Raw genomic sequence first — 140,090 nt, forward strand, 5'->3', positions numbered from 1 at the left:
CAGTCCTGCCTTTTCTCATGTATTATTCACAACGTACCATCCCTCTGTTCATTTTGGAAGAGGAAGTCTTTCATTCATTATGAATACGTCTGTCCGTCTGATAAGGAAACGAGAAAGCAGAGATTGTTTTCTTTCTATGAATTTGCATAACATTTTGTTCATGTAAAACTGTTTTTACATGTCCTAAGCTTGAACTACTTTAGATATGACATGAGTTCATAATTATGCAAATGGAGTATATCATCAAGGTTCTCAAAACCACACAAAGTTGTGGTCCCGTGAGAAAAGCAGGGCAAAGGCTCTGACTGCTATACCTGCATGTGGTCCCTAACCCCCACACATTTATTACACTCACGAGGTGATGCCATTTTTATCCCGAAGTGTGCAGAGCAGTGGAAGATGTGTGTATCGGTGTCAGGCAGTTAGGATGTGTGTGTGTGTGTGTGCAAAACCCTCATGCGGTGTATTCACATAATGAATCTCATTACTCTATAAGCGTATAGTGTATATTTTATAGGCTCCCCCTTTATAAAGCTGAAACCAGACATGATAAGTCACACTCCTCCAAAGACAATCTGAGCCAACAACTTGAAAAAGCATCGGACTTGAGAGATGGGAAATCGGAGAAAAAAAGAAAACTAGTGACGGTTATAACCATAGCCTGCTTTCACCCCCCCCCCCTTTCCTCTTCCCGTCTCTGCAGCTAGGTTGCTGAGCATGCCTCTGCCACATCTAACGCTTGGATGCACGCACACGGAGGAAAGGAAGAGAGGCGGGAGGAGGGAAGAATTTTTTGCAGACCTAGTTTGAGAGGACACATACCTCACACCTCAAGAGAGAGAGCGTGGAACACACTAACTGGAAAAAATATTTGGTTGAGAGTTCTTGCGCACACTTAACAGGAGAGTTACAATTCCGCCCATCATTCGCGTCCTTTTGGAATGTGGACATATACGACCGAAAAGAGCTTTACTATAAGTGTAAGTGTCTCAAGTGCATGGGCATTTTTTATTTATAGGTTCAGCGCACTGAGATGGCTCCAGGATAAAAATGTGATGTGGAACACAATGGATCAACAATTGCAAGCACAACAAGCAATTTGGCCTGAGTCTTTCATTGAAGTTAAGTGATTGTTGAAGAGAAAAACAGTCTTTTGAAGTTAACAGGATTTCTATCAAGGGCCAAGAGGCTGGTTTCCAGGAAATCAAGTTGAAAGATTAACTTTTTTCTTCCTTGTCTTTAAGCTTACAGGTTATTTGTCAAGGCTCAATAAGGGAAGTGTGGGTGTTTTTTGTGGGTAAACTTAAAGCAAAATGTTTTTAATTGGTAAGATTCCATCTTGCATCAAAGAAGTATTTCCAATGGTATTTTGAACATGTTGGATTATAACTAAGCCGTTCTCTGCGCTGGATATAATCAATAGAATCTTTTTTACTCTGAACCACTGTGTGGAATTAGTGCTGGGCTCTACAAATTCCCATTGGCATCAATGCAGAAATATAATGCTGCGAATCATTATGATTGACTAGGACTGGAGAGAAAACTGTAAGTGCGTGGTAGAGTCAGTTTCCTTTTACTAACTGCTCATAAGAGCTTCTGGAGGACATGTAACGCCGGAGCTTATGTAACAATATCTGACAGTTGCCTTAATGTTAGGATGGCTGAATTTAATTGCACAGAAATTTAGCTAATAATGGGAAAATTTGAGTTTGCACCAGATAATGGGATAATGGATTTACATAATTAAATGGTATGGATATATATGTATTATTTATTTAACTTTTTACTTAACAGAATCAGTCAGATAAGTTAGTAACTGACTCAATTTGACTAGTTGTATGAAAAGCAAAATAATATGTAGTCACAGACCTCTGAAGTTAAAGTGTTGGCGAGAATCAGGCTCAGTGCATCCAGCATGATGATTTGGACACTCCTGTACCTGGTGTGCTTCTTGTGTATGGATCTCATATTATTGGACTAAAACTATCAGGAAGTAGCACAAAACCATGTCCAAAACGATTAATCCCACATGAGAAAGGATATCAGATAAATAGTCTGCACACTGCTTTCTTTTAACTCATTAAATTATTTGTGGAGAACCCACTTTTTGAAATATGTATTCAAAAGCACTGAAGTGATCAACATTATTCATCAACTCGTTGGTGCACTTTTGGTGGGACAGTTTCTGTTGGTTTAGTATGGTGCCTCCACCGCCCACCAACAAGCCCCATGTCTGCCTGTCGACCATCTTGATAATGTGGAGTATGGCGTTGATGGACGCCTACCTTGTGGAACAGAACCAGGGACCCCGGAAGATCGGCGTGTGCATCATGGTTCTGGTTGGTGACATATGCTTCCTCATCGTGCTGCGCTACGTGGCCGTGTGGGTGGGCTCAGAGGTTCACACCGCAAAGCGTGGTTATGCCATGATCCTCTGGTTCTTCTACGTCTTTGTGCTGGAGATCAAGGTCTACTTTGTCTACCAGAACTACAAAGCTGAGGATGGGAGAGGCACGGTTGACGGGATAGGGGCAGATGCCGGGGTCATGAGAAAGGCCCTCACCTTACTCCTGTCCATCTGTATACCGGTAGTTTTCATCACCTTGGCTGCCACAGATCACATGGAGTACGTGCGGCCGCACAAGAAGAAGGAGGAGATCAGGAGCCGTCTTTTCTGGGTGGTGGTTGACCTGCTTGATGTTTTGGACATGCAGGCTAACCTGTGGGAGCCTCAGAGGAAAGGCCTCCCCTTATGGGTGGAGGGACTGATGTTCTTTTACTGCTACATTCTTCTGTTGGTGCTGCCATGTGTGTCGCTAAGTGAGATTAGCATGCAGGGTGTAAACATTGTGCCCCACAAGATGATGCTCTACCCAATTATCAGTCTTGTGACCATAAATGTCATAACAATCTTTATTCGTGGTGGGAACATGTTTTTTTACAGGGACACCAGGGTGTCTGGGATACTAATAGGTAAAAATGTAATTGCCATCATCCTGAAGACTTGCAGCTTTGTACAGTACAGGAGACAGATGCATGAAGCCCCTAAACCACTTCTCGGGATAGATATGCAAAAGAATTCCATTCCCATTGCACCAACGGTGCCCATATCAGTGCCCATGTCTATGCCCATGCCACCTCAGGTAATCATTGAGGACTTTACAACTTTACCAGAGGAGACAGATTGTGACAGAAGTGACAGAGAATGTGACCAAACGTGAGCATTGAGCTGGTGCCCCACATGGTAGTAATATAGTTGGATAAAGGGTTCTGTGATGGAAACCCCCCAAAATATAAAGAAAACAGAACAGCTAAATATATATTTTTAAACTGTTGTGAAGAATATTGTGATTTCTTTAATTTTGGAGACGGTTATTATAGTGTTTTTTTGTGGATATTTTCTCTTGTTTTTTTGTTGCAATTTAAATAAAAAATACATTGAAACCAATCAACTTATTTGTAATTACTGTCTTATATGAGGGGTTGGAGATGAGTTTGTATGTTTACTCTGGCGTGTGTGTGTATGAGTCTTATGATGTATTTTTTTCTGTTCAATCAAAGCAGTTAAAAAACACGTCAGATTGTTTCTGCTTTTGGTCATTTCCTATTGGTATTGATAGGTGTTTCCCCTCAATTGATTCTTGCCACTTGCCAGGCTACCATTGTAAAGAAGATGTTGTTCTGACTGTCCTGGTTAAATAAAGGTTCAATCTATTCAAAATTAAGTATTTTATTTTTATGTGAAATGTAAGAAAGTCGTTTTTACACTTGATAAAGTACAGTGTGTCACTGTAAATATCACAATGAGTGCTGTAATAAATAGCAGTCAGTGAATATGAAACTGATACTCAGTAATACTGTACAAGCACTAATTCACCACTGTCATCCTTGAATCACAGAAGACTGTGTTCCAAAGTAATGCTTACACAACTCTGTTTTCTGATGTGGAGCTTCTCTAAAGAGCTTCTTCTATGCCTGGAGAGAAAGATCTCTGTGTAGAGATATGTTTTTTCAAAGAGATATATTCTTACCACTGTCAGATGGAAAAGTCAGAGGATAAAGCATTGGACACGAAGTTGGAAACGAAAGAAAGAGATAAGAACCACCTTGATAGAAATACTGTAATGTGCTGAGATCTTGGTATTACGTCAAATTCAGAACTTTAATTTTAAATAGATTATTTACATAAAATGTTTTACTGTATTACAAAATGTATGTTGCGTTCATGTACAGACATATATAATGTTTATTCAAATGTTGCAATATTTTATTATCAGATTTTGAGTAGCTATTGATTATTCATGACATTGTTTATGAGCATCACATGCAACTTGAATAACTTATTTTCTAGCAGTAGGTCACAACCCTTATTGTTTATCCTTCACTTTTTCTTGATCCAAAGACTTAATTCTCTGTGTGTGGGTGGAGTATACACATGTCTGATTGTTTGTGTGGCTATACAGAATTGTGTGTATTGACTCAATAGACAAGGGAATATGTTCTCATCAGAAATAACACAACTTAGAAATAACACAGGCACGCTAACCATTAGCCTTGAGACAACATACCCTCCACCTCCCACTCCCATCGTTGTCATGACTTATTATTCTATTGAAATATAGGAGGTCATGTGTGTGTGTCGTTTCTTTCAACCACCCACTTTTCTCTCCAGTCTGCCAGTAGCAGCCTTTCATTTCAATACCATGACAATGAATGCTTCAAAGAACTAAATTATCTTTGGTTGTTACACAAAGAATGGTCAGCCCTTCCTCAGTTTATCATTGTTAACAGCAGTAAACAACCTGTTGTTAACTGCTGTCACTGTCTTGCCCCACCATCACGCCAAGTTCATCAAGAGCATCTCCTTAAAGTATTTTGTGCATCCTCCATGCAATATCGAAGCAGCATCACTTCAGGCCACCCACTCTGGCTTTTGCTTATTAGGTTTGTGTGAGTTATTCATGCTTAAGACAGTCATTGTATTTCTTCTATCTCCATCTCAAGCACATTACAAAGGATAGTGGGGAGGGTAATAGCTCAGTGGTTAGAGCACATTTTAAGTGTACTGTGCTTTGCGTAAAAGTGTAAATAGTCCAAGTAACACACTGTTTACATACTACAGTCTTTTTTGTCACATCTGGACATTTCAAAAAAGGACTGTCAAACAAGTTAATCATTCCACTCTCTAAACTAAACTGGCATGCCCTTTCCCAGCCTCTACATCAAGAATGGTCCACTTAACAGCAAAATTGGCTGTGCACCAGTCTGTGAGAGGCATAATACATGTTCAGTAGGGCCTTGGGCAAGCCAAATGGATTCCTTAACACACACCAAGGGACTCTAGCGATATGGGCTCAGATTCATCAAAAACAATATGGCCCAGGGGTCTATCAGCACATGGTTAATATGGGCAATAGACAGCAATGTGTGTGACCCCCCTGGACTCTTGGAGAGTTAATAGCCTTTGGGGAATTATGGACACAAAACTGGACCAACAATAGATGAAATAGAGACAGTGGGGGGAATTGGATAGGAAGGGTGTGTTCATGTGTGTGTATGCATTTATCACAGGGAAAGAGCAGAAAAGTTTGACTTTTATTGATCAAAACACCCTTTGCCCAAAGAGAGAGAGAGAGAGAGAGAGAGAGAGAGAGAGAGAGAGAGAGAGAGAGAGCGAGAGAGAGAGAGAGAGAGAGAGAGAGAGAGAGAGAGAGAGAGAGAGAGAGAGAGAGAGAGAGAGAGAGAGAGAGAAGAGAAGAGAGAAAGGCAGACAGAGAAGGAGACATAGAAACATAAAGAAAGCCCAAGAGATACTGTATAGATCAGAGCATGTGACCAGGATTTCCTATACCCCTACGTATGTATGTAGGTGTGTGTGTGAATGCATTTGTCAGCTTTACTGCAAACAGTGAAGCTCAAACTAAGTCCAAGGGAACGGATAGAAAAATCTTACAGAAACCAAACAATCACCAGTCCATCAGTTTTCACTTGTTACCAATCTTCAACATTCCCCAGACACAGTATGGCCTTTGGCTGTTGTATTGTAAGAGATTAAACTCAATACCTTGTTTTGCTAAAGATTAAGTTGTGATATAGGCATACCTACCAGTAATAAAGAAAAACACATGACTATGTTTTCACATTTTTAAGGCCATTTTCAAAATTCTTGCATCATCCCTGCCTGATAAACCACCATGATCTCGCAAGCGCACGTTCAGCGAACATACAAAACTTTGTTGAGTCTAAGATTGTCAAATACTGACACAACTGGTACAATATCCTGCAAAAGGAAAATAACTGAGTAGGTTGTGGTCATTCTGTAATGTATGTGTAGTAATGCAAATAACTTCACTGCAATACAGTGTTTTGTGCCTGTGGTGTGAATCTTTAACAATCAGCCATAACAGACAAAAAGGACTGTTAGCAAGCCTAGAAAATAAGGGATGAATTATTAAATAAATATATAAAGCCTCCCTGGGAAAGTCTATTCAGGGGTTCTGGAGAAGAGGGTCCGTCGGATTGTCGAACCTCGGATTCAGGAGGAGCAATGTGGTTTTCGTCCTGGCCGTGGAACTGTGGACCAGCTCTACACCCTCGGCAGGGTCCTGGAGGGTGCATGGGAGCTCACCCAACCAGTCTACACATGTTTTGTGGATTTGGAAAAGGCGTTCGACCGTGTCCCTCGGGGGCTCATGTGGGGGTTGCTCCGGGAGTATGGGGTACCGGATTCCCTGATCGTGGCTGTCCGGTCCCTGTACAACCGGTGCCAGAGTTTGGTCCGCATTGCCGGCAGTAAGTCGAACCTGTTCCCGGTGAGGGTTGGACTCCGTCAGGGCTTCCCTTTGTCACCGATTCTGTTCATAACTTATATGGACAGAATTTCTAGGCGCAGCCAGGGCATTGAGGGGGTCCGGTTTGGTGACCTCAGGATCGGGTCGCTGCTTTTTGCGGATGATGTGGTCCTGATGGCTTCATCGGGCCGTGACCTTCAGCTCTCACTGGAGAGGTTCGCAACCGAATGCGAAGCGGCTGGGATGGGAATCAGCACCTCCAAATCTGAGGCCATGGTTATCAACCGGAAAAGGGTGGAGTGCGATCTCCAGGTCGGGGAGGAGATCTTGACCCAAGCGGAGGAGTTCAAGTATCTCGGGAACTTGTTCACGAGTGAGGGAAGAATGGAGCGTGAGATTGACAGGCGGATCGGTGCGGTGTCCGCAGTGATGCGGGCTCTACATCGGTCCGTCGTGGTGAAGAAGGAGCTGAGTTGAAAGGCGAAGCTCTCTATTTACCAGTCGATCTACGTTCCTACCCTCACCTATGGTCACGAACTGTGGGTAGTGACCGAAAGAACGAGATCGCGAATACAAGCGGCCGAAATGAGTTTTCTCTGCAGGGTGTCCGGGCTCTCCCTTAGAGATAGGGTGAGAAGGTCGGTCATCTGGGAGGGGCTCAGAGTAGAACCGCTGCTCCTCCGCGTCGAGAGGGGCCAGTTGAGGTGGCTCGGGCATCTGATAAGGATGCCTCCTGGACGCCTCCCTGGTGAGGTGATCTGGGCACGTCCCATTGGGAAGAGGCCCCGGGGAAGACCTAGGACACGCTGGAGGGACTATGTCTCTCGGCTGGCCTGGGAACGCCTCGGGGTCCCCCAAGAAGAGCTGGTGGAAGTGGCCGGGGAGAGGGAAGTCTGGGCCTCCCTGCTTAGGTTGCTGCCCCCGCGACCCGACCCCCGGAAAAGCGGCAGATGATGGATGGATGGAATATATAAAGTAAATGTAATAAAACTAAAAGTATACAAGTAACTGCCTTTATTGGAAATTACAGTATCAATGAAGATTTTTAAGCTGTGTAGGCTTACTCTAGGCCTATGTTCAACGTGAGATTAGTGACATCACTGGCACTGAATTAAGGAGCATTTCCCCCCAAAGATTTTATTGCTTCACCTTAAAGTAGCTACTGCAAGAAGGTTTTAGAAGACAAACACTTTGCTCCACTTCCACCTGACCATCTGTTCAATTTATGGCGGTTTATGACAGTATGAAGCTTTATTGTTGACATTATTGTTGATACGGTTCAGCATCGCTTGGTTTATTATTATAGTGCACAGCGTCCATGATACAGTCGGTGATTAATATGTCAGTAGATAGGGTACAGTGCCCGTGATGATGTAGGTGACACACACATATTTCTGGAATTACAGAAAGATAGTGCAGAGCCGGTGACAACAGTTCTTCTCAGTGTTTATGGTACCTATATTTCTCAGATCACAATTGAAATGCATTATATGCACAATGGTTGAGCCAGTTGTCATAATTGTAGGCCTAATTCACCATACAGCGCTTGTACATTTGCAATGTGCAGGCAGTTTTGGCATCAGTAAACACATTAATTTAGGTTAAAAAAATCACTGATCTATACTGAAAGTATATCCACTTTATTCGGTCGTTCTGTTAGCTAGCCAGCCCTTTGAAAGCAGCTGATTATCTGTTGTAACAGTGAATTCGCTTCAAAATAATATATAATTTCTCTATTTTCCTTACTCATGTCATTTAATTGTGAATGCCTTTGTTAATTGCATTAGTTTAATCGAGGTACTGCATTCCGTTGGTTTATAAAAAGGACACCTGCAAAATATTAACTTTTCAGAGTGCCCGGTTCTCGAGATATTCGTTGGAAACTCGCTGCAGACCAGAAGACCAACCAGATAGTGATGGGTCGATCGCGAAAGAGCCGGCTCTTGAAGGTGAACGTCGGGAGCTGGCTCGCATATCTGAAGAGCCGACTCTATTTTTAAAAATATACCCTATAGAAATTAAATGATTATGTAATAATGAAATAATGAATGATTTTATGGATGTAAAATAATTTACTAATTCAAAGAACAACAAACAAATAATTATATAGGCCTAAAGGCGCACACACATTCGACTGTCTGATAAGCCTCACATTCTCTTCCTGTCAATCATACACACGGCGTCAACCAATTATACTGCATGAGGGAGGGCCAAAGCCAACTCACACACACACAGTCAGACGAGGAGTCGAAAGTCGGAGAGCCATAACTAATCAATCCATTTTTAAACAGGTTAGACAGGTTAAGGTAGAGATTGATTTCATTTAATAATTTAATTAGAATTGTTTTCACACCTATCATAGTCAAAGAAATAGTCAAAACATTTATTTTTTCAAATAGCCGTTTGGGAGCCAAAAGAGCCGTCTCTTTTCAGTGAGCTGAGTCAAACGAGTCAGCTCACGAAAAAGAGCCGGAATACCCATCACTAGAACCATAGTGTAGGGGCTGTGACGCAAAGAAAGCAAGCCAAACTGGAGGCAAATTATTTGTATTTTTTCATTACTTATTTTTGTGAGTGTTTATCCAAACAACGGCAATCGCGGCACTGCACGCGGCACAGGACACATGCAGAATATGAACTTTGCAAAGTGCCTGGTTCTTGAGATGATCGTGGGAAACTGAACCCACTCTACTTTGTACACACACACACACACACACATTCCTGACATTATTAGAGAGATGCTCAAACCTGACGGTCCCCATTGCACCTGAAACCATGGAAACAATGATAACAGCATGCCTGTTTGAACTTTGATTTTATCTTACACTTCCATAGTTCCAGAGTTTTATGAAGGTCTTCGACAAATACAATCTCTTGTAGCAATTACATTAAAATAGGTATTTATTTTGGGAAGGGTCACACACCTGTCGCATGGCTGTAGTTGGTATTTCAACAAGTAGCCTACAAGCCTTCGGCTTAAATGTACCCTTCACTTGTAATACACTATTATCCTGATCCTTCCTCGTGGCAATCTTGTGAATATTATTGCTACATACCATCTTACATTTACATTTAGTAATTTAGCAGACGCTCTTATCCAGAGCGACTTACAGTAAGTACAGGGACATTCCCCTGAGGCAAGTAGGGTGAAGTGCCTTGCCCAAGGACACAAGGTCATTTGGCACGGACGGGAATCGAACTGGCAACCTTCAGATTACTAGCCCGCTTCCCTAACCGCTCAGCCACCTGACTCCCTATCTAGCGTATTCTTGCCTAAAGGCATATTTAATGAATTACTAAAATGACTAATATATTTGATGTCTTTAGTTTTGCATCCTTTTTCTACTATTGGTAGTTTTGTAAGCCATGTTTTTATGTCATTGGTATTTTATTTGTTTTCAGTAAACTGCTTTATTTTTACTGTATCCTTTCCCCTCTCATGCATTGATCCCATTTGTTTATCTAGATATGTTAGTTATTGTTTCCTGTCCTTGAAGCTTGTTGACCACCATTCAGACATGCACTACTACAGCATAGTAGTAGTGCATATCATTGTTATATTATACTGTAAAAAATAAGTGCTCTAACCCCAGTCAAGCAATGCAATTAAATACATACAGTATGCATTTTAATTACATCCAACTGCAGTCAGATGAAAATATCAAGCATAGACATGATATCATCACCAAGATCTCCGTTAAAAAAAGGTTAAAAAGCAGCTTCTGCACCTAGAAAGAAACTAGAATTCTTTTTTCTCATCTCTTCATACCCTCAGGTTTCTTCTATTTAATTCAAACAGCAAACTCAAGGGGGCTTAAACCAGTTCTCTGGAATATTAAAATGGGTTTTAGGGGAGAGTAAAAGACGGCCTTGAGTTGTAAACCTGCCATGAAATCATACTTGTATAGTGTAGATCAAGAACCGTCTATAGACAATGTCCATCCAACAATGAAAAATACAAAATAAACTTGACTTGAAAATGGTGTCCTAGTACCGCATATCCTTGCCTGATGCATAAACTGTGCAGTCCCTCTTTAAAGTAGAGATAGGGTTTCCAACCAATCCCCATGGTATATTACTAGATGTAATGGACTTAATTTGTTGCACATTTTGCAACAGCATGTTTTCTGTGTGAAAAAGGATTGAAAAAAAGGCTGCTTAATTTTTTTCCAATAGGGATTTGAATAAGGCACACAAGGCAATATAAAAATGAGGACAGGAAAAGAAGTAGGGGAATAGTTAGACAGTCCTTTGTCTTAATACATACCGACGCTAATTAGATCCAATTAAAATGAAGCAGAGGTAATAGCCAGGAAAGTAATCAAACCGACCTAATTTAATCACAAGAGCATTGTGCTCTACCCAAGATTGTGATGGCACCCAAGTTCACTCTAAAGATGAGTCACATGTAGAAAACGTGTTTCACCAATTAAAACTAATAGATAACAGCCATATACTTTGTTTGGGTACAAGTCATCTAGAAAGTTAAGAACTCAAAAGTGTAGGTGTCATATTTTTTTGCAGCCAAACTAGCAATTGATGATTTAATCCAAATTAAAGTACTGAAAATTTCAAATAATATATCTCCTTAGCTTCCAGAATAGAGCAATTAACACCAATAAGGATTGGTGAAAACAACTGTTCTGGTCTGCAACTGTGACATTGAATCTCAAATTTTCAACCAAATAACCCTTTGACAATGTAGTTGTGATGATGACTATAGATGACTGCACTGAGATCATGTCTCAAGAGTCGTAGATGATTCCTGGGCACCTATCTAAATGATTTAGAGATTCTCACAGAAGGTGATGCATGTTAAGTACCACAAATCTAATTTAGACAGACAAAATAAAACTGGGAACCAGCAGTCCAGCAAAGCAGCACAAGAAAACAAAGTAGGGCTTCAGAATGTCACATCTTTAAAAAGTGTGAGGAGCAGGTAGCTTCTCATCCTTTACCAATGCTTGTATTCATACAGGTCATCTTAAAGACTGAAAAGTGATCATTCTCACCTCGGGATTTTACCTATTAATATGCCAACTATCCTATCCACAGGTAACATAAAAAATATGGGATTTATGATTGTACGATTTTGCATTTGTTCACACACTGTTCCTAAATTGTACTAGATTTAATTCATTAACACATTTACATTCGATGAGAGTGACTGTTAAGTGGTTGAGCACAGGAAGTCATGTTGGTCCCAATAGAAGAGTGCATTATCAACATATCACAGCTCCACCAAGTGGTAAGAGCATACATGCAATGGTGATAGAGAAGTGTTCAAATGCGGTTTCAAATGCTGGAATTATGTCCTCGGTTTAGCAATATCATCCTCCAATCCACCCTTAAATGTGTATCTTCTGCATAGTACTTCCAGGTTCCATGTAAACAAGTCAGTGTACAGACTATTACATTAAGTCATTGAACCATTAGATCAAACTAGATGTCTGTTAAGCACCATTCATAAACAACTAGTGATGTCAACACCTAATGCAATTGTCATAACATACCCTATTTGACCACAAATGTTTGTACAAATAACTACAAAAAAGAATGTGTGTTTAATAGTTAATCTTCTGCATACACCAAAGGTCTAACACACCTTGCATATCTGACACTTAAGAAATGCATTCACATGTGAAGGCATACAAAGTCAGTAAGGATTTGACAAAACCCTGACACAATGTCAACATATGCTTGTGAAGTGCCTAAGACATGTGAAGAAAAACTCTCTCCAATTAAAAGACTCCCCTGCTGTAATATGTCCGCATTCAATAGAATTCAAATAGAAATCCTCACCCAACCCCTCCCAGAAATACATCCTGTGTTCACATGAATTCACTGATGTCTATTGGATGTTTTTCCTATGAGGATGGACAATTCCAGACTATCTTAAAAGGTCAAGAGACCAGAATGGATCACCCTTCACTGGTCCTTGTGCTGGAAGGGCAGCTTTCTACGGTCCTTGCCAGCGTTCCTCTTTCTCTTTTTGCTGAGGAAGTTCTCCAGCTTGCCGCTCCTCTTCAGCTCGTTATACTTGTCGGCCAGTTCCAGCTTCTTCTTGTCGGCTAGAAGGGCGTAATTACACAAACCAATGTCAGTAAGATAAAATGGAAAACTACATTTCAAATAAATATAAATGCACTTACATTTCTTGAGGAAGTATGGTTTCAGGCCCTGTCCAGCCATTTCTCTCTGTTTCCTCTTGAACTCCAGCTCCTTCTCCCTCTGTTCTTCACGGCTCTTCCTAGCCCTCTCCTGGTTCTCCTGAAGCCACGAAACAGGACCAAAATGAAGTGGATAGCAATAGCACCCTTCATCTCGTTAGTAGCAGCACTAGAACAACTGTGTATGGTGGAAATCTCACCATTCTCTTCAAGAGGAACTGCAGTTTCTCCTTCTGGTTGGCCATCTTTGTTTTGTTTAGTCTCTTCTGTACGACCTATGGAGCACAGAATTAAAACATTTTAAATGTGTTCTACTCATAGTGGTGTTGTGCCATCCCTGAAGGAAATCAGAACAGAAAAGAAAGCAGAGAAATCACAACAATGAAAGTTGTACTTGGTAGTTAACTTACGTCTTTCTCACGTTGCTTAATGTCATTGATGAACTTGTAGGTTTTCTCAAAGATCTCAGGTTTGTATTCGCCCGATAGGTCATCGAACCGAGGGTCTCTGGACACCTGGATGTGAAAAAAAAAAATGATGTATAAAAAAATAATATACGAAACCGTGGCCTGACGAGAACCCACACACAGTGTTAACTATGGACTGGGCTCAAAGGTTCTTACCGCTTTCTTTACAGGAATGACTTGTCTAAGGTAAGGGGCAGGTCTTTTGGCTGATATCTCCATGGGCCTGGTGAATACACCGCAATTAAGAGTTGTCTGAGACAAAGCATTAAAATCTCAACACCATGCACATGGAGTTAACCATTACTTGCTAATATAAAATGTTATACATTACCTATTTTTATTCAAACGTTTCTTTTTCTGAATGGGTTGTTTGCCCTTGGTGGTGCCATATGCTATTTCATTGTATACCTTTGTTCCAACTTTATTTTGAAGTGTCATTATGTCTTCGAAGGACATTGTGGAAAGCTCTGAAAGATACATTTTAAACATACTCAATGCCAGCATGAAATTATCTCAAAGTATTTTTTCCTCCATTGAAGGGCCAGGTAAGAAGGTATTGCACTGTCTTACTTACTAAGACTTACAGACACCAACCTTTTTTTATGTCATTTTCAGTATCTACTTTGCCCTCTCTGTCATCGCTTTCTGAATGTGCACTGTCTTCATCAGCATCCTTTAAGTTTTCTTCTTTTTCTTCATCATCATCCTCCTCTTCATCACCATCTGACTCCTCGTCATTCTCACTGCAATCATCCTCTTCAAACACTTTTCCACTTAAATCCTCTTCTCTTTCACGTACTGACTCGTTCTCCTCGTCATTGGTGACAACAGAGTGTTTCTTACTCAGCAGAGTAAAATTTCTCTCCATTTCCAATTCAGAGTCTTCATCACTAATGTTAGAGGCAGCACTTAACTGAACTTTGGCCTTCGTCGTCATCTTATGTGAACTGGAGTTAACTGTTGAATCATGCTTGGTCTTAATTGTTGATTTCTTGTAAAGAGAGGTCATATTAAGCTGCAAAAAGAAATAAAGAGATCGACACACAGCCCATGCACAAATAGTGGAGACAGTATGACAACTGGTGAGGTTGCTAAATCTGAAATGTTGTGCACTTGTTCATTCAGTTACTCACTCTGAGGTAGCTAGCATCAACTGATATCACAACAATTTACGATCCTGCTGTATCTAATATATCTAATCTAACATGCTAATTCGGTTGTTAATTTGGTAGACTAGCTAGCTAGATTCCATGTACCTTTAATGCTAGGAATCCCACGGCTTTAGCTATCATCGTAGCAGTACTAGCTATGTTGGCTAGCGTCGTTCCATAACAAGCTAGCTAGGCTAGCCTAGCTATCTTTCTGCACAAAACACGTAGGCTAAGGATAGCGTGATAATAATAAACAGGTATCTGAGTGTATCGAAGGACGAAATACATTTTGAATACACTTACGTTCGAGCCGGCAAATCTTTACTCGACAACACGACAACACGTCAACTAGCTACACGTGGCTTCGACCAGCTGTGGAAAACATTTACCTACAGTGTGTGTGCTTGCTATTGTATACGCCAGGGGGCAGCAAGGTTTCATCATTCTTATTGGACTGAAGTGGACCTAAAATACGTGTATGCAGTGTAGGCTAATGCACCAGTATAATTTACAGATTAGTATTAATTGTGACCACTGTGAATACTTTCAAGACTAGACATATATTTTTTATTTCACAATCCAATTTGCATCCTCATAAGGATATACAAGAGTTTCGCATTGGCAGTAATCTTGTTTAAATGTAATGCCATTGTGTCAATTGAGGATCTGGAATTTATATAGTGTCAGTTAGCTAAGAGGAGAGAGAGTTACACCAGACAGGAGTAACACTATAATGACGAGATCAAACACTGAAATTATGGTTTGTTGCAAAGTGTCATTGAGGCATGAAGGTCAGATAGCTTGTTTTTTATAGTGACCACAGAGAAAACACAATAATAAGACACAGCAGCTGGTATACAGAATATCTGGCTGATGAATACTAAAGTCCTTGTTTCATCCTTATGGTCTTTACAGCTTCCTTCCTGGTCTAAGCACAGGGCATAGGGAACACGAATAGTGTAAAAAGACATGCCTACAATACTACAGTACACTGTCATCATTATGAATCAATACGGTAATATAAAAAAACAGACAGTGATATGAAGATAACAGTATTCTGATATGAATGGCTAACGAGAACAATGAGAAGAAGGAAGGCACAACAACTTCCAAGTTGAATCCTCCAAGGCTCATTTTTAGCCAGCACAGAACCTGTCAAAACCTGTCTTGTCCAATGTTCATGTGTTTATACTTGGATTTATAAAGATATTTGGTCAAATTTACTTTGGACATTGGTAAGGGACTAGGTAGTATGATTATGGGTAACCCTTTATACTAAGGTTACATTAACTACCATGTAAACTACCTAAAAATACCTAGTGCAACAATATTGTAGTTACAGAGGAGCTGCTATGTCGTTACACTTAATTCCGGTTTATAGGTACAAGTTATTACGAGGCCTCTATTTATTTAATTGTGATGAAAGGGACATAATATGGGAGTGGACAATATATACTTGCTGTACGCAAATGTATGTAGGCTATATTATTGGAAACCAATCAACAAAACGAAACAAATATTGTCCAGAATCCATCAAATGTACTGCATTTTGCATGAAAAAGGTAAAATCATAACATGGCCAAGTCAAGCCTGCCAAATAATTACTTAGTATTGTGACTATGTAAATATCTCTCACTATGTAGTGTGTTTCAACCTTTTTTAAAGACCCCGTCAAACATGTGCTTTTGTTATGTTTATGTCCCTTAAAGTGTCTGACCATGACTATACTGACTTGTATCTGTGTAAAGTTTGCCACAAGAGAGGTAAGTGACAATCAACTATGTAGACATATCCAACATTTTGAGCAATTTACCTCAGAAAAGAAGAATAAGCTAATGTCGGACAACTAGCAAACTGGACCCAGGAAAGGAGCTTACGGGAAAAGCATAACCACCTTCATTGTCATTGTGTGCACAGTATGAGTACATACTTTGGCTTTTTACTATTGAGCCAATGAAAGGCTGTTAGCATCTAATCATATAAATCAATCAGATGCCTCTCGCCCTCCGCAGGCAGCACTTCCGCTGGATGTTCTCGATGGAGGGTAGCTGGGTACCGGGCCATCCGGTCAGAGACTGAGCAATTGCCATAGAACACCAAGATACATTGTCAGAATGCTCTCAAAGTTCACAAGGATCTGAGGAGATAGGTGCACTTTCCTCAGTCTTCCCGGTAAACATATTGTGCATTCTTTATATATGTGGAGGTGTTGAGGGTCCAGAGATGTGAACACGCAGAAACTTGAAGCTGGTCACACGCTCAACCTCGGCCCCTTCGTTGTGGATGAGGTTGTGGGCATGGTTCTTCTTCGTCCGTCGGTGGTCCAAGATGATCTCATTGGTCTGGGTGTTGAGGTCAAGCTTGTTGTCAGCGCACAACATTAGCTGGTGCTGGACCTTCTCCCTGTAGGCCGTCTCATTGTTGTTTTTGCTCAGGCCATTTACACTCCATCAAATCTCCTATGGATACTGAGTTCCTGCTCCAACCCATGGAAGCCTCAGGGGTTACTCTTCAGACCTTACCCCTCTGGCGAGTCTTGACCTCCAGATCAAGAACCTTCCGGCTGATGTCATCACCACCAACCTGGTTGTGTAGCTTGTTGCAGGCCCTGACAGCTCGCTTTGAGCCTCCCTTATTAACATTCTTTGGCGGTTCATGTGAAGGTGCCGGGTGCAAGCATATGCGGCTGCATGACTCCTCGGTGAACTGTCTGTGTCAACCAGCCATGTATGTCAAATGCACCAATGAAGTGAGTAACAGTGGCAATCACAATGAACAACGTATGATGTCATACCCTTACCAGTATCAAACTGTGGTGCTGTTACCAGTTTGACTTGAGTTGTATTGGTTGTTTTCACAAAATTAAATTAATTATGAATTAATAAAAAATTACATAAAGTATGTAAAAAAAGATAGCCAATTACATTTCAATACCTTTGACACACTCAAGACCAAAATTAGTACTTTGCTTACCTCCTGCTATGATAATGCAAGTGTGTTTCACAACCAGAGACTGTGGATAAATTGCATGAATCATGGAAGTGTGTGTGAAGTCTTTGTTCTCGCTATCAGGGTAACAGGAGCTGACATGATATGAGAAAGAGATGAGCTACAGCCATAGGAATTTTAATTCATGTAGCCAGAGCAGGGCAATAGTGAAGTGTTGAAAAGGTGGTGGATGTTTCTCAATTTGGGATTAACAAACTACAATTGTCTTAAATTCTCATAGAAAACAGATTGACATGCTCAGTACTAAGGGTGTATGTTTTCAATTATATTATCTTCTTACCTAAAGTCCACAACCTGTTGTATCCTACTATTTCTTGAAAAGACGTTGTTTGATATCACTCTCTCTATTCCCCAAAACAATTTTTCATATATAATATTGGCTGTTGAAGAATCCCCAAATTCCCTGACAATTAGCAAAACAACATATTCAGCTGGCATTTTTATACCATGGATATGTGCAGGTGATGTCACAATGCAACCCGACCCATAGATAGGACACCTGGTTCAAATCAAGTGAGAGCTTGAAGCCTTAGTAAGCACAATGTGTTTCCCATGCTTGTCTGCAAATGTTTGGATAGAGACTGTGGAACTAAAGATACTGTTACAAGCAATACATCGACATTTTATTTAGTTAAAACATAATGTTTACTGAATACACTAGCACTAGTCAAATATTTTGCTTGAACAAATGAAATAAAACGTTTTAAGTGTCCAGATATAGACAGCGTGTGGGGTAAAGAGGGCAATACAGTAACAAAGAGAAAGAGAGCAGTCTGTGCAGAAGTGAGGTCCAGAGGTGCTGCATATTTGTTGTTCTTGTAAAAAGCATGACCTCATTGTCCAGCTGTGAACAGGCAAAGCCAGAGCAAGAGAGAGGGGGAGATAAAGAGCCCTCACCCCTCTGTAACTCAATAGTGCTATCAGAGCGGCTTCTTGTTTGGGGAGGAAGTTTTTACAGCCCCCAGTTTACAACCCTCACTCACTCTACCCAGCCCTTGACAGAAAACGATGACCTCACTCGTCTTTAATGAAACTCCCTCCTCCCTGTTTCCCTCCATTCTCTCTCTCTCTCTCTCTCTCTCTCTCTCTCTCTCTCTCTCTCTCTCTCTCTCTCTCTCTCTTCTCTCTCAGAGAGTCAGCCAGGCAAGGAGCCAGACACTTTCCTTTTTGCAGTTCTACACTCTTCTCTTTATCGACAGTGTGGTAGCTCAGAGGAGGCACTCCTCCCTCTTCTCTTCTCACATTGATTTCCTTGATGTTGCCCAGGCATTCTGAGCACATTTCATAGCTTTGGCAGACAAGTCAACTAGACGGCTCTTCGTTTTCCTGGTCCGATGACTACAGGTTCTGTTTGCTCCTATGATTCTGAAGATTTCTCTTTCTGACTCTGGATGTTTCAGTCAGTAAGGGTCAGATTTGGTTAATTGTATCATTTTCCATTCCCAACACGGAATGTCAGCATAGATACCGTACAGGAAGAACCATGTCAGAAGGAGTTGTGAGGAAAATCCAACCATTCACCATTGGGACCAGGCTGTCCATCCCATCTGAACATAAATGCCATGATTTCACAGACACCTACCTCCCAAGGGACGAGATTCAAAACTACGAGAGCGACCAAGCGGCTCTTTACATGGGTCAGCCGCAGAGAGGGCTGGTGACCGCCAAACCTGCTTGTGTGGCCGACCAGGTCAACAGTTTGGATGCCCAGGATGAGAGAGCAGAGGAGGATAGAAACTCTATTTCATCCCCAGTCTGTTCAAGGTCTATCAGAAAGATAGCCATCTGCAGCAATGCTGAAGCCATCTCTATGTCGCCCTGTGATTGCGACAGGGATACTTCAGTCAAAGCAGCGGTCAACCGTAGCAACAGCAACAGTGTTGATCCTAATCAAGCATCCATGGGAGTAAACTTGAGGAAAATATCTGATCCTCAGTTGAAGGTAACTTTAAATGATAGTTCTCTAACCTGCTTGTCTTTTTTTCTCTCATCTTGGATTTCTCATGTAGACCCTAGCCAGCATCTGTTTGCAAAACTATTCCTTTCATTCGTTTTGTTGAGTTTGAACAAGAAACGGTCAACTTTTAAGCAACATGGTGCTGATGACAATTAGTTTCCTTGACTTTTTAAAAATGCCTTGCCATTTGTTTACTTCAAAGGACATCAAAGGGTATCAGAGCACAAAACCTACGACTTAATTACATCCACACTCATGTGTGACATCATGTTTTTGCCTTTCTTCTCAGTCTAGTATGTAATGCACCCATTACATAACTCTTGTTTTTCTCTAACCAAGTAGCAATTACAGAATACGTGGTTAAAGACTGACTGACTAACCACTTAAAAATCCTTTCTTTGGATGATTTCCACACAAGCTAGCAACACAGCAACATATTTATTAAAAACGATATGAAATTAACATTACTTGTGTGCATTGTTCCAGCTTGAAACCCAATATGATGTATATGTTGTTACCCTGGTGTGGCATCGTCCATGCTCAAAACTCAAGCAATGATGTCATTAAGCAAGGCAAGGCCACGTTTCAAATGATCTGCTTATTTCCACAGAAACTACTCACAAGTTCCGTAATTGAAGGGCCTGTGTAGTAAAAATAGTCATTAGGCAGGTTGCCTTTGTGGAGAATAATTCCAAACACAATTTGTACCTATGAATAAGGGGCTTGCCAGAGGAACAGATGCTAAACAGATTGTTTCGGTAATTGTGGTGTACTTCTGGATCTAACAGCATTCGTTCAGTCAAATATATCTACATTGTTAATAATTTGACGCCAGAACAGCATCTGCAAGTGATTGATTGAATATCACAAACTTATATCATACAAACTCAAAATCTGTTTATTTTAAGGAAAGTTTTTTTTCCAATATTAGTATCAGTAAGAGCAAGAATGAAGACAATGTACAATAGTAGTATTTGTCAAGCAAAAATGACATTAGACACCAAGCAACAGTATTTTAGTATCACCTTTCTCTCTACTCTCTGTCGCTCTGGATAAGAGCGTCTGCTAAATGACTAAATGTACTCTGTGTGCAGGCAAATGGGAGGGGAGAAAAAATTACTTGAACAGCAAAAAGAGGAGCAATTATTTGAAGATGAGGTCATGGTTTTGGCTCTTTTTCTCCTCAATTCAGTATTGTATAGATGGTTTGAGCAGCACAAAGCCTGCCTTATCTAAGGGCCTTTAAAGTCACAAGTTACAATATAAAGGTTACTGTACATAGACAGTACACAGACAACACAATCTATAAGACACCTGATTTTATATAGCAGTTAGATTTAAATGCAGATTCAAACTATCTGTGATGATGTTAAACATGTTTACTTTTGACACTTCTTACAGGGAACTATATCAGCTATTTAAACCCTTTGTGGGCTAGTGGACTATGTAAGCTGGGTCTCAAACATAGCGGGGGGCAATATAGAAATTGACAGTAAGGTTCACGCCATATTCTCGATGGCGATGCAATGGAGAGCTTGCAAATTTACAACATTGTGCAAAGGCCAGCATATTGTGCTTGCTGAACAGACAACATTCATATGAATTGCAGACATAGTAGATTTTTTTATTTTTATGATTTACAAAATGGAAAAGTACCAGTGACAGTGTCTTTATGTATACATTTTTACTTCTGTACTGAAATTGTGAAATTACAGCAAAAATTAAGTACTGTACATAATGTGCCAGCAAACCAACATCTGTCCTAGATGGAAACCAGGTCTAGAAAGTTTCTGATATCATGGTAAACATGGTGGTCTATATGATTTAACTACACAGGGTGATGTAAGAGGTCTTGAAAAGATAATGTGCATCAGTCCAAAATTTTTGCAATGAGGTCATCGGGACAGAATGCTTGTCCACAGTGCAGACTGATACGGAGTGGTTCCACAAGGTTACAGTTATGAAATCACAAAAACACACACAAACACATTTCTTTCACAAATGCAGGAATAATGAATCTCATTTTGTGTATAGCACACAAGTACAGTATTTGGAGGACAGCTGTAATGTTTAAGGTACACTTCCTGAGGTATGTTCGGAGGCTATTAAATTAAGCATTACAAAACTAGATTGTTTAGCTCTCCTTTCAGACTATGCTCCACCGAGAATTTCAAGAATGTTGTATAATGCAATAAAAACAAGCAGACAAATAATGTATACAATGACGTGTTAAAAAATGTGTCAAACACTTGTTTGACCTAAAGTAATGTTTTCCAGAAATGTACTGCAGTTCGACTTAGTATGTGTTTCATAACTAAACGTGTTTTAATGACAAATCCATTGACAAGTACCCTTTTGCTTTCTTGTGCTCTGCTGTCCAGATGTGTGTATGTTTAGGCTTGAATGTGGACCGCTGCAACTCTCACAACTGTTTAGTTAACCAAACACTTCCAGACTGAAGCATTAGTCAATAAAAGATAAAGGGAGGAGAGTAAGGGTAAAATGCCATGGTATATTAACCAAATTGGGCTCTCATTGTGAAGTGAACTCAGGTCTCTGGCTCTGAAGGTGCTTTATATGCACAACTTTTCAGATTTATAATATCCCAAGAGTGGCTGTTATCGTGCAATACCTCATTGTACTGCACCAAACTAGACATGGCCTTTCTAACAGTACTTAATTACACAGATACAGTGTGATTTTCATAGTATATTTTCCATTCCGCAGCACCTACCAATAAACCAAGAGGATACAGTTAGCATTTAAGTCATACGTACATACATACATACGTACGTACATACATACATACATACATACATACATACATACATACATACAGTATACTAACAACTAATCTTGTAAGCAACTACCAATATTTTTGGGGGGGTGTTTTAATGGCTGTCTGTACAGGTAGACACGTGGTTCAAGAAAAACCTGGAGTATGGATGCAACGTATTGAGATCTCCGTCACAGGACTCAGAGGACACGTTACCCACACAACAGCGAGATCTCAAAGACATCGAAAACTCCCTCATCCAGCTGACAAGAAGTCTGGATGTGAATCAGGTTTATGTTTACCTATCCAGAATCACACCTCACAGATGTTACTGGCTTCCCACATTGCATATACCTGAAAAGGTTACTATTTGTAAGTTAAAAGAGGGGCATGTTCCAGTTATGTTTTTTTAAAGCTATGTTTATTTTGTAATTGTTTCTGTAGGATGAAAAAAAATGCAGAGCAACATATGTGGACACAGACCAACTACGAGACAAGCAGGAGAAAATTGGACAAAGAGAGAGAAAACATATTTCCTCTAGAGAGAAGACCATTACACAAACGTGGGTCCTGTTTGCAACAGTTACAGTAAAGTATAGTTTTTAGAAAAATGAAAAATGCATTTAACATAAAATGCAGATAAACATAGACTACTTTTGAAAATGTGCAGCATTGTCATCTTTCTTCTTGGTTCACAATTTTTTACTATGGTTTGTACAATAGTGTCTGTGGCTTATCTATGAAGTCATACATTTGCATTTGTAAACATTTCAGACTTACATTTAGTCATTTAGCAGACGCTTTTATCCAGAGCGACTTACAGTAAGTACAGGGACATTCCCCCGAGGCAAGTAGGGTGAAGTGCCTTGCCCAAGGACACAACGTCATTTGGCAGAGACAGGAATCGAACCGATAACCTTCAGATTACTAGCCCGACTCCCTAACCGCTCAGCCACCTGACTCCACTTGTAAACATTGGTTTCAACTAAAAACCTTGGATTGTAAAATCCATTACTGACTTTTGTGTTTTTTTATGTCTTTTTTGTATCATAGATGGCTGAGGTTACAGGCACTCTTAAGAAACTACCACCAAGACCTCAAGCTGGCTCTTGATGTCTCCTCATTCTACCAACAAGCAGATAACATCATCTGTGCCATGCATGGGAAGGTAAAACAGCATAGCAGATAGCGCCCCCTCCAAAATAATATATTGCACCTGTAACATCCATATGTGATAAGAACTTAAACAATGTGATATGAAATAGTATTGCATAATTATATGATATATTTCCGGTTTATGTGAGGAAAATATTGGATTAACCTAACCTTCGTCTCAATGTAGAGAGGTCACCTCTCTGGGTCGAAGGATCAAAGAAACAGCGGATACACAGAAGTCAAAGATATCGAGAGTCAAATTATGGTATGTATTGCTAAAAAAGCAGAACCTCTGATATTTAATACATATATCGAAATCTGCTGAATCTAGAACCTAAACAGCGACGTTAAACCATGGAATTAAACGCTTCGCTGGACTAGTAATCAACAGACCTCCTCGTAGACATTTTTTAAGGGGTTTCCCCTAACTGTTGAAAAAGACCTCTGTGACTACTATGTAATACTTCTGTGTTCCGTCTAACCAAGGTCTTCCGTTTTTAAGAGAGTGGGTCCTTTTCCAAGCCAGTAAAAATCCAATCCAAATGAATTGTGTCATTTCCTTCCACGGCCTCTTTGCCCCTCCTTTCGACCACGCTTTCTCCAGATGCTGGATGAGACTGTTTCGCGGCTGTCCGACCTCCACCCTACCCTAGCTGCCAGAGTGACACGGAAGCAGGCCGAAGTACAGGAGAGTTGGGGCCTTCTCCAAGAGGAAAGCAGGTAAACAGAATATCCAAACATTTAGCATGTTACCAACGTTCTGAGAATGTGAACCCTGTTGGCTCCACTTTAATGACAATTCCTTGTTAACCTCCATGAGTCTTATGCTAAACTTCTGAAAACATTCTTACAATGTGTTTTTTGGAATTGTGTATTTCTGGAATATGGAATATTTATTAAATGATATGGGCAGCATCCTCAGTTTTTGTTTATTGGAAGAGGAGAGAAATTAGAAGTGTTTAATTTCACTAATAGGTCAATGTACGACTTACATCAGTTGAAACAGGTGGATTGGTGCTTGACTGAAATTACACCCATGTGTGGTTTTCCCTTCTTTGCTTAAACTATGACCTCAGGACCAGGCTACTTACCCTGGGCCTGTTCTTCCCACTGTAGCAAATCACTAACATGTGGAAATTCTGGGCATAAAAACACAACAGAGCTAACCATGGCTACAGAACTTTGGTATGATTCGGCAGCACTTCAAAACTATCTTGTTGTTTATGAATACAAGTCAATATTTTACGTACAAGTCAAAGCATTCACATCACCTAAATAATCTAGATGAACTCATGGAAAATTACATCCAGATGACCAGGACTCTAAATGAATGGAAAACATATTCTGCAAGTAAGATAATGTATTCCTTTTTTATTAACACTGTTGTTGTGCAAGAGTGGTTTTGGCATTGCTCAGACAATACCATTAATGGCAACTGTTGCTGACACATTACATTGCCCTAATAAGCCACTGAATCTTTCTGAGAGCTAATGCAGAATAAATAATGGTCATAGAATCAAAATGGAGAAATTCATATTTGACATTCTCACCATGTTTTTCACATGACGAATCGCTAGTTTAATCTTATTAGAGAAAAAAACTTACCGTACACCAAAATCAGATATGGATGAATATAGGAAAATACATTTTGGTGGAGTTTATATGATCAAGCTGCCCCTAATTTATACTCCAGATGTTTGCAGAGGGCCTCATAAGTATGGTATGGCACAGTGGCCAGAGAGAGATGGATGTAGCTTATGAACAGAAGGACACTGGTCAGTTCCCAAGTCAGTCATTTCTTTATGGGTCATTTGAGTCATGCACTTAATATGCTGGGGCAGTATCCAGCAGCAAAGAAGGTTGGTGTTAGGTAATGTAGAGTCCTCAGCACTCTTTGATTCTTTAGGAAGACAAAGGAATTACGGTATTTTGTATATGGTATATCATATTGAGATTTTATGATATCAATTAAAATATAAAAATATATCAATTAAAAATATAAAAAAAGATCCTTTATTTAAACAGGAAAACATTTGAGATCGAATACAAATTTCCCTCTGAATACAGATTTTTTACTTGAAATACAGATACCCTATAAAACAAAATATTAGGTTGAATATGTCTTGTTGTGGCTAGTGGTCCAATATCACTGTCCACCATTTTCCTTTTTTATAACAAACTTTGGCAACACTTCATTTTAGATATCTATACCCCAAACAATATTGACTCCAAACACTACAGCACTCCTTTTTTTGACACCTCCAAGTTGTCCACTCCCTGTCCTATAATTCCTTTTGAAAACAAAAGCATTTCCTGAAACCATGACCTCACCGCTTCAGAGGAGTATGACATAATCTTTTTGGAACTGGCCAACAACCACTCAGTCACCCCCTAAAGACAAAGACTGTCTGTTGAGATTGTCATTGTTGCGTAACATGTCATTAGCTAATTTAATATATCTCAGAGCACAGTACATCCTTTATGTCTGAGACACAGCCTAGGCAGATGTTTATGAACGTGTTCAGAAGTGCTAAGTGTTGGAGTGTAAAGTAGTTTCAATTTTTTTTGTCAAACTACAGTATATAACCAGGGTTCTAAATTAACTTTTTTGACCACCAGACAATTTGGCTGGTAATTTTCTAAAGTTACCAGCCAATCAGAATTTCCACTAGCCAAATTCTTTCCGGTGAAAATAAGAACAATTATGAGTTTCACTGAATGCATTTGATCATTTTATTAACATTGTTGGCATGAAAAACACATAAAATGAAGTAAAATGAAGCACAGAAGTATGCATCATGCAAGGGTATGTGAAATCACCAACACGTGACTAAGTAAGGACATGATTTATTGTAAATGGCTAAAACGTCCATTCGCATCATGAGATTGACTCCTGCCCATGCATTTACAGTAACGTTTTGTCCTAAGCAGGCATTACAGTTTTTCTCAATTGCTAAGACACATTTCTTGAATGTGTACTGTGTTTTCTCCAAACTCTAAACACACATCTTCATACTTACACTGTTTTGGCCAAACCCTTAACTTTTGACCCAAAATCAAACACTGTAGTCAAAACCATATTATCTGTCGTATAAACCTAACTTTGCATTCAAAATACACACAAAGCCCTCAAATAAATTCAACCTTCTGAATACCCTTTAGACACTGATGGGCGGATTTGAAAACACTATTATAAAAAGGTTTTCAAGAACCATTGACTATAACGTGTCCCTGAATTTTAGATATGTTCCACCTCATGAGTTTGACATGTCATAAAACTCACAATTACTGCAATTGTCCTTCTTACAGGCTGTTTATTTTCTATTTACATTATACAGCAATTGCATTTTGAGCTCTTTGTTACTGTAGTGGTCACAGTATACAAATAGTAGTACTTTTAGTCAACAACACAAATATATTGCTCTAAATTGTAATTTGGGGAACAAAGGCTAAGAAAACAAGGAAATAAACAAATAATTGTTGCCTGGGTAACAGAGCTTGAGTACAGTACTGTTCATTGTGGGTCAGCATCCTATCTCTGACCAGGGTCAGGCCAGAGATTTTCCTCAACTTCACAGGCAATGTTTTCTCTAGCCAAACAGCAGGGAAAATGCCCCTGAATGCCTGAGCTATCCCTGACAAGACTCAAGAGCAATGTCCCCACAAGCTTCTTCCATGGCTTGGAGAAGGTTGTTCTGTCATAGGGATTTCTGTCATAGTGTGGCACGGATCTCATTTGAGATTGTTGTTCTTCTTCCTCTTCCTCTGCCTCTTCCTCTCCCTTGTCCACCTCCTCTCATTTGGACAATTCTTCCTTTTCTTCTGATATTAGCATCCATGATTTCAAAGTACAGATCAGCTTAACTTTGTATTCATTCCAAACCCCTGATTGCTTGTTGAGTATATTTGCTTGTTAGTGCTTACACATGGATAATTGGTTGTTAAGGTTGTTTGAATTGCGCTGTTTTGGGTTTACTTATCAAATGGCAGTGTTTTCTGAATGACATAATGGTGATAATTGTGTCTTAAAGTAAGAGGTGTGTTTAGACTTTTGCAAAGAAGTGTGAATGAACCTGAGAAATGTGTCAAAAAGGGTCAATTGTGTGTAAAGATTGGGGTACATTGTCTTTCTGCTGGGATTTGGCAAAATGGTTTTGTGGGGATGGCTTACACATACCATTTTTATGTGTTAGCAATCGAGAAAAACTGTAATTAGACTGACCTAATATACTCTTTATTAAGAACAGTGTATTTACATTACACTAGACTGTGTCAGTAAGCAACACAATTTTTCTTATGCGTAGACTACATGCGGCAATCCTTACAAAACATGACAACATTTTCATTGTCAAACACAAGCAATTCCCGACCCGTCAGCCATTTGGCATTAAATTTTATTTTCTTCGTTTCTCTAGTGCTATCAATATCCTCATCCCCTGCCTCGTTCCTCTTCTCTCCCCCAGAAGTTTGTCCTAACTACCGCCGCATTAAGTTAACTTTTTACTTTACTTTACTACTTTAGCTAGCTCTTATTACCTCCTATGATCCGCTATGCTTCGTTTTACTTCTTCCTTGTGTTTCCACGGTTTCTCGCGCCGGTTTCACTTCAACTGTGCGCAGCCAATAGGCGTATAAAACGTTATCATGTAGCATTACGGCACAGTGTTCATGGGAAACTTAGGAAGTACTGCCAGGGGGATAAATGACCAAGAACCATGCCGAGAACAGAGCCTTATGTATCATTCATCGAATGCCTCATGTATCACCGGCCAAAATGGCTAGTGAATTTTTATTAACACCCGCCAAAATGAATTTTAACCCGCATTTGGCGGGTGTTAATTTAGAACCCTGTATATAACTGAGAAGATCAAAAGCAGTAGTTTAGCTTTTGTACTTTGCAATATTTTGTACAACAGATCGTACAACATTATTTCTTCACACTAAGCATTGGTTCCTGAATAATTTTGCCAGTGGTCATTTTACTTCATTCAGTCTGCAGAGTTGTTTGCATTTTTAACCTAACAATTTTTATTCACCTGAACATTCTCATCTGCAGGAACATGAAACCAGACCAGTCAACTACCCATACCATAGGCCTCTCTTGTAATGACATTGGTTCTTCGACTCAAACGAGAGAAGTGCAAAGTACTGAGGAACATGAAGCCCACAAAATTATGGGAAAGAACATCAAGGAGGAACAGAACCGCCTGAAAGAATTTCAAGTTAGAAACTTCTCTTTCTGACTTCAAATTACTTTATTACCAATACATATACATTTATTAGTAAAATAGGTTAGGTTTGCACATGATGAAGGATATGATATTCTTTATAGGTGATGCAAGTCTTTGAAATCCATGATAAGTCAACGCCTGGTGAAAAAAACAGAAGTCCTCACAACAACTATACCTACGCTACATGTGACTGCACTAGTAATTTAGATGGTCAAATAGGAGAACAACTTTCAAGAGAAAGGTATTTTTATTACATTTTTTCATATTGCTGTGGCAGAAAACCTAGGACAGAAATGAAAATATGGAGTTTGTCTACAGAAAGGAACACACAGCCCATTCAAGCAGATGTCCTCAGAGGCACCGACCTGAGCTTGGGATCCTATTACAGGACTCTACAACATCAGCTGATAAGGTACCTGCCAAAAATTATGCCAATCTCTCAAACAGTTGTGACTCTTGGATGTCATAGTGAGCTGTGCTATTATACAAGTTACTAGAGAGGGTACAATTTCTGGGGAAATTGTAGGGTGTGCTTGCTTGCGTCGGTTGCGCAGGGGTCCGTTTTTGAATGACATTTTTACAACTGATATTTCTGTATATTTTATATAAAAATGCATACTTATTATTTATAAAGATTACATAGATTTAAAAGCATTTTTTTGTGCTGCTCGTTTACAACTGAAAATACGAGTGAAGTGTAGAATTAAATATGATGTCTTCTCATTTCCCCTGCAAGAGGCAGCCTCATAGCTGAATCAAAACGAATAAATTTGGCAGACCGGTGTAAAAATGGACCTAATCTCTATGACTTAAACGTCCTTTTAAGTTTTCCCTTCTCGTGATATTTTCAGGCATTTAGCCTACTCATATTGCATTCATTAATAAAGAACCCCCTTTGAAGATTATTCTACGACGTTACCGGCAGCAGAAGATGGAATCGCGATTCACACAGTACCATCTGCTAACTGAAAATATGCCCCCAAAAACGTAAATAAGCTTGACATTTATTTAGTGGAAAATCGCTCATTCATAAAAAGCTCACTGGTAGCGATCATTGTCAGTAACAACGCAAAATGCAATATAGCCCTGTGTGGAGAAGCTGCCCCGGTAAATTGTACTACTACAGTACAGTACTAGTAGACTACTGCTGTGTTCGTCTTGGTAGCGATTGCGTTGGTTGAATTCGATTAAACGTTCCGTTGTACGGTTTAGGCTGAAATTATTTTCATGAACAGATTGACAAAGTTTAGGTTGTGGCAATGAAGTTCAGGTTAGTAGTTAGACTTTTGATTTAAGTAAGGGGAGTGCCGAACATGTTGTGTAGATGTTTTTGTAGTGTCTCGCGTAGGCTACAGCGTTGCAGTGAGCTACACTGGTTTGAAACCACAGGTAATGATAATTTCACCCAAAAATCGTTTACTTGTAATGTAATGTCATAATAAATCCTACAACGAAAATGTATTTGTGAGGAATGTTTATTTTAAAGATTGAAAACAGATGCATCATAGACCACTGTAGTATGTGTTGCCCGGGCAACAGAGGCTAATGTCATGATGCTAATGCTTCAGTGAAATAGTAGACTACCGTTTCCAAAAGTAGATGTGGTCCCCTTCCTTAATAATATCAGCTAATATTGTACATTACATTTCATAATTGTGTTTCACATCACAAAGTAAAATGAGTAAATAGTTATCACCCTGGCCTCTTTGCTTGTGGCGTTCCTGCAGCTGCCTTGCAGTAAAGCTATAGTTAGCCTAGCTATCCCCCATGTTAACAGACGTGAAACGAATGTTCTGCTACAGGTAGTCACGTGTGTTTTCGTGAAGTTAGTGACGTAGTGACGTTAGTAACGTCAGTGACTGTGGCTAGCAAATTAGCCACCGTTAGCTTCACTTTTCACCACAAAAACGCAATTTCTACTTAAACCATGCAACGGAATGTAAATAAAAATACAACCAACGCAATCGCTACCAAGACGAACCTTTTGACACCGCCGTTGTGTATTTAGTCCAAATATTGACTGATCCTTAGGGGGGCGAAAATAAACAATAATATATAAATAAATAAATATATATGTGAGAGAACAAAGGTTGTGCTCTCGCAGAAGGCTTGAGCACACCCAATAAATATATATGTGAGAGAACAAAGGTTGTGCTCTCGCCGAAGGCTTGAGCACACCCAATAATATATATGTGAGAGAACAAAGGTTGTGCCCTTGCCGAAGGCAAAGCACACCCAATTAATAATGTAAAAGCACTTATTTCTAAAATATATTCTGCGTTAACTGTTTATGTTTTTTTGTAATATGTTTTATGCAAACCATTCTTGATCCCTGAGGGTCATGACAGACTTTTCCATGGTTACCATGTTTACTGCAGCAGTTTTGTATTGTTAATAGGAAACTTTTGTTACCTGGAGAAATTAAATCGGTGATGAGGTAATGCTCATTTCCTTTTCTTTTCATTTCCGCTTAAGACACTCTTATGGTTGAAAGACAACGTTGCTATGGAACTTCCCCATCAAAACACTGATGGTCTAGATGCGGAGATGATAAAAAAACAAACAGAAACTATTAACAAAGTTGACGCAATCTCCAAGAGGCCTAAATTTTTTCAATCCAAGAGTGTAAGTAGACTCATCTTGCCTGGCCATAATGTAAAAGTGTCATGAAAGTAGTTACATGTTTATTTTCAGATACCATTTCCTAAAACACATTGCTAAATGTGAGTTAGTCAATTACAACTTGTAGTATTTGAAATGCAAGATGATTGTGGAATTTGATTGAAGTTGACAATTTGGAATGTGTTAGTTTAGTAGGTATTTTAACTGTTTTCAAATGTTGCACATTTTGGTTTTTAACAGGAGGAGGCATGTGAATTCCATACTCAGCATCAAAGTAACGTGGACATGAAGGACCGCCTTCGGCAGGTTGAGAAGTTGTGGGAAGTGCTTAGAAGAGCGAGCATGATTGACACAGACAGCTTTGACATACACAACTTAAAGGTAAATATTTCCTTTGAAAGTTTACTGACTTTACAGGTTTAACACACACACACACACACATATATATACATACACTACCGTTCAAAAGTTTGGGGTCACTTAAAAACGTCCTTATTTTTCAAAGGAAAGCACAGTTTTTTCGAATGAAGATAACGTTAAATTAATCAAAAATACACTATACATTGTTAATGTGGTAAATGACTATTCTAGGTGGAAACGTCTGGTTTTTAATGAAATATCTACATAGGTGTATAGAGGCCCATTTCCAGCAACTATTACTGTATGTGTTCGAATGGTACATTGTGTTTGCTAATTGCCTTAGAAGACTAATGGATGATTAGAAGGATTAGAATTAGAATGCCAAAGGTCCGCAATGTTGTAATTGTTGCAAATGGAGCATTATTTGACGAAAGCAAAGTTTGAAGAACAAAATTTATATTTCAAATAAAAATAATTATTTCTAATAATAATAATTAACCTTGTAAATGTCTTGACTATATTTTCTATTCATTTTGAAAGTTATTTGATAAATAAAAGTGTGAGTTTTCATGGAAAACACGAAATTGTCTGGGTGACCCCAAACTTTTGAACGGTAGTGTATATGTACATTCGCCTCTGGAATTATTGGCACCCCTGGCAAAGATTAGGAAAAAGTTAATCACAAATATCATCTTTTTGTTATTCAGCTTAATGTCACATTGGTAAAAATGCAAACAATCCAACTTTCAATTGAAGTAATTTATTTTTAGAATTTTTTTTAAATTAAGAAATAATGATTTTTTGTGAAACCACGTGTGACACAATTATTGGCACCCCTACATTTAATGCTTTGTACAAGCTCTCTTTGTCAATAAAACAGCACCACGTTTTCTCCTTCACGTCTATTAAGGTTGGAGAATACAGAGCTAGGAGTCTGAGAGCATTCCTCTTTACATAATTTCTCCAGCTCATCCATCAGGGGACTGAGATGGTTATGGAGGAATACAGTTTTTGTGTTCAGTTAAACATTTTTATATGAATTTGGACGTGTTTAGGATCATTGTCCTGCTAAAAGGTCCAATGACAACCCAGGTTTATATTTTCCTTCAATGGAAAAAACTTCACCGTGGGGATCAGGATATTTTTGGTATAACTATTCTTCTTTTTATGCCAAACCCACCATTGGAGAAAAAGGCCTTTCCCATCATCTCACCACAAACATAAGCAACTGGTGTTTGCTAGACACTACTGGAACTTTGACCTGAACAGTGTTCTATGGTCATATTAAACAAAATTTTGCATTTTGTCAACAAACACTCAAGGTGAGTTTGGCATAAAAAGAAGGATGGTTATACCAAAAATATCCTGATCCCCACAGTGAAGTATGCTGCAGGGTCTGTGACGTTGTGTGGCTGTTTTTCCTCCAAAGGTCCTGGAAACCTTATCAGAGTACATGGAATAATGAAATCCATAACATACTAGGACATTTTTAATCTGAATATGGCTGCCCATTGAAGGAAAAAACTAGGTTGTCATTGGATCTTTTAGCACAGTAAACAGATCTAAATTCACACAAAAATGGTTAATTGAACACAAAAACAGTATTCTGCCATAGCCATCTCAGTCCCCTGATCTATGAGCTGCGCTGACGAGTAGAGTGCACAAGGGAGGACCTAGGACCCTGGATGATCTGGAGAGATTCTGTAAAGAGGAATGCCTCTCAGACTCCTTGCTCTGTATTCTCAAACCTTAATTGATGTTAAGGAGAAGACTTAGTGCGGTTTTATGGTCAAAAGAAGGTTGTACCCTTACATTAAATGTAAGGGTGCCAATAACTGTGGCACACATGGTTTCTCAAAAAAGAAAATGATTGATGACAGATTTTTTTCTCAAAATGAATTTACTTCAATTGAAGGTTGAATTGTTCTCATTTTTGCCAGTGGTGCCAATAATTCCGAAGGTGACTAGGTGGTATGTAGCCGGTGTAGATCGGTTAAACTCACTCTTCAGGTATCTATACAGGCCACCCGCACCAGCGGGTTGCTGGCTTTTCATTGGCGTAGCTGGTAGTAGTCGCACATGAGATGTCGAAGGTGGCGGGTTCGTTCCTGGTTGCGGGCGAAGATCGCCAAGTGTACCTTGGCGTGGCTGTGTCTGTTACATGGATAAGGAAATATGAGTTTTATCTTTTGTTTATTTCATTTCACAAAGATACAATTTGGTTATATTTGGTTAAATGATCTGTGTATTTGATAAACTGGCTAATTTTACTGTTATGTGTGGTACCTTCTGAATTTTCTAGATTTTCTCTGCAGATGAGTAAAGAAGAGGCACAAGTAGTTAAAAAATATATATATTTCTTGAGGACAGATTTCTTTCCTCAGACTTAAATTAAAAGTTAGACTGTTCAAAAACTTTCATGACACGTGAAATGAATCTTAAATCTTATAACCCTTTTTACTCATCTTTACCAGGAGTGCTAAGAAGTCCAGAGCTGACTGTATATAATAGTATATTTTGAGTTTTGAACACACAATACACATTACACAGCATGTATTCTAAATTAAATACCTTTAAATTCTTCATAAAAGCTAATCTGATGCACATAGATTTTCACACCTCTGTTTTTATCACCTCCATTTTGGGTCCTGGAAAGATAACATTTTTGTTTCATTAGGAAGGGCTGCTAAATGACGAAATTAAATGAAATGAAATGAAATGAAGGGCATGGATATATGTCAGAGCACTTCAGTATAGGGTTGTGATAAAATGTATACTGTAACTTATTCTGTATACAGTACCAATTATCCCACAATCATATTTTTATTGATGGAAAAAACTCAGGACACATGGAAAGATCAACTTGAGCCATGTCTGTCAGGGTGCCAAGAACCAGTGGATGATGTGAAGCCCTGCATCATCCCAGGTGTCAAAAGCCTTTCAGCAACCTTGGAGGATTGTAAAACTGGGATGATGACAGAACTGCAGAGATGCCTCGAACAAGACAAATTCAATGGCGTATGTACTGTAAGTCCACACCTAATTAGCATTACCTAGATTTGGATCTTCATACAAACATGTGACTAACCTTGTGGCTGTACATGTGACTACCAGGACTGCACTTGGCCAAAAGATTAGCCATTGAGATGAAGAAGCTAAATTAACAAAAATCTGGATGTTAATATAATTATTTAGGGTAAATAATTCTACATTTTGCCCAATTGCCTCTCAAATAAGAATGACCAAAAACTAGTTCAAGTACCCTAGGTAAGACAAAATATCATAAAACAAAAATGACAAGTCTTTTAAGCTGTTTTTTAAATGATGGCAGATCCCTAATAAGTCAACAAGTGATGCTGAAGATGTGGGTAACCCTATGGAGGAGTTACTTGGGGTTCTGGAGGACCTCAGTGAAGCAATGAATGAAAGAGAACACTCCCTCTATCAACATCCAGAACTAATATGCCAGGTACAATAGCTCACTGTACACACAGTTTTTCTATTAGTTTTGCTCATGTACATTTATCAAACCTTTTATAACTTTTCTGCTTTAAATAGTTTTGTGCATTGTGTTTTACCTGCATCACCTGTGTGTCTCCCTGTGTGTGCCCTGGATAAAATATTTTTTGTACATATGAGAATCAACCCTGTGTATTACAACATCTACAGCCCTGTGTATTTTATTTTACAGTTTTGTTTACAGGTGTAGTTATTTTAAATGTTTTATCTTCCCTGCTGTAATGTTGCAATTTCCACAAAAAAATTAATAAAGTACCTAGCTATCTACCTTCCTGTTTGTATTGATAAATTAAAGGAAATATTTGACACACAAACAGTAGTATATATTAATGATGTGAAAATTGACCTATTAAGGTTCCTTAACTTAAATAGCATTTCTGAAACCTTCCGATGTCCTGTCTCCTCTTCTAGAATTCTACACAGACCCTGCACATCAACCAACTTCTGTCCAGGTGTGCAGAACTTAGTATGGACATTTTGGACGCCGAGACTGATATGGCGGTTCGTTGTGAACCTGATAACTCTGGACTGGAAGGACTTCAGGAACAACAGGAGGAATTGGAGGTTAGAATTGTAACCTCAACAGTTATTGTTAGCTTTTTCCCCCTTCAAATTCTAACATACAGTGTGAATAATCTGCTTTTGAGAAAAGGTTGGTTATTTCAGAATTATGACAATTGTAAACTGTGTATTTTGTCAAAACCAACTCAATGTCATTGCTCAAGACAAATGGGACTTGAACAAATAAAAAAGACATGACAGATTATAAGTAACATACTTATTTAAAAAAGCTTCCCAGAGACACAAAAACTGAAACTTTCCAAATCTGAACCCAATTTTAAGTGAGTGTTAATGAAATGTTTAGGTTCAATTGTGTAAGTCAAAGTTATATTTTCTATTTTAGATGGGCTATCGGATTATCAAAGAAGAGGTGGAGGAGATGAATAGACTGACCTCCCACGTACAGGCTGTCCTATCTGAGAAAGCAATAGGTACGTGGGAAGATGTCCAGACCACCCTGCAATCTTTGGAGGAGCTTACCAGGAGCATGGCAGAGAACCAAAGCCGTCTTCAACAATTTAGTGAACTGCAAGACTTTTTGAGAACCTACCTAGCTATAATGTGAGTAATGCAGAAAGAAGAGTGTCATGAATTCCATGTGAGACCTTGTTAAGCCATTATAGAACAACCTGTGTGCTGGCTAGGTTGGCCAAATGTGTATGTTCTGAAGGTATTTGTGGCATCTGCGTATGGGACCTTCTGCATTTTCATGTGGCTGTTGTATTTCTCTATCTGTTTTGGAGAGTTAAACAGAAAATAACAGGAATTTGAGCCTATAAATAATTCATCAGATCTATTGGAACAAGTGGAACAAATCTACAGATCCACCAACCAATTGCATGTTTCTGTCTTGATTGTCTCCATTCCAGTTCCTGGACCGATGAAACGTGCACTTGTATATTCTCCGATACTTTGGCAAATCAGAGTAAACTTCATGAGTTGACAAAGTCATCTGAACTAGACCTCAAAATCCAACAGAAGTTTGAAGAGTTTGATGCATTCGCTGGAGCCGGGCAGAAGCTTATAACAGAGGGGCACCACCTGACAAACATTGTGAGTTACTTAAGGGGAAAGATGAAATACCAATATTTGATAATGATCTCCGACATCTTATAAGATCTTATAACTTCACAGAGTGGTCTGAATTCCGACATGCAGTTGGCTACCTTTAGGTCTTGTCTCAGAAATACATGTTAGGCCTACCCAATAGGAAGGAGATGGAAATCATGGCCCAAAATGTTTTTCCTACAGATAAATGAGAGAACTGATGAATTGCAAAGTATGCTGGGGTGGATGATGGCGCACTGGAAGGTGAAGAAAGACCAGTTGAATCAGGAGAAACCTGAAGAACTAATAAAGGATACTTCTCTACCTGGCACATGGATACTATCGACACGTCAGCCCCAGGTAGAGTGTTCAATCTGTACTGATAAAGCAGCAACAGTGGAAATAGATTAGTCCTGTTTTTTATCCTCTTTCAGATTCTGAATATGCTTCTTGGTTGTAATTTGCAGTGTCCTCCTCCTGGGATAGACATCAGTAAACATTCCAAAAGCTTGCTCTCAAAACATAGGCAGGGGGCTGCAAAGATCCACATTGATGGACCCAAAGCGGAACCAGAGAGCAGTCATCAAGGACAAAGTGTCAATGTCTCTAAGTACATTTCTCACCAGGGCTCTGTAGACGTGGTAGCGGTATCACCCAGCCTTGTTCTTGAGGATCCCCATACTGCTATTACACCTCTAGGGGGCAGCATCAACCTCATCCTCAGTTTTGACCAACCAACACCAGTTCCCAGTCAGCCACAGGGTTCTCAAGAGCAGAAAGAGCCATTTGAAACTGTGCACAGGGTCAGTATCCCTTTTCCAGCTTAATGCTATTCATATTTTAACATGCATTTGAACACAAACAATGCTGTAGATCATTACAATAGTCCTTGTGACAGACCAACGCTATTGCCCATCTTGTACTGTTGTTATTTACATGATAGTTTATGTTACGATTAACCTGGTGGGAGAACTGTTCCTAAATGAGTAGGATAACTATTAGTAGAGAAATTAAGTGTCAATATTTTTTTCTAAATAACTCATACTCAGTAATTTTTGAGCCAATGCTGCTGCAGCTGGCTATAAGAACACTTCTAACTCACGGGATATATAGAAAAACTTCACCATATGTTGATATAGTTCACATTTGTATATCATGGTATGCATAGGTACTAAAGTAGTTTTGAATACCAGTATTTATCGAATGGGCCGATAGCATGTTTTTTATTACTTTCATCTGTTGCAGGTGAGCACCTATTTGCAGGTAACAGATGGAAACAAAGTGACAAGTCTAGTGAACAAAGAAGTTAAATCAGCAACAACTGCAGGGACTACCCTTCAGTCAGCCAGCCATCAAATTAGCTCAACCACTGCAACATACATACCAAAACTCAGCACTGTTGCACTCCCTTCCATAACCAAGACCAGGTCCAACTCCATTCTTAGCCTGAACGGGGCAATGAAGAGAAGGAAAAAAACAACACACAGACACACTGTCACTGGTGTCGTCGGAATGAACAAGCTGGATTGGACGTTCACTGTGCCTACTGGTGCCCCACACAGAGCCAACACCTGGCCCCTTGAGGCAAAGCATGAAGAGCATGCTACCCCTAAAAGTCCAGTCAATACAGAACTTCAGCTGTATATAAAAAATAATTCAGTTGTCACCATTGCAGATACCAAATCTTCACGGACATCAAACGTTCCTTCTTTCCAAGTGCAATGTGTCAAGCCCTCTAAATTTACAGATGGACATGAAAGGAGCCCATACACCATCGCTCTAGGGTCGATGTTGAGTTTGGACTTGCCTAAGAATTGGGAGCACAAGTCAGACATGAGTTACATAGACAACACAATTCAGAGTGGACACACTGACGTGAAGTTTGATAGTCCCAAGAATCAGCTGTTGAATTCATACAGACTGCCATGTTTAACTAGTGTATCGTCTAAAATCATTGACCTCCAGACTGTCACCCACAGTCTAGAGGAGGAACCAGAGACGAAGGATGTGGAAAACATCAACTCAGAAACTGTTTCTGTTCAGTGTCTGCTTCCCCTTGCGAAAGATTTACAGTGTGACCACAGCATGAGCATGACAAGTCTTGAGAGCTCTGTCACGCTCAAAGAAATCCCCACCGACTCCACTTGCGTTAAAGAGGAAACTGAGGAGGACCTTGGCGAACAAGAAGTCCGATATGAGTCTCATGAACAATGCACTGAACTCAACCGCTTCCCCATCATTATTTCACATGATCACCCTTGTGAATCACACAATCCCCACAAATGTTTAAGCGTTCATACAAAGATCCGGGACCTGAATGGCCACATATACCGTCCATTTACAAAGACGCAGTTCACTAGTCAAAGTGACCTTATTGTTCAGGAAGTCATGGGCTTTACTACTGGTTCTGGAGTTTTCAAGAGCCAGGGTGTAAACAGATCTGAGGAGCTCATTGTCTGCACTGAGGAAAACTGTTGCGTGTGTTCTGAACATCTTTTGTCCAGCACCGCCCTGGGAAAGGAAACCTCACCCAGCAGCTCTACGGGAAGAGCATCAGATCCCGTCCATCCAGACCACTGGCAGTTCGAGGAGGAGGAAGAGGAACTGCAGGATATCTGGAGTGGCACGGACAGGGAAAGGAGTCCGTACAGCGTTCCACAGATGTGAGGTGCGAGCTTAGAATGGTGTAGTTCAGAGTGAGGGTGCTGTTTTTTCTATTGTTGCATAGAGCAGTGACAAGAATAATCTCAAAGTACACATTGAAAAAAAAGTCATGCATTTTTATTTAAGACATAAAGTAAGTGTGGTGAAAAATGCCCTTTGGCCAACAGAATATAAAAAACAACAACAAACGATTTATATTTAATACTTGTTAAATATGTTTTTTAAGGTGAGTGCAGTTCAGGATGTACACATATTGTATAATTATGTTGTAGTCATTTAATGAGAACATTTTAAAAATAAAATTTTAACATGCATGAATACAAATTTACATGAGGGGACATACGATAAGGGATGCAAACATACGTTAAAAAAGACTTTAGTTTCAAGCATACATACAGAATGTAATTGTAATCCTAAATATCAGATTACACACCAGATTACTCAATGGTAGTTCAAGACGACACTGAACATGGAGTAAAGCGAAAAACTGGTATCTTTTCTTTTGAGTCACAAGCACCACTGGATATGTTGACAATTGCTTTAAATTGCTTTCTCTCTGTTGCACTTAATATAATTATTGCATGTACGTTTCTTTCTGATATTCCAACTGATTTGTCTTTTTAATTTACCATTCTATCAGTTTGTGGTGGTCATGAATCTTCTCTTTTTCCCCACCAGGAGACACTCATGCCTGCCTGCTGGAGAAACATGACCTCTCTCCTTGTCCATATTTCTGCCATCCAAATATAAATTTGAATATATACCTACACCGTCTTGGTGAATGGACATTGTGAAAAGGTGGAGAACATTCTCTTTCTCATGCTTACACCATGATAAAGAGCAATTTGTCATCACAGCAGGATTACATTTTATTGACCTATTATAACTTGTTGCAGGCATTTTGTAATTAATAGTTTTTTGTACAGCTGCCATGGTGTAGTTCTATTGCAAAACACAATAGTGCAGTAGGAAGTATTATTGATAGTGTTCAATGAGAGTCATATCAGAAATCTATTGAACGTAATCATATGCCTTTTCCTCTCTTGGAATACTTTTCTGTGGATTCCAATAGCCAATACATGTAGAAATGTAGCAGCACTGACCTTCGCAGTTATTATTTGGCTACTGTCTCTTCGCAACATATCTGTTGACTAGCATTTGTCTGAATAGATGATGAGTCGAGATGACTCATGCTGCCCTGGAACTTTACCCTTGACACATTGAATCATCCATAATACTTGTCTGTAATTTTTATGACTATTCTTCTAACAATCTGTGTATGTAGCACAAAATATCATATCTTTTTTTAAAGTTCTGTATTTGCACTCAAAGAATCAAAAGTTAAAGCTATCTATTATAGTTTGCTGAAGATACATTCACTTTTCACAAAAGACACATCTAAAGATATCAGTGCTGTCATTTTCAAGTCAATGCAACCTTGTCTGTTCTTTTAGGATATAAAATAAAATAAACTTGTTGCAAAAAACATACACAATACTAAATCAATATGGTACCGGTTCTTTTCACCCATCCAATATTCTTGATTTGTTTTACAAACAGGCTACTCCCACACTTAATGTAAACAGCACCTTTTTGATAATCATAATATCTGTCTTATTGAACACTACTGTTGTATGTGCTGTTGGTCCATGTAATTTCAGACACTGTCCAGTTAGGGACAGTGATGCACCACTTTAAAATATCCTGATTAGATGACATAACATTAGACATGTTATTTTAAACTTAATTGACAAGAATAAAGTGAGAGTTCACTGATGCATACTTAATATAAATACTTAATTTATTTTTATTATTATAAAAGATTGATCTACACCGTGTATTTCATTGCTTTAGAAAGAGGGGAGATTGACGTTGAGAAGAGCAAGTAACCACCCACTTCACGGTAGGTTTCTTGAAACGAATCAGTAGAGGGAAGAGGCGGGCCTTTAACCGGTGCTGCCAGCGCAACTCCACAGAAAGGGCTGAAAGAGAGCGACTGATAAGTCGGCTGGAATACAGCGCTTGGTTTATTTGTTTATTAAAGTAGTCACTGATACTCAGTAGTCAGTTCTTTCTGCTGTGCAATGTCGTTCTTGAAGTAAATCGCTTTGGATGCTATGAGATTGGAGGTGGATCCGTTTGGAGGTATGACATCTTAACTTATCGGTTTGTTTAAGAAGTTGCCTGGCGTAGGGAAAACTTGCAGAGTATCTCTTTGTTTGACAAAACGTAGAGCGAGTTAAATTGCGTGTTGTGTCTTGGCATCAATATCTATCTTCAGCAATGATTTCCGTGTCAAGCCGCAAAAAAGATCATTGAGAAATCGAATCTACAACGGAGCTGTAACTTTTACAGCCAATGGGTGAGCAATAAGACTATATAGGACTATGTAAATTCGTATTTGATTTTATGGATGTCTGGATCATGAACAGAACGAAATGTTCTTAAATGCAAAGTTGTATTGATTCATATCTCGATTTGAATTATGCAGCAGTAAATTGGTTTGAGTTACAGGTTTGATACAAATCAACGGTAAATCCTGGTTGCCCTATTTTATACTAGTAAACAATGAGATGCCAAAAAGAAATGGTAGGCTACATAAACCTATGATTATACATTTCCTTTTGAATTAGGTGCCAATTAAATAATGCTAGAAAGCACTGCGCAGCGATTTCATATTGCAATAGCCTAAGTCATGGAAGCGAAACTGATAGAAAGTGGTTTGGTGTCTTTACCTCATGTTTGAAACATTGACAGTCCAGCTGTTACCTTCATCAGCCTGCTTGGGTTCCTTTCTAATTCGTGGTTATTTGTGCAATAGAAAACAGTACTTTTGATTCCAGACTTTTGGAGTAGCGGATACTAAGTGAATGCTTGGATCTTGCTGGTTTTCTTAAGATGTCAATCAGAATGAAGATATTCAATGTGGTTTATAAGCAATGGGAGATTGAATTTGACAGAACAGCTTTGAAATATCTATTTTCCCTACAATAGACCAAGTAGTGAAGGCAGCAAATGAGATGCCTGATTTTGAAACTGAATTTCTCTCATGCTTAATCTAGACACATACATGTAGTTATCCTTCATGTTTTGTTTTTACTGAATCAGAGTTATGAAACAGAATTTGATTTGTAATAAAGTACTGCATTTCAATCATAACATTTTAATTGCCTATCGACGAATAAAAGATGTACTGGGATTCTTAAACTCTTAAAATCCCCCCACTCGCTCAATTTGACTGAATTTCTCAAAACGTTTGGTCCATACCCTTCTCACATGGCTAAAATCAATAGCCTTTGTTGTGCCAAGCTCCCAAAACAAGCTTAAGGGTGATTTGCTCAGGAAGATTAGATTCTTTTATCTGAGTTAGCAAAAGTGCCTGTCAGCACTCAGCCCTTCTCAATAGCACCCTTTAGGAGCTTTCAACGTTCCTTGTGAAGGAAAGCTAATTATAAGGAAGGGCCTTTTGTTTCAACTTCATTTTTAATCCCGGAATGCTGGACAGCTGAGACAAGCCATGCTGTCTGTAGATGTGATGGGAAAGAAGGCGAGAGTATTTTGCAACCGCATTAGGCTTTCTCAGAGCAGTCCACGGATAGACCGCGAGCCGGTGCCCAGTGGAGTCAGGCTTAATCCACTTATTCATATCTATATTCTCTCCTACCCCACCCATGACCGTTTAAGACAAATGTGTACTTACGGTAGGCTTAGTCGTTTGGGATGTTATGTTAGCCGGATCTGTCGTTTGCAGGTCAGGTTTCACTTCCTATCCTTCATATTCCATCCCCCTCGTAAGCATCTCCGGACTCCCAGGGGACATTAAGCAGACGCTGCGTGGTTCACTGCGAGTATCTTGCATGGCAGGGGGGAGATACAATCTTCATGATCCAAGATAACGGAAAGGAAATGCTTCCTGATGTGCCTCCACGTTCCTATGAAACAAGGTCACTAGCAGAGAGGGAACCTCTGATTGAATGTCAACAGGCCTTATGCTGTAGACTAAATACGATCTTATGTTCTACACATGGCCACTTTTAAGATGACGACACAGAGTGAGATGTTTGACACTGCAAATATTCCTAGTCCACGTTTAAGTCTTCTTAGAGAGGCCAAGAACAATCTTTTCAACCAGGGAGAATCCGGAGCTTTTGCGGGTCACCATGTAAACAAGTGTTACGCTAAGGGAAAGACCCAAAGGGACTGAGTTACTATCTACTTTAATTTGTAAAAATATTACCCCTGAAATGTCCTGCATCAGTCAGAATTAACCCAGTACTGAATAGTGTGCTTAATAAGTCTGTGATTAACATGGAGCTAAGGCGAGCAAAAACAATGAGGTAAGACATTATGGAGAGCCCTGTCATCTTTGAATTTGCACTACATACATGGCATTCTATACAATACACTCTCCAACGAATAGTGCATATGACCACTGACTGGTCACTTGTGGTCATTGTGGCATTTATGGTGACTGAAAAGGCTGTTTTCATCTAAACAGCTCTTTTTGGCTCTTTGGCTCTTTTTCAAATAAATTGGTCAAACAGATTCGGGATTTGGTATCTGGTATGCTAGAGGAAATTAAGACATAGACTGGCTCTAGCTTGGTTGATGCTTGTCACCCAGAGCGTCTTAGCTGGAAACCCCATGGGGGTGTAGCAAGAGACAGCAACCTTTCCACACTCGTCACTTTCACACTTGTCACTTCTCCTTTTTCCTACCACCAAGGCAGGAGATGATGGCTCTCCCGTACTCTACACACTGTGAAGGGTTGGGTTGCAGGTCGATGTCAAGATGGCTCCTTCACTCAGACCTTAAAGAGGTGCTTCTAGCTCTAGGGTATGGGGGGGGGGGGGGGAATTGCTCTCACTTGCGCTCTGCTGACCGTGGTGACATTTACCCGAATCACCTGGTCTTAGCGCCCATCTTCATTCAACCAGCTCGCTTGTCTATCTGTATGCCAGCCAGACTTCTAGGCTGTCACGGGGTCTAGCCCTTAAAGGGAGAAAACTGGATTAACAGGTTTAGTACTGCGAATGGAATTACACGCTTCGTTTGTTTGTGTGTTTAATCTATTATTAGTTATAATCACTGTAACAACTACAGGCCTGTTTGGGACATTTTTTAGCAAGCTTTAGCAAAAAAGTACATTAGTTGTTGTCAGTGTACTGACAATCAAGGCTATGAGGATGTACATTTGGTAGATTGATTTGTTTTAAGTGGTGGGAGATAAACCACTTATCTATGTAACCTGCTGAACTTTAGGTGAACCTTCTGGATAGAAGCTGTGAGAGTGAATGTGCCACTGTTGTTTTTACTTTGACCTTCTAAATTTAATGTCTGGTATAAGGGTCTTCAGAAATATCACTTGGATGTCATTTCCACCATACCATGATTCATTTTCCTCTCTTCCCTTTATGAATATTGTGCTGCCATTTCCTGCAATGTTCTCCATGTCACTCCTTACCCAGCACTACAGACTCCTAAGGGAGAGGATCTAGCTGCTGGCAAGGTCTCCCTGAACTATGCTGCCATCTGCCCCGACACCTGACACCATTGCCCACACTTCCATCCAAATGGTGTTCTCCATAAAGACATGTTGGTTCCTATTAATGACTGTTTAAAATGACGACCATGCTGGACTTTTTTGACCAGTTTTTATTTCTACATTCTAAATGATCATGCAGTACATAACTTGCATTCCTTCTTTTCTAGGCTGAAAATAATCTTGGTTGACATACTCTTAAATATTTCACAAAGCAAAACTATGAATGTAGACGGTTGGAGTACACTCGGCCTCTCCTGTGGTTTGGCTCAGCCTTGGCTCCTACCCCCTCCCCATGCACTGCAATGTGGATGCATCGCAAATTAAATTCAACAAATGGCTGCTATATGCATTTTTTTCAGACATAAATATAATTGGGTTCAGGGCTGTTAGAATGGATGTCCTGGCTCAAATGTTCATAGATTGGCAAAAATCTATTTGAATATCCAAAGCATTTGATTTAAGAAGAGTACATTCTTCAATGTCCTAAGTCAGTTTTGAAATTTGAGTAAATACAGAGAAGTATCACTTCAAAATTACACCCTTCGGTATTTGAACACTCCTTTGATCAAATGAAAAGGATAGGCAGATCCTTTGTGAGGAATCTCTAAATTGTTGCTCGCTTTTGAACCTGACATAAATCTAACCACAACGAGAAGTGCTTCAACGTTGAAACACGGCTTAGAACAAACATGATTCTATTAGGCCTATAATTTACCAGAGGGTAAAGGGTGTTTTCAGGATGTCAGCAAAACCTGTAGGTAGAAGTTTGAAGGATTTTCCCTGTTGTTAAACATTGATTTGACAGTGCTTCCTCTGTTTCCACCTGGGGAATCCCAGAAGGACCAATCAGACTTTATGAGTTAATGAAAATAGGACAATGCAAAATAATCCTCATCTCTCTAATAATGACAGGAATCTGTTTGTGTGTGTGTGTGTGTGTGCATGTGTACAAATTAGAATGGGTTTAGTTTCCCACAATCATCTCAAGAACCGGGCACTCTGCAAAGTTCATATTCTGGCTAGTGAACAGAGCGACAATTGGATATACTTTCAGTATAGATCAGTGAATTTTGTTACATACATTTATGTGTTTACTGGATGTCAAAACTGCCAGCACATTGCAAATGTACAAGCATTGTATGGTGAATTAGGCCTACAATTATGACAACTGGCTCAACCATTGTGCATGTAATGACTTCTGTTGTGAACTAAATGTTTAGATGACAATAAAGTACATTTTTATCAACCTAACATTAGCCATTTAGCCAGAACAGCTGTGGAGGTTGAACAAGTACTTCAGCACTGTGTATCACCAATTTTATCTATCTATAGTTCAAGAAATCTGTATTTGTGTGTTTCACTGACATCTTAATCACTGACTGCATCATGGGCACTGTGCACTAGTGTATGATAAGTTCACCATCAACACGTTGGCAGGTATAGAAATATTGGGGTGTTCATGGAGATGAGTCCTAGAGCAAAGCAAACAAGACATTGTTAGAGACTTTTATTTCAACCATTGTGAATGTTGAAGACGTTAAAGTCGTAGGAAAATTGATGAATGCTCAGCAGTGTGTAGGCTGTCTGCTGGCAAGGACATTTCAAGGCTTGTCTTGACTGGTTATTGACGGGTTATCATATTAGAATGTCTTTTTTTGTTATTGGCCCTCTGTTGGATCTTGACAGGAGACTGACGTGTTCCTTCAGCTTTCCTTTAGTGTTTTATAGCTTTCATGAATAACTCATATTTAAGATTGAGCAACATTCATTGGGATCATCCTTAAAATCAACCCTCTTGCACTAATGGCAGCTTTGGATGACAATATATTTTTTATGTTCAGTTGGTAAACAAAATTTAACCCTGTTGTTACATTTATTTATTTAATTTTTTCCATCCAATGTATTTGCCCCTTACATCATATTCATATATAATCGGTGAAACAAAAACCAAGGGCAGTAGGGATCCATTTTATTGTAGTGTCAATGTTCCAGACAATTTTATTCTTTTAGATTTTCATCATTTTATGAGTCTTGCCTTTGCTCCCACAGTACAGCCAAGAAAGAATTCAAGTGACTCTGTCTTCTCCTCATGTTGGGATAGTTTAGGGGTGGGGGGTTGGCGACACAATTTAGAAAAACACAACGTCCTTGTTCTGTGATACACATGACAATCATATGCTAATAGGATACACTGGACTGGCATTGTTTTACTCCTTGTTATGCTTATAGGGTAACAGATGGAACCATGGTTTTAGAAGGGTCAAGGTGGAGCTCTCCAACTGCCCTGTTGTTTAACCTCTCAATCTGACAATACACAAAAGTGGGGGGATTTGGAGATGGACCTGACCCACTTATTGTCACAGTTGTAATCAAACAAAAGATATGATGATCATTATTATTGTGTAAAATCCTTAGATCTGTATGCATTCTGGAAAGCTGAGCACAAACTCAACTGGCTGTTGATTTACATATCATATCCATACTCTGTGGATGAGATGTATTTAATACATTAGGGATGAAGCACTTTTGCTTTAAAGCAGATGGAATTACAGGTCACTTTTCACCAGTAGACCCCTTTTAAGAAGTCACAAAGTCATCACCCCAATCGCTGTGTCCAGATGCTGACAACCTCCAGGCGTTGTTATCCACGGTTAACTGCACTGCTCTAGGGCGATACGTTGTGTCTGGAGCGGATAGGTGACTGACCTCAGGAGCAGATAGGTGACTGACCTCACTAGTCCCTCTGGTCTTGAATGGGAGACAGCATTTTTTTTTTTTTTATAGAGTCCTTCCCTACATTCCTTCACTGCGCCGAGCCGAGAGTGACATCTCAATAGGAAGCCCCTGCAGCTCTGCTGGGGCATTCCAAGCCCCCCCCCCCCCCCCCCCCTTTCTACTATCTGGCCACTACTGTTGTAAATGAATTGGATGAGAAATCGTCTAATCAAGCCAGTTTAGCCAAAAGGGGGGAAATTATGGATGTGATTATTCTGGTAGGGAACTGTTGATGCAGACTTTATAGGAAGGTTTGCAAACTGATGAGTGCAAACATGGGTGACAAGACAACTTTTTGTGAATGTCAGTTTGTAATTATTTTTTTGGATGATCAGCTGGTGTCATGTAAAAATGAACACCTGTTTGCTACTACAACTCTGTACAAAGCATGTGATTGTTTCAGACTAGAGGTTTTCAATGTGGAAATCTACTGGATGAAATCATATTGAACAGATCATCTTTCAGGTCTGAAAGCTACAACAGATGTATCTTAAAGTAATTGACTGTACTGTAGAGTTTGTCTGCCCGTGAATGTCTGGGGACAAATATCAAATTCCCTTTTCGTGAAACCACACACATTTCTGAGACAAGCTCTGTTTATTATCTGACTTTTGTAAACACCATCTGTGTATATTTTTTCTCTGATCCTGATACTCTTAAGTTTTGATTCTGTTTTGGATCTCATCTTCTGCTAAATGTGTAGCACTGTAGCTACTATCAACCTACAGGAAATACTACTGAGCTGCGTGTCTCACTCCAGAAAATAGCATCCATATTGTTAATGGATTCTTAATGAATAGGCCATGAAATCTGTTGTTTTCTGTTGTTCAGGGTACATGCTGTGTTGATGACCTCGGATTAGAATTGAATTTGACCTTTCAATCCACACGGCGCCATGAATATTGAGTTTCCGCCACAGCAGTAACAGTTCCAGTGTTGGCGAAAACCTATCGTCATTGTGCTGTTTCACCATTGGATGGTATCAAGAGAATGTCTGTCCTGTTAGCCATCCTGTTAGCCATCCTATCACAAAGGGGGCCCATTTGGTTGCAGATGACCCCAGTTGTTCAAGGTTAATTGGAATTATGGTTGTTAATCAAGAGTGGAGACTGCATCTAAAAGCTCTTACTAAGCTCAATTAGTCTCGCTTCATAGAGGATTCAAATGGGGAATGGGTAGCAACAGCATAACATGCCCTCTTCTACAGTAATGGTCTTCCTTTAGTAATTTTTACGATGTGCATGTATTTTGACTGCCATGTCAATTATGGGCTGTTTAACACTACATTCGTAAAAGTCATAAAACCTCAAAGGTATTGTTCATCTAATCTAAATTAGCTTGATAAATGTGTTAAAACAATGATCCATGACTAGAATTGGGTCTAGAGTTTGAGATGGATGGACGTGGACGTGTTAGACATTAAGCTTAGATGCTCTCAAGATCACCGTTTGTGAATATTCAGTTTAGGATTGTATGTGATTTATGACCTTAAGAAAGCAGTGGAAACAAACGTGTTGTGTTTTTCTTTGGCAATATGATTTTTAGCAGGAAAAAGTACCAAAACTGATTTTACATTACCATGCTGCTCCACTTAAGTGTGTTTGACTTTTGATGGCAGTGTCTCTAGTGTGTGTGTGTGTGTGTGTGTGTGTGTGTGTGTGCGCGTGTGTGCTTGTTCATTTGTGTGTGCTTGTTCATGGGTGTGTGAAGAAGCAGGACTTTCAGTTGGCCATGCTAACTCCTCTCTGACTCAGCACTCACTGTGCACTTTATGCTGTCTGTAGTAAGCAGCTAACACACACAATCTCCCACACTGAACATCACTAATGTATCAGAAACTGTGCCACTTTTAGCACAAAGAACCAAAATGTGTTGTGGACAGCCTGATGGCCATTAAAGTCTACCCTCTATCAGACACACATGGGCACAAAAACATAAACTCTGAGAAGTGTACAGTTTCCAGTCCTGCATGCATCCTCCCTCGCTAATGTGGAGTGGAGGGAGGGAGGGAATACAGAATTGGAGTAGAAGAGCATGGAAGTGGGGGAGGAAAGGGGGGATGGAGAGATGGAGGTTAGCACAGCTGGAGCAGAACACAGGAGGGGTTGGTTGAGGCTTCCCAGACCTGACTCCAGACTTCTTCTGCTGGGACTGCCTAAGGCTGGGAGGACTCTGATGTACCCAATGGGGCATTAAACATGCATTATCTTCACCCACCTCCACCCCTTTCTCTGGGCTTCTATGCAGCTTTCTGTCTCTCGATCCTCTCTCTCTTCCCCCTCTCTCTTTCTACCACTGTCCCATTCACTGTCAGTTGCGACCAGTTGTGTCTTCTTGTCTTGCTCTTGCAAAGATATTAAACAGTTTGGGAGTGGGAAACGAACAGCTTTAGGACCATAAGAAATCCCTCCAGTGTGTGCAGAAGTTCTCTTGTGATAGTAGTTGTAAAAGAAAAAAAGACTTTGGGGAGATTTCCAAAATCCAGTGACTCACTTCTGTGTCAGCCGTCGGCATCAATGATGACTACCTCTCAGATACAAGCAGGAAAATGATGACGAAAGGGGAAAGAGTCAACGGGTGTTGTACTGTACTCGCACAGTCCTGTTCACACACACCGGGCCAATGTAAAGAACGGCTAAAGCTATTAGAGGCCGATGAGATGCACTCAGTAAAGTGCTAAAGAGCCATACCATAATACTACTGCTACAATGAGCTCCAAAACACAAGAGAACTGCACAGTCTGTCATTAGGTGGTAGCCTTCCTCCTTTTCCTTGCCAGGCAGCTGTAGTCTGCTGGTTTCTGCAGAGGGATAGACAGATGCTAATTAAAGCAAGCAGCAGCAATGTCATTAAAATCTTTTGCATACTGTCTCCTGGCTGCATCCCATAGTCATTAATAGGGTGTGCATGATTGGTTGTTTTTCAGTAAAGACAAATTAAGCATTTGTCTTCTCTCTCAAAGCATAATTTTTCCATGAATATTTTGTTGACAAGAGTGACTTTCCAGAGTACTCTGTTAGGGGGGCTGCATTTGACCTTCTACATTTTTTTATTATTTTACTGTCATTTTTTTTTTTTTTGTAGGCCAGAATTAAAATGTTAAATTAGATTAGAGTTATACATTTTAGTTCCTCCAATTTTCTGTCAGTATTTTTTGAGCATTTTTTGTGTGTTTTTGGGCAAACTTCCTGTGTGTCAATAAACATCACTCAACTTCATTATTTTACACACATGTCCTGTGTGACTGGTTACACACCAGTCTGACTGACAGAAAATTGTTATCACTCCATTTGCAAAGACAGTCATTACAACATTATATATCTTGTGAAGTCAATCCCTCACAGGTTTTTATTGTGTTCGAATTTGAAGAATCTCCCACCACCGCCCAAATCCAGCACACACTCACATACATCCAAAATCACTGAAGTCTGTTGACTTAAGCTCACTGGTTGTACTGTAAAACAGTGAGATCAGGTGGTTAGAACATTTGCCAGTTAACTGTGCTGCCCTCCCCTTTTGTGAAACACACACTAACACACATACAGTACACCCACACATTTTCCCAAACACACACATGCTCTCAGACAATTTCCCAAACAACACACTTCAGCTACCAGATATGCTGCAGCAATAGCACACAAAGGCTTGAAAGAGCCTTAAATTACGGTCTATCTCCTAAAGGTTTTTCCCCCAATTCGACAACAGTGCCAGAGTATAAGGCCCTCGCTGTCAATCAAAGGTCTCGTTACAGACACAGTAGTGTTTTTCCCGACAGAACGGTTGCTGTCATTCATGGGGCTGTTGCCTAGAGACTGGGAGGATAAGAACGACGTGACACACCATGACCATACAATCTCTCCCTCTCTTTCCCCTCCCCCTTCCTCTCAGTCCAAGTTACATACTTGGTCTTTCAAGTAAATATCTTATGCTTAAGAGACTCCTTACCTTACATCATCACAGGCTACAGGGAGTTCATACAATATACAGCAAGTACAATGTGTCTTGAAATCTCCCTAGTGTATTTGCAGAAATGGGTTTGTGTGCAGAGACATGAACAGCAACCTTAGTCTTGCAGAAGAAATGACTGGTCTTTTCACCTGTTTACCTGAATCAGACTTCAGGCCAAGCTTGACAGGTTCCTAATAATTCAAGCCAGTCATCACACTCACTTGGTAACAGGGCACATTGATTTTAAATAGCAGCCATCTTGCAAAACAGTCTGGACTCTTCAAGGTGTTTACCTCTCTTTGTTTACCAAGGGAGTGAACGTTTCTTTAAGGACTAGGATGATATGGACTTTCAAACTGGAACAGATCTGAAGAGGTGTTGATCCTCGAAGCAGGTTTTCTCTCCATCACTCTCTCTTTCAGCCCTTGGGTGTTTCTTTTCTTTTTTTTCTTTCTCGGATTTCGTTCTCTCGTTCCCATTCCTTTCTTTCTATCGATCTCCATACATATCTCTAGCTCTCTCTCTTTACCTTTCTCTCTCCCTGAAGACCTTTTTTTATCTCTCCCTCTTTTTATTTCTCTCTCTCTCTCTCCCCCCTTCTCAATGCTCTCGCTTACTGGTCTTTACCTCTTTTAACTCCTCCCGCCCAGACTGACTAGGGGACAGCTGTCTACCTAGTTTTGAAGCCGCTGACCCACAGCTCTCCGCTAGACTGAAACACTTGCACCCTCCCCCTCTCTCACACATAAACACACACACACACACACACACACACACACACACACACCAACCAACCAACCCCACAACCAAAGAGGATTCTGTTTTAAAAAGAATTGGATGGACATTTTCAATGACTGTAATTTGTGTAATTAATGTTTTAACCCAGGTCTGATTTGTTTGAATATGTGCAGACAATATGGTGTTTTTTTGCACTTCTGGTAAGCAAACTGCATTTCGTTGTACTGTACTTGTGCTGTTCAATGACAATAAAGTATAATTTAATCTAATCTAATGTATTCAGTATAGGCCTAAAATGTTTGCCTCTGGAGAATGATTTCCCTAACTTTTTTGAGGCTGAATCCATTATTGTGGTGACAGTGTGTGTGACACTCCAGGCACTCTGAAATCACTGGCAACTCGCATGCTACTTTTAATATTGCATCGGCTTCCTGACTTGGATATAGTCTCTGTTGTGTGAAACACAACTCAACAAGGCTTCTATTTTTGAGGAATGTGCTCAGCTCAGTGATTCAAGCCTCAAGTATCAACTCTCGACTGTTCAAGGTTTATTCAGTTAAGAACATTTAGAAACAGATTAAGGGTTATTTATTTACTTTAAGCTCTATCATTCTTTGAGAGGGACAATTTGGTTTGTGTGTCCTGGAATGAAGAGAGATGAGCAGGCTTTGTTACTGGCGTTGTTGAGGGTTTTCCCTAAATAGTTTGGATTTTGAGCCCACATTATCTTGGTATCCTTCCAAAGACAACACCAAAGAAAAGGGAGTCCAAGTAAAAAACAGCTCCAAAATTGGACAAATGCACCCATAGGTGCCACACACATTTTAAACATAGATACAGATACAAACAGCCTTCCCCAATCACACGTTTGCCAGACAATGACCTCAAGGTATGTCCACATGGTACTTATTTAAATGATTCCACACTCGGTCTCTATGAAAAATTAGTCTACCCCTTCATACCTTTCTCCTATTATTTTGCTCCTATTGGTGGGAGGTCAGAAATATGCAACCACAGCATATGGCCTATAGAAGGCTTTCATGAGGTCTCAAAGCGCTTGGTCCCTTTTCTAGCTCTTTTGAAACCTCAGAATCGTTTTGTGGGGCGAACTTCCTTTACCCTCCCAGCCCCCCATGAAAAAATGAAAAGGCCCAGCTCAAATCCTGCTGTTTCTCCTCTAAGGACTCTTTCACCGCCTTAGAAATTTGGGGGGGTTGCAAGGAGGACTAAAGGTTATTGTGGCAACACAATCATTTCATTTATCTTTTTAATCTGCGGAACAGATAAGCGGAATGTCAATCTTTTTCTTTACTGGTGCAATATGTCTTTCGAGGAAAGGGAGGGTGAATTGTCATTTGACGGTGAAGCTGCAATTTACTTTACAATCATAATCTTTCTCTTACCTCGATTTTTGATGTTTTTTTATTCAGTATTTTCCACTGAGAAAGAGGAAGAAACTGCCTGCAATTCAGTCCAAATCCTAAAGGATTACCAAAACTATAGTAGAGTAGTATCTGTTACAATAAAGGAACAAAATTACGTTACATTTAGATCAAATTTATTATATTACATGAGTAGAGGTGTAATAACATATCGTCGTACAATATATCTGTGCGATGCAAACATTTTACAATATTTAGTTATTTCTACGATATGACGCCCGTTTTATTCTATTGGTTGAGCACCTGCTGCATCAAGCCTGGTTTATGCTTCTGCGGGTCTGCATTAATGTCATGTGCGGATGTGCGGAGACACGCTCAACATTTATAGTTGTGCGGCCTTGTTGTGTAATTCTTTTTGGACGAGACAGCGCTATCGTGCAAAATTTACGTTTTTTTTTTTTTTTTTCAGCTAACAGAGCTAGCTGGAAAATCAAACGAACCCTGTGGATTGTTCTTGCTCCGGCTTTAACTTCTGGATATTCGGCAGCGTTGCCACAACGGACAGAATGGCTTCGCTTGCATCTTTCTCCGCCGCCATTACCGAACGACAACACAAACTAGCGCACGACATCGTTGTAGTTCTCAGCCACTCCCTCTGTTCGCTGATTGGACAGGTAGAAAGTGAACCGGAGACATCTGACGTACCTCAAGCCCAGACGCAGTACAGAAGCAAAATCAAAATTGAGCGGAAGTACGTAGGAGGGCAGAGCCAGGCTATCCCAGACCTTCTGTACAAATGAAATGTACGAGGGTCTGGTTAGGACCAGGCTAGTAGAACATAACATTTCATAATAATTTCAGTAAATCAAACAGCTGCAAGACCCAGTGAAATGTTATATATAGCTAGAAAACTAACGCTAGCATCGCTAACAACATTGGCTAACTCAACTTCGGTAGTGTAACCAAGCTTTTTGTAGGTTTGTTTTAGATATAATTTTATATGGTCGTGTGGACAATAAGACACGGACGCAGGCTCTTTTTACAACTTGTATTTTACCACTGCTCTTCTTGACATCGCCATTCGAACAGTAGGGATGGGAGGATCGATCCTAAAGTATTGATATTTTCGATACTAGCATTGTATCAAAAGGATCGATTCTCAATTTGAAATATCGATCCTACCTGGGATTTAACAAGTGATTTTAGAATACTTTTATAATAGTAGTAGGTCGTATAATATAGAAATTTACTTAAATAAGAAAGTCAATAGGAACTATTTTTTCTTCCGCTGTGTCTGTGCTTATCATGAGTTCATCAGCGGCAGCGCGCCGCGCTCTCTCACTCTCACTCAGTGAAAGCGCAGATTCGAGTGCATTGCTGCGGTCATGACTGAAAGAAAAAGAAGCATAATCTGGAGTTATTTCACTCCAGTTAACAACGATGAAGCTTCATGTGACATTTGTCAAACAACAATAAGCCTTTGTGGCAATACCACAAACATGACAAGCATCTAAAAGTTAAACACCCTAAAGAGCACAACGAAGTACAGCTGACGCGAGCAGAGGAGGCAACAATGCCTATTGCAGGTTATTTCATATTAATAACGATGGCTTTCAGAATGCATTATAAAATTACTCAAATAAAAATATTTCATAGAAGTATCGGTATCGATATCGACAATACTGGTCTTGAAAGTACTTGGTATCGGATCGAAAAGAAAATTATTGGTATCGCCCATCACTATCGAACAGCCCTCACTGACTTCACGTAATGCTTACGTCAGCGTCATGCCTACGGCAACTCCCGAGGGACAAAACACCCTTGTCCGTTGAACATAGAAAGGTCTGCTACAGTAGGCTATCCTCAGGATTTGCAAGCTAGCTAAACTTATACTATATCTAAAATAATGTTGTAGACATAACAATGCATTTCGCCACTAAATGAATAACTTGGCTTTATTTCTGGACATACAATCCACAACCGAAATGTGTTACACAATGCTGTAAGATCGCCTCGTGCATTGCTTGGTATTGTAGCGACAATACTCTTGGTACCCAGAATGCCCCGCGGCAAGCTGAAAAGCTACGAAGTTAAGGGCATTAGCTTAGTTAGATAAGCATTGTTTGGAGTTCTATTGTTGTGTTCCTTCTGTTTTGATATGTGTCATGCTATGGTCTGTAGTTTAAATAATTTGAGTGTTCACCCTGATTGGGAATGTTGTCTAGTTAGATGGCTATCCAAGCTGTCCAATGGGAAAGTGTGACTGGATAAATAAACAGTCATGAGCATTGTACCACTCAACGCTAACCGGCGCTATGGTATTGTTGTTCCCGTTTAAAGTGCGGCCTATATACCAGTGCGGCCTAAACTCCGATATACAAACACAAAGCTCCCATACTGGTGGGGTGTGGCTTATAGAAAATGCAGCTTATTTTCCGAAAAATACGGTACTAGTTTTTTTCTCGCAAATTTGTGACTTTATTAATTCGGAAAATCTCCGACTTTTTTCTTGCAAAATTACTATTTTCTTTCTCGCAAATTTATGACTTTAATCTCGGAATATTACCCCCCTCCTTCTTTTCATTGCACTTTTTGAAGGTTTGTAGCATTATTTCAGCAGTCAGTTATAGCATACATTTACATTTATTCATTTAGCAGACGGTTCTATCCAAAGCGACTTCCAAGAGCTATTCAAAGATTGGGGTTCAAAGATGGCCAAATAAAAATATTGTATTTTACAAATGTATTTTAAGTTATATTGTGCTTTGTTGGTATAATGTCGGCTATAATGTAAAACATATAAATACATATTTTGAAATTGTAATTTTGTAATAAATATTTTATTTGAAAAGCAAGACAAAAAGTAAAAATTAAATATTCAAATGGAGGCATGCAAACCCAACTCGTTGCAACGCATGCAACTTAATTTATTGTTGCTTGGATGGCAGCTGTGTTGACTATCAGTGCCTCAGGTTATTTGGGGATGTTTGTTTGCAGAAAAAGATTTATGACCAAACTGTGGGTGTATATATATTTGTGTGCTGTTGTGTTTGGGTGTGTGTGGGGCCTGGTTAGAGGCCAACGGTGTTCACCTTTTTAACTGCACATCCCCACCTCTTCTCTCCTAGAGTAGGGCTTCATCCTAACCCATATAGGCTACTTTTACTTTTAGTATTGCAGCTACACTTACACAGTATGAACTGTTGCAGGCAGTATGCAACCTAGGGTTTATTGCTTTGTATATTTAGCCTTTCAAAGCATATAGGTCTGCTATTATAGCATTGTCTACAGTTGACACCTGCTCCGCGGCGTAAAGGATTATGGGGCAGAAAATCCAGAAAAGCATGCTGGCTTTCATAATACAACCTGTAGCATTTCACAGTATGCCATCCTGGCATGTAACGGGACAGAATAAATATTAGTCCAACACTGTAACCCTAACCCCCCCCAAAAAGCTAAAGTGACAAACCAGTTCCTTCCCTTCAAATATAATTTTTTATTTTTTCAAAGTTGACTGGCATCACATTTCCAGTCATTTTTATACCATATCCTTTTTATCAAATTTCTCTTTATTGAACAGAAATGGCAAGCTGCAGCGACTGTGTCTTTCTATTTCCAGCTGGGAAGGTGCATGCTGTCTTGTCTCTCATTGTGTGTCTGTATTCTGCTGGTGAAAGGGTGTTGGTTGAGGGTTGGTGCAGCGGCAGAATACATGTGGGGTTATGGTAATGAGATGGCAGAGGGAAAACTGAAGCCGGGGGGGGGGGGGGGGGGGCGTAGGCCTTGCTGGAATGAGTATGGGAAACGGGGGAGAGAAAAATGGGGGGTGGGAGAGTGGGTAGCGGAATCCCCCCTCACAGTGGGGTGTGAGGACCTCGCTAACTCTCCGTTTGCTCAACCTCCCCACCCCCCACCACCACCATCTAGTCCACCAGATGGTGGATATTTAGGGATGCGGTGCTTGCTTTACTTTGTGTAGGCTAGGTGTTGAGGTTGTCAACCGCTAGCTTATAAGGGGAGGGGCAGCCTCCATTCAAGCAGAGGGCAGTGAGAGCTTTTGGAGCCTCACCAGCTACCTGCTGCTCTGGATTCATGGGGATTTCAATAGCTGCCTCTCTCTCGCTCTTGCTCGCTCCCCAGGTCTTTCTCCCCTGTTTTTCTTTTTCAAGAGCATTGTAGCATGAATGATACTTGCCTCTCTCTGTCTCTTCTCTCACTCTCTTTTAAAATCGCCAGACAATTCAACAAGCTGCTGTCCTCAAATAGCTCTCTGGGAAATCCCGGTGGTAAACCGCGTAGGAGGCTCGCTAACGTGAAAGGACTGTTTCTCCGTCTCCCTCTCTCTTTTCCCACTAGCTCACATGCACTCTCTCTTTTACATCTCTCTTACCATCTCCCCATGCTCTCAACTGCTGTCAACACCTGTTTTAATAGTGTGTCTTCTCACTCTCACTCCGTCCCTTCCTCTCCATTTTCTGTCATTGTCACAGATCACAGCAATGTCCTATTGGTTTAAATCAATAGAAAATTGACTTTGGACATCATGGCCTTATTTTTGTTTGAGTTACATCCATCCATGTGATTGGTCTACATGTGCGCCCTTGGATTCACATGTGAGTGTTGCTGTGCCAAACATTGACGTCAAGCAGATCCTGAACAAACACAGTACACAGGGACAACATCAAGAGCTGTGGCAGAGTGAAAACAGGCATCCCCCCCCCCCCCCACACACACACACTATTCTTTATCTCTTATCCGTCCTATCTTCACTGAAAGATGTGTCCAGAGGCCTGTGCATGTGGGTAATGTTTGTATTTTGTGAGGATCTCACTATTTGGTAAACAAACTATAGGCATACCTAATCTTTCTGCTGCCCACCCCTCCCCCCACACTATTTTTTTACAGAGTGGTTAAACACGATCAGAGTTTTTATCTAGAACACCTGTCCTTTCCAAACAATCCCTCACTTATCTTTCAGTCTTTAGCTCCAGGGCTAACTGAAGACTCACCTGTCTGCTATAAACACAAAAATGCTTGTGCATACAATGGTATACACAAGCTGTTTTTCCACAACCCTCAAAAAAAAAATCCAAGCCAAACAAACAAACATAAAACACTGAATAATGTTTGGTATGAATACAAAGTTCCTGTGTGGAGCTCTCTAGAAATGTCCTGAGAAGGCTTTGTTTTGCTCAGAGCTGTATTACATGATGCTAGTAAGTTTCCAATGACATGCTGTAGGGAAGGCATGCTGGGAGATAAAACCTTAATATATAGTAGGTACTGTAGTAACACTACAATCTCCAGAGGACAGTTGGGTCTGTGCCATTGCATCCAGACAGTAGCTATATTTAGCACACCAGGGTCCTAAGGTTTGTAGAACAATGCAGTGCATTTAACCTTCCTACTAGACCAAAAGAGAGTAGCACATGTTAGGTATTACTTTTCAAAAGTCCAGAGGGGTCAAAATGTAAATAACTAAACATTAGCACATTTAAATGCTCCAAAATTCCACATGGCTTTTTGTAAAAAAAAAAAGAAAAAAAAAGAGATATATGGGTTGACTTTTCTAGCATGAGTGGCCAGCGTCTTTGCTTGTTTGCCAGCACTGGATAGTCCCAATAAATGATATCAACCTGTTTAATCTGTTTAAGGATTAGCTAATGTAAACAACCCTTATCTTCCAAATGGCAGCTTGCCTAAACCTTAGCTGGGAACTGTTATGTTGCCAGGGGTTGACCCAGGGTGAGAAAGAGTTCTCGTGGTGTCTTGGCTTTGATTTATTCCAACAGCTGATACTGGTCGGCGCCGCCCAGTCAGCAAAGCGTAGCTCTTCCTCGCTTTCATTGCAACTCCCCCAGGCTTGTATACTCGCAACACTAACGTCATCACTTTAGGTTGCCAAAGATGCGGGCGAGAACTGACACGGCAGACAAGCAAGACAAAAACAGAAGGCCATTAGAAGCCACACTACCTGTACTTGCACAAGGCACTGAAGATGGGTGGTTAATGGGAAACAGAGTGTGTCTGGAGGCCAGCGGGGCAGCTGGTTTGTTCAGTAAAACAACAACCTAGCAGTGGCACAAATGTTAAAATCAAAATAGCTATATAAGCCCCCTAAACAAACACACACAAACACTCCATGAACACCACCCCATAAGGGTCTTCACAGGGGGCGTGGCGTCTTTCATCTACTCCCCAGACTGAGACACCCGAGTGTTTACTTTAAACACCTTGATGTTTCACATTTCCTGGGCTTTGTTTATCTTACAGCCTCTGTAGATGTCCTCCTTAGGTCCACCTACCACCTCTCCTAAACGAAAGCTAAACTATAGATTGTTTCCCCATCTACATATACACCCCCCAGACCCAACCTCTGTCTTTTGCCTTCCACAAGGGAATTGTCAGCTTCATGTAAACGCTTACTGATTTGGCCCCCGGACCCTGAAATTGGAATCAAATGTATGCGTAGTGCTTGAGGGGGAGAACTCTGGCGTTGGAATGTGAATGTGAACCGATCCCTGCTGTCGGACCCAGAGAGCCTGCTCTGCTTGGAATAAATCCTGGTGGAGAACCCCCACCCCCCCCACCCCGGCACAGAAAGCATTATGTGCCACAACTGAGGGGGGGCAGGCGGGCGTCTGGGAGGCAGGAATGTGAAGGGGTGGGAGGTTTAAACTCAGGCACCTAACAAGGCAAAAAAATAGAAGACGGGTGGAGCCCATGCTGGCTTAGTCATTTCTTAATGATGTGTCGGTGCCAGTGTTGGTTGGCCATGAAAAGTGCGCAACCCATGTAGGGAGTTGTAGCATGGCCCAAGTGTTGGGCCAGAATTTTGTAACCCTGTGCTCCCCCCGCCTCCCCAACCTTGATTGGATACAGGCCCAGTTTGCAATGAGAGCCATGTGAGCTCATTGATTTTGGGCCTTAAAGGCATATTGCGGTCAATGCCTTGGCTAGATTTTTTATGACTGCCTGAGGTGTGGCCGTAAAGGACCAGTTAGGAAAAATGTATGATCTCTTTACTTATTTATTTACTTATTATTTTTATGCTCATGAAATGTTGTTGTTGTTGTTGTATTAGTGCGCCATTTGCCGCCATGCAAATTACAAGTGTAGCCAACTGGTGTCATAAAGTGTGTAGCAAACAGGCACTGCCCCTTTAACACATCTGTAAAACTATTCTCACAATCTACCGTGAGACAGTACTGACATGCTTGTAAAACAAGTAGCTAGAGTGAGTTTTCTTGTGTGTTAATCCTGTAAATGTAAAAAAAAAATATTAATACTTGAACCATCTACAAATGTCATGATTTAGCATCTTAAATATCTATTTTGTATTTCGACTACAACTGTATCAGGTCAAGAGATGTGTAAGTATACACTGGCAATCATCAAGAGCAATCATTCTCCTTTTGATCACTACCCTCAAAGAGGTAGTCTCAGAAGAAATGATACAGTGGGCCACACAAAGATTTGTTATCATTTCATCACATCACAATTAAAGAAACAATAACAAAATAATTGTAGGCATAGACTTCTGAATGGCACTCTTCAGAATAGAGAATCTCCCACTTTCAATGAAAACATATCTTTGCTCCCCATATCATATTTGGACATGTGCTTCTGATTTGAGGTCTTGCATCAGTCATGTTGTTGCCAAGCCTGTCCATGGACTGTCTGCTCAGGTGTGTAGGATGTGCATTTTTTTTTTAATTGAAGACATTAGGGATGCTCTTTTCTTGCAAGTAGAGAAAAGAATGTCCCAGGTTGCTGTTTGTTAGGATTAACTGTTGTGAAGACCGTATCAAGAATCCCTAGTACGCTTAGCACATGTCATTTTAAACCCTCCTTCCTTACAGAGATGATGGGTACACACGCGGAGAGACAACTGTCTCTGTGGATTTGGGACTGGGCAGCATTAGCTCTGGCTGCTCATTGATCTCCTTTCCTGGTATTATTCTCATCATTATCACAACTTGATATGGATTATGTTGTAATCTCCCAATTCAACCAAGGAACACTGCCATAAGCAGTCTGGAGTAATTGTGTCTGAAATCCTCCCAAAATAATGACTGTTGGACTCCAAGCTGTATCTAAATAGAACACAGGGAGAGATGAAATATATTACGCACATATTACATGATCTGAAATATCTTGATTAATGTTGCTGTTGGACTAGACAACACCAGTCTGAATGTAGGTTATTTTCAGCCTCTGGCTGAAATCATAGACCTGATCAAAGTTGGTCCTACAATTACAGCCCCACCAGATGTAATGGTAATCAATGAGAAAGTGTAACAAAAACTGGTAATGACATAGTCAGGGACTAATATATTTTCTGTGAGGCAGTAGTGGGGGAACTTTTATTTCGTTTGGATACAGGGGTTGATCCATAAATATCCATCCCTCCTCTTTTGTTATAAACTCTGCCAGGGTTTCAGTGCCAGCTTTGCACTGAATTCTGGGGTTTTAGAAGATTTTGTGTGTCAACTGGATATATGGGAGGAACTTATGACCCTGTTGTTTTAAGATATTTGTTGTTTTCCAGTCCAGTTCAATTCACAGGGCCAGATATAGGTAGATTGGAGGGTTGGTTTTCCGTTGCATTTAGCTTCACTGTGTTTCACTTTGCGGATCAGATAACAAAGAATAGAACTACTGTATGTGTTCTGCGGAAGGATATTCTAATTATGTTTTATATTTACTATATCTGCTTTTTAATCTGCTCTGTTAGACCCTGTTACTAATTGAAGTCTTAGAACCAAAGCCATCCCTTTTGGTTGGGCTGGAAGCTTTCACATGCATGACAGGTGGGATGGGGGTGGGGAGAGGGGTGCAGGAAATGTCATCTATCCATATTCATCTTGCACTTTCATGATCTGTTTGCTCTCAAATGGTCAGACATCAAGGCCATGCATTTAATGAATGCTCCCTCATCCCTCCTTTCCCCCTCCACACTTTATTAGTGGCCTTTAATAATAAATGGAGGCATCATTGGTGCAGATGGCATCTCTTGCCCTGTCTCAGGCACCACACTGTGCCGTTTCCAATTTTAGGATAGGTGTCTTATGTAGTTATTGCAAATTGGTTTTTACACCTCCTGTGTGTTATTAATGCTCAATGCTTGTTTAAACCCTGGGCTGGTGCATGCCGGGTACAACAAAACCTTCCACACATGAAAGGATGCACAATCTTCTGTCTGGATTTTTGGGAATTATGTAGATGGTTCAAAGTTGAAATATATTCCATGAATATATTGTATGCACTCCAGTTATTTTTCCAATGATGGTGGTGTGGTAGTATTATTACATAATTCATCTTTTATTTTTGATTTAACATGCCCTTTAATGCTCTAAATACATTTCAAAGATTCCAGCAAACCCATAAAAACAATATATGTCGCTTTGACATATATTGATGCAAGCATATCGTATCAATTAATCTGGGCTTGGGTTGGATCTTGTGCCTTACTTGAAAGACGGATCTTTGGATTATGAAATTAACTATTGTGTTCTTTGTCTCATTTCAGATTGTGGTACAAAAAATACACCAATGTGGCTGTTACAGACTGATGAGGACAACCTGTAGGGATAAATATTCTCAGTTTTTTCTCAGAAGAAGGACTCCTCTAATGGATTATGGACCTGGTGAAGTCAACTACCTATTAGTTATTAGCCAACTGAGAAAGAAGAGGTGCAACTGCTGTGAAACTCTATCATATGGCTTGTATTAAAGAGCAGAATTGGATTGAGGGGCGCCTGTGCTCAGGATATGAACGCGCCTAACTTCAGGACAGGAGACTTGACAAACCTTTCTGGAGTAGTCGAAGATTCCCAGGGCTACAATTATTTCATGCAGTTGGACAACCCATTCAATAAGAAGCTCCAGGCATTAAAGGGGAATATGGGACCTCCAATCCCCCATGGGCAGGCAGCGCCAGCCAGACCCAAGATGGGTGTCCGGGCAAGAGTGTCAGACTGGCCCCAGCGGAAGGATGGCTGGGAGGCCTGCCCTCCACCGAGGTATGACAGCCTAGTGCCATCTGACCAAAACATGGACGCCATCCCCGGAAAGAGTCAGGAGTTGCTTAACAGCACAGACTTTGAAGAGACCAAGTACCCGCTCTGCGACCTCTTAAACCATTCACCTATGAAAGGCTTCGCTAGAGTGAAGAGGAGCAACAGCGAAGTCACCATAAGTGACATCGGAGCTGAGGATATTGATCATACCACTATCAACCCCAATACGGGGGCTACCTTGCGCCGTGAGTACGGGAGCACTTCCTCCCTAGATCGGCAGGGTCTGTCCGGTGAAGGTTTCTCAGCCACGTTGAGGGGTTACCACCCAGAAGTTGCTGACCAACCCAGTGCACCTCCTCCACAAAGCTTCCCTGAACTTTTGCGTTTCAACACCGCCCTGTCCCCAAGTCTTCAGACTGCTGCCCAGATTGCGCGAGGAGACATTGTCTGCATACCGGGCTACGACTACGTTGACAGTTCCCTCCTCTATAGCCGAGAGAGGGAGCGCTCATTCATCCAGCGGATGAAGTCCGAAAAGGTGGAAACCTCAATCTTCCGGAGACTGAAGACTATGAAAAGCGAGGGAGACTACCTAGATCAGGAGGATGTCGGGAGGTTCGGCAGGCCCCTTAGTTACCAGAAGTGTTTTGCCCACTATGATGTCCAGAGTGTCCTATTCAACATTAGCGAAGCTGCTGCTAACCGTGCTGACCTTGGCCGGAGGAAGAACACCACCACAGGGGCTTCAGCAGCCTCCCAATGCCAGGCCTCTGGGACAGGGGACACCGTCATGCCCATACCCATCTGTGAATCGCCGGTGGGCAGCTGCGAAGACCTTGGACACAAAGCTAGCATGGAAGCAGATGAGGGGGACGGGAAAGGCAATCATTTGGTTCTCAGCTGCCCTTACTTTCGTAATGAGACTGGGGGTGAGGGGGAAAGGAAGTTGGCTTTGCCCAAGGCGAATAGCGCCACCTATGGGAGTGTAGGAGAGGCTTATACACTTGAATCAACGCTAAGTACCCGCTGCACCAATGCAGGTGTGTCAGTGCTAGAGATGCCAAGGGAGAGCCAAGCCTTTCCTCGAGACATGATGAAGCGCTACACCATTGAGCATGTTGATCAAGGAGCATACTACTACCACAAGTACTTTTACAATAAAGGTAGGAGCCCATCTAAATGTTTGAGGAAGTATTCACATAGCATAGAGCAACTCATACAAGTATTGCAAGCACTGCAATGTTCTCATAAATAGGTAACTGACTGAACAGCTTTTTCATATTCATCAAGCAGCCATATTGAAATCCCAGACACCACATCAACTCTATGCATTTCCACTTTGAATTTGGCATTGCTTATTATTTGCCTGTTTTGACCCTGATCTCAAGGGACTTACAGGTACTTCAAATGTCCCTTCCATGTCAAGAGTGCATGACATGTTGTGAGGTAAACATCTCTGACATTGATAGCTGCACTGCCATAATTGGTAACTCAAGAGTTTTACCCTTTGAAATGGTTTAGAATCCATAGTATGAAAAATGGATGGTCAATTACCATATGCCCCTGTCTGAGGTAATAGCTTTTCCTGAAGTCTTGCACGCTTGAACAAAAATAAGAATGGATATTAATAAAACAGAAGAAGTTCGCCTTGACAGGGGAAGCATGTACGTCGTCCTAAGTATGAGCGATCAACTGAAGCATTGGTGTATTTTGGTTGTGTGTCTTGTTCAGTATGATGATGAGGTTTTGGTTTCAGTTCCCTCCATATGTGTTCACAGCCCACACAGCTTTACAGTTCCTTCCATTGCTGTGCTTTGATCACCTCCACACTGTAGCCTCAGCCTAGGGTTAGAACTTGTGTCTGCAATTTGTTGTGCAGAAATGGGATCAAACAAAACATAATTAGGACATTCGGTTGAATAGAATTATGTTAAAAGGGATTAGCAATGGGGAAATATTCTTCAGCCTGCTGTAATGAAGAAAAATGTTTGGGGTTGTAAAATTTATGGAATTTTGGGATTGTTAACACGTCGCATGTCACAATGTTTAGTTGCTGAGTTTATGCAAACTTAAGTGCCCTTGATGAAAACCATTCCTTCTACTGGTGTTTCAGTCAATGCCGGCTTGATAAAAATAAATATATATATATATATATATATCTATATATGCAATTATTTGATTGTTTTCGAATGCTTAAGCAGTGGATAAATAAAAAAAATTGGGCAAAAGAATAATGTTTTATATTTATATGAACCACATGAATGTACATCAATATCCAGGTAGTACATGCTTATTAATGAATGATGCTGCCTTTCACTCTCAGATCACCAGAACTACTTTGGCACAGATGAGACCTTGGGTCCAGTGGCGGTCAGCGTCCGTAGGGAAAAACTGGAGGAAGGAAAAGATGGCACACAGTACAACTACCGTGTCACCTTCAGGACTAGTGAGGTAAACTGACCTGCATTGAGGGGGCAGTGTTTAAGAGACGCATTCTTGGTCTGGTATATTAGATCTTGTGCTGAAAATTTTCTTCATGTTGCCATCTTTTTTTTTTTTTTTTTACAAAGTTAGTACAAATTCTAAATAATACAATGGAACAGGGATCTGGCCATGTCCCAATGGCATAGTATACATTTTGTTTAATCGTCTAAAGTGCTGAGACTTGTAGATTTTATTGTAACATTTAACTTTAATCGGGGTGTTAATGGAAGACTTATGGGGTGCAGACAATTTGCTCTTAGTCCTGTCCCATGGGTTACATTTGAGTTCCTAAAACTTTGTCCGTCGCTAAGTAATACATTTTATTAAGCAGAAAAAAATAAAACGATACATACAGTTGCTACAATGCTCAACTCAAAACTGATGCACTCAGACTAGCACCTCAGAGGAGGCTCTTTTGGTTGACCTACTCTTTAATTATGTTGGTTGAGCTAAAACCGGGGTATTTAATATTCTGATATTTCCCGGACTTATAATAATAACATTTACATGTGGTCATTCTCCCTACACCAAACCTTCTTTTCCCTCAAGCTCACCACCCTCCGGGGAGCCATCCTTGAGGATGCGGTCCCTTCCACGGCCAAGCACGGTACGACTAAGGGCTTACCGTTGAAAGAGGTTCTGGAGTATGTGGTACCAGAGCTGAATATTCAGTGTCTTCGGCTGGCAATCAATTCACCCAAGGTGCCTGAGCAACTTCTGAAACTGGACCAGCAAGGCGTGAGTGATCTTTGACCAATACTATTACCTTGATTAAAACTGTTGAGTTTTATCATTCCTAGTTTATTCAGAGATGTGATTCTTTAAAGTCACAAAAAATTGGTCTTTGAAATTAGAAACATTCAGGGTTTTTTTAGTTGATGAATGCACAGTGGGTTCTATTTATTCTTCCTGCATGTGTGGAAACTCTTCTTCATAGTGTATATGACAGGCAGTTGTACAATAGTTATCCTGACCTTTTGTGTTAAGAGTCACAATGCTGAATTCCCAATTTTTATGTAAAGAATGAACTCCCTGGGTCGTTTTCCTACTCTACAGCTAATCCCTAAGACTGAAACTTGAATGTAGAGAGTGAATGGAACGTGGTTTAGCCTGGTACTTCTTTTAGAAACCACCCTTCAATGACGCCATTGATCTGAGTGAAGCTCCTGAGTGGGGCTTCCTTTAAGGCATTGATCTGGTTCCTCAAGTTGTTTATTAGATGTGCTGTAATGGAATTTTTCTCAAGACTCTGTCCTAATTGGTTCATGGATTAAGCATTTCTGTTCTATTGGTCTAAAGTCTGCTAACATTGATTGTATTTTGTTATGGTCTGGGAAAAAGTACAAACCTGGCAAGCTAACACCAAAGCCGAGTGGAAGAAGCTTCATTATTTTGAGATGATACACTGAATGTAGTTCAATATTATAGGGATGAACATGTCAGGGGATTATCCTAATTATATTAAGTAAGAGTATTTTGATTAATTCACCCCTAGACCTCCGTGACTGTCACATATTTACATTTATAGATATTTTCTCATCTTTACTCCCAAGAGGGCAGAAAAACAACACCTTATATTGCCACGTAACTCAATGTGTAAGTAATCTAAGAGGTGTAATGGAAAGGATGGATCGATTTAGCTTTTCACTACTGCAAAGGTAACATCATTTTAGTACAATAAAATAGTATTGATGAGATAGAGTTTAAGTCTGTTTAGTCAAAAAAATTAAAATAAAATAAAAAGATTGTAAAGCTGAGACTGAAATGAGCAGCAATTTTTACCTCAAGCATATAGGGGATATATCTTGACAACCATTTGGAGGAGACTAAATTAAATGGTTTACTCATGTTTTGCTAGCTTCCTCAAAATATTAATCATTCAAAGTGCTTCAGTCTTTGTTCTGCAAATCAAAGTTATTTGACCATCACCTTCTGCTAAATGTTTGGCATGGGTTGCTATGACAACTGCTGTTGTGACACTCACCAAAGAGCCCCTCTCGTGTTGGAGAGAAGGGAAGACGAGCTAAAGGTAGCACCTGCAGCTTGAATGAAAGTGAAATTGTTACTCGCAAATCTATTTTCATTTTAGCGGCTCAAATCACAATTTTTGCCTAGCGTTGAGCTGCCCTGTCTCCCCCGCACAAATCCCTATTTTGCATTGGTCCCTATGATTTTGGTTGTGGGTTGAAATGTTGCCTTTAAAACCTCTTCTCATCATCCCCCACCACTCTCCCTTATTCCAGAAGTCTCATAAATTATTCAGGACCCAACAGTTGGGTGTTGTCTGATGGGCACTCTGAATGAAATTACTCGTCTTTTGTGGTGTCGACTCCCTGTTCAGATTGATAGCACACTTAGTACGACTGTCTCAGCACCGGTGTCAGGTAATGGATATTGATAGGTCGAGATAAAATGCACTTGCCAGTAAAACGGGCTATCCTTGAGAGCTTGCACTGCGCTTTAAGCCTAATTTGACACCGCACACTGCTCACATCCACGTTGTAAATCTACAATGTTATCTAAAGATACAGACAGTGAGGGATTGTCTCTTGTCATGTATTTTTGAAAGCCACTTGGAATACAATGTAGCGATTCAATAGGAAATTGTTATTTTATTGGATAATTGTGATAAACTGACACTTAAATATCACTCTACTCACTACTCAGACCCAAGCATTTGAAAACAATACTTGACATACTAAGATGTGTTTGAACTGCCAACATTTTTTTATGTGATCCAGCTAAGCTTTCAACACAAGGTGGGAATCTTGTACTGCCGGACGGGGCAGCGAACGGAGGAAGAAATGTACAACAATGAGAATGCCAGCCCTGCCCTGGATGAGTTTCTAGATCTGCTGGGTCAAAGAGTGAGATTGAAGGGCTTCACCAAGTATAGGGCGCAACTTGACAACAAAAGTAAGTGTTCAAATGTGAAAATGTATGTGAACTTGTGCAATAACTTCAAGGTTTAACCCCCCTAAAGTGCTTTTTATAAGTTTTTACATGTTACATTATTGACCTGTTCTTTTCAATCCTGAACATTCTATTCTTGCAGTGTCTGTTTTCATGATTAGAACATCCATTACTTTGTATTGTTCTGTGTCAGTCAGTCTGACCTCAATTCTTTGTTTTTGTGTCAGCGGATTCCACGGGAACCCACTCTCTCTACACCAACTATAAAGATTGTGAGCTGATGTTCCATGTATCCACACTGCTCCCATACACTTCCAATAACAGACAACAGGTGAGAAGACACATCATCTTAGGTTTTAAATTAGAAAATACTTAGTTATACAAATAATTTAAAGGTAAATTATTACCCACACATATTAAACATTAGAATCCAAAACATTTCAAGATTATGTTAATATTTGATATGTAGGTTAAGTATGTTATGCTAGCTGTAAGGCAAGAATTTGCAAATCAATTGTTTTTAATTTGATATGAAGGAATCAAGTTGCTTTATAATGGTTTCCCAGAAAGACAAGTTAGTTCTGTGAAACAAATATTGTTTTTCCTCCATTTATTTTGCAGTAGTACATTTCAACTTTCATATATCCTACTGCATGGGCGATTGTATATCCTGTTTGCAACTATGAGTCAAATGCCCTTGTTTTATCATTATTGCCATCATAATAGCACAGATTGCTCAGTGGCCTTCCCTTGCCCACAGCAGACAGCTGGTAATTTTGGACCTTTAGTCACAGTGTGCTCTGCTGAATTAGAATTGGCATTTCTCATTTTGTAGCCTGTGAACTGTTAATGGGAAAGGAAATTGCTGGAAATGTTACCGCAGCAACATTTCTGCATGCAGTTGCCAATTAGCCGTGTGTGTGGCGTTTGTGTGAATATGTCAGATACATCTAGAAATGGTGGAATGGGGTCCCTGGCACCCTGTTTTCTTGCTAACAGAAAACAGAAGTGTAACATGTATTGTGCAGAGAACTTCAAGGACTGCTAGTGTAAACTGAAAGGACAGTCCTTGTGACAAATTAGTTTTACCGTAAAATAGCGCCTGCACTGACAGAGCAGCTTCGATTTCAGGCCCTCCTAAAGCTACATCCATCTGCTGGTCCAGGACACACTTTACTTTGTGAGTGACATTTCTGGAAAGCGTTTCCCGTTTGAAAAATCGAGCCAGTGTTATATGATGGCATTGCGTGTGTCTTGGACCTAATTAGTGGACTTTGTGTGATTTGATGATTTATTTCTGGGATCAGGGCTGATTGTCTGGGATTAGCAGTAATCCTCCTGAAGGTCTCCAGAGAACAGATCTCTTTCTCTTAACTCCCTGAGCTGGGCGGCTCCGCCACAATCCTATTTGCTCACCACCTCTGTCGAGGGAGTAAGGAGGCAGATCACACACTTGATTCAGATGTGTCTTAATCACATGTTATTTACTATCAAAAACTTCACTGTTACATGATTTTACGCAGATAGCTAAATAAAATTCAGGGTAAAAGCTCAATGATAGAGCTAATGCACAGTATTTGACCCAGGTTCAGAATCATTGGGTGATTTGAATTTGATGTGTAATAAGTGATATGCTTACTTCAAAGTTGACTTCTTTGTCATGTGTTTCCTGTCTCTTTTTCCTCCTTTTGCAGCTACTGAGAAAGAGACATATTGGAAACGACATAGTCACAGTCATTTTCCAGGAACCTGGTGCTCTTCCCTTCACTCCAGTAAACATCCGCTCACACTTTCAACATGTCTTCATCATAGTCAAAGTACACAACCCCTGCACTGAAAATGTTTGCTACAGGTGAGCATAGTGGCATTCATACAATGCACTTTGGGTGAATAATTGTGTGAGAGGATACAAGTACTCTAAGGATTCAAACACATTTTGTTTAAACGTATTTGGTTAGATTTTTGTGTTTACTCCAAATCAGGTTATGTTAAGTGATTCAGAGGACCTTCATCATTCCATTTCACACATTTTACTGTACCTATGTTAAACATTTACTTGGGAAAACATTCTATATTTGCATCCATTATCATTGGTTGTAGCTGCTACAGTATTCCTTTTGCATTAGGAGTTTAATCGTTTGAGTTGTTTCTATTTTCAGGTTGTGGATTATTATTATTAATATGACATTAATCCTTCAAATGACCCATTCTGTTGTGTGTTGCTCTGTTTGTTTTTCTTTAGCAAGATTATAGGAGTAAATTAAATAGAAAATGTTATTTGTTATTATTTTTGTTCTTATATATCAGACCGAACAATGTGTGGTGACAAATTATTGTGTTATGTGCGATGACATGTGGCAAGGCTAGTCACAGGGTGACATCCTCTTGGACTTGATGCCTTTTAAAAAGAGCACTTTAAAAAACAAAGTTCTTTTGTTTTACATTTCTTTTTTCTCCCTTCACCAGTGTTGCAGTCACCAGATCAAAAGATGTTCCCGCTTTCGGTCCACCCATCCCACAGGAAGTGATGTTCCCAAAGTCAGCAGTGTTCCGGGACTTCCTCCTGGCCAAAATGATCAACGGTGAAAATGCGGCTCACAAGTCAGACAAGTTCCGTGCCATGGCCATGCGCACGAGACAAGAGTACCTGAAAGACTTGGCCGAGAATTTTGTCAGCGCCACCCCGGTGGACTCATCTGGCGCAAAGTTCAGCTTCATCACGTTGGGCGGCAAAAAGAAGGAGCGTACAAGACCTAGGAGGAACAGCCACCTGCAGAGCACAGGGGCGGTCACCTGGGCCGTGGTGGCCCGGGACTTTGGACAGTCGGCAGACATTGGCTGCCTGTTGGCTGTCTCCAACGAGTTTGTGGTGCTGATCGAGGAGGCATCCAAAGAGGTGGTTTTTAACTGCTACTGTCGGGACGTCATTGGTTGGAGCACGTTATGTGGGAGTGTCAAGCTGTTCTACGAGCGTGGGGAATGCGTGGTGTTTTCTGTTCAGGAGGGATGTTGGGATGACGTTCGGGAGATCATGCAACGCCTGGAGGCGAGTATATAAGGATGCTTTCAAACTTAACCTTTACTGAAACTATATCCTTATCTAGATTTGTAAATATGCCCACATTGTCAGATTTGAGTGTTGGACATTTTACCTTTACCAAAGAGGCCTTACCTTGGATGAATTAGATATTAAAACATGATGGGTCAGGGTTTTCTTGTAAGTTGAAGTTGGCCTGGGAACTGCAATTTACCTCTCTAGAAGGTTGTTTTAAAATGGCTTAAATGAAGGGTGAGCCATTACTAATCTTGTTAGTTTAAATAGTTTACCTTGGGTGAGAAGAACTCAATCCCATGCTCTGGCCAATCACTGCAGTCAGGATAATTGTACGTCATAAAATAAACAAAGAAGCATAACTTGTTGTGGTTCACATACCATGTGCCTCATACCTCAGACAGTTCATTTTGGGCCATGGGATTTTCCAAAAGTGTACATAATCTCTTCAACAAAGAGGAACTGGGGGTTGTATCTCAGTTGAGCTAATAACGCATCGACACGCTCTGCCGGTTGGTGATGAACACTGTGGCCAAGTGTTCTTCACATAATTAAAGAAACACATGGCACATTTGGAGAATGCCCCCTGATTCCCACTCCCTTTTTTATTGGAAACATACAAACAACCCTCTCTTTGCCAACCTAAAATCAGTGCCTGATGTTTCCAATAAACCCAGCTACCAAGTTGAATAGGCCATGCTGTCTTTCTAAGTAGAAAGAAGGAATGACTTAAGCAGTTTGAAGATTATTCAATAATGTCACTTTAGCCAAAGTTAATAAAGGCAAGCGTTGACCCAAGCCAGTTGCTATAGAAGATGCAACCAAAATATATAAAACTTGGTTGATGACTGCCAGTGCTACACGTGCTTAGTAATATTTACACATTTTAAATAAAATAATAAACCAAGCCTTTATTTAGTACTAATTATACATTTTAATGTTTATATTTTTATAATGGAATTTAAATGTATTCCAATTAGCATTGTATTAGAAGTGTCCAATCTAGTTGTATTTTAGTATGCTGATGGTTTATATTTAAGTATAATGTTTTGAGATGGTTATAAAATGTTTATATATATTTCATAGTGTACATTACTGCTCTTAAAAGCATCTTTCTCCACTTATTTGCACCCTTGCAGATTGTCACCCGTGGCTGTGAGACAGTGGAGATGACCCTGCGGAGAAACGGTCTTGGCCAACTTGGCTTCCACGTCAACTTCGAGGGAGTTGTGGCCGATGTGGAGCCATTCGGTTTTGCTTGGCAGACTGGGCTACGTCCCGGCTGCCGATTGGTGGAGATCTGCAAGGTGGCTGTTGCATCGCTGTCTCATGAGCAAATGATTGACCTGCTCCGCACGTCAGCTGCCGTCAGTGTGGTCATCGTTCATCCGTATGAGGATGGGACTCCAAGGAGGTCAGTTCACTTGGCGGCCAGCCAAATAAAAGGGACCACGGTTTAATAGCAAATGGACAAGAACAACAAAGAAAAAGTTCAATATTACCTTTACCTTTTAAAATAGTCAAATCAACATTTAATTTTATAGCCCTTTTTACAAGCAATGTCACAGAGGGGTTCACATACGCCCATAGAAACTGCCCCTCAACCAACCTAAACCCTCAACCCTATACTTGTTGGCCTTGTCATTGCAGAAACTTGGGGATGCAGGGAAGCATCCAAGCTAATTAGCTCCATAAGCCATGACCTAAAGACTCATTAGGTTAATCCATGTTATTGATGTAATTCAGCCACAGGCCTCACGCAATGACGCAATATGTGGATAGATACTGCATTGAGCAATTACTGCCCAAAAATATTAAGTATGTTGCCTGCCAACTGGTATTTAATGTCATGTGAATTTTTGTCACCTTTTGATGCCTTGTGCCTGTGCCATTTGGAGAGGGTATGTATTCAGTGGTTAAATCAAAGAAGAAATGGCTGCTCCCAGTTTACAGTCAAAATGACTTCACATTTTGGAAAGTTAACAGTTTTATTTTTATGTTTATGTTTGAAGCAATTCAATCAATTACTAGTTTGAAGCCATCTAGACCAATGATTACCATCTTGTCGACCTCTGTGGTTAATGCAGGTGGGCCGCCAAAACAATGAAAACTAAAATATTTATATATACTGCTGGTAAAAAAAATTATGTAGAGTATACTGTTGGTAAAATATATATTACCGTATTTTCCGCACTATAGGGCGCACTGGATTATAAGCACTGTCAATGAATGGTCTGAGAGTCTGAGACAAACGTGTGTGACTAGCGTATGTGTGTTTGTTTGTGAGAGAGTGTAAAGTGGGTTACCATGTGTGACTAGTGTGTGTACTGTGTGTGTGCGTATTTGTATGAGACAGTGTAAAGTGGGTTCTTAGTTCCTACCTGACTGACTGCATGTGTACTAAGCATCCCTTGTTGGCCAAATACTGTAGCTAGTTTTGTCATTCACATAGCAATCACACTGAACTGAATTTGGCATCAACAACATGACTTTGAATACCTTGTTCTAGACCAATACATTAAACAAATGGTTTTGGCATTAACATGCCTCCTGAGACTACTGCTTAGACTACTTCTGTTTTGATTAAAAAGACACTAAAATACAATTTTAATTGACTTAAACTAGACTAAATGTCATCAGTTTTCGTCGACTAAAACTAGACAAATAGTCATGGATAAGTCTGACTAAAATAAGACTAAAATGCTCAGACTTTTAGTCGACTAAAACTAGACTAGACTAAAAAGAGTATGAACGTGACTAAAACTAATAAAAACTAAAATGACAGCTTGACACAGACTAGACTAAAACTAAAATTAAAACAGGCCGCCAAAAACAACACTACAGATAAGTCAGTCAGTCAAACTTTATTAAACGTGTTCACAATAACTCTCAACATTGTTCAAACGTTAATGAGCGTATTCACAATAACTCCCAACCTTGATCAGTTGTAACACGTAAAAAAAACAGTCTGATACCTGTCTGAAATTGGAGTCAGGTGGCCGAGCGGTGAGGGAAGCGGGCTAGTAATCCGAAGGTTGCCAGTTCGATTCCCGGCCGTGCCAACTGACGTTGTGTCCTTGGGCAAGGCACTTCACCCTACTTGCCTCGGGGAGAATGTCCCTGTACTTACTGTAAGTCGCTCTGGATAAGAGCGTCTGCTAAATGACTAAATGTAAATGTATGTACCGCTAAAACGAACATTAGTGTATTCACAATGTAATATGGTGAAGCACAGTATGTATTATTCCGCGACACTCCTGACAACGGTAGCCTTAATGCTGCAAGCGGTGTGGCTTTGTAGTTTACCAAAGTCGTACTAAAACATTTTGACAGAGCGCCGTGTACCACACAAAATCGCTTCGAGGTCAGTAAACACAACCAGAATGAATCCATATATAAGGCGCTCCGGATTATGAGGCTCATTGTCGTTTTTTTTTTGAAAATTAAAGGCTTTTAAGTGCGCCTTATAGTCCGGAAAATACGGTACATTTAGCTTTTAATACATCATGACCAAAACGTCAATAGTTACGCTTGGCATGTTTGCTATTTAAAATTGTTATATGGAACTATAGGAATGGTTGTAGTTATACAGGTTACCTCTCTTTACAATGTGTGTTTAGTGTGGCACTGATGGACACTTTGTCTTCTGTGTTGGCTCAAATAAATGTTGCCATGAAAGTGAACTGTTTGGCTCCCGTGGTGAGTTAAACGTGTGATAAGAGCGAATTATGTGAACGGATGTGTACACGGGCCGCATAAAATATTTGAGCTATGCAAGTGGGCCGCAAAGTGGAAAAGGTTGGGAATGGCTGATCTAGACAGTTGGAAGCATTCTGGAAGCATGGAAGATTCTTCCTTGCCATTTACCTAATGAAAATATAATTAAAAAATCACGTTCGTTAAATGACCTCATACCAGTGGTAGTATGGTATGATATGGATGGAAGTAGTTAGGGAATTGACCTATTTGTATTTTTGTATTTTCAGGAGCTACACTGAACTGTACCGCGTGCCAATGGTGGAATATAAAGTGGATCACGAAGGAGCACCCACCCCCTTCAGAATGACCACTGCTGCCTGGCATCGGGTCTCCGCCGTTCCCGGCGGTCCACCCTTATCCCGTGCCTCACCGACCCAAGGGCCCAGCCCGGGACAGCAGATGTTCCAGTACGTCCATGGCACCATCTCCCGCAGCACCTCCTTCGACAGGAAGCTACAGGATGGAACCAGGTACCCTTCCCCTTCCCTCTCCCAGTCTTCTCCTTTCATATCTATCTGTTGTCTGCTTCATGATGGTTCTGATTTTCAGAAGAAAATAATTCACCTTTGTTCACGATTGAAAAGGTTAATTCCTAACTATTCAAAATGGATAAGTCCTCCTTTATCACACAAAACTAATATCCACTTGGCGTTATTGATGTAATCTGCCAACACCACTTAAAGGGTGTTTTGTGACTGGGTCCTATCAGATTATATTTGAGATGAGGAAATGAGAACAGATAAAGGGAAGTAGTCCGGCTGGACTACTGTAACGCACTTTTCACTGGTCTTCCCAAGAAAACCACTGAAAGACTACAGCTCATTCAAAATTCTGCAGCTAGATTATTAACCAAAACTAAAAGGAGAGAACACATTAGTCCTGGCCTAGCTACTTTACACAGGCTCCCTGTTACCTTCAGAATTGACTTTAAGGTCCTTTTCCTCACATACAAAGCTCTACACGGACAAGGACCTAGCTACATTGCTAACTCCCTTATAAACTACACACCAGCTAGAACACTGCGATCATCAAATGCAGGCCTATTAGAGGTCACCAGAAGCAGTCATAAGAAGATTGGTGATTCGGCCTTTGTCAATTACGCCCCAAAACTATGGAATAAATTACCCATAAATATTAGGGAAGCAAACACGCTAGACATTTTTAAAAGACAGCTTAAAACCTACCTTTTTACCGAAGCATTTAAGTAATTTTATCTCAGAAAGGTTTTACTACTTTTATTAGTTATATTATTGTTTTTATAGATTTGCTATTTTAATTATTACTTTTATCACTTGTATTATTGTTTTTATTGATTTTATGTAAAGCACCTTGAGCTACAATTCTTGTATGAAATGTGCTATATAAATAAAGTCTTACTTACTTACTTACTTACTTCTAAAGCCTGGTCATAGCCATTTGCTTATTTTTAATGTGACAGTTATTGTATAACATTCTATTTTTGTACTGTATATTAAAGAGTTCCTAATGAGTTGTGCATTTGTGTAATTATCCTAATGGACACAATGGGAACCTCTATCTTTACTGGCCTCACAGTAGCATTTGCATACCCCGTGAGCAATTAGGTCAAGGTTTTTTAATGTGATTAGCATAAAATTAACAAGGGGCAAGCACATGACTGGGAAACTGAATCCAACAGGAAACAAAACAACACAAGACTAAACATTTGTGTTTTACCATTTCTATGCTTTGTCAGTACAATCCTAAAGAAGGTAGTACTTACATTCAAAAGAAAAAGTTTGAAGAAATATCATGTGAGATAAAGCATGTACCAATACTGTATGTAAATTCAGGCCCCATGTTTGGGAGAAGTGGGTTTCATTTAAAGCCTCAGTTATTTTCCTTGGCACATTAAAGGGGTGGGAGTGATGAGGTTAGCTAGCCTGGCTTCTTGTCATGTGAATATTTTATCAAGCTCCTGGTTGTCAAAGCTCTCTTTCGGAGTCCCTTACAGTCTCCTGCTGTGGACTGTCCTCAATGTCACACACACGCACGTAGTGAGCTGGGAGGCCAACACTGCTCTGGTGTCTGATAGCATTCTGTTACATGTCAGCTGTGTTAGGTTGCTGTGTATGTATGTGTGTGTGTATGTGTGTTTGTGTGATGTAACAGTTGTGTGTCAACTGTTTTCATGCATGCACTCAAATGTACAGATGCTGTAAATGAAAGTACATGCATGTGTGATTGCCATTTATGTTCCATTTATGGAAACCATAGCATACTTTGTTTGCTGTTGTTTTTATTGTGGGAAAATGAACGTTAAGTGTTATGCCCCTGGTCAGTGACTGAACACAATATGGCATTGATTGCTCTTCGTCAAAAATACAATTATTTTTGGCATCAACGTTCTTTAGATTGTAATATATATTTTGATCCAAGCATATCTGACATTCAGCATCAAGAGCTGGATATTTAGATTCCTATTCATATGGATTCAGAATTACATCATCAAAAACCTGGTTAGGAACTGGTGTACTCAGTATGCTGTTGTGGGCAAAGGGCATTGGAGTACTGTAGTAGCTATGCAGTACTGGGGTGCTACCTGCACGTACCTGGGTGAAAGTAGTGTGGCTATTTGAAACCAAAAGGTCAGTGCTTTACTGCAATGAGGGTCTCCATTAAACTTTAGGTGTGCCAAACCCATATTTCACCAAAAAGAGGATGAAAAATTAAGACTTTTCTGAGGTATTTACTAAGTAAGCATGCATTAATGTACATGGCATAGAATTTACCATAAGTGAAATAGACACTAACAAACATACTACACAAACCATGCATGTGCACCTAAGTACGCATTAAGCTTTTGTCCACTTGGAAACACCATGTCACACTGTGGAGGACATTGACTAATATGCATGTGTTTAGCAAAACACATGAGCACACAATATTGCTGCTCGGTGTGGCAGGGCTCTAAGGGGTAGTTAATCATGCTATGCATTTAATCCTAAGACTATTTTTAAATATAATATGTTGACTTTATGTATCTTCTTTTATTATTTGTTTTCCCCTCAACTTCATATTTATCTGTATTTTCCCTTGGTTCTACCGCTTTTGAATGACAAATATGACTTAAAGGGAAAGCATTCAATATAACATTTTGACAATTGTATTTGTTCGGAAAGAGCACAATTTAAAGGCAAGAAATATAAATAATATTATGATTTGTCAAAGTGCTTTTAGGTATCCTAACAAGCTTTGACTAACATTTCCTTCACACTTTCATTTATAAAACATGTGTCTTTGTCTTGGGTATGAACATGTAAGCTATGTAGAGTACAAAGCATGATGAGACTACAAAAAGTGCCATCTTTACCTTTGGGTAATACATGTAGAAACTCTGAGTTCTTTGTTTGAGGTTGTGTGAAGCCTTATTGTAGTTTGGACCCCCCTTATCACTACAATCCTTGCCAGTCTGCTAATTGGCTGACTCCATTCGCAGCTGCCAAGGCTTTGCCACAGTCCCCATCTCTCTGAGATGCTGAATATGCAGCGTTTCCCACCCCATCTGGAAAGAACTCATCCTCTCCTCACCCCCCTCCCCCTTCCCCCCCCCAACATACCTCCCTCCTTTTTTCCAATCCCATCACTTCCCCCATAGCACCTTTTGAAACTGTCCTCATGTTTTCCATATGTTCCGTGGTTTTGAGATGCTTGGCGTTCCTTTTGGGCCAGTGGCAGCATCAGGTTTCTCACCCGGGAGATTTACCATCTTCGTTAACTGCTTGGAGACAACGGACACTCTGCTAAGAATAGCGATTGCCTCACCCCATGCAGGATGGAGCCTCTCCCTGAGTCCCTGATACAGTGACACATGCACCCTCCCCTATTTAAATTGGAGGGGGGTGAATTATACCACAACTGCTTTTAGTCACAGGTCTGTCATGAATAGGCCCACCAACAAGCAAATGTGCAAATATGTCTTTTCTTGTCAGTGCTTTTGTGTTTTTTGAGGATAAGCAAGACAACAGTTGTTGGTTTTTAATTGCCAACCAATCCAGAACATTGCTATTCACTGTTGTTGCTGTAATTGTTTCATGAAGAAAATTCAGTTTGATTAATTTAATGTCATGGCCAGCACCTGATATATTTAGATACAATACAGGTTACATTAACAACATGTTATGTGTTACGATGCCCCAGACATACCAATATCCAAAAAATCACTCTCTTTGACTCATGTTCTACTTAAACCCTCAGTAATCCCTAAACGCAGCATCCCCATGTGTCTCTTCTTTTACAGCGTTAAGGATTATGAGATATCTCCCACCCCTTCATGTAGCAGAGGGGAAACAGGCCAGCTCTACTGTAGCTCTCCCAGTAACCAGTCCACCTCCAGCGATCCAGGACCAACTGGCACCTGGTCCCAGAAACTTGCCATTAACGGGTAATGTGGGCAACATCTATAACAACTGAGCGTTAACTTGGCCAGGCATTGCTGATATCCTGTAGCAGGGATCCTAAGCTGTACATTTTAACCTATTTTGGGAATGGACTGAAACAAGCAAAATAATACATTATTGCTGTTATGATCTGTTCTTACCGTTATGATTAATTTCTGTATGCATGTACACATTTAGAGAAGTGGCATGCACTGAATCACTGCTATTGCTTGGTATTCATATTTATAAACCTGGGTAAGTGGAGGATAGAAAATGTACAGCCACCAGCTGGTTTACCTGCTTGATACTTGGTCACTGCAACAGTATGCTTTTTCTTGGTAAAATTAACCTAGAATTGAACAGTGTGTGCTAAAAGGATCTGTGTATCACAATATAGATGAAGGAGGAGAAAAGACAAATGCTTGGATATTTGACTATCTTAGACCAGGCTGCATTTAAGAGAGTTGACTTAAACTATATTCGCTAAACAACAGTATTCATGAATTGATCAAAATACTTCAGTTCCAAAGACACCAACCAGAATTTGAAGATTAGTAATTAGGTAATGACTACAACATTCACACTATATACAGAATCTGCATGCTACATATTATACATAAAAATGGTGATGTATCACCATTTAACATGCATCTAGAATTGGATGACACTTCCAACACAACCCCCCCCCCCCCCCCCATACCGTCAACAAGCCCCTGACCCCTCTGCAGTCCAGACAGGGCAGTCCAAGCAAGAGCCACTGGCGGACCACCCCTCTGGCTCAGGTTGCAGGCATTCCAGCAATATCCCACATTCTCCCTCGTGGAAATGTGACTAGGCTGCCATACTCTTTCAAGATTGTGTTAAGCTAAGGGAACGTTCTAGATATAGCTTCCTGCTATGGCCTAAGCACAAAGGCCTGTGATGGTGAGCTTGATTGCCAAGTATAGGCCCAGCACACATTCTTTGGCTTTGTCATTACAAGGGACAAAGAAAAGACAAAGGCAGGTTTGGGTTTTAAAAACTCAACTGACGACTAAATGTTTCCTCTCTTTTTTCCTTCCTTCGTTTGAAAAAGACACTGATCCGATAAGTTGTAGTTTGTAAAAGCTGTGCTGTTGAAAGCTTTCTTGACTCGTCTGATACTGTAGAACTAGTGACTATCTCAAGAATGAGAGACGGGTGCAAGGAAAGGAAAGAAGGGTTTAGGATGAAGCCGTGTGGTATTCCATGAACCATTTTTGCAGGTTCATATGAAATTTGACTGAAGTAAGAACTATGTGGCAGTCTAGAAGCTAACATCCACAGCTTCCACTGACCTCAAATACAATCTTTGATGCATGTGTTGAAAGATTCAAGCAATGTCCACATTCCACCTTGCATACAACAAAATAGCAGCAAAATATCCTTTGTTAATAGGTCTCAGTCCCCTGCTCTCCTTGACCCACCTGTTGATAAGGAGGGAGAGAGTCGGAGTGAGGGAGAGCCCAAGCTTGAGAGGACCAGGTCTGCAGGTATGACTTAACACTTCCCCTCCTACCTTATTTGAGGATAACGACTGTAATAAGAATAGATTTGGGATACATGAGTCTACTGCAGATAATGACAGCTGCACACAATACAATGTAGGCAACTATGATTACAAGGTCATGTGTTAATTCTAGTGTTATGTTTGAATCTTGAACAGAGCTTTCTGGAACTCGAGCTGACCTCAATTCACTAAAATGACAGATATGTCTGCCACTAGAATGTTAATAAAGAAATGGAGTCTGTATCATAACAAGCAATGACATGGCTTCCTCTTCTTTCACAGAGGCCAAGTGGCACCATCCCTCCACAAAGATTCTGAACATGAGGGAAAGAAGCCAACCAAGACAGGGAGCTAAGGACTCCAAGTTCCAACGTGTGAGTATTAGAAGTAAAAGAAAATAATAGCAAGGGAAAATGAATTCCAGTACTGCACAATACACTACCACAGTTCAACCAGTTTACAGTTGTTCCTCAATTGTTTTGGTTCAATTCTCGAATGAGAATGTTTTGTTTTCAAAACAATAAATTCAAATATCCAAACTGGTCAACATTTGTATTTATAATAAACATTTCCATGGTTGACTGCCATGGTGAAAAAACATCAAAACATTTTGAGCAGTACGGCTCACACAATGACAAAATTGCTTTTCATTTTGGTAGCATTGGCCAATTCACTGATTCAATAACTACCTTTTGAAGCATGTATTAAATGTTTTGGGTGATAAACTACCTTTTGCAGGCATGCAATAGAGCATGTACAGCAATAACAGTTGTGGGGATTGCACTTATAGTTTAGACAATGTTAAGACAGTTTCCAAAAATGAGCCACAGCGAAACTGTAAAAAAATACAATGAAGCTTTTGCTACTTGCCCCTGAATATAATGTTATAGCAGATGGCATTTGGCAAAGCATCATTTCAGCCAATGAGGTTTGGAATTTGAACTTCCAATTTCAGCTTGTGGTACATAAATACAATTTGCAGTGTAGTGAACTTCATTCAAAACCAACTTCACCTAGTCAGTGATGTGGTTTTTGTGTTGTCATCAACATAAATAAATACAGATTTTAGTTATAGTTACAGTTTTTTCTATATTTTTTCTGATTGTTTTAGTCATTAGCCATTAACAAATGGTTTCATCAGAATTCTTTGACTAGATATGAGCTACCCAGGATCTAACATTTGTGTCAGAGGACATCATCATGAACCAAGCATTCAATTATTCAACCCAACCTTCATTGCATCCAATGCCAGTCAAGTGAAAGTACCCCTTAGGAGAAGCCATGTAATTCAATGAAGGCTCCTCACAGGATAACCGCAATACTCCCAGGACCTCTTATTTCGTCCTACATGCATTAGCAAAATGCAAGACATCCACAGCCATCGTTCGAGACCGCAACATGATCCGCTGCGCAGATGGGCTCTTCGCCTTTCTCACACGGTCACTTGATCTTTATCTGACCGGGTGTTGCTTTCAGTGCAGTGGACAGCTCAGTTACCGATACACCTCGAAGCATGTGACGGACGTCCAACGCAATGCCTGCGTAGGGAGAAGACCTCATGTCCAGGGCAGGTAGACCTGCAGCTGACAGATTTGGCTAGGAAAGGTCATACTACCCTTGTTGGTGGCTAAATTCTCGAAACGGCAAGCTGTCGCTTCAAGTTTATTCAACTGTTTTTTGGGGGGGAAGGTCATGTGACTTAGCTTGTGACTTAGCTTTCTTTAAATGTTGTTTTTTTATTAATATGACAAATGAATGTTTGCGAAAGTTTTGTCCCCCTCCCAAATCTGAAAAGTACTTTTGGGGGGTTTCCCCCCCCACCCCCATGCCCACCAAATGTCATGAAAGAAACAAGAAGCAATTTTCCCTATGGAGAGCTGCATTAAGCATTCATAGTGTCTACCATCTATTTGGAAAGGCTTGGTTATTGAATTTTCAATGAATTGGGCCTCAGAAATAATTCATTTGACAATTCTGGCATTTAAGTGGAACTGAGATTGCCTGTGACTAACTCACTTTTAATAAGATTAAAAAGTTTGATGGCATTATTTAAACGTACCAGTGGCCTGTCTAAGTAACACAAACTATTTTATACAAAATGTGTAACCAGGGTTATGAGCTTACCATAATTGTGCTTTATGTATCTACTGAATAACCCAACCCATTACAAAATTATAATAATTAAGGCTAGATTAATACAGAAAAAATACATTGTGTGGTGTATTTACAGTTTTATTATTATAGTTTGAAAATAATATATACTAACCCAACATCCTTTTTTCATATCTCTTCCCAGTCTGGTGACAAGGGGTGCTCCAGCCACTCGAGCAGCAACACCCTCTCCAGCAACGCCTCCAGTGGCAGCAGTGACGACAAGCGCTTCGGTTCCGGGGATCCGATGGACCCAGAGTCCCTGGGTCTCACGTACATCAAGGGGGCATCCACCGACAGTGGCATCGACACGGCCCCCTGCATGCCCCCTCCTCCTCCGCCACTTGCCGGGGGCGTCCCCGCAGCCTCCAGGCTGGTACTGCAGGACTGCAGAGGGGAGCAGTGGCCACTCGAGTACCCAGGGGGATACCACGCAGCAGGGACCCCTGATGGAGGGCTGCCCCAGGGCTTCACGCAGGCCACCTCTGCTGGGAATGTGACCGATGGAAGTCTGGGAGATCTGAGTGAGATTTCCTCCATGTCCAGGTAAAGATTGCCTGAGGGGCTCGTATCTTTAGTACTAGGGGTGGGAATCTTTTGGTGCCTCACGATTCGATTCGAATCAATTCTTGGGGGTCACGAATTGATTAAAAATCGAGCCTGAATCGTCATTCAAATGTGAATCGATTTTTCACCCCACCATTTATTACCAATTGGACTCGCATTTTCACAGACAATATAATTTCATTTCTTCAATACCACGAGGTAGGATTTTATCAGTTAAACAGCAAATGTTTTTGAGGTGTCAGTTGGCTGAGCGGTGAGGGAATCGGGCTAGTAATCCGAAGGTTGCCAGTTCGATTCCCGGTCATGCCAACTGACGTTGTGTCCTTGGGCAAGGCACTTCACCCTACTTGCCTCGGGGGAATGTCCCTGTACTTACTGTAAGTCGCTCTGGATAAGAGCGTCTGCTAAATGTAAATGTAAATGTTTACTCCTAGACAGGTCTGCAAACGCCTTTGTAAACCGAGATTTTTTAAAACGTTTGTTAACCGAGACCATAGGTCGAGTTTTACAAACAAATCATTTTAACAAATCGAGGCGACAAAGCGTTTGCTGACCTGTCGAGGAGTAAACATTTGGTTTCTTATATACTACAACAATACGTGGGAAGATCACAAATCAAACAGGTCGAATCTGGAGCAGACGCCATGTTGTCAGAGCAATCAGCTGCACTTGCACTGGTGACGTCACTACACCTCCAAGGCAACATATCAACAACATCAATTCATCTTCTGTCTGCTTCAGATACTTTTTTAAAATGCGAAGCGATTGCGGACCTGTGCAGAAACCATATTTGGTTGTTTTAGTTTTTTTTAGGCAACTTACGCTACTTTGTTGCCGAGCAGATGCTCCGTTGTTAAGGTCAATGGCTACATCTCCAAGGCAACCGCTTGTTGCTAGGTCCATAAAACCGTTTATTTACCTCTGCGAACATTCGGGAGGTATATAAACGGTATTATTAACTTTTGAGAACGTCTTCTGGACCAATAGGAACAGCGTATTGGTCCAATTATTACACTAGTATATAAGAAACATAGATATCGAATAGGTCATTGTCACATTTGGACTAAAATCAATTGTTCAGGCACAGCTATGTCTGAACAATTGATTTTAAGTGGAGTCGGATGTGTACTGGGTGCATCACCAGTGACCTTTTTTCTGTATTTGGCTTGTATTTGCTTCAGGTTATTAGATAGAGGCCTTTTGTGCGAGCTACATACTGTAGCATAGTGGACTAGTATAGTCGACCACCCAGATCCAACCTAAGGCAACTACAATCAAGCCCAGCATCTGCTATGTCATTGTGTGCTGTTATTTCTTCAGCCTGTCTGTTCTCTCTGTGTTTAATAAAAAACAGCAAAAAAATAGCACACACAGGCACATCTTTCCCTTGACATTTCAAATTCTTTAGTTTATACTTAGCGTAAGGGGTCCCATTATTGTCCACCTAGCTCTCGACGCTCGTCAGGAATTTTATGAAAATGTTGATAGAATACAAATAAAAAACATTGTCACATGTACTTGAATATATAGATACACACCTATATGATCACATTACAGTTAAACATTAATTAGGGATATGCCTAGAAATGTTATTTTGCTAATTTTAGCAGTTAGCCAGTGGGCTCCTTTGTCATCTGTCCAACCACTTTCAATAGAGAAATGTCAAGTTTGACGCTGAGCAAGACAGATGCTACACATGGTTGGAGAGCGATATTTAAATATCAAAGTATGAGGCTGCAGCAATATAAGGTGTATATATAACGGTGAGTTACTTTCTTTTGTTGCTGCAGCAGATCTTTTAAAATAAATTAATGGAAGAAACTGTCATGAATGATAATAGAGTCTGGAATGTTGGAGAGTTTGAATGGATGATAATGGGTCCCCTCACTCTACCTACCTTTCACATCCTCAACTCAAATGCAGGCTTTAATAAATAGCTTATCTGTTTGTAAACCACCACCCGCCCCTCACACCCCACATTTCTCCCCCCCCAAAAAACCCAACCTTCAGTCACTTCCCATGGATATTTGTTCACACCTCAATGTCGGGGGTCAGTCAAGGGGAGATGGGCAACACAGCATCCTGCTGGGCCTGGACTTGAAAGGTGACAAGTAGTGTTGTGAGAGGCCCGCTCTGCAGCTGTGGCATGGCACTAGCTCCCAGCAGTGGTTTACGCAACCACTTAACAGACTGTGACACAAATATGCCTAGAATAGTCCCATGGCTCCAGTGTCATTTTGTTTATCGGACTGTCATCAACATTAACTGGGTTGGCTAGAATCGCTTTGTAGTGGCTGTGGTGGAAACTGGTCTTGCTGGTCGTGTCAGAGAGCAGGATTTTATTTGAGCTGGTGGACACAAAATAAATATGTTCACCCTCTCTGAATGTCAAATTAGCTGATCGTTAAGACACATTGACCTTGGAAAAAATTTAGTCATGGGTTATTCAACTGTTAATTGATTGTGAAATGTACAATTTAGTGACTTATTTTATGGTAATTGGTGACGTTCCAAACTTTGTTTTCTTAGTGGGTCTCGACACTCCGGCAGCCCCTCAGAGCGTGCATTGAAGACAGCCTCTTCCACAGACGCATCCAGAGTCTACATTGTCTCACCTGGTGACACAACATCTGGGGCAGGGCTTATTGGTCCCGCCCACCCCCGCCAGTCACCAGGAAAGGAGTACCTGATGGGCTGGAAGAAAGCAGAGGATGGTACCTTAGTGGAGGAACCACAAAGGCCAAAAGACCTTGCGTGAGTACATCTGCTGTGTAATGGATTGCATTCTTAGCCATGAAGTGGCCATATAGCTAGACTTAGCAATACATGGTTTTCTTGAAGGTAGCCTTTACAATATTATCTGTCATGATGCAATTTTCTGGTTGGAATTTTGCTTTTATTCCGCAGAAGATTCTTTTTGGCGTATATTATCTATGTGAATTTAAGAAAATTCTAGAATAAACAATGTAATCAATATCAAGGTGCTTGGATTGTGCCAGTTAAAGTTGATACAGTACACTTACCTAGCATGTACATTACACCAAAGGCCCACTTCGGCAGACTTTGATCAAACAGGACAGCTATATTAATTATAAACTAAATGACACTCCACACTTGGCACATGTCTTGTCTTATTAGTTTCCTAAAGGTTAACATCCTTCCCAGAAGCAAAGAGTCGAGTCTTGCGTCAATTGGCTTGTGTGTCTGATCGAAGAACAAAAGTTTGATTAATGACAATGCAACTGAACTTGGGAACATCACATTTGTGATCAGCATTCTTCCTCATTCATGTATGGTTTCTCACATCAGCATCAATGGTTATTTTTTATATATTATTTTTACTATGCTGACATTTTTGGGGGGATTAAAGGTAAACAGGCTTCATCTTTATTAAGTGTTCCACTACAGTTTCTTTAATCATAGTATGACATTATTAACAAGGACTTAATATCTTATTGTAAAAAAAAAAAAATACACCTTGTAATAGAAGGAGGTAACACTGCTAATGATTGTGCAATTTAGGTAATATACTGTACTCCACACCGACGTGGCTATTCTGGTAAAAGTTTAACTTATTATAGGTATCATTTTGAGCCGTTTATGTACACATTGTTTATGTTGCACATGAACATTGCTATTATTTTCCTCCTTTTTCATTTTGGATTTCAGTGGAGTGGAGAGCGTTTTGTCTTTTCTACTTAAGACACTGACGCTGAGATCCAGGTATATGAGCATTACTGCACCTATTGGTAACACTTTATTTTATGGTCTTAATACTTTTCTTTCCTGGTATTTCCTTGAACACTAACTTAACACTCAAATATACTATAAAATACTATTTAAATTGGTCACATATGAACCAATGTACAATTAGAACATAAAAAATTGTTTCTAATATAAGGTCAATATCAGTAGCAAAGAAGACTGAAATAAAGTGTTACCCACTAACTTCACCTGCACGGTGTGTGCACATGCCCCAACCTAACCTGTTTTCGCTGTTATCTGTTAGAATACAGTTCCATATCTGGAACTGTAAATCATGGTTAACTCTGTTCGTATGAAAGTCATGCCTGTATCCCTGTAACTTACCGGTATGTCTTTGTTATGGCTCAGTCCCAAATCTACCACACAGTGCACTGCACTACTTGGCTGCTATCAACAGGATAAAGTGTAGTGTTTATGCGGTGGGGATAAGATTAAATGAAAACTTTACTCATCCCTGAAGGGAAATTCAGAATTTAGGATCTCTAAAGGGCAGGGAAAAGCTGGTTGTAGCTGTGGTATCAATGAGAGGTCATCCTTGGTTGTCACACACATTATGGCCATCACTGTTTGGAACCATTGCTTTAAACAAGAACACAGGCCTAGTTTAAAAAAGCCATTTTATGTCAATATTCTATACATGTGTATTGCAAGTGTCCACCTCAAGTGTCCACCTCACCCTTGTCCCTTAAGTGTGCACTTACCCCCCCCCCCCTCCCCCCCCGGATTTATGAATTGTCAGCTGTCATGGCAGGCCTCAGGGCTGGAAACCATACTCACAGCGGTTCTTTTGAAGGCTTGTCGATCAATGAGGTTTGGTGAGCACGTGCACGTCTTTGTCACCAGAGGCTGAGAGTAGTCCATCATGCTGTGGGGACTGCCCCCATCCCCACCTGCCTTTCCACCAAGTTGTGTAGTTACTGTGTCCCTCCCGACATGCGCGCACACACACACACTTCTACCCCTGCTCTCTCCTTTACCCGCCGCTTGATTATCTTGTCTCTCTCTCTTTCTCTCATGTATTGTTGTAGGCTCCGTGCCGTGTTTGGCACAGACGGCCAGCTCCAGCCCGGCCTGAACAGGGAGTCCTTCCTGAAGATGATGCTGCCCGACAGCCCCCTTGGGCAGCAGGGCCCGGGGAAGGTGAGCCTTGACCATGCCAAGTGGTGTAGCAGCCCACTGTCTTCTGGTTCTGCTCTGTTTTGATCCTTTATCTAGCTGATATGGACCATCCCGAGACAATATGTAGGAGAAGGGGATCAGTGTTTAATTTCTCATTATCGTATTTTTAAGCCAGTATCCTTGGAAGTGTCGAATTTATGTTATATACAGAATGCATGTATTTTACCACATAGCAGTGGAGTACAAAGTTGGTATAAGTACTTCACCAGAAATGCTAAATGTAATCTTTATTATGTGAGGGAGTGCTTGGTAAAAGGAGGACGTTGGTTTAGGGATCACACAATTATCTATAGATGTGCACCTCCGTGATTCACTACGCATTACCCTCCTCTGTTAACCTCACGCAATCAATTCAGACGACATGGATGTTAAAATGTGACAAATTCAAACAAGCTTTTTTTGTCTGGGGCTTGTGATGCACACACATTTTTCACATTGCAGCTTGCTCTGCCTGTCAAAAGGTTGATTTAAAAGTATCACATTCAACTCCATCAGCCAACAATGTTGGAGACCTCACTGGCTGGCACAAAGCCTTGTGGTTTATTAAGGAGAGGCAATGCGACCAGAAGAAAGAGGGCGAAGGTTGGGAAGTGCAAATGGGATGTTATTTGAAAGCTTGCATGTTTTTTTGGACTGATTTCTCTGTCACTTGATTAATAAATGCATTTCCTTTGGAAATAAAATGGCTGACAATAGTATTCCTAAATGATGCCCAATTTCCAAATTATTGTTCTGTGTTACAATTGCAAAAATATGATGACATATCTAAGATAGTAATGTTGATGGAGAGAAAACGATTGTCATTTTTGACAGTCCATGTAGAAAACTGTATTTAAGATAGTTTATCTACCAAAAGGAGTCCTACAGTCATTAGACTGAAACCTGGAAGTGCAGCTGCCATATTAGGACTCATACTAATATTGACATTATTTCTCCTAATTGAATTTGAAGAGACCTAACAATTACTATATCCCACTGAGTGGAAACTCGCTTTTATTCTCCCTTGTTTTGTTCTCTCTCCCCTCACCACTATCTTTCTATCTGAGGGCACTTTTGAGACACCCTAATTATCGCACATTCAGTTTAGCAAGTTTTCATCAGCTTTTAGCTTCAGCAAAACTAATAGAGCAATTACCAGTCAGGCAAAAATACTGTTTAGTCAAAAGATTGCTGTCTTTATGCTTGTTTTGCAAAGGTGGTAACAATTTACACTTTAGCAAGAACTGACAAAAATGTGATTAAATTATAGTGAAGCAGCCTTTTCAAACTATGTGGTAACAAGGTATGGAGGAGAGAACAAACCACACGGTTGGGAGTTCTGGCGAAAGGGCAGTTAAAGACTGAGTCACCAAAAATAGGTTAGGACTAACGTACAGCAGACTTTCCTATGAAGAGCCCATCCTTCCCCATTCCTTGTTTCACCAGTCAGTTCTACCTCTAAACTGCAATACCATGTTAATACATTGCTGTTAACACATGCATTGCTACGTAAAAGGTAACAGTAATGTATAAACTGTTTTTGTTGTTTTGGGCATATGACAAATTCTTTTTTTATATGGTAATGCAGTATCCATCCTTCACATTATCCATATCTTGTTCCTCTCCTCTTGCCAGACACTCACCGGATGCCATGGCTTCTTGCCTGCATCTCCGCGGCGTTCCCTCTACCGAACCCTGTCCGATGAGAGCCTGTGCAGCCATCGACGGACCCTTTCATTGGTCAACTCACGGACCTCTCTCCTGGACCAGTCCCTGGCCAACGATATCCTGTTCAGCAGCGCAGCACCGTACCACAGCACCCTGCCCTCTCGCATGGGCCTCCGCATCGGGCAAGGACTGCACAAAAGTGAGTGTCTGCCTTGGATTTATTTTCATAGCTCCAGAAAGTGTGTTGTTTGTCAAACAAATATAATGGTGAGGGTACAGTATGTTAGCATCTCTATTGTTCATTAATGGATGGAAGTTAAGATGTAGCTAGAGAATGTTTTCAATGACCCTGATGTGTGTACCATAGAAGATGGTTTAGAGTAGACTGGCATGTTTTGAATTCATACCTCATTAAATGCAAACCTTTACTGTAGGTATAGAAGAATAACAATGCTCTCTTTGACAAAAGCTAAATTCATAGAAAAATACCATACTAGGGTTTCCATCCGTAAGCATAACAATTGTTCTTCTAATCTTTATTCATATGTTGAATCTTAAAAGCACCCATGTAAAGGGTTCAACTTTAAGAGACGTATTCTGGCATCAAGCTTGTTATCACAAGTGTTTGCTGAAAAAAAGAAAAACCAAAGTGAAGGATAGAAAGAAAAAAAATCTTTCTCATTCAGATTACCTTTCGCTTAGCAAGGTCTGTTGAGAGGCCAGGTAGGGTCAGAAACCAAAGGGAAGATGAACCTCCGGCTGTGCACATAATCGAACATCTAGTCCCCAAATGCTGACCCCAGCGCCAGTGACCTCCCACAACTCAGGTTAATTGTCTGTCTGGCAAAGGGAAGCTAGTCTTCTTTGCGCTCATTTAATCAGCTTTTCAGTCTGTGGCAGACTGTGACATTGGGTAAAAAAAATATAGCAGTGAGGCAACGTGTCTGCAATTTGAGTACATAATTGTCCTCCCACCCCCCCACCCCCCCATAATGTCTAGCACAATCGCATCTGCTCAAGCTGGAACGAATTGACTAGAGGCTGAGTTATAATGGCCTGTACAAATGTGTTTTTTCGGTGACAGTTATTATGAGACTACACAACCTTTATTTATTTGTAATAAAAGAAAAAGCTATGCATTTGGTACAATCTGTTTTATTACTTGTTTTATGCACAGGCTTGATTCCTCATCAGTACTGTACTGACAAATTGAATGTAATATACTTAGATAATATCCATCACTGTATCTTTGAACTTGCATTGTTCTGGCGTGACTGAATTGACTATGCAGGCCAACAATAATAAAACAAGATCATGTAAGGCTAGAGTAGGGAGAGAGTGAAAACACAGACTGGGCCTTTTCTCGAGTACCTTTTATTGATCCGAAATAATGCATTTCTACAGATGAGCTTTGGTTTTCTGACGGTTCCCTGGCCGAAAGGGCCAAAATGGCAGATGGCAGCCTGATTCCTCTCCCAGACACCACCTCTGGCCTAGACTGGTCTCACTTGGTGGACGCAGCCCGGGCTTTCGAAGGTAAGCCAAACATTCTGATCCATACCGGTATGGTGCATTTGCATGATACCACTCACAATAAATGTTTGTTGATGTTTGACTGCTTGATGTTGCGCCAGTGTTGATGATGATTACTCATAAACAGTAACAACTATCCTGACCATGCTCACAATGAATAATGTAATATTTTGTATAATATTTTTTTAAAGATGTATTTTAGACCTTTTTTGGATTAATTGAGACATTTTGAGACAGACAGACAGAAAGTCTAAGTGAGAGAGGGAGAGTAGTCATACAGACATCTCCCAAACCGTAATCAAACCCTGGCAGCTGCGTTGATGCACCTGATGAGCCACTATTCATTCTTGAGTTATAAAATCTCTGTCAACCTGACCTGGTCAAAACATTTAGGCTCCCTTCTTATCTTCTGTATACCTTGTGCCAAACTACCTTAAGGTGCTAATTGGAAAGAAATGAGAAAGAGAGAGAGGCAGAGATGGAGAGAGTATTTTTGGAAAATAGGAAATGAAGCCATTATCACTATGCAAGCACAGCAAGGAAGCACTTTGCAAAATTCAACGCCACCTCACACTGTAATAGCACCCTTGCTTGCACACTTTGTCTTAGACAATTATAGCTTCTCATGACACGTTTTAACCTTGTTCTGAGTAATTCAGTGTTCAGGTTAGCTGGCACGGAGTGGTGTGTGTTTTGGTGTTATAAAGGGCTGTTAGATGGCTTGTGTTTTATGATTTTCACAAATGGATTCCTGTCCTTTTGTGACCTCTGATTTATGATGAATTGATGTGAAATGTGAAGGGCTTGAAACCAATTTTTGTTTCAGGTCTATTTTAAGATAGTGGGTCCGAGCTTACAGTTCATCTTGTGCTGCCACTAATTACAACCATTTCAGTTGAAACGGAATGTAATGGTTGTGTGTGTTTTAAAGATGCCCAAGATTTGTGGAATTGTTCACCTGAATCGACTTTTAAGACAAGTGTTTGCTAAAAAGTGGTGAGAGGTTACAGTGGATGCACTTCAAAAATGTTGGAGAGGCACGGTCATTTTTGGCCGTGCATGCTAGGGAAACAAAGGAAGGAATCAAATTGTTCAGGGAATCATGGGAGTGCTGACTCGCGTTATTAGCTAGTTGTGGGATTTGAGTAGCTTGCCTTGATTAGCACTCACTCGCTGTGGTCTCAAGGCTTTGTTGCTAAGCACATGGAAAAATATGCACGCTAGCATTAATTAGCATCTAAGGGGCTACGGGTGGGTTGTCATTAGCAAGCATTTTTTTGGTTTCCATAGACCTATGTGTACTGGATGGGGTAATATGTCACTACCTATATGTAGTTACATTTACATTTAGTCATTTAGCAGACGCTCTTATCCAGAGCGTCTGCTAAATATACATATACATGTAGTTACACATGTATATGTATGAAGTACATTTTATGATGTATTATATTGTTAAAATGTAAATTTCTTGTGTATTTAAATGAGCAATTCTCTCTCTCTCTCACACACACACTTTCACACTATCTCTCTCTGTCTCACACATCCTCTCTCCCTCCTCCCTTTGTTTTCCGGTGTTACAATCACCTTGTCTGTGATTTACACTTGTCAACGTTAAGACAATATGCGCCCGGCATTTAGAAAGTGAAGAGTGTTCATTAAAAAAAGCAACTGAAACACAGAGAGGAAAGCGACAGGAAAAGAGGTGTAATTATGGTTGAGATGTTTCCAGCTGCAGTCAAGCCCCGCCCCTCTGCGAAATGACATTGAGTCTGACTTGTGTTGGAGAGAATCCTCTCTTCCCGTCTGTTGCTCGTCTTCCATCCATTTCTTTTATCCAAATACATTGCAATCCGAAGCGGCATCATCTCTGAACACTGTTACAGCATCTCAAAGCCCAATGGAGGTGGAGGAAGCTTGACCTTTCACTATAAGCCTAACCTCAATTTCCCCCAAAGTCCTCAGGATTTCATCTGTGCAGGGATATAAGCGAGGCCATTCTGACTTTTTCAAATGTTCTGCCTTATCCCCCCTCCCCCTTCCTCCTTTCAGAATTGTCTTATGCTCTATTTCTGGAAGGTAACCACATTTTGCTGTGCTGTGCAAAGTGAAAGTGCTTATACCTTACAAATACTGAGACTAATAACTGCGTGAAATTCATTTCAATCTCATTCGTAACCTTCCACTGCTATACTTGCGACCCTGTTCACCCATTGAGAGCGTAGTTACGAGTTAGAGCTTTGTATGAGGTAACGCTCCATAAGGGCACTGCTGACTCACTATCGGTGAAGTCTATTTGAGAATTGCTTAAACGCATACAGGGTATTTTTTAATGAGTAGTTTGTAGCTAATGTGGCAAAAATTAGGGCCCCTCAAAAGATAAGTTTAGGGGGGTCTTTACAATTTATTTTCACAATTTGGGATATAAAACATTCAGCAAGTTCACAGATTGTTTATGCTTGTTGTGTGTGCAGTGATAATCTCTTGTGTTCACTGAGATTCAAAATCATGGGCACATTTATGCTAACAAAATGTGTGCAGAAGTTTTCTAATGTCAATACATTTATTGGTATAATTTATTCTGAACCTTCCAAAGGCATTGTTCACTACTACTGTAACTCTTTCTTTCTAACTTCAAAGCCCATACTCCTTTAATAGACTATGTGAAGGCTGCAACATGCACCACTATCCTCTTAAATACTGCTTTTTGGCCCATTTGTTCTGTACTTTATAGCACTTTTGTGATACAGAAGTGTTTCCTCTGAACAAGGATGGAATGGTGTATAACTGATCAACTATAATAAAGTTGTATTATGCTTTTTAACCACATTTTCAGGTCTGGAGCTTGACAAGGAGGCCAGTAGCTTGTGTCTAAAGAAAGACACTCTAGGTGACTTCACTATTTGATCTTGTCGGGGTGTATTTGGTGTTTCTCATTCTTTTCCAAACACCTTGTCTTACAACCTTTGCATTGTGCCACACCAACATTATTTCCCCTCTGCTGCTGTCAATGCATACTCTATAGGATATTTTATGATGCTTTTATATATGGCTACTAGAATGAAGGTACAATAACCACTGTGCATTTACATTTACATTACATTTACATTTAGTCATTTAGCAGACGCTCTTATCCAGAGCGACTTATAGTAAGTACAGGGACATTCCCCCGAGGCAAGTAGGGTGAAGTGCCTTGCCCAAGGACACAACGTAATTTGGCACGGCCAGGAATCGAACTGGCAACCTTCAGACTACTAGCCCGATTCCCTAACCGCTCAGCCACCCGACTCCCACCTGACATGATGCAGCAATCCTTCTTCTCCTGTTTAGGCTACTTATAGCTGGCTAACTTTCTATTTCCCCTAACCTGACTCTTTTCAGTCTCTGCCCTTGCTGATCTGTAATCGCTAACAATTCATAATCTACAGGTTTTGCGCCAATGTGCAATCTATTTGTGGTGTTTTTTTAATATTGTGCATGCACTTGGATGTTGGTGTGCACTTTCATTTGTTCGATTTTAAGGTTGTGAAAACTTAACGTTCTTGTGTGTGTGCGTTTCTGTCTTGGTTAGCCGACCAGTCATCGTTGTGTTCCATGTCAGATGCCGATCAAGCCCAGCAGGCCCTGGAACTCTCCCAGGAGCTTAGCCGGAGAGTGGCTGCCTCTGAGAGCGCTTCCCTAGAGCTAGGGTAGGTTATTGCACCCACATGTTTTCCAAAGCATTGGTTAAATTATACTAATCTAATTGATAGTGAAGCTGTGTCTCTCTTCTAACAGCAGTTAGATTGAATTTTATCATAGTTATATTAATTCACAATGCTGTCACCATGTCAATACTAATGCAATGAATGTATGTTTCATTTAAGATCTTATCTAGCACAGTAACCAACAATAATTAACCTACTTGAACGATCTTCATCTCTGCCGAGATGTGGCAGTACATTTACATTTAGTCATTTAGCAGACGCTCTTATCCAGAGCGACTTACAGTAAGTACAGGGACATTCCCCCCGAGGCAAGTAGGGTGAAGTGCCTTGCCCAAGGACACAACGTCATTTTTGGCACGGCCGGGAATCGAACTGGCAACCTTCAGATTACTAGCCCGATTCCCTGACCGCTCAGCCACCTGACTCCAGTACCAGGCGCTGAAACTCATGTGAATTCCTTGAAAAGCCAGGCCACTATGAAAGGTTATGCTGTTATTGAAGACAGATGATGTCTAAAAATTGTCTTTCCGTCCCTGTGTAGGGAGAGTGCTCCTGCTCTGCTCACCGGCAAAGTCAATCAGCTGGAAGAGATCCTCATGCAGCTCCAGTACGACCTCCGAAAGGTAACGTTCCCACGGCCCAGGGCGTATCGCTGATTCATTGAACCCAGCTGCACACAACAATAGCAGGAATATAGTCCTTCAGCAGATGTTAAAGGAACACTCCTAACTCGGCTAGATGCTTCCATGCCTTAAAGGGAGACAATGTCCAGATGATTCAAACTGGTTCAATTGGTTATGTACACACCTCAACCCCCAAATATGGAGAATATGTGCATGAGTTAATGTTGGGGTCTATTTCGGGCACCTTTCTTTTTTAGGTTGATATATGTTATATATGTATCATGTGTTCACAGGCTACAGTACATCATTTTCTGTTATAACCTCTGACTGATGACTTCCTATAGAGCGTTTCATGGCAATGATTTAACAGGGGGGACTTGACAGTACATAAAATGTGCATTTTTTACATGTATTACAGATGTACTAGATTTTGATAGGAATCAATAGGTACTTATGAATACTAGGTATTCATTATTATATCATATTTGAAATCTTATGAGCCAAATGTTTTCTGTGTATGTGTGTATCATCCCCACAGGAGCAAGAAGACAAGGCCATGCTGCAGGAGCAGGTCCAACACTTGCGTCAGGACAACCAACGTCTGCACGAGGAGAGCCAGACGGCAGCCGCCCAGCTCAGGAAGTTCACCGACTGGTTCCTCCACTCAGTCGACAAAAAACCCTGAGCTGCACAACATACATATACACACATACACACACATACACACACACACACACAGATTTACTACGACATTGCTAACACCCCACACTAACTGAGCCAGTGCCCATGTTTGATAAACAGTTACTGGGTATAATAAGTGAAATATTGTATATTTGAATGCCAACGTTAATAGAAAAGTAGTGAACTAGCATCCTAATACCAATAGTCATGGTTTGAAAGCAAAACCTTGTGAGTTGTTAACTAAAATCGTAATTTGAGGGTTGAGGGTTAGTTGTGACTAACATGTCTGCAATGACATGAACTCGTAACAGAGTTGACAGTAAGATAAAGGAATATTATGGAAAGGAAGGGAAGATTGTATCAGAGCTGTTGGGACTATTTGCATATTTAAGAAGGAACGTGAATTAAATGAAAGAATGTAACTTATGTAAAATCCTATTCTTTGCTAGATGACAAGTGTATTGGTTCCCTGTCAGAAAACAGACACAAGTCATTTTCAACTTCAGCTCTATTCCACAGATCCCCCTTATAAGATATTAAAGCATTCTGGAACAGGACCTAACCACAGTGTCCTTTTTAGTTGAATAAAAGTTTTGATACTGTAAGTAATTTTGTAGGTTCACCGCTGTAAAATGTCCAAGCAATAAATATGGTAATAGTCACAAAACTGTTATTTATGGTTAGCACTGATTGTGGTGTTGTCAAGATGCGGCTGTGTTTGACTTATTTTTGACATATTTATTTTGCAGGAACAAAAATGTGCCTGACTTAACCAGTGGTGTATGGGTAGTCTCTTCAATTGTTGTAATTGCACATCATTCTTTTCTTTGTCTCATCACACCCAGTCCACAGCTCACCATCATTGTCTAAGAGTAAGTTGTTCAATTGAACCCTTCACCACAACCTTGGTATGCATTGCATTGTATTGTATGGGTAATTTATAAGCCTTGCTCATAGCATATTGGACTTTGTTAGATTTCTTTTTTAAATATATAGTGACCCTGAATTTCATCATTTCAAGATGATTTAATTGTCATATTGTGTAGTACATTGACATGATGACAAACCCTCATGCAGTATAACCTTTGGATTCAAGTTGTGTTTTAATTTTGCCATAGATAATCCTATTTGTATGCAGTTATCCCAGAACACAATGTACCAGATGGATCCAGATCTGTGAAGCCACTTTTTAATTTGTCTTTTATAAGACAAATAGTGTTTGATGTTTTTTGTACAGTACTTTAGAGAAAGCATCTTGTATTTAACACTTTTATTTAAACCTATTCAACCCACCTTTTTCTCTTTTTTTTTCTTTTTTAATAAACAAGATAATTTTGTTCCTTTTGCACTAAAATGAATAGCTCTGTTTTTGAAATATGTGTATAGATGGCAAGAGAAGATATATAAATATATACATATTAAATGGGGTTATTTCCGGAAAGTCCAACATTTGGATGCTGCTAGAGATCAGCTTGTTGTTTTTTATGCTTTTAATTCTTTGTAAAATGTTCTGTTAAATATGGAACAAAAACGTTTGCTTTTTTTAAATAAATGTAGGTTGTTGGAAATAAACAAACATTCCTGATTGAGTCATTTTAACTTTACCAGTGTTTATCACCTGTTTGACCTGTAACCAGAGGGAATAACTTGTTTTGATTTAGTTTTTCTTTAGTGAAATGTTACATGTTTACTGAAATCAAAAGGTATACATTCTAGGCCACTTTACACCATCACAGTTAAAATCCTCACATTCATCACGATCATCCCTTCACATATAATGACCTTAAAATGGTGCCGAGAGGTTTTCTAGTTTTCCTGTGGAAGAAACCTTTCTGAATATAATTAGGTTATTTCTTATTTTTTATGGTGTATTTTGGGATGAACCCTCAAGAATGTGTGAATAGATAAAAAAATAAACGTAAAGGACATCAATGCAATCTTAACTTAACTCAAACTATTAAGGCAATAGAACATGTTAAACTAATGCCATTAGTGATACATTTCCTGTGCATTGTGGCATTTATAAGGCTTGGAATTGTGAGTGGGAGAAAGTGGGACCATTTCCCAGATGGCCACAAGCTCAAGCCAAACATTTTGGGGAGCCATTAGTTCACCTCTCTCACATATGGTTTGACCACAGTGGAGGAGCTGAGTGAGGGGAAAAAAAAACTACAAAAAACAGGAGTGCACCAAATACTGAGGGGCTGTGTCCAAGGGGTGATGAAGAGAAAAATCGAGACAAAACCTGCTACCGCTAAATCTTGTGATGGAGGCAAATACATAGGTTTGTTTTCCGAAATACAGGAAAATAATTCCGGATCACGCCTAGAGTTTCACCTCATGTTTCAACCCGGCACCCTACTACCCTGTCCCGCATCTGTCTCAGTCAGTTGAGCAGATCGTTGGGGCCTTTCATTATTGATTGAGCACTTTGGAGATTACGTGGCATACATGTAGAGCACCTGTGCATGACAAAGTGCTTTTACTCCAAGAGCCTCAACCAGTGAAAGTGCGACACGAAAGACACCACATCGCCCTGGCATTCCCAGTTTATTGAACCAAGGTTGTCTTAATGGATACTCACTTTATAAAGATGTTGGCAGCGCACGCCAAAAGCCAAACAGAGGAGTCGAACAGGGTGAATGAAGCTGTCATTTTTTGGAAGAGAAAGTACAGGAACTCGTCAGAGAGGACCTCAATAATTAAATGACCTGGAGACCTGAATTTATAATATCCGAAGAGGAGAAAAATGATCAATGCTTCAATGCTCTGGTTCTAGGCACTCTGTGGAAAGTAGTATGATTTTAGGTTGTCTTGGTTTTAGCTGAGTAGGCAACTTATACAACCTAGCAGCAGAACCCATAACTTTTCAGGACAAAATAGGCCAAATTGGTAGCAAGAGACCAGGAAGGGGTGAGTTATTGTCTACATAATTTCAATCAAAATAATTATACAGATTTTTCTTTGGCAGAGAGAACCAACTTTGGAGGTTTTGAATGGGAGGTATGGGGTTGTAGTGAAAGGTGACACAGGGATTACAGCTGCAATTACAGTATTTGTTCATGAATCTTTGAAAGATGGGTTGAATATAGACAATAAAAGAACAATTGTTCAATAAATAAACTTATTTTTTATGTAATTTTTTTATTGAACAAGATGATCATTAGAAGTAACATTGCATTCCAATATGTTAAGTTAAGTGTCTCAATTTGATATATTCATCAGACCATAAGATATATTGATTTTGATCTTGATTTTGATTTGATCAGAATCTGAGAAGGACAACATCTGGGTCGGGCAGAAAGGACAGTGAGGAGTTTGGGCACCAGCAATGCGATGCCACCCGTGCCTTCAAACAGGTCCCAGAGGTGTCCCAGAGGTGACATCTGTCTGTTAAGAAGGTTAGCAGAGTAGCTGTTCTGACATTGTGAACTCTCCTGGATACAAACCAAGAAACACAGAGAGCCCTGTTAAGAGTTTAGAGAGATGTGAGGTCATTGTGATGTGAAGTCAATGTAGAGATTATGTTTATGAAAGAGATTCAATTTTGACTGAATTTTCACCCCATGGCTTTAATGCTATGTAGAAATTAAGTAATGGTTTCCATGTTTGGTAAAGATAGAGTAGAGAGAGTAGAGTTGCATTGTGTTGCTACTCAAGGACGATATTGCTTTTATAATTGCATCAACGGGCACAGATTATGCATATTACAAAATACACAATGTAAAAAAAATAAAAAGTGCACAGTAGTCACACAGTAGTTTTACAGTAGTCCTTGGTACAGTGTGCCTAGTAAGTGGAATACAATGTACACAAGTTATGCAGCACAATGGTATCTGTAGAGTGCCCATGAGTAAGTCTTTATAACTTTATTACTCCAAGCACATACATGCATATTTGGGTCCATTTTGGGTTGACAGTATTAGTCAGCCATTCAGAGATGTATAGACATACGAAGGAATGCTATTTTGATCACATTACTGATGCAATATTCTACATTGTACATTCCTGATACAGAGGCTGCTTTTTCTAAATCTCACAATTTGATACTATTTATTTGAAACTTCCTCAAAAATGATCAATAACTTGTTGTTAAAATAATAATTTTACGAATGAAATCTTTACATGGGGCTGTGGAAGTGCAATGCTACAGTGTAACATGTTTACAAGTTAAACTAAGTCAACTGAAGGTCACTATTAGTTTCACTCCAGTTGGCCTCCCATGCTTACATTTAAAATGCATTTGTGTATTAAGCAAGAATTTAAGCGATGTAATAAGCACCAATTAATGTAGTTTGTCAGCACTTACTGTAGAGTGTTCGTGTGTGTGGATGGGCCTGCATGTGGTTGTATGGATGTGCGTGCAAACATGTCACATGATGCACCTCATTATTTAAAGAAAACTCACTCCCTTTAGGAAATTTCACGGGAAGGTCACCAAAAATCTGATGACATAGACATACATTTGTAAAGGGTTCCCAGTTATTTCAGTTGAAAATCGGCAGCATTTGTTGTTGTGCTACATACAATGTGTCTTATTTATTATACTTTTAAATTGGATAAATACAAATGCAAATTTACGTGGAGTTTTCAGTGAACACATTTCTCCACATCCAAGGTATATCTAAAATTAGAGACAGACGACCCTTATCACAGCAGCACCAGTCCAGCTGTCACTGAAAAATATCTAATGGATTCTCTTAAGACGTAGATTTTCAGCTTTTATCTCTGAGAGTAAGAGTGGAGAATCCTTAAGACAATCACAAGGCAGATTAGTGCCTGTGAATATGATGTAATTCCTTATCTGACAGTGGTTGTTAGTAACTGACACTGTTTATGTGAGTAGAGTGAATGCCTTGGAAAAATGAAAGGCTTAGGAGGTGTGTCTGCACCCCATCTGTTTTCTTTGATGAAAAACATCTGGTACTGTGTCTAGCATTTTAATGCAAACCTACTATTACTGTCTGGAGTCACTGTGGGCAATTGGGGAAGAAAAGAAACAAACCAAAGATTTGATTTTGAAATCAAAATGGACGTATTGTTTTGAAACAGCAGTTTCAGTTGTATTTCCTGTATGCTAATGTTGTTGTTTAGCTTGGGTGCCAGCCGAACTTAGCCCCGCCCACAACATTTGATGTCGGGAAGTTGGGTCTGGCATTGCTCCGTTGGGGCGCAACTGTAACGGGGCGACAATGTTTGGGTGTTTTGTGATTGTGACATGTAAATATTGGCTGTTGGTAGGGGGCGGTGTTGAACAATTGTAAGTGATTATTTTAGAATGGTGTATGGTTTGTAGCGTTCCCCAACAGGTGTGCCAAATGGTCTCTAATGAGACCGACGTGATTGGTGACGGGAGGAATTAAATGCGGAGGACGGCATTCAACGGAGGCTGGTTGGTGGCAGGCGCGTAGAAAGGACTCAACTGCGAACCTCCACAGAGTGGAACAACAGCAACCGTTACGATCGAGCAGAAGGACCATACAACGCACTCAACGAAACAACGTCAAGAAACGCTGGAGAACACTGGTATCGTGAGCACCGCCAAAAGACGTACAACGCTCTCTATTTCGGCAGCAAAGGGAAGGGAAATACTCTTGCCTGTACCACATTGCCGTGTAACAGCCTGGTGGTTTAACTTCACTGACGGTGCGGGTCCTGATTTATCTTGTTTTTCTCCCGCAGTTCTCTGGGAAACGAACGCCACCGCTGTGAAAGGACAGTTTTGGTGGAACTGCGGTGCGCTTGCGGCTGCATTACACTGGAGCCCTGAGTCATCAGCTGGGTCGTGAGTGGTGTCTGGACTGGTGGTATAGCTGGACAAATCCTCTCATGAGTGGACTATTTTTTACTTACTTTTATATTAATCTGGATCTTCTGCTACTGCCGTGAGGGACTGGGGGTTATGAGCCTATCGCCGTTTTGCGGCATACGTTTATGGTGTACTATAATGTTTGCAGTGTTGTGGGTTTGCAGTGAAATTGCTGTGGGTTTGCAGTGAAATTGCTGTGGGTTTTGCTGTGAATTTGATGTGAATTGCTGTGGATTTGATAACATTAGCTTTTGGCACCAGGTGTAGAGCTGCGATTTGCTCATGACTTAAGTCTTCTGTTTTTTTTAGAACTGTATTAATAAAGGGATATTTTTTGTAAATTATTTCACCGTGTTGGTTGTGTGCCTCAAGGATCCGAGTTAAAACTCCTATCCGTTACAAATTGGCGCAGTCGGCAGGATCCTTGACACACACAGCATCATGAGTGAAAATGAGGAACAACTGGCAACCCAGCCTCAAAGAGCGAATGCTTTTATGCCATGGTTTATGGGTGTACCGTGGGTCCCGAAGTTTGGTGGAGATGGGGAGTCAGACAGGTTTAGTGAATGGAAATTTCAAATGGAAGCCTTGATTAGGGCCCAGGGGCTGAATACAGAGCAACGGGTTGACTTTATTCTGAGTGCATTAGAAGGAAATGCTAAAAGAGAAGTGGCACTATTGGAACCGGCTAAACGCAACACTGATGTCGCAATTCTGAAAGAACTAGCACTGTTGTATGGAAACCAGCAGCCAGTGGCTAAACTGCGCCTCAAATTTTTCAATGTCAGACAGGAACCAGGGGAGGATGTACGGGCCTTCACCCTCCGCTTACGTGAACTGCACCATCAATGGAGAGCAAGAGAACCCCTTGCAGATGGGACTGATGATGAACTCCTTCGCACACAATTTTCCATGGGTCTGAGGCCTGGCCCAATTGGCCAAGAGATACAGAGACAACTCCGCAGGACCCCCACACTCTCCTTCGCAGAGGCCTTTGATGAAGCTAAGGCACTGGAACGGGAGCAAGGCCATGCCGAAGGCGCCCAAGTCTGCCCAACCTTTGCTAAAACGACAAGGACACCTACTCCTGAGCCCCCAGGTAATACAGATTGGCAACGGATACAAGAGACTTTACGGGCCGAGTTGCGTGAAGAGTTAAAAGAGCAGGTGACTCTGCTAGGAAGGTCTATTGTGGATGAACTGCAGGGGCGCTTGAACATCAGCCCATCAGCACCCTCCCCTTTAATTCCAGCTCATGCCAACTCGACTGGGCGATCACAAACCAGCGGCACGGCCACTCAACCTTCCTGGCCTCCCCAGTCAAAGGCCCCTCAACATCAACGACGGGGGTCAGCTTCCCCCGGGCAGCCACCTTACCAGTGGGATGCTCAAGGTAGAGCTATCTGCAGAGACTGCGGGGAAACTGGCCACATCCAGCGCTTCTGCCCCCGGCGACATCCAAACCAGACGGATTTTCGGTTCTCCCGGTCACAACAGGGCGAGTGAACCGGGAGGGGCCCCCCTCTGCACCCCCACAAAAGCCCTCGATAGTTGGCAGATGCCCTGAGATTGAGGTGTTCGTTCAACAACAACGAGTACCATGCATACTCGATACTGGCTCACAAGTAACCCTCTTTAGTGAAGCACTATTCCAGCGCCACTTTGGTGAAGACAGTATGCTTGACCCTAGTAGTATATCATGGCTGGCCTTGAAAGCAGCCAATGGGCTGAACATTCCTTATGTGGGCTATGCGGTTCTAGATTTCCAGATAGGGGGTATAGACGTGAAAGGGAAAGGGGTACTGGTTGTCCGAGATGACTGCATCAACACGGAATATGGACTCTTGGGCATGAACGTCATAGCGGACTGCTGGACAGGTATTTTTAAGAGTGGGCATCCTGGGGTGGCTGCATTTAAATCTGTGTTCCCTCCTGCTGCAGAAAAAGCCTGGGATGCTGCCTTTGTCGCCTGCCAAAGGACTAAAGCCTCTGTGACCTGCATGGAGCTACAAGGTGTGGCTAGGCTTCCACGGCAGCCCCAAGTGGTGATTCCACCATTGACCGAGATGATCATCTGGGCTCAGGTACCACAGGCTGTTGGCCAGCCTGACTGCCCGTATTGATTGAAAACTTAGAGAACTGTGGCCAAAAATGGAGAGTAGCTAGAGCCGTGAGTTGGACCCGAGGGGGAAGGGTTCCCCTGCGCCTGTGTAACCCTAACCCGTTTTCCCTTGAACTCCCCCAGAGGTGCCCCCTGGCTTTGGTGGTACAGATTGACGAACAGGACATCCAAGGACAGTCAAGATTGGTGTTGCGCAACACTGGACCCCAAGTCATCGAAGTCGACATACGGCATGCAGAGGAAAGCCCAGTCAATGACCACCCAGCCATGTCCCTGGGCGGCGAGGGACTGAACAGCGACCAACAGGCCCAATTGCAAGCCCTACTGCGCAAGTGGTCCCATGTCTTTGCAGCTAACGACGAGGATTTTGGCAGAACTGCCATTGTCACCCATCGGATTCCCACTGGCACAGCACTGCCAAGTCGAGAGCGCTACCGCCCAATCCCTCCAAAACTCTATACAGAACTGAGAGTCTTGTTGCAAGGGATGCTGGACAGTGGAGTGGTTAAAGAAAGCGCCAGCCCGTGGGCTGCTCCGGTGGTCCTTGTTAAAAAAAAAGACGGCTCCTTAAGGTTCTGTGTGGATTACCGTAAACTCAACGCGGTAACCCACAAGGACTCCTTTCCGCTGCCCAGGATTGAAGAATCCCTCACCAGCTTGGGGAAGTCGGAATGGTATTCCACACTTGACCTCGCCAGTGGTTATTGGCAGGTGGAAGTCGCTCCAGACGACCAGGAGAAAACTGCTTTCACCACGCCCTTCGGACTCTACCAATTCGAGCGTATGCCTTTCGGCCTCTGTAATGCTCCTGCCACATTTCAGAGGTTAATGCAACGCTGCTTAGGAGCCCAAGTGTATGATTACCTTCTCATCTACCTTGATGATGTCATAGTGTACTCCACAACTTTCCATGCCCATTTGAAGCATCTTGAGCAGGTCTTCGCCCGCCTCCAAGAGCATGGCCTCAAGTTGCAGCCTCGCAAGTGTCGCCTCTTTCGACGTAGCGTCACATACCTCGGACACGTCATCAGCAAGCAGGGCGTTGCTACTGACCCTGACAAAACTGCGGTAATCCAGGACTGGGCCATACCATCAACTGTCAAGCAGGTACGCTCATTCCTTGGCTTTGCCGGCTACTACCGCCGGTTTATTCCAGCCTTCGCCAAAGTAGCAGCCCCACTACACCAACTTCTACAAGGTCAGGCCAACCGACCATCTGCCCGCATCCAATGGACAACGGATTGTCAGGCCGCATTTGACCATCTGAAGCAAGCCCTACTCACTGCTCCCATCCTTGCCTACGCCGATTTTCAACTGCCCTTCCGACTATACACGGATGCTAGTCTGAGCGGGCTGGGTGCAGTTCTCGCTCAAGTTCAAGATGGAAGGGAAAGGGTCATTGCCTATGCCAGTCGTAGCCTCCACGCTGGTGAGCGCAACGACACAAACTACAGTTCCTTTAAGCTAGAACTGCTAGCATTGAAATGGGCCATTACAGAGAAATTTAAAGACTACTTGTGGGGGGCACAATTCACCGTCTTCACCGATAACAACCCGTTGGTCCATCTTGATACGGCGAACCTTGGCGCAACCGAACAGAGGTGGGTGGCCCAACTTGCAAACTTCTCCTACGACATCCGCTATAGACCGGGGACAGCAAACCGCAACGCTGACGTTTTATCCCGGCTTCCAGGGGAAGCTACTAACCTGTTGGTGCAGGTGGCAGGGTGCACCACTTCCCGAGGACAGCCCGTCGAGCCCAAGGGTTGGGGTGAACAACAGAAAGAAGACGCAGACCTCCGACTTCTGCATTCTTGGAAAGTGAATAACAGGCCTCCATCAAACCGCTCTTCACTGTCCCCTCAGCTTCGCTTCCTCCTCAGAGAGTGGAATCGAATAGAGCTGCGAAATGACGTATTGGTGAGGTGTGTCGCGGAACCAGACACCGGCGAACCAGTGGAGCAAGTCCTCGTCCCAGAACAACATGCCCGTCGGCTCTGGGAGGACTACCACAAGGCCGGGGGCCATGCAAGTGGCGACAAGATGGTGTCTCTCTTGAGGAGAAGATTCTACTGGGTAGGAATGAGCACAAGTGCACGGACATGGGCAGCGGAATGTACTTCTTGCATAGTGGGAAAGTTGGGTGCGCCACCAAAAGCCCCATTATGTTCTATCCCCTCTAGCTACCCCTTTGAGACCGTGGCATTGGATTTCCTGTCCCTCGGACGACCTTCAGACACCTACCAGTACATCCTTGTCATCACTGACCTCTTCTCCCGCTACGCTCTGGCCGTACCAACCAAGGATCAAACTGCTTCAACAACTGTAAAGGCTCTATGGACGGCTCTCATAGTCCCGTTTGGCTGCCCGGAACGCATACTTACGGACCAGGGGGGAGCCTTTGAGTCAGCGCTGATGCAGCAATTGTGTATGATGTATGGCTGTAAAAAGGTACACACTACACCCTACCACCCGCAGGGAAATGGAGCCTGTGAACGTTTCAACCGTACCCTTCTGTCTCTGCTGGGCACTATCGAGAGCAGCTCCCAAACTCATTGGCCGAGTTTACTTCCTGCCCTGCTACAAGCATATAATAACACCACACATGCGAGTACAGGCATACCCCCTCATTACGTTGTCTTTGGGCGCCATGCCAGACTACCCGTAGACATGCTCCATGATGTTGCACCCCCCCAGCGTAGAGAGGACCTGGAGGGATGGGTTCGAAGCCATCACCAAACACTCCTGCAGGCTTATGCCACTGTCAAGGGAAATGTAGAACGACGAACCCAATGGAACCAAGACCGCTACAATCGCAATGCACGGATTATGCCACTGTTGCCTGGGGAGCGAGTGCTCATAAAGAACTTTCGACGTCGGGCCCAGGGGAAGCTAGCACCCCAGTGGCTACCTATACCCTTTATCGTAGTCACCCAACCCTACCAAGATAGCCCAGTCTTCACGATACGCCCCGAAGGGAAGGAAGGACCCCTTCGGACAATTCATCGCAACAACCTCCGCTCATGCCCAGGTGATGTACCCTTGACAAACGACAACAATCCACCAAATGAACAACTCGCGACTCCTTGGCCAAGTGGCCCCCTCGCTCTGTTCCCACCAGCTCAACCGCTGCAGCTCGAACCTTGGGCAGCAATGCCAGGGCCAGCCAAAAAACCACCCAGCTTTGAAACACAGACAATTCCTTCTCTTGCCTCAGTCAACCCGTCTCAGGAAGCCCCTGGCCCAGAGTCACTACCGACTGTAACTGCATGTGATCAAATATTTCCACCTTATGTGACACCAGCTCACGACCCAATTCCAACACACCAAAGGACTGAACCAACCACTGCTAGGCGGTACCCAAACCGCTCTACTCGTGGTATGCCTCCGGCACGATACGAACCGTGAGTCAGATTGGACACTGTTGGCCATTGCGACATAGAACACTGAACATTGGCCATGGTAGTGGTCGGGGACGACCACCATTAAAGAGGGGGGAAGAATGTAACGGGGCGACAATGTTTGGGTGTTTTGTGATTGTGACATGTAAATATTGGCTGTTGGTAGGGGGCGGTGTTGAACAATTGTAAGTGATTATTTTAGAATGGTGTATGGTTTGTAGCGTTCCCCAACAGGTGTGCCAAATGGTCTCTAATGAGACCGACGTGATTGGTGACGGGAGGAATTAAATGCGGAGGACGGCATTCAACGGAGGCTGGTTGGTGGCAGGCGCGTAGAAAGGACTCAACTGCGAACCTCCACAGAGTGGAACAACAGCAACCGTTACGATCGAGCAGAAGGACCATACAACGCACTCAACGAAACAACGTCAAGAAACGCTGGAGAACACTGGTATCGTGAGCACCGCCAAAAGACGTACAACGCTCTCTATTTCGGCAGCAAAGGGAAGGGAAATACTCTTGCCTGTACCACATTGCCGTGTAACAGCCTGGTGGTTTAACTTCACTGACGGTGCGGGTCCTGATTTATCTTGTTTTTCTCCCGCAGTTCTCTGGGAAACGAACGCCACCGCTGTGAAAGGACAGTTTTGGTGGAACTGCGGTGCGCTTGCGGCTGCATTACACTGGAGCCCTGAGTCATCAGCTGGGTCGTGAGTGGTGTCTGGACTGGTGGTATAGCTGGACAAATCCTCTCATGAGTGGACTATTTTTTACTTACTTTTATATTAATCTGGATCTTCTGCTACTGCCGTGAGGGACTGGGGGTTATGAGCCTATCGCCGTTTTGCGGCATACGTTTATGGTGTACTATAATGTTTGCAGTGTTGTGGGTTTGCAGTGAAATTGCTGTGGGTTTGCAGTGAAATTGCTGTGGGTTTTGCTGTGAATTTGATGTGAATTGCTGTGGATTTGATAACATTAGCTTTTGGCACCAGGTGTAGAGCTGCGATTTGCTCATGACTTAAGTCTTCTGTTTTTTTTAGAACTGTATTAATAAAGGGATATTTTTTGTAAATTATTTCACCGTGTTGGTTGTGTGCCTCAAGGATCCGAGTTAAAACTCCTATCCGTTACACAACTATGCCCGAACAAGAGCTGTTCGTACCAATCAAATTGTCAGGGCGGGCTTTATACGATGATCCGAACAGCTCTTGTTCGGACATAGTTTTTCCCCAACCGCGCGACCCCAGACCCAACTTCCCGACCAAAACATTTTTGTGGGCGGGGCTATGTTCGGCTGGCACCCAGGCTAAAACGTTTTGGCATGCTGCTTCAGATTTCTACACAATGTAGACACACGCGTGGCTTCAATTTTACACTCGGCGTTGCGTTTGACCTTGTCTATTCTTTGTTTGTCTATGGCCGCACTGCAGCTACAATTCACTAAATCTCTTACTAATTAAACGCCGCCCTCGAATAAACGCTGCACCAAAAATGAACATTGTGTAATAAACGCTGCGGCGTTTAATCAAAGAAATATGGTAGGCTACATGTAAATACACAGTTTGAGAGATTTATGTAGTTACCAAAAGCAAAAATAAAACCTGATGACTGGAGTTTGAAAGATCTCGAGGGAGGCACTTCCAGGAATCTTGTATTCTACTGAGAATTGCACAGAATTGTACATCATCAAAGATTAAGCATGGGATTGAACTATTCCAAAATTGGAAATGTACTTTGGCTGCTTTGGAACTTGTATTACACTCAGAAAAGCTTTTTGTATTATTTCATGGTTCAGCAATGTGTGTAATTTTCAAGCTTTAGCTTTTCTTTTTGTCAGCAGTGTTACATCAGTTAACAAAGTAGGCTAGAACATGGATTTGAGTACCCTATGTTTTTGTTTCTGACAGATGTTGCACCATTTTGCTGATCCTGCAGCTTTTGACTCAAAATGTTATAGTTATGTATTGACATGGTCATTGTACTACCAGTAGACTACTGTTTGACCTTTATAATCATTTTATTAAGTATTGTGATTGTGAATGAATCAGGAAATACACAATCTTTCAGAATTCTACAAATAATATCAAACAAGCCTACTGCATGATTCCACTTCTCTAAGTGTCTGTTGTGAGTGTATGCATCTGTGATCTCCGTAAACTAACTGTGGGCAACACATAAAGCAGACAGCTGGGCTTCCACTATTATGCAATGCTGGTATTCATACAATTTATATGTGAAACTAACTACTAGTACCATTACGTAAACATATAATTGAATCCCATTTCTCTGACAATGTCTTGGTAAAATATAATTTTCTCTTACTGTATCATAACATATTGTATTGATGCTGTTTATACCCATGTTCATTTCCATTCCTAGTGTGTGCTCATACTGTATGAGTATGCATACAATCTGTAACCCCTGAAAGTAAGTTGTTTTTATATGTAATAACGTTGGTTGAAGAAATTTGAATTGCTAAGCTCTGACAAATCTATTCCTAAACTTATGTTGTTCAAAATGTTTTTACAGTATTACCTTCATATGATGTAGTTAACTTTATCTTCACTTACTGTCAACATCATCACAAGCTTTTGTGTCACTGCCTCACCCAGGAATGGAACCTGGGATTCTCATGGGAAAGTTAGTTGCTTACTGTACTTCATTGTACCAGAACAAGTACCAATGATCAGTATGTGAATATAATATATGTCACATATTAATATTAATATTATATCACATATATCACATATTAATTTAGGCATGTTTAGGCATATTAATTTAGGCATGTTCTTAGGTTCCTTTCAACTTTCCTGACAGGATGCTATGAAGCACAACTCTTGTCTTTCAATAAGGAACAACGTCAGATCTAATCAATGTAGCAACTTTAGATAGTTTGTTTGGCAAAGGTCATTTGCTAAAAGCAACAAAAAAAAACTTTGTCTGGAAAGAATAGTTCACTGACATCTTTGAGCAATGTCTGTGCACATTGGCTTTCATGTCACACAGCTTAAAGGGATAAACATCCCAAAAATAACGAAGGGAGAGGGGACAAACTGACCAGAATGACCTCAGTCTGTTTCTTTTCCTAAGTGATGGTCAAGAGAAGAGGGTTGAGAGTAGTTACACCTTTGTTATTTTTAGATGGCAGAAGTGTGGAATACTGAGATGATAGAGGAGGAGAGAAATTGTGTGGTACAGGTCATCGATGACAAGGTTGATGATAGAAACATCCCTCGACCTTGTGTGTGTGTGTGCGTCCATATATGTCCATGTATTTCTAAAATGTATCTCTTGGGGAACTACCAGAAAGTCCACAGTAAAGATGCCTGGTTGCTTTGAAACATTGACCATCTTAAAACTACTTCAATACAAGACTACAGTTAAAGCCGAAAATGTTGGTACCTTTTTATACAGTAATTTTCCAGTAAATTGTAAAATCTGTATTTATTTGTATGGTTTGCAGCAGCGGAACTAAATACATTACAAAAATAAAAAAAGTAAAATAATAGAGCTTATTCCAAAATAGAAAAACTACATGCTAAAATGGCATGGAAAATATTATTGACACTTTCTCATTCAACCAGTTTGAATCGAGAAAAGGACTTCAATCTGGCTGAGCAGACAGGCAACATGATTGACGGCACAGGAGCCATCGGCCATGTTCTGGCTGTCATTCCTGTCAGTACTTGCTAGATTAAACATCACACATTCCTATCCTCATATGGAAATCAATACCAAACATTTTCGGTCTCAAACCAGACCGTCTATAAAGCCTTCTTTTTGCATGTATTACAAAACAGTAGGTATTGCTGTGTTTGATTTAGGGCACAGACAGCAAAAAATACTGTAGAGTGGATTTTGTGGGACCCCATGTTGTTCAAGAACAGGGAAATAGTCAGGAACATTGCAGGGCTGCTGTGCCGCGTTGCCATGGGATTAATATTTAATGTATCTTCTTCCTTCCTTCATACCATGTCTGTTTATTGTGCTAGTGGCATTCCAGCCACACAGTAGGGCCCTGCAATGACTTCCCTTCTTCGGATGCTCCCCTCTAAGTACTCCTCTTTGTCTACTTGTCACTGCTTTCTTGGCTTGATGAGGATAAGAAAAACATAAATAGCTGATTTATAAATGTTGCCTATGCACAGTGGCTTCCAGAGCTGACCTTTTGGTGGCATGCTTGTTTTTTTCCTCAACCTTCCATCCTAAATCATTAGCATTTTCTATTTATTCCCTTTCTTATTTTGTTAGCATTTTTTACTCCTCTTTCAGTTCTGTTCTATTCTTCTCAGTTCTCATTTCTTGTGAAACGAGAGTCTTTGCATTCACAGTGAAGATCATTTGCATAAGCAAACGTACTGTAATGTTGGCCTAGTCTGTCATGTGAAAGAGGTGGATGGGCCTTTCCTGTGCCATTAATGATCTATTGTACATGGGTGCATCTATGTATGTATCTATGTAACCTTCAATTATTCATCATACTAGTTACTGTTCATTATGTACATTCAAAGCAATACAACATTTAATATTTTTGTCATAGTGATTGTGTAACTGTACAACTAGATTGTAACTAATAAGTAAATTGAATATCTTCTTAAGGATGTTTGACATTTGATGATCTTTTTTAATGCATTAGTATCAACAAATCTTCTAATAGAGCCTTCACATGGTTTGCAAATAAAAGAGACTCAATGATAACCAAGAACTGCTGTTAATGTAGTTATAATATGGGCAGGTTAAGAAACTGTCTGTGTAATTGTAATTGATGGGGTATGATTCTAACTCCCTCATTAACAATAATAAATCAGCTTGTCTTGGTGCAAATACAGTTGCAGTTCACAGCCAGACAATGAACATATTCACATATTCATTAAACACCTACAATACCTTGCAAAGAATTCTTCCTCTTTCCAACAATGTTGGAACATTTTTGTAAACAGACTGTTACCCTGGGATAGAGTGGTATAATTTATAACAGCTTAATCAATTGTTTGAGGCGCCAACCTAAAGAGGAGAATTATTAATAAAAATATATTTCTACAGGGTGGGTATAGCTATCAAAGGTATGGCTACGTCTATCAAGACGTCATAGGATCAGATCCCCTCTACTGTGTTTTGGTATGGATGAAAGCGATGAAAGCTACATTTACATTAGTACATTATTGTCTTTACTTCCAGCACCTACAAAAGAACAATGTGAGCAGGGATGTATAACAAGATTATGTTAGTGGTGCGACACAAGATGTATATGGTAACCACATGTATGCAAGCTATCCAACCACAGGAAGAACTCAGGGCACATGCCAAAAATAACAACAGATGAGAAAGATGTTATGAAAAACTAAACACAAACATCTGGATCAAACATGTTGTTTGAAGATGCATGGGTGTAGTCTCAAATCCAGTCCCAATGAAGCGACAGCTTGGGTGAGACAGGACTGTCTGACAAACATTTGCAGCTTTGCAAAGTATGTTTCCTCATGGGAGCACAACTGTAGCTGCACAGTACAACTTTCTAGGCGTTTTTTAGGGGGACTAAAGTTGACTCAATGGAGATCAAAAAAAGAATCCCCATTTGGACACTTCGTAACCCTCTGTAGGCTAGTTTTAAAACATACAGAACCAGGTCACAGCAGGTCACGTGCTGTGTCACGTGACACAGCACAGTGTCATGTGATTCAGTAACATACTTCCCATGAAATACCAGTAGTAAGTATTGAATGATGCATAAGCCATCCTTAGCCGGCTGTTTCTTGAGAAAGACCTGAAAGTCCTGAAAGCACAAACCAGGTCATAGAGAACTGTACATCATCCAATTAGAACAGATGCCATCTTCGAACGTAGTTAGTTGCTCAGACCGGAACCATATAATGCTGAAGATAATGCAATGCAACAGTTGCCTAATTACCCTAGGTGAGTCACTTATTAGTCTGTGGAAAGCAGGTGGGCGACATCATGATAAAATTAATCTTTCATGAATCCCGCCTAAGGAAATGGCTATAGTGCTGTGTGGAAAAAGTGGAACTATTGTATCTCAGGGGGCTTTTCTGTGTCTCTTTCTCCAAGTTGGAGTGTATGGCAAGTGTAATGTAAGCAAACTATTCCGTAGTCTTCCGTAGTCTAATTCCATGGTCATGGTGAGTAAACTGGAGCGTATACTGGAATGGAATTTTTTAAGATAAGCGGTTCAATTACTGAAAGTCAAATACAAAGCAAATAGTATGTATTGTGGCTTGCAAAGTTTAATAGTATTATACAAACATCTGCTGGACACAGACTTCTACATTTTGCAAAAACAAGATAGATTAAATGTCAACAACTTAGTGACATGCTCATTAATATCTTGATAAGACAATATTTTCCTGTAATGTACAGTATATATCTCATGAAGCATCCTGTTCCTCAATCTGATTTGTAGTAGACACTATCCCATTCTCAATTTTATGTATGAAAACCACACACTTTTGGTTCAGCGTCAACAATTTGAACATACATTAAAACTAGTATTTAAACTACATAACACCATTGTTTGTGTCCAATCTTCTACACAGTTACTTGAATCTGAATTTATATGGAATACAACCTAACCCTAACCCTTGGCTTATCAAAATGTTGTTAGCGGCCAGCCCTGGGCACCATATAGATGGTGTCAGAGTGACCCCTTCTGGCACTGAGACCACCAGTTTATCTTAACAGGGGCTCCCCGGTCCCCCCGCCCCCTCCCTCCACTTCCCTGCCTCCATCCCACACTTCTCCTAAATGGTTGTATGGAATGGAAGGAATTGTTGTCAGTCTCCAATATAACTGTGTGATTTCAAGTTCAGGTTCTGGGTATGTAAGTATTAGAAAACCAGTTGATTGGAGGGAGTGAACTCACACCTTGACAAGACAAGAATAATGACCAGACAAATACACAGTTGCACCAGCAGGTGTTTGTCCTACACTCAGGCTAATGACTGTCACAGACTAATGACACAATATACAGTAGGTTACAGCAGGAACACCTGAATAGAAATGAATAATAAGATACATAACAACATTATGAACAAAGGCAACAGCTGATCTACTATTTGTGTTTAATATAAGCACATGGTAATCAAGTAGTCCTTGATTTATCCCACACCAGTCTCCACAAACTTGTGGACATGCATGTTACTTTGGCAAAAGAAAACTACTATCTGCTATTAACAGTCAAAAGTGTATTTAGAGATTTGATTATCTATTTTTGAAAATAGAATTTGGAATGTATTCCACAAAAGCAGCTCTGAGCATGAATACCCCAGGCAATGTAAAAGGTTAAAATTATAAGGTACACTGGGATATGACCTGTTGAAGTGCTTCTCGATTGAAGAGAAGTGGAGGATGATGGGATTCAAAAAATTGCTTTGTGTTGATGGGTGAGTAGCTCCTGTCGCTTCTCTGTTGTTGCAAAGTAAAGGGCTTTCCTGGTATGGATGAGTGCTTACTGGCATAGCAGATGCTGGACGCTGAAGATATAGCCTCTTCAGCACATCCCTAGGATATTGTCTGTGTCGCTGTTTGTACGTATGTAGGTCAGGCAGCCCTCAGCAGTTGTCAGGCAGTCTCTGACAGGTTTTCTTTGGCATTTAGCTCATGTCCTTCTTCAAGTATACACAGTGTTCCTTTGGGAATTATTGACCATGCTACTTTGTGCACCCCTCCATTCCAAAACCACCTTAATGAGAACCAATCTCTTCTATTTTATCGTATGCCTCTTGTCTGTCTTCCATATGTGTCTATCTACAGGGTATTCTTTAGTGTTGTTTTGTGCTATCTATGGACACAAATTGTGTACCCTAGCATCTTTAAATGTGACCTTTGGATTGAATGTCACCAGTTTTTGGCAATCGAGTGGATTGATCTGTTTATTGTATCACAGGTTTCAAAGTAGAATGTTTTCATGTATAGGTGGAAGTGACATGGCCTACTTGGTACTTTGTGGAATTACTGAATTAATGGTTCACAAAAAAGCCTTCCGAAAAAACTGTCGGAGAATGTAGGGATACATTTTTTTTTCTTCTTGCAGTTGCCCAACTAGGACAAAGAAATACAAACATGTCATACATTTTTGTGACACTGCGTATGATTTATAAGATCATTACATTTACAGTTCACATTAAAAACAAAAAGATAGGTACATGCTCACATCTTATTCTCTTGCTGATCTCATAGCAGTATCTGCAGGCATCAAGCAAACATGCTGTTATTGTTCTTCCCTTTTGGAATTATTTGGTTTTCACAATGTATGCATCATGTTTGGCTACCCGCAATGTTTGGGGCTATCTCGTTGTTATGATCAGTGACCTATGCACTTTTGTAAAACTCTCTCTTGGAAGTCGCTTGGATAAAAGCGTCTGCTAATGCATAAATGTAAATTTAAACAACTAGAGTGCTACTTATGCAATGCATATTTACATTTACATTTAGTCATTTAGCAGACGCTCTTATCCAGAGCGACTTACAGTAAGTACAGGGACATTCTTACATGGGTCCAACAGGGACATGGGAAGGGGAGAGAGGAAGAAAATAGTGTGATATTTGCATTCTGTATGCATATATGTGCACATTTACTTGTATGAATATGGACACCCATGTTACTTCTACTATTTACAACTGTTTCTTTACTTTATTTTTGCTTGCATGCTGTTTTGTTGTTATAAAGGGTTAGAGGGAGGTTAGGGTTCAATAGGTATAGGATGTTGATTTATCAGTTCTATTTGCAGTTTGTGTATCATTATATCAAATAACAATTGTATGTATATATTTTAAAGCATGCATCTAAGAATAGTCATTGGATTGTAATTTTTTATATTAAATGTCATGAGCGCAATTGGATTGTGTAATTCTTGATGGGGTCCCCAAGGTGAACAATGTGGTTGTGGGTAACAGATTGAGCAAAAGATTATGACTTTTGGACCCTCTTAGCCTGGATTAACATCTGTTTCATAGAAAGCACGTGGTGTAGTTATACATTGTAAAGTAAGTACTCTCCACGCAACCATTATGGTAATATGGTTTATAGTTTGTGGTTTATAGTTTGCAGTTTTCTGTCCAATTAAACAGATTGACGGTGTTTGCACTTCATGATTTCCTGGTCTGCAGACTGATCGATGGCTGGACACAAATTAGCATGGAATAGAAATTATGTTTGTGTCTTTGGGAAATGTATTTTGATCTTACTCATAAATTGCTTACTGATTAATGATTACAATACAGTACCCTTTCATAGATGAAGTACAATAAAATATTGTACGGGCAAAATGATGCAGATAAATCAAAAGATCAACATGGCTATTATATTCAGTAACCTTGTTCATGCACATTTACACAGCTCTTGATGGGGGAGGGGGAGAGGAGATACATGGAGAGGAGAGGAGAGGAAAGGAGAGGAAAGGAGAGGAGAGGAAAGGAGGAGGGGCTACAAAGTGCTGAGGCACATTTCATTTTTAATTCCTTTCCCAAGGGGATTGCTTGTACCATCTGGGTCTGTTCTACCTCTCATGCTAAAATCCTTGTCCTTGGCATCCATGGGCATCAGTTTGGAGCCTCTCATGTCGTCCCTGGCATTAATAGGACGTTTGTAATTGGATGATACTTCCCTCACCTTCTCTTTCTCTCTCTCTCTCTCTCTCTCTCTCTCTCTCTCTCTCTCTCTCTCTCTCTCTTCTCTTTTTCTCTTTTTCTCTTTTTCTCTTTTTCTCTTTTTCTCTTTTTCTCTTTTTCTCTTTCTCTCTCTTTCAATTTTTTTAATAACTATATTTATTTTATTTGTGGTTGTAATACTATTTTAAAATTTCAATTAGATGTAAATAATAACATGTGCAGTTGTTCTAAATTAGGTCATCTCTTTGTTGATGCATAAATACAGGCATTCACAGTGATGAATAGATATTATGCAATGTTCTTCCAAATTCTGCCTTGCTGGCTATTGGCCTGGTGGGATTTTACTGTCATATACATTTCTGCAGTGGGATCATTAAGGGATGTCCTCCAAGCTATCACATGTCACGGTCCCTGGTATATCGGCCTATATATAAAACTATATGTGCGTGTGAGAATGAGAGCCCAGGAGATTTTTCCAAAAGTGTGCATATGAGGGACATTGAGGTACCAATCTCCCCCCCCCCCTCCACACATACACACACACACTCCTCCAACCCCGCTCTCCCACAGCCTACAATACCTTCTGAAAATGGAGAACCCACCTGCCAATTATAAAGCCAGTTTTAGAATGACCTTGGTTTGAAAAGGGACACGGGGGTCCTTCCATAGTTTTTCTCTGCAGTGGAGTCTATTACGAAGAGGTCTTGACATCAATACCATCACACGCTGAGCCTTTTTCGACTTTGATTTGATATTAATAGTCCCCCCAGATGAGACTTTGGAAATGGCTATGTTGCTAAACCCAATCTCTCTCTCACACATACATTGGTCTTACTTTTTGGACTTTCAAGGACCTCAGGTATATTCTTTTGCTAAATATAGAATGTATAGAATAAGCTCTCATACAAAACTGAGAAACAAAACCATTACAGTTACTTATATTTTTTATTTTGGAGACGGGAGAGCTACATGACATAAAAAACTTAAACAACTTTAAAATGGTTAAAAAAACACAAAAAAGAAAAGAATAGTGAGAAGGATTGTATACATCTGTAACATGTGGCCTTTTTAGAACAGAAAGGAGGTTTCTAAAGAGGTTAAATTATTTGTGCTTCTTACAGTTAGTGTACGGTGATGAGTTTATTTCTCTGCACATTGCTAGTTTGGTTATTTAAGTATGACTTTCCCATGCATGTTTACCTCAAATGAAAGTAATAATGTTATTGAGAAATGAATTACATAATCAAACATAAAGACGCAACTTCCTACTTAGGGACATAATTTGACCCAAATGTAACCTTTTTGAAACTCACTGAAGTATTTTAGAGTGTTTGGACTCAGTGTCTGTGAGTGACATGGTGGTGCCAATCAGTATCTCTCACCCACCTTCTTTTTCTCTCTCTCTCTGTTTCTCACTCACTTTCTTTCCACCAAATCCCCAAGCTTTTGGCTTGGAGGATTATGCATTGACAGACTCTCAGAGGAGGATTTTGAAATGGTGAGAGGAAGGTGCTGGCTGCAGGGCAGGGGGGTCCAGAGGGAACCTAATTAGAAATGCGAGGAGGGGTGCGAGTGTATCTCTACCATAAATAGAGCACATTTCCACGTGTTAAGTACAGAACGGCCCGCCGGATGGAACTTCAAAGTGTAGTGGTATTTTTTTCTCTTCCTTTGAACAGATGACTTTCCGAAACACATTTTCAGTGTAGACTCTTGTGACTGAGCCAACATGCACCTAAGCCAAGCAGGCATAAGAAGCAGATTTAAGAGTAGACAGGAGCCAGAATGATTGCCATTAACTTGTGTCTTCAAGTCAAAATTTGCTTTTATACTTGAAGGGTGTGTGGTTGTGTTGAAGGTACATTTGGTGTGTGTGAGATTTCACATTTTGACATTATGGAAAGCTTGCCTGAATGTGAACACACAGGGTTGCATACTTAATTTCTGAATTTAAATGAACACCCCTGTCTCAGAGATTTTTTATTAAATGGCATTCTCTGCATCTGCATTCACTAGTCGCCAGTGAAAGTTGAGTCACAATCCCATTTTGAGACACGAATGTTAATCTCAGCCGTTGGATTGTCAATCTCTAGATGCTGACTTTGTTGGCAGCAATATTGACAATTCACATAAGTTAGCATTGGGCGCACGTCCTGTAAATCCGAGACAGCTCTCATCAGAATCTGAAAGGAATACACTTATTACCCAGCTTCCCGTGTACGCAACTGTGAATTCACATCCACAAATTCAGGAGGCTGAAGGCAGTTGGAACCAGAATACTCAAGTCACATGGTTGCATTGGGGGTCATTGTGCTTGAGCTTTCTGAAATACACTGTCTAAATCATTAAAACCTTTACCCAGCCTCTCCCTCAAATAAAAAAAGGACAGCGGGAGACAGTATTGCCCAAGCAAAAACAAACATCTCTCACCGCTTCAGAGTACGTGCCCAGCTTTGTTATCTTAACAAAGCATCTCATTTATCTGTTTCCCTTCTCATTCATCCCATCTTTATCTCTCTCTCTCAGTCTCTTTCTTTCTTTCTCTCCCTTACTTTCTCTTGCTCATTCTCTCTCTATGTCTCCAAACCTTTACAGTTCTTGATTTCTGTTGTGTGTGTTTGCCCTCTCTTACTCTCCCCCCCCCCCCACCCTTGTATCCCTCTACAGTTTTTCCATCAGACGATGGCACATGGCAGGTTTAGAAGCCCCTTAAGTGAATGTGCTGCTCAGTGTTGTGGAACACTGACTGTGATCCATAAGCTAAACCCCAGACCTATTTGGCCATGTACTGATTACCTTTCTACCCCTCTCTGTCCCTAACCAAAATAACTGACCTAGCATTCAGAATGCTAAAAGAGATGATGAATTATGAATAACTACGCTCTTAGTACTAGTGACTCTAGCATCTAAACTTGGGAACAGCTAAAATACTGTGAATGGTCCTGTGTTTCCATAATATTTCTTTCTTTTTGTTGTTGTTTTTACTTCCCCTGTGGCTCCTTATCCATGAGGTCTCAGTTGGAGGAAATCTATATAATAGCATTTTTTGGTTTCACTTATGGTTACAGGTTATGGAGGCATGGTGATAAGAATTTATATATTTAACAGTTGTACCATAGCTTAAATGGGTGAGAACAGAAATTAATGGATAGTAGGAACAGCCTACTTCTGGGCATAATGTGTCAATGTTATTTAGCTTCATTAGTGTGTAGCTGTAAAATGCATGTTCACTTTCATGGAACATGAATCAACAGTATTTCTTGAGTCATCGAACCACACTATCCAACACCCAGATTATGGCATACTGTTTCTCTCCAGTAGACTTCTGCACCGATCCACTGAGACAAAAAAGAGAAAGACTTTAATATTTCCCAACCCAATAAATGCATCCACTGCCTGTAAGAAATGAAGAACACCTTAGTTGTTTTCTAGATGTTACAGAAAAACTTGATTGTAAACGTTTGGCTGATAGTGACTGAGAAAGCATACAATTTGGCAGGGTAGTATCAAATAGACAGCCAAATGAACACATTCTACCTGGCATGTGTATTGTGCAGTGTGAAATAAATTGATGTGCAACTGTTTCAATACATGCTTATAATATCACAAGCAATGTTGTTGCGACAGGATACTATTTTGACTCTTGACCAAAATCATCGCATTTAGTTGGAAAGCAACGGAAAAGTCAGATAACTTTGAGACCCCAGCAGCACCAAATGTGCTGCCCAATCCCCCACTGACCTTTACTCAACCTAAACTTGTGAAGTAAATATAAAAAAAAACAAAAAAATACAGCCCTGTCACATGGAGTTCCCATCCAAGCATGACTCAACCGAGAAATTTCCCCTTCAAAGAAAGAAAGACATCTACTACTCATAGAGGAAGTCTAAATCCAGCTGCTTACTCGATTCTGAGCCAGAACCCCCGAGGCTTGTCAAGCCTGGCAAAGATATCTGCAAAGCCCACGGCCCCCTCCTGCCCCACTTGCCTCCAGCCTTTGCTGACAATGACTTGACTAGATTTTGTGTTGCCAACATACCAATGTAGAGCAAAGCTCTTTCTTATCTCATGCAATGAATAGATGCAGTTGGATGTTGATGAACATCGCAAACATTGAATAATTCCATTGTGTAATATGAAATGATTGTCTATTCAAAATGAAAAAATATGTTGAAACTTGCAAATAATGTTGATTTATTTGGGTGAACAATAAATGTTTGAATTGTTGTTTCAGTTTGGACCCTGTCCACCCCAATTTTGAGGATTTTCTGTAAAATCAACAGCTGTGTATGGCAATCAACTGGAAGTGAACCATTGGGTCTCCTAAAACAATCTTTAAAAAGAAAAAGTGTCATAGATGGGGACGTCGTAGTATGCAATATTTTTACAGTTCTCCTATACTGGCCCAAATGATTTGATCTGTTTTTTTTCTTCCTTCTGGAAAATTTGTGTCAAACACGACTGCTGCAGCGTGATGCTGTAACCGATAAACAGCCTTGAAGATGTTGACATGTTTTGTATGACTAACAACTAACCACAAAACCTGTGTGGTTCTTTGTCAACATTTAAAATTCCAACATGGTTTATCCTGGTAAAAAGTTGCGTTTAAAATGTGGAGAGCTACGTTGCCCATTATCATTTTGTACTTATAGTGGCTTCCGAAAGCACCTCAGCAAGGTGCATAGTCAGATTGATCAAGAGATTGACATTGTTCATGATGTTTCTACTTCTTCTACTTGTGAGGCGGAATGTTCAAATGATCGCCCAGCTTTTGTTGCCACTTTGCAAAACTCACAAAGCTCTGTTGATACAAGTCAACTATTGTCAATGTGTGGATCAATTGTTGCGCATTTGCAAGCATCGGGTATCTCTGAAAGTGCTGTACAAACAATTGTTTGTTCAATGGAAGAAGTTGTCAATGATGTTAAGAGTCAGGCACAAAATGCAGTTCTTAAGACATTGTTTTCAGAAAGTACAGACACTACAGGATCCAGAATAGATGATTGTTTTGATCAATTAGGTAATCCTTTTTCAGAATTAAACACAGAGTCAAAAAGGCGTAAATATTATGAGGAAAAATGGGAAATAAATGAACCTAAAGAATGTGTCCTCGGGGTGAGACTGGATTTGCGCAGAGATAGAATAACAAGGGTATACAGTCAGGTTCCTGTAACAGACAAGTGCATGTATGTACCCATTCTGGGTACACTTAAATCCATATTCAAAAATGATCAAGTAAGAGAAAGCTTTCTACAGGACAAACACAGTGAAAATGGCATTTACAAAGACATCAATGATGGGTCATATTGCCAAAACCATGCCCTATTCTCACAGCAAAAGCATGCTTTACAGATTCTACTATATTACGATGACTTTGAAACGGCTAACCCTCTTGGTTCCAAAAAGGGGATCCACAAACTAGGTTGTGTCTACTTTACTTTAAAAAATCTTCCACCCAAGTGTAACTCAGTTCTGATGAATGTACATCTTGCAGTTCTGTTTCACTCTGAAGATCTGAAAAAATACAGTTTTGATGTGATACTAAAGCCTCTTATTGATGACCTGAAGCTTTTAGAAACTGAAGGCCTAAAGCTTCCTTGTTTTGAACAACCATTGTTTGGCTCAGTCATTCAAGTAACGGGAGATAATTTGGCTTTAAATGGCTTGTTGGGCTTTGTAGAATCATTCAGCGCAACCCATTTCTGTAGATTTTGTTTAATCAGTAAGCAAGACATTCAATCTATATTTACTGAAGATCATCCTGGGTTAATTTTCCGTTCCAAAGAGCTTTATACTGAACATTGTAAGGCACTAAATGAAAATCCTGAACTGCGGTCAATATATGGTGTTAAAAAGTCATGTGTACTCAACTCCTTACAGTATTTCCATAGCACTGACAACTATGCTGTTGACATCATGCACGATCTGCTGGAGGGTGTGGTACAGTACGAACTTAAGCTGGTTTTTGAATACCTTGTTAAACAGGACTATATCTCTTTGAAAACATTGTCAGACAGGATACAGAGCTTTAATTATGGTTACACAGAGCGTAAAAACAAACCAAGTGGGGTCAAAATGGATGATAAGAGCAAACACCTGGGTTTGAATGCCATCCAGTCATGGTGTCTCCTGCGTAACACTCCACTAATATTTGGTGATGTCATTGAAAAGAATAACAGTCACTGGAACTTTCTGCTGCTTCTGATTCAGAGTGTCAATATAGTGTTCTCCTACACCATAACTGATGGAATGATATGTTACTTGAAACATCTGATCTGTGATCACCACACTCTGTTTAAAGCTTTGTTTCCTGACAAGAAGTTGATTCCCAAGCACCACTTGATGGTACACTATCCCAGATGCATTAAAAAAATTGGCCCTCTTATCCACATCTGGTGCATGCGATTTGAAGCTAAACACAATTTTTTTTAAAGATGTGGCAAAAATTTTAAGAATCTCACCAAATCATTAGTAAAACAACATCAGCGTCAATTGGCATTTAACTATGAAAATTATTGCTTTAGAAGGTTTGAATTTGGTCCTACATCATCCAAAGAAATCTGCAACTTGCAAGGTGGGGAAGAAATTAGTGAGACATTACATTTAGAAGCCTGTTCAAATGTTACAAGTACAAGGTGGGTCAGATATTACGGTACTGAGTACCAGGATGGGTTGTACATATGCACTGGATGTACCGATGATCTCCCTGTGTTCAAAAAGATCTGTGATATTATAATACATGAACAGCGTGCTTTCATAATATCCTGTAATGTAGAAACAATGTACTATGATGACCACTTAAATGCATACTGTATTGAAGACCAAATGAATGAGTTTTCTGTCATCTCTGTGAAAGAACTGACTTATTTTAGACCATTTGACAAGCAGTGCTCTAATGAGAATAGTCGAAGAGCGTACATAGTGCCTTATTGTTACATTTAGATAAATTGACAGTAATGAAAAAATATTAAGTAATGTTGATGCATTTGAAAAAATAAAACTGTTAAAGTAATCAACTTGTCATTCATATTTTTTATTGACCAAGATTTTTCATTATTGACATTTATATTAAATATTTTGGGGGGGGGGAGTAACAGCAATAACACTTTATAGTGTTAATGAGGCAACTCCTTTATAGTATACAAATCACACTTTAAGAGTTAATTAATTACTCCTGTGAGTGTTAATTTCTAACACTACCCACTGGTGTTGAGAAACTAATGCTTGAGTAGTGTTAAATTTCAACTATAAAAGAGTTAAAATTAACTATATAACAGTGTTAAAATGGCAACACTTTAAAAAGTGTTACATTGACACTGTGGAGTGTGGACCCCATGGGACACTTTAAAAGTGTTAAAATTAACTCCAATAGTGTTAATTTGAGTCTGTCGATTTTGCTGTGTGTTTGTATTCCTCCCTCTCCCTTTTGTGAAGCACATTGTGTTGCCTTCTGGTATGAAATGCGCTATATAAATAAAGTTTGATTGATTGATTGATTACATGTGGCACTGTCTTGGGAGAGTGAGGATTGTGTTTGTGAATGTGTTATAATACAATAAATGGCTATGTGAAAATGAAACAAAATAATTAAAAATCCTGTTAAATTTGCCTGAAAACACCTAAACAGCATACCCAAAGTAAATTGAAAGCTGTTCTTGAACCATTTGGAGTACATGCATGTAAATGGTATCTTTTGAAAGGTGACACACAAGTTATTTCCCCTGTTGTCAGGACCCCTGTAAGTCCTACTGGTGTTGAGTAATATAAGCTTGAACACAAGGAAAGTTTCTATCTCCGCCTAGATTTTGTTTTGAAAACAGAGGCCTGAAGAGGCCTAGAGGTGGTAGGTATTAGCTGGAAGACAGAATTGGACCACAGCTTGAAGCCTTACCCAATTCAAGTCAAAAGTCAAACATAATACCACAATATACTCATATTTGACACGTTTTTATAAGAGTACATCCAGGCGTTTTCTAAAAGAGCCTTTTGGAGACTCCAAAATGACCCTTTGTAACCAAGGTCAAATACTTAGGATAAAAACATATCATATATATAATAGCTAAATCCCCCATTAGTATTGCTGAAACACAAAAACTTTGGGGGGGCAGGGGGGGGGGGGGAAGGACGCACAGACCTAGTTGGCTGTAGAGGGCTGTCAACCGGGCATGGAAGCTCCTATTGGGTCAAACAAGGTGTCAATCGAAAGGGCAAAGTGTGGCTAGCCTGGTCCTAACCAGACCCTTGTACATTTCATTTGTACAGAGGGTCTGGGATCGCTCCATTGACAAGCGTTAAGTTCCTTGAAGGCGGGTACTCTGTTGAAGTTTAAAACTATTGGATCTGCCCAGAGCCACTCTGATCTGCCATAACCAATCGCTAGCGTTCGCCTTAGCCAACTCCTTCACCACGGAGCTAGCTGCCGTAGCTGGAAAATCAAACTTTTCCCAAACCCCGTGGGGAGGAGGGCCACAACATCATGACCACCAACAAAACTGAGCAAGGATTGTTCTTGCTCCGGCTTTAACTTATGGATATTCGACAGCGTTGCCACAACCGCAGAATAGCTTCGCTCGCATCTTTCTCCGCCGCCATTACTGAACTACAACTCAAACTAGTGTACGACATCAACGTCATCGTTCTCAGCCACTCCCTCTGTTCGCTGATTGGACTTACAAAAAAATTGTTTCTGAAAACCGACTGATGCACTGAAATCCCAGACCTAGTACAGAAGCAAAATCCGAATTGAGCGGAAGTACGTAGGAGGGCAGAGCCAGGCTAGAGTGTGGCGGCCATCTTCACACTCTCCAATTGTAAATATTTGAATCACAGCTCTTTGTATGAACAATAGCGTGAGAGTGCGAACATTGAAATGGCGAAGGAAGAATGAAGCAACAACTTCGTGGCTATGTTTGGATATAAAGTTGGATATAATGTCGAACTACTCGACTTGTTAGATAGTTTGGACCTTTTGGAATGTAACCAGTCCATTTTTGTTTGGATTCTTTGCATTCCTGGACCAGGCGAATCTTTTTAGGATGAGTAGAATAGTTTGCGTTTGCTTTGTTGACATATTTGTGACTGGACAAAGACATTGGTAATACTTGCTGTTGCGACTAGATCTCTAAATGGTTTCCATAAGTACAAGCACAAAAATCGTAGTTTTCAAACAATGTATTACATGTGTAGCAGTCTAAAAAATATATTTGTTAAAAGTGAGTGCGCAGTAACTGGGGGAGGACCGTCAGGTTAAAAATACTTTTTTCAACCATATGGAGATGTGTGTACCAAAGGCAACAGTTCAAGAACAGTGTGTATAGTAGTGTGTAGTAGTGCAGCTGGCTTTGCGGACTTAAAAAAGTGAGGCCTCTTGACAGCCTGAATCTCTGCTGCTTTTGGTTGAAAATACACTTTTGCTTTACAATGCACAAAATACATGTTTTTTTGTCACTAAACTTCACTTCTGTGTTTTTTTTACAAAAAAATGGTTAGGGTACATGAAATTTGTGGGGTATGGTTGGAATGGGATTTCAAGAATCAGATTGGATATTTTGCAGGCTCTTGTTTGGGACTTTTACAGTACAAGGTCAGAACTTTTCTCCACCGACTTTCATATCCCTGGGCTGGACCTCTCCTTTCCGTTTTCTGTCTGTTTTTTGTCAGTCCCTTTTTGATTTTCAATTACAGGCTCCTGCATTCCTGTCCACACACTCCGTCTATTAACTAATCACATCTGCGGCTCATCAACTCATCTGGATCCCACATCCACTCCTCGCCAGTTCAACGTTGCTATTAGCTCACACGCGATCCCTACCTCTGCCGACTCCAGTTCTGACCAGTATCATCCGACCAGTCTCATCCATCCATCATACCCCCCGGATTCTCCGCTACGACCAGCCCCTGCCAATTATTCTACAAATAAATACCGTTAACCTATTCCGTGTTCTGAGTCTTGCGTTTGGGTCTACCTACCAGCCAGCCAGGGATGTAGTGGGGGCCTAAACGCACGTAAACGCCGTTTACGCACCTCCCGAAATTGGGAAATAGCGTTTGTCCACCTCTAAATTGCACTACGGGGGGGGGGGGGGGGGGGGGGGGTTCTGTTGATACATTTCGCCTAGGGCGCCAGATGTGCTAGGACCGGTACTGAGTACAGAGTAAGATCAATTCACGTTTGTAAACGTTGTTTTGGTTCGCACAACATCGCATTAAGACAGGGACAAATGTCGCCGAACCTGACGAGCGAACCCACTAGGCAAGGAATCCCAGGACACACCACAACAGAGACAGGAGGATATTTGTTGTTTAAGAAAATACACTTTATTGGAAATTCATAAAAATCCCCTTGGATCAAGTTGAGCGGAGGGCGCAGGCAAATGTTGGTCAACCCGTAAGGCTAGAGTCTTTAAGGTAAAAAACACACAGTAGGGGAGCACAGCAAAAGGCACACAACAAAAGGTTCACCGGTCCAACCCGCACACGAGGGAACAGCAAAGGCACTCGATAATAGAGCACTGCACACGGACGCCACGCCAATCCTCACACGTGTATCTAAGGACCAGCCTTTACTTGTAGTATAGAGTCATGTGGCTGAGCGGTGAGGGAATCGGGCTAGTAATCCGAAGGTTGCAAGTTCGATTCCCGGTCATGCCAACTGACGTTGTGTCCTTGGGCAAGGCACTTCACCCTACTTGCCTCGGGGGAATGTCCCTGTACTTACTGTAAGTCGCTCTGGATAAGAGCGTCTGCTAAATGACTAAATGTAAATGTAAATGTAATTCAAAATTACATTCAAAATAATTTGACTGTTATAGCCATCCTCATCATATTCCAGCTCAATGATAATTAGACAAATTTCCAGGATGGGACAACATTCTTTGCCAGCCTAATTTCCACATTCAGCCAACATTAATGAAATATCCAATTATAGATAATGGACTACCTATCGCCTTCCCAGAGGCCCCAGTAACACCTCCTGCAGGGAGTGAATTATCATTATGTTACCATGGCAGCCATGGGTTGGGTTGTTATTACCTGTGCATGTGTGAAAAGACAACCCGGTGTGACCAAGAGGTGTACTGCGATGTGCGAGTGTGAGGTGTGATTGTGTGAGATCATATTAGCAATGTGATGCAGTGACTCTCAAGAGAGGAACCAGCACAAGACAAGTCAAGACAAAAAGCATTGTATAAAAATCGGAGAAAATGAAGGTAGTATAGTTGTGATTTACAACCACTTTCGAAATATGAATTCCCCTTTTCTTGTTCTTGAGCAGGGATTATTCTTTTTCTTTAATTTTTTTATATAGCTTTTGCATACATTTTAGTGTATGACAAATATATTCAGTCATTCTTATCAGTCAGGTCAAGGATCATGTTCCAGAACTCAGAAAGGTTTGGCCAAACCTAAAATGGCCCTGACCAATTAGTACGTGTTGTTTCTTTCTTGTTTCAAATCTGGGGTTGATTGCTGTAATATTGACCATATGGCATTTAAGGATTCAGAAGTGCAAGTGCTCCCCAGTTCTGGATGTTAAGCAGTGTGTGGGGGCTTAAAGCATGTGTTTTGGAATAACTCTGGTGTCTTGGTAATTTCAATTGGATCCAGCTACCAGTAGAGGACTTTAGGGAAATGTAGTGCCTCTGGCAACGTAGTTTTCTCTAAATTGAGATTGTCCTATTGAATTTTAATTGTTGGCTCATAATTTGAAAGGACTTATTTTGCATAATTTAACTGGCCATGTCGAAAAAGAAAAAGAAGACACAGAGTTCATCTTTTTACAAACAGAATGTATAAGGTTTTGTATTGCTACTGGAAACACACTACTAATCTGCTTGTATGGGGAAATGTCAGGTCAGGAGACAGGTTAGACTTTAACAGACGTTTTGACCAGAGTGAGGTACTTTTATTCATCACAGATGTCGTAAAAAAAAGTCTTTACATTTTTGTGGTCTGTGCAAAATCTCAATGTAATCCGCCCGGGATTGAGTCTCATATACTCTAGCAGGGGGCTGTGGACATTATTGGATTACAATGTCTGTCAACATTGTAAGCACAACACACATACACCATTCTTCTAGCTGCCCTTTTTATTGTCTCTACTCTACTTCTGGTCCACTGGCACATAGATCTAATAATGTACCCAGCATCCCCTTGGCAACTCCCTGTTGCAGTTTGTCTCATCAACAGCTCGTCGGCGGATGCCCCACTGCCTCATGGGAACTGCCCACTAGCTGCATACACACCCCATGGATGTATTTGTTCTGTCCTACTGTGAGCTTACAACTGGGCCAGTTCTAAATGATTCATAACACTCAAATAGTAGACAAATGGGCTGGTCTTGCATGCATGTGCTTATAATGGACTTTCATGTTTTTCTCTGTGTGGTTTTGGGCATGTAAAGCAAGGTATTACCAAATTAACTCATAGACCAGTCCAGTAAAACAGGTTTCAGAAAATTAAAAATAAAATATGCTTGTTGAAAATGCAGAAGATCATCAATCACTCTTTAATAGATATTAATATATTGGTTGGTCCCTATTCCTAGGTTCTCAGTTGCTTAAATGCCCCATCTATTTCCCGACAGCCTTTAAAGTGAACCTTTAAACTGCTGTTGCACAGCAACAAGGCACCGTTTGACAGATGGGCTGATGTCACTATGTGAAGGAGACATGCTCCAACAAGGCGATCTATCAGCAATGATACTGCAAACAGGCCATTGGGGAGTGAAAGAAGCTGGAGGACACCGCTTGCGCAGCATGACAAACAAACAGTGGGAATCCTTGAGGCAGTCCTCTGAGCAAGATGGGGCTGAAGAGGAGAAACGGCAGATGCATGCCATCCTTTGTAAGGTCCAGTGGACTCTGAAAGACTAGCTCACACAGTACATTGAGCCGCGCTGAAGCAAAAGGCCACAATCAGGAACACTAGCGGTCACTCTGCTGTTCACTCTGCTGTGTGGAAGATATGTTGTGTGACAGACACTTGCACACTGGACTTTATTTAACTGGATAGTCCTGTGACATCTCAAAACTGGTCTTGGGCAATGTCATCTGAGGCATTCTATTGATGGGGTTACTCTATTGAAAGGGGTTATTTATTCAATACTAAATGTTTAGGGATAAAGAGGTATGGTTTGGTTTAGTGACTTGCGGTTGTGTTCGAGTGCTGGGGGTAGTGGTGTTTGACATCCCAGTCAATGAGCTTGGATTCTAATTGTGTGTGCAAGAGTACTATGAGGCTAGCCTTTCCATTTGTAATGAAAGGGTATATGCCTTTTGTAAGGCTGGGTGTAAACCTGCCCCTACCTCTCATATGCTCAGATCTGGAGTTGCTTGACAGGGTCTCAACTTGATGGCTCTCACACCCCATTGTGTAACTTACTGTAGCATTGCTAGTCATACGTTGATAAGTAAGGGTCAAGATTTGGTCTGATTGGTTGTTCTTGTGTATGAAAAGAATTGTGAAGCATTGTTCTGTGGATTCTTGATCTCCTGAGACCTTCTCCTCAACTCTGGCTTGTCCTTGTACTCATTATCCTTCCTCACATCTTGCTGTCTCTCTGATTTACAATAATCATGGTAGCGTAGGTAAGAGTTAACCTTCATTTTGTAACATGTTTGCCTTGTAATTGATCTCATTCATTTGCAATGTTATTAAATGTGTATTTCATTTTAACCTTACTTTGACCATTCTTGCTCTGATTTAACCCATAGTCAAATAACTATAATTCCATTGGTATTGGAATTATTTGGTTCATGCTAATATACTGTTCAGTTTCCCATCTTCCTTTAAACCATAGGGGAATTAGTGTTGGTTGTTTGGCCAATATTTAACCCCCTACACCTTTAAAAGGCTGTACAAGCTGATGATAGCAGGCATTAATAATTGGGTAGGCATGACTTCAAACAATACTTTGTTGGACTTGTTTGGATGGGTTGCGATCAGGTGCCTTAGATCAGAATGTGAATTCTGGTGGTGGAACCGGCCATACAAGCCAACAAGTAATAGTTGGCTCTGACTGGTGAGAAGGATAAATGCCTGTCAAACTGGGTGTGATAGAAGAATCTTTGGGCGTTACTTGTTGAGTTATTGGATAGGTATGTAGGTTGGTCAGTCTGTGAAATGGTGTGGCTTCAAAAAAATTCACACATGACCAGTGTAGTGCCAGATGGATGCCAAGTGCCAAGCTGAGATCTCATCAACCTTTAGTTAGGTTTACTGGGATGCATGATGTTGAATGACTGTTAAACTCGGCAACATCACTGAGGATGTGTCTGAGAACTGTGACGGATGTAACTATCAAAACAAAAAAACTGTCCACTTATATGAGGTGTATGGTCAGTGTGAGCTGGTGATGACAGACATCCTGGAGATGTGGTATTCCTAGTCATTAAGTAAGATTATTAATTGTCTGATAATTATAAAGGAAACTCAGCCATGCAAGTAAAAAGCCTCCCACAAAGTTTTTATACATTGACCCTTAGGTAAATCCCACTACTGAAAATGAAAATATAATGCACAACACCATCAAAAACAATTACATCCCAATGTGTAATTTGTCCTCTGGTCTTTGTAGTCTCATGTCATGTAAGTAATTGGACACGCACTTGTTCTATTGTCAGACCAAGATCTTTTGCACAGTCAGGAAGATTGAATAATGACTTCAAGCAACATGCAAACTCCACCCGCAACCTGGGATCGTTGCAGTGTGCCACCAATCACTGCAATTTTTGACCATGTATGGCTCAATTATCATAACAAGAGTAAGATGTGCAGCTAACCTTTTTATGCTCCATTTACAACCCAGAACAAAACGGATGTTTATTCCACCTAATTACATGTACTGCTAGAATAGGAAGGACAGATGAGTCATGTCTGAAAAGCGTAAAATGTTCAGGCATTTTAAATCCACACATGATAGTAATTTGTCAGATGTGAACAAGCCAGAAATTCTAGGCTACATTAGGAAGTCTAGTGAGCCACAAAGGGCAAATGTCTGCATAAATTATCTCAATATCAAACAAAGTAAAGACAAAACAGGAGTCACACACTCAAATCTGTGTTACACAGATATATACATACACCTCTGGTCGTGGGAAAAAAAGGAATGGACATAATGGAATGTGAGTGGGACACAAGTTAGATCTGATGTGTTTTAGTAACAACTCCCATTGAAAAGCTTTTTTTGTAGATGGTTAAGGCTCGTATTTCTCTTCAGGCTACACTACACCATGGGAATCATCATCTCAAAACATCCATCTTTCCAACTTGAATAAAACTCAAATTACTGCTGGATCTTTCACACCAGTTGTACATGGACGCCATCATCTCTTTCATGCAAAACTCTTGCCAAAGTCAAGGTTCTTTGCACCTGGGGTGAAATGAAATACACAAAATAGTGTTGATTCTAAAATGGTGCATTCTGTTATGCGGCACATTCTGATGTGTGGCAATGCACTTTTTTCCTTGGAAGTTGCACCATTTCTGTTTATATCTTCAATAGTTAGTAGTACCCAGAACATTTAAGGTTGATAAGGTTTTAACTTTTTGACCTTGTCAGGAAATGTACTTAGCATAGTTATGGGAAGTTAAATCATTGTACACCGTGCTGAACTAAAGGAATGGAACTATCAGGCTGATGTCTGGTTGAGGGTTAGTTTGAAGCATTCTTTCAAGTGTTTCAAGTGAAATGCACTGTGGGACATTCATATGACTCGTAATTAACTACGCTAAATGCTTGCAGCGACATGCATAGTCACACGCACAAAAACACACACAGGCTGTCAATGGTACTAAGGGACCTTGCGTGAGAATATGGGGATTTTTTCAAAACTTTACTTTGACCCATAGTCTGGTATGGCTGTATTAATTGTCACTTAGTTAATTCGGTCACATGGCTTTGCAATACGCGACTAGACAAGACTCTCACTCTCACTCACACTCACACTCACTTTAAACATAAACACACACACAAACACCCCTGCACACACACACACACACACTCAATAAGCTTTGTTGAGAGGCTGATGAGAAAACATTCAAAGCTAACACACACACACTATCAACATACACATCTATTACCACAAACTGTACACACATACCAGTTTATGCTGCCTGCCTGCCAAAAAGCATCTGTCAGTGGCAAGCCCCTTGCAGCGGTAAAATTCAACACTGATCTCCTTTTGAGCAATAAGTTGCTGTCACCTTCATGAACAGTCACAAGATTCAGTTCTTCCTCTACACGCTATGTCATGGTGTAACACACCAACAAGCGTACAAACACTTGCACATACACTTGCACGTGCAGATACACACACGTACAGTACCCACACGCACCATAACCCAGAAATGTCAAGTGGAAAGACAGACGCCTCGTTACAAAGGCCATGCCTATCTACCTGAAAGGTCGTCCCCTGAATTCTCCTGTAGAAAAACAGAGAGTACCTGAAGACATAAGTCTACACCATATCTGGAATTGATTCATCTTCTCAGTAGTTTTACACCTCAGATCAAAGAAAAACTTCTTACAAACACAATGGAACAAGCTCAATAACTTTTTCATGTTAACCACTCTGATGTGAACTCTAGAGCTTCAAAATACTGGACAGTGAATATTTGTGGTTGTTTTTCACATTCTGTATTTTTGGACTTTACTTGAAACCCTTCATCCAGAAAATGCTGCAACCCAAAAGAAGAGTGATGTCATTTTTTTTTACTGTGTAAAAATGACTACCCTGGGTAGACCTGGGTGTCAAGCTGGGCTCATCATTGTCCTTTGATGCACACATAAAATTCATCTGCCAAACTTCATTCTACCATCTGAGAAACATCTCAAGGCTGAGACCCTCTTTACCGAAACATGCTATAGAAAAGCTGGTGCATGCATTCATCAGCTCCCGTCTTGACTACTGCAACTTTCTTCTGGCAGGTCTACCAGCCAAAACCATTTAGAGGCTGCAGTATGTTCAGAACAGTGCTGCCCAGGTTCTCACCCGGACACGGAAATCAGAACACATCACCCAAGTCCTCCACTCCCTCCACTGGCTTCCAATCAACCAAAGAATAATTTACAAAGTCCTTCTCCTAGTTCACAAGGCCATAAACACTACCGGTCCAACCTATCTCCAGGACCTCCTCACCCCTCATTTCACATCTAGGACACTTAGGTCCGGAAACTCAAACCTCCTTGCAGTTCCCCGGACAAAATTAACTAAAATGGAGATTGTGCCTTCTTCTCGCTAGGGCCACAACTCTGGAACAAGCTCTCGGAGATCATTAGGGCCTTAGATTCCCTCGCTGCTTTTAAATCACACCTCAAAACCCACTTATTTATCTCTGCCTTCACCTAAAGTCCTGGTTACTGTTTTCGTTTCTTTTCTGTGTTGTTTTTAGAATGCATTGTTTTAATTGCTCTGTCCGAAATTAAATACATAAAATGTATTTACTGTTTTTAAATACATATTATTCGATCTCATTATAATCTTATTAATTATTTTAAATGTATTGTCTTTTTGTATTTTATATTATCCTATTTTCTGCATTTCATAAGCACTTCTATTACTTTGTACTATTGTTGTTGTGATTGTCTATATCATGTTAAGGACCTTGAGACCTCTTTGTATTTTAAAGTGTGCTATACAAATAAAATCCATTATTATTATTATTACCCTGCTGGCCTTTTCTTATTTTGTAAACTTCACAAAGGGCTGCTGACAGCACCTTCGAACACTTTTTCGTCTCTGATTCGGCTGGTCTGTTTTTCTTGCTTGAGGACAAAATGCCTCTTTGGTGATTCAGTTTAGATGCTTAATATTTACTGGTTGTGTGGAGAATAAGTGTTCTTCAGGGTACACTGTTGAGGCCATAAAGTGACCATCTAATTTGTCACATTTGAAAACAGAACACTTGATTAACACGACTTGGCAACTTGTTAATTTATTCTGTCAAGTCAGATTGCATGGTTGTAAATGGTGTTGTCTCAAATCTTTTTTGAAAAGTGATTATTTCAATCACTTTCAATCCATAAAATCTGAATCTTTTTTGTTCTTTCGTACCATATAAAGGGAGAATATTTATCATATTGAGAAGAGATTCAGAAAGATACTAAGACATACGAGTATGCTGTATATTTCTAAAATATAAACGTGTGTGTTAAAACTGGAATGCCTAACTAACAGCAGATATTCCTAGGTGTACCATGTGCCACAAACGACAGAAAAGTGGAAGTCAGGTGTGAACCTCTCCTCAGTCAGGACATGTGGAGGAAACCAGGTGCATGCACAATTTGAGAGCATGTTTTAAAGAAAAACGTTTAGAATTCTAATGAGTTAATAAAGACTCTCTCTGAATGTGACTTATCACATGCATAAGTGGAGTGAAAGGCCCCAAGGGTTAAGAACATTTTAGAGATTAGTAAGAAAAAAATTAAGCAGTCTGCGGAAAAAGACTAATCATTCGCATTCTGAATTCATAAAAATCTTGAGAAAGTGCCTTAGGCATGTGCTACTACAGTAGGCTAATGGTGTTAAAAAGTTAAACTTGAGATCCAAAATTCTTCCCACAAGCAAGGCACGCACAGACAGGATTTTTGGGTTAGAGTTACCCTGCTGGGTCATGTTGTTCCTTCCTAAATAATACAACAAACTAAAATACACAGGCAAATGCTGAATAAATCAGTGTAAATCATTTGCTAGTTAGTTTGTTTAGCCACCTCATAACTGTGAACATTACAAAACTTGATAAAGTAAGTGCATAATGAGGGGCATGGTTATAAACCTGCACCCACACTCCACCCCACCACACACACATATGTACACAAATACACACACACAACACTGAGTAATACCTTTACAAACAGGATGGCTTCTGGTTCAGCACTAAAGCACAAATAGGACAAAACAATCCGAAGCAATCAGCAATTCAAAGGTGTTGGAGTAGCAGATGATGAGGGTCTGGCATTTCTGCCTGACAGAGGCAAGTTCAACCCTGAGTCATCAAAAGAGGATATGCGATGACACGCCAAAATAAGTGTCCTTTATTTTGACAATGGTTGCAGGCAATTCATGTCCCATAGCTTGCCCATATATTCAACTTCTCAGATGAGCCAATTTCTCTTGACATCTTTTTTTGTCTAAGTGACGCAACTGGGCCACTGTGGCAGATGGGGTGGTTGTATAAACAAAAGAGGTTTATAACTGTCAGACATTCAGTGCGGTGTGAAGAGCAGACTAGACAGTGGCTATGACTCGTGGTTTTGGCTTTATCAACCACTAGGAGTGATGTCATAAGCACAAACTAGGAAGGAGTCTGGAGGAGTAGAATACTTGCATTAGCAATTTTCCTATATTTATGGTGAATTTTAATAATGTCCCCATTAAAGATGAACAGTTCAGCACCATGACTATGCATGTGATACTTATTCTTTGTACTATTTCAGTGTAGGACAAAAAAAAAAATGAAAAAATGACCACTGAACTTCCCTCTACCTTTTAATTTAGACTTCTTAGTTGTATAATCGTTGTGGTAACAAGGGGACCAAAAAGAGCACAAAAGAAGCATAGTCTCTTGAGTCCCTATAACAAGAGGCTGATGTTCATGAACATCAACAGGGCCGCTTCATGAACCTGAGTCAGTGTCTCACATCAGTGTGAGAGCAGCCTCAACCGAATTGTTTCATTACCAGTACAACAGCAGCCTCTTGTGGAGATTAGTAATTTGTTGGTTCTCTGTGATCTTATAAGTGCAATAGAATTAAGTGTGACGTTCCATTATGGACCTTCATCTCCTAATCAAACAATTAAGTCTCTCCTGAATAAACCTGATCAAAAATCATGAATTTCCTAAAATAATAGTATGATTCTGGTTTAGCTCAAACATCAACTCACGCAAATTAAGAATTAAAATGAGAAATGATCTAGTAATCAATCAATCAATCATGAGACTTAATCATGAGCTTGGACTTAATGTCCAAGCTTGCCATATTTCTCCATTATTTGGCCTCAGTCTGATACATAGAGCTAGGGTAGTTTTTTTTGTCACCGCTCCTTCATTCTCTTTCCCTTTGCAATCTTACCTCTGGTAAAAATAGCAACAAACTCCTCTTTGCAGATTGATGAGAGATTGTTCAGTTGTATACGTGTGTTTGTTTGTTTGTGTGACGTGTGTGTGCATGAATAACTTCAACTGTTCGGTCAACTCATTTTAAAATAAATTGTATTGGCAGTGCAATAACATTAAAACGTGTTATGTTGTGCTATTACTAAGAGAAACCATGTGGGGGTGCTGTGAGGAACTGTGATGTGTATGACTTGCAAGTGTGCTGGTGGGGAGAAAAGGGGAATAGAATAAAGCAAGAAAAGAGTTACACATTTTTTTTTTTTACTTTGGACCGATGCATAGCATCCTTCATCTGGAATGGTAAATCACACAGGATTAAAAGGCAATCTCTGGAAAGACCCAAAGGGCTTGTGGCTTGGCTTTGCCCAATTTTATACATTATTATTGGGCCTGTAATATTCAGAAGATACTGTTCTGGATGGAGGACTATAAACCTGACAGCAGTGAGGCCTGGATACATCTTGAGTGCACAGGCGGCCCGATCCACTTGGGCTCTGTCTTATGCACTCTGTCCCCTCCGACCCCACAAAATCAAGCGGAGCTGGTTCATGAAGGAGGACGCGAGACATAGCGCGTCACTAGCAACGCGTCATATTATGCTGCAGGGTACTCCCTCCTAATAGGGCGGGGTATATAGCGGGGTATCCCGGCATATGCATTGCTAGTGCGACATAGACATCAGTCATCCTGCTGCCTCCGCCTCCCCGGCCTCCACCCTTGGTTCTGTTTCCTGTTGTAGGGGGAATGCGTCGCTGCTCTCTGCTCGGAGGTCGAGACGGTGTTTCGTTGGGTGCGGCAGGGAGCCGATGCAAGCAGGACCACAATGCCAAATCAAATGTACAATCATGTATTGTATAATGTGCAATAAAGTATAAGTAAAGACATACTGAGTCCTCCTGCCTGAACCAACTTTTCTCCAACCCAATTGTCCTTAACTCAGTTAGAATCTGGTCAGTTTAAAATACATTTTAACCTGTCTACAATGTCGATTCCCTCCCCAATTGTCAATAATTACAATTTCCGACCCTCGGTGGGAAATTGGACTCAGCTTTTAAAATCTGGATGGATAAAGGCATTACTTCCACATTTAGCCCCTTTTTTTGATCATTTGCAGAACTTTCTGAGAAGTTTGACCTGCCAAAT

General features: G+C 40.7%; 4 protein-coding genes across 8 annotated transcripts; 3 read left to right on the forward strand and 1 right to left on the reverse strand.

Moving 5' to 3' along the window:
- Positions 1 to 2,071: 2,071 nt before the first annotated feature.
- Positions 2,072 to 3,398, forward strand: LOC134008728 (transmembrane protein 121-like). Its single transcript, XM_062448235.1, has one exon. It carries the CDS (start codon positions 2,199 to 2,201, stop codon positions 3,219 to 3,221), a length of 1,023 nt encoding a protein of 340 aa, XP_062304219.1. The 5' UTR covers positions 2,072 to 2,198; the 3' UTR covers positions 3,222 to 3,398.
- An 8,936-nt stretch (positions 3,399 to 12,334) lies between these two features.
- rrp36 (ribosomal RNA processing 36) lies at positions 12,335 to 14,961 on the reverse strand. Of its 2 annotated transcripts, none has more exons than XM_062448525.1 (8): positions 14,883 to 14,961; positions 14,023 to 14,443; positions 13,760 to 13,895; positions 13,585 to 13,651; positions 13,372 to 13,476; positions 13,162 to 13,236; positions 12,944 to 13,061; positions 12,335 to 12,862 (listed from the first exon to the last, which is right to left on the reverse strand). In XM_062448525.1, exons 2-8 carry the CDS (start codon positions 14,435 to 14,437, stop codon positions 12,720 to 12,722), a joined length of 1,059 nt encoding a protein of 352 aa, XP_062304509.1. In that variant the 5' UTR covers positions 14,438 to 14,443; positions 14,883 to 14,961; the 3' UTR covers positions 12,335 to 12,719. The 2 variants fall into 2 exon arrangements, with proteins under 2 accessions (XP_062304509.1, XP_062304508.1); XM_062448524.1 differs by lacking the exon at positions 14,883 to 14,961 and adding an exon at positions 14,685 to 14,735.
- Positions 14,962 to 18,805: 3,844 nt separating this feature from the next.
- Positions 18,806 to 40,953, forward strand: LOC134008923 (uncharacterized). Of its 2 annotated transcripts, none has more exons than XM_062448505.1 (20): positions 18,806 to 19,530; positions 22,456 to 22,611; positions 22,766 to 22,884; positions 23,375 to 23,489; positions 23,664 to 23,741; positions 24,081 to 24,196; positions 28,533 to 28,698; positions 28,809 to 28,948; positions 29,026 to 29,119; positions 31,183 to 31,332; positions 31,570 to 31,710; positions 34,534 to 34,716; positions 35,021 to 35,158; positions 35,620 to 35,772; positions 36,113 to 36,330; positions 36,639 to 36,822; positions 37,021 to 37,176; positions 37,284 to 37,619; positions 38,062 to 39,479; positions 40,159 to 40,953. In XM_062448505.1, exons 1-20 carry the CDS (start codon positions 19,072 to 19,074, stop codon positions 40,190 to 40,192), a joined length of 4,554 nt encoding a protein of 1,517 aa, XP_062304489.1. In that variant the 5' UTR covers positions 18,806 to 19,071; the 3' UTR covers positions 40,193 to 40,953. The 2 variants fall into 2 exon arrangements, with proteins under 2 accessions (XP_062304489.1, XP_062304490.1); XM_062448506.1 differs by having other exon boundaries at positions 18,807 to 19,530; positions 38,062 to 39,484.
- Positions 40,954 to 41,422: 469 nt separating this feature from the next.
- Positions 41,423 to 99,461, forward strand: sipa1l2 (signal-induced proliferation-associated 1 like 2). Of its 3 annotated transcripts, XM_062447856.1 has the most exons (23): positions 41,423 to 41,625; positions 63,401 to 65,053; positions 66,214 to 66,341; positions 66,924 to 67,112; positions 69,116 to 69,290; positions 69,515 to 69,618; positions 70,982 to 71,139; positions 71,754 to 72,333; positions 73,479 to 73,753; positions 76,326 to 76,568; positions 80,357 to 80,500; positions 81,912 to 82,006; positions 82,306 to 82,397; positions 84,320 to 84,720; positions 87,271 to 87,495; positions 88,411 to 88,464; positions 89,535 to 89,646; positions 91,300 to 91,531; positions 92,737 to 92,868; positions 95,699 to 95,752; positions 96,434 to 96,551; positions 97,111 to 97,192; positions 97,731 to 99,461. In XM_062447856.1, the coding sequence occupies exons 2-23, from the start codon at positions 63,643 to 63,645 to the stop codon at positions 97,875 to 97,877; spliced, it is 5,151 nt and encodes a 1,716-aa protein (XP_062303840.1). In that variant the 5' UTR covers positions 41,423 to 41,625; positions 63,401 to 63,642; the 3' UTR covers positions 97,878 to 99,461. The 3 variants fall into 3 exon arrangements, with proteins under 3 accessions (XP_062303840.1, XP_062303842.1, XP_062303841.1); XM_062447858.1 differs by lacking the exon at positions 95,699 to 95,752; XM_062447857.1 differs by lacking the exon at positions 88,411 to 88,464.
- Positions 99,462 to 140,090: the final 40,629 nt, after the last annotated feature.

The sequence above is a fragment of the Osmerus eperlanus genome, chromosome 22, assembly GCF_963692335.1.
Source record: "Osmerus eperlanus chromosome 22, fOsmEpe2.1, whole genome shotgun sequence".
NCBI lineage: Eukaryota > Metazoa > Chordata > Actinopteri > Osmeriformes > Osmeridae > Osmerus > Osmerus eperlanus.

Bases quoted from the DNA above. Each gene is read 5' to 3' on its own strand.
- sipa1l2 (XM_062447856.1), top strand. From the start codon at position 63,643: ATGAACGCGCCTAACTTCAGGACAGGAGACTTGACAAACCTTTCTGGA. The intron at 73,754-76,325 runs GTCAGTTCACTT...TTGTATTTTCAG, and splicing joins GAGGATGGGACTCCAAGGAG to GAGCTACACTGAACTGTACC. The intron at 88,465-89,534 runs GTATATGAGCAT...GTATTGTTGTAG, and splicing joins ACACTGACGCTGAGATCCAG to GCTCCGTGCCGTGTTTGGCA.
- LOC134008728 (XM_062448235.1), top strand. From the start codon at position 2,199: ATGGTGCCTCCACCGCCCACCAACAAGCCCCATGTCTGCCTGTCGACC.
- LOC134008923 (XM_062448505.1), top strand. From the start codon at position 19,072: ATGTCAGAAGGAGTTGTGAGGAAAATCCAACCATTCACCATTGGGACC. The intron at 24,197-28,532 runs GTAAACAGAATA...TCTCATCTGCAG, and splicing joins CTTCTCCAAGAGGAAAGCAG to GAACATGAAACCAGACCAGT. The intron at 36,331-36,638 runs GTGAGTAATGCA...TCTCCATTCCAG, and splicing joins AGAACCTACCTAGCTATAAT to TTCCTGGACCGATGAAACGT.
- rrp36 (XM_062448524.1), bottom strand. From the start codon at position 14,720: ATGATAGCTAAAGCCGTGGGATTCCTAGCATTAAAG. The intron at 13,652-13,759 runs GTAATGTATAAC...TGTATTCACCAG, and splicing joins AAACGTTTGAATAAAAATAG to GCCCATGGAGATATCAGCCA. The intron at 13,477-13,584 runs GTAAGAACCTTT...TTTCACATCCAG, and splicing joins TCATTCCTGTAAAGAAAGCG to GTGTCCAGAGACCCTCGGTT.